The following is a 116,906-nucleotide window of genomic DNA, read 5'->3' as shown; positions in this document are numbered from 1 at the left end:
GTGAATGGAGCAAAAATCATGCAATACCTTCAGAATATAACATAAAAATGAATTATATTTATCAGCTATGACTAGCCAAAAGTATACATTTTATCAGCTATGAGTATCATTTTATCAGCCAAAAGTATCATTTTATCAGCTATGACTATCATTTTATCAGCCAAAAGTATCATTTTATTAGTAAGAAGTATCATTTTATCTGTCATTATATAAAGTATCATTTTGTCATTATATAATTCAGAAGTATCATTTTATCACCTATGACTATCATTTTATCAGCTATGACACGTCTGAAAAGTATCATTTTATCAGCTATGAGTATCATTTTATCAAAAGTATCATTTTATCAGCTATGAGTATCATTTTATCAGCTATGAGTATCATTTTATCAGCCAAAAGTATCATTTTATCTGCTGCAAGTATCATTTTGTCATTATATAATTCAGAAGTATCATTTTATAACATAAAAGTAATTTAATCAACAAAAAGTATAATTTTATGTCTATTAGCAACAAAAGTAATATACCTGTTAGTGTTGTATGTTGAGTCAAATGAAATTACATCTCCAAACATATGATAATTTCGTCTTGAAATAGCATCAGCCCAGAAGAGTCTAGTTAACTTTCCATGAGATCCTATCTCAATTTCATAATAGAAGGCATCAGATGATTTCTTTTGAGAACGCATATAATCAAAAATCATTTGAGCATCTGAACCATCAATATTGGACATAATATCACGATAACCATTTCTAATATCAATAATATCACATCCAACATTTTCAGGTCCACCCATTATCTCCTTCAAAAGTTTGAATGTGAGAGTGGGACCAATATTACACCTGCCACAATCCTCCATAAACCTCCGATGGATAGGATCCAGATTGCGATTGGCCATCATAAAATGCCTATGCTCATCCGCAACCATTAAGTGATTATGATACTCAACAAACTGATAAACCTCATATCCTCTGCTCTTGCCATCTGAAAAATATCTCAAATTGAGCTTAGCAAGACATTCACACCTAAATGACCGACACCTACGCTTCTTAAAAGACACTTCAGTTGATTGGGATGCATGACCAGGTATAAAATTCTTAGAGCCTTGTCTGCTGCAAGCCAAATACTGCCACTTAGTAATACCTTGAACTGATTTGTTACCCATTTTACGAATGCCAAAACCAACTGAACGAGCATAATGTTCATAGAAACCAACTGCTTCTACTAATGTATTGAATTTCATACCAATCATTGGCTTCAAAGCATCATCACAAACAGGAATGTACATACCTACAAATCAATAAAAGTATCATTTTATCATAATATCATTTTATCCGACAAAACTATCATGTTATGCAGTAAACCTAACATTTATAAGCCAAAAGTATCATTTTAACACATAATCGACAATACATAATATAATCAAATAAGAATTTCAGTACATCAGAAACATAAACCAATCGACAACTAATATTAATCTAAAATCAAATTCAATACATGAATATGAACACAATCAATAAGCTAAATAATAGATAATGATTGTTACCTTCGTTATTTGCTACAGATTCCATCGAAGCAAATTTTCACAGCAATTGAAGAGGTAATCAATGAAAATAAGAACGCAAAATTGAAAACATCTTCCCGATCACAATTATGGAAACAAAATCTGGAGACTACGGAATAATGAACAAATCGAAGAAAATCTGGAGATGTTGAAATAAAATAGGCGAGAAATATGGAAGATGAAGATGAGAGAATCGATCTGTTAATTGTGAAGATGAAGATGAAGGTGAGAGAATTGAGTTCAAACAGAATGAAACAGTGAATCGCGCGTTTGGAGTAAAATTCAGAAATTAAATGAAGAAATTACATTTTTACCCCTCTGCGCCTTTTTTATGAAGTAAATCTAAGTTTGAATCTCAACCACAAGATTATCAAATATGTGTGGTCCAGATTTGGTTATAGAGTTATTATGTGATTTAGGGGTTATGATATGATCACATCTATATATACATATATATATATATATATATATATATATTTAATGATAATATTAAATTATACTCCACTACATTTACTTAATATTATTAATTCTTTTTATAAACAAAAACCTGAGCAAATAAGAAAAGAAATGTTACGTATAAAGAGTGTGTCTTATAGAGAGCTAAGGAAAATATTTCTGGATATATATAAGGAAAGGGTAGAATAGTCCTGGAAATTTTGATAATTTTTAAGCGCATTAAATTTGATTGAAATGGGTCCAATTTTCTATTAAAAATCTGATTATGGCCGGCCATAACGTGGCCATTTAGCATCGCTCTAAACATAAACACCCTGCATTTAAGTAACTACTGTAAGAATGCTGTATATTACTAATTGGTTGACACTGCCCTTAACTCCAATGAATTTTAGAGAAGTGTTATTGGCCTATTTTCTGTGTGTGTTCATGATAATAATTTTTAATAATTTAGTCATTTGTGTAAAATTAATGCTATTTGATTGCACATTATGTTTGGCTGGTTGATATTAGAAATTAGAGTGTTATTTAAATAAGTTTATATATGTATATTTCAGTAAAAGATTAGTTAGAACTAAGAGTACAATAATGTGAATCAAATAACGCACTGATTAAGTATAAGGCATTGATTAGAGTGAAATAAATACTCCAGATTAACTCCAAGATTAAAATACAGATCAGTGAACTCCAGTGCATTGTATTTTCTATGAGTTTGGAGAATGTGACATTTATTGAATTCAGCAATCCTAAATCACAGTCTATAATCCGTTGCTTATCATGTTTCAACTTTAAAAGTCAAAAGGTGTAAAATTCTAACTCACCCCACTATGAAATTATGATGTGTCATGGGGATTTAATCTGTGCAAAATTTGATTTCGTGTGAAATTATTTAAACACTCAAAGTTATGTATTTTTCGCTACATTTAAAATGTGTAAAATAGATATTTAAATTTAGATATAAGTTCGTGTATTAATGTGCCATTATCCCTTAGAGCCCAAATTAGGGCTTTTCAGATTTCATACTTGTTAGGTTTATGGGAACAAGATCGTTATAGGCCCATTGATCTAGGCTAACTAGACTGGGCTTCTCATGAGAAGATTGGGCCTCTGTAACAAATAAGACCCAAATCCAATTTCAGTGCAGGAGCATATTTGGAAATTTGATTTTCCAATTTTACTGGTAATAATCAATGATCTATCCGTTTATTAATTTCTGGGGATTTCGTAAATGAATAATTACTCCCTTATATTCTCTGGTATACATAATATATGTGTATGTCTACATTGTACACCGCATGTGTGTGTATCTGTGTGAAATTCAACTCTAGATGTTACTAATATGACTATGATATGAATATCATGAATAAACTATAAAAGTCCAAATCTGTATGCTGCACCACAGTGCACTTTATCTGACTATAAAATATGCCAAAGAATCAACATAGTAATATTTTGTTGCCAACAAATGTAAACGCATGTGACACTAGTACAAATTCAGATGAACCAAGTCATATACTAGTATATCGTGATTTCGTTGCATTTTTTAAATGACTTTTTCTTCCTTATTTTAGTACTCCACTGAAAGATACGCTGCCTTAATTTTTACTACTATCCTGTACAAATGTACAATCAACTTGGATAAGCGTGAGTTGTAATAACAATAAATTTAATAAAAAAAACTTCTAGTACGGATGAAATTGAAATATATGGGTAGTGGCTCGCATGTTTCGTCCTGGTTATGGAATGATTTTATTCTATTATTAGATAATGAAATTAATTTATAGGTGGTTTAGTCCACTCTGATCAAATTTATCACATACGGAGTATATAATAACAATACAATATATACTAGCTATTTTTTTTTTTAAAATATTACTTTCATGATCAAATTTGCAACCAAAATCAAAAACAGCTGTGTATAAATTTCTGACAAATTCTGAAATTATTAGAATAATTTTTTAATCATTTTACAAAAATAATTATTTTAAATTATTACCCATTGCTCTTGCCCCATCATCAGTTATCTCTCTTGTTCTTAATTCTTAATTAATAGTGTAAGTTTTTGGAGGCAAAAATATTATTGTAGAATAGACTCAACACTTCACAGTTCACAGCATTGTCATCCTTATTCTAACAATTTGGCCCACCTCGTTTTGGTACTATCAAGTTTCCAAGGACAATGAAACATAAATAATTTTGACAACTAATATAATATTATATCCCTTGATATAATATTTGACATTCATAACATTCAAATTATCAATTGAAACATTAACATAAATGACATGCCAGTTGGCATATAATAAAGTCAAATTCTGTGTTTTTGTATATCATAAAATTTTCTAACTCTTAATTTTATAGTGTAATCACATTTTCTCAATTTATTAATTACTTTCTTTTTGTTTGTTTTCACATTTTCTCAATTTATTAATTATTGTATTCACATTATTCTTTTTCTATGTATTGACTCATTATTATTCTTTTCAACTTTACTATTCTACTTTTTTCTTTTTCACCCTCTATCAGTTTCGCATTAAAACTCATGTCGTTTATTAATGCAATTATTTTTTGATGGACTATGAAATTAAACTAAATAGAGTATGTCATGTTTAAACCATCTCTAACCATTTACACCAATCTCAAACTCATTTTTGAGTATACGTCACACCAAAAAGTAGTTTTACTTCAACCATTTACACCAAATTCAAAATTTACACCATTTTGAGTTTTTGTCTCATAAAATTTTTGCAGAAACATCATATCTGGTGTTGTTTAACAAAAAACACCAAAAATGGATTTGAGTTTGGTGTATAATTGGAGAAGATTTCTACATTAAAATTCATTTTTGGAGTACTGGCGATTGGAGATGGTTTTAGTTATATGAATGTGGGGATGGCGAAGCTCTTTCAACTGCAAATACTCTCTATGCCCATTGGAAGCCTTTTGTCCGTTTCTCTCTGCATTAATCCATGCTTTTGGCTTTTCCCATCCCATGTGAGATTTCCAGCCAACAAGATGTGACCCTTCCAACTCTTCTCTCTCTTGCCCAAAACCTTAATCCCTCTTTTCATGTTAAATAACTTTCTTCTCTAGCTTCATACTATTGCTTTTCTAAGTTCATCATATGTAGAATTGTTTAAAAGCTAGTCAGATTTTTTTCCATTTCCCTTTTTCGCTGTATCGTGTCGCTCAGGCAATTCACCATACACCTTGTCCACAATTGCCACATTTGAAGATGATGCAATTGCTGGGGGTACAAATGTAATTTCCTAATTTACTCCCCCTCTCCTTTTCCAGCCGTCGTCTTATTATAGCCATAGCAATAGGTATATTTTTCTAGATTTTTTTAGGGGGGAAAGTTTGGAAAGCTTTCTCAATTTCCGGTGGCAGAAAATCCCCATGACTCGAGCGTGAGATTTTCATACCAAAAATGGGATCTTTCAGCGGATTAGGGATCGGTTTGAGCTTTGTGTTTGGCTGCATTTTAATGGGCCTTGTAGCAGAGCTTTACTACCTCCTCTGGTGGAAGAAGAAGCTCTCCACCACCACCACCACCGCCGCCGCCACCACCAAAGAAATGCAAGAATTCAGCCTCCTCTTCTGCTGGCGAAAGCCCAAATCATTCAGCAACAGCAGCAGCCAAGAACTCACAAATCCAGCAAACAACCACCAAGAAATCCAAGATTTGGAAATTGGGGGAAACAAAGAGCTTGCCCTCAAATGCGAAGAAGGAATTGAAGCGGAATTGATGAGGGTGCACAATCTCTGTGGCCCACCGAGATTCCTCTTCACAATCAAAGAGGAGAGCAAAGAAGATTTGGAATTATCAGAAGATGGGAGATCAAGAAAGGGGTCGAGGACAAGAAGCTTGAGCGATCTCTTCGTCGACGGCGGCGGGATCATCAACCCGCTGTTCGAGTCGCTCCCGGAGGCGGAGCTCCGGCGCCTGCGGTCGTCGCCGCCGCCAAAGTTCAAATTTTTAAGGGACGCGGAGGATAAGCTGCTGCGGAGGCTGGCGCAGGAGGAGGCGGAGAGGAGAATCATCGACCAGAATCTTCAGCAAGATTCGATTTTGGAAGATGGGTCTTTTCTCAAATTTCTTAATGTGAGAGACAAGATTCACAATCAGGTATTGCCATTGCCTTCTTCTCCAACAAATTAGTGTAAAAAATTGGAATGTTCTGAGTTAGTTGAAATTCATTAGTAGTTTGCTACTGTGTGTTTGATGATACTACACTACACAGATTGTTTTTATTTTGTGGATGTTTTTTTCTTCTTCTTGAATTAGTGGCATTCTACTGATATAGAGCAGAAATTCTTCTGAAAAATGTGTTCTTGAAATCTTGATTGATTTTTAGGCTTTTTGTGTGTGTGTTTTGAGTGGTGGTTAACGTAGGTGAAATTATCATTATTGTGAGGAGATTTATGAATTTTGCTGTGTCTGGTTCTGGTAATTTGGTGAGGAAATTTGAAATTTTGAGAATGAGATAGAATTGAATGAGATAGAAATCTATTTGGTGTTTTCTAAAGATAAAATAGGTAGATTTATGAAGTGAAAAGGTAGGGAGACAAGTGGCATTGGCTATGTTGAAGTTAGGACCAAATAATCATTTATTTTCCTTTCTGTCGTTTGTTAGTAGTAGTATATTTTTTTTATAAAGGAGAAATGTTTGTGTGTTTAGTTTGCTTTTGTGATTCGCAAATATATCTCGTTATTAACAGAAAAAAGAAAAAGAAAAATATAACTACTCCTATTTTCTTCAACATTGTTGCCTATTGCTCTCACATTTCTACATTGTATAATCTTGAAACAGTTGAAATAAATATATATGTCTATTAAGGTGAAGTTTGGTTTACTCAATATATATTTCAATGGAGGTATTATAATTAGTATATTGCAGAATTTGTATAAAAATTTACGCAACAAACATTTCAATAAATGTATCATTATAGTAAAATTTTAGGTCACGAATATAGTTATAAAATAATGTAATATAGTGGTATTGTTATAAAGTTTACGCAATAAACATTTCAATAAATGTATTATTATAATAAAACTTTTGGACACGAATATAGTTATGAAATAGTAAAGCGGAAATGTTAAAAAAAATTCCGCAATAAACATTTCAACAAATGTATCGTTATAATTAAACTTTAGATCACGAGATATATTTACTGAATACTTAGTGTATTAATATATGCATGGTCACATATATATTGTGGAATTGTTATAAAATTTACGCAATAAACATTTCAGTAAATGTATTACTCCTATAATAAATGTAGTCAAGAGAGAATGCAATATTGCTAGACAAGGCAATGTGGTGGTTTGGCAATTGGCACCAAATTAAATACTAACCGAATTTGAAAACAAAATTTGGAATAAACAGAAATTGAAAAGAAAAGGAAATCCAATAGGAGTATAATTGAATTATAAGTGGTAGCATGAAGTATCCTACCATTTCAATTCATGTCCATTTTAATGAAGAGGTCAATTAATCGCATTAAAATTAGTCTTGGATTCTTTATTTAATTGCGCAGCCTATCATTATACTTTTGGCCTGACAACCATAAAGAAGGTAAGCCAAAATTTTACTATACACTGACCGAGAAAAATTATTACTATCATTAGCATTTACATAAATACTAAACTATTTTATCATTTAATAATCACTAATGTTATTGAAATTCATAGATACGGACATACGGTAATAGGCAGTGTGTAATTTGCTTCTCCCCCTTTTTAAAAAAAGTTATTGCTTGAACTTAATTGATTATTGCAAATGATTGATCTTAGCTATGGTAGGGGCCTAGGAGCTCCATTTTTAGAGATGTGGATCTTGCTTTTCCTTTATACTCTAATTATTAAAATTGGTTTATGTTGAACATGCACTTCTATCATTCCTTTAATTTTGGTTTTGTAATTTGGTGCACATGAGATGTCGAGTAGTACTATTTATGTTTGACTGTAAAGTGTGGGATGATGTTTTTCTTTTTTAATGAAGCTATTATATCGATATGAGAAGGTATCTAATATAGCCTAAAATGTTTGTGATCTCTTATTAATTATGATATAGTTGTATTAAAAATGTTAATTCATTAATTCCACTTTTGATCTCGAAAACTCAGTCACTAATGTGTTAGTACAAGTTCATCTATCAATGTCACTAATGTGTTCGATCACAAGTTGATTTTTTGGGTATTAGGAGTATTATTTAAATTTAGGTTATTTTTTTAAAACATGGACGTTGATAGTATGGAAGTTGATATTTCAATAATGTGCATACACTAATTAATTTGAATGATTAGATCACTCCATATTATGATATTAATTTGAAATGATATGTGCCGTACAACTTCGTGTACAAACATTTGAATGTATTTAATTAATGTACTAATTATTAGGTCATGCCCTCACATGTGAAGTAGAGGTGTATAATCATGCAATAGTTCAAAAAGTAGGGAAAATGTAGTACGGAGTATAAATTAAAAACCCAAATTAATTGTGCACGCGTGGGTAATATAGTTTTTATGATAAATAGCAATAGTCATTTATTCTATATATTTTTCTCATTGTTAAAACATACTATAAATACGATGTGAAAAAAAACAAGTAGGAGTATAGCCACAAGTTAAATCTAATTTAATTTTGAAAGAGTACATTGAATCTCATCATTTTCTAAGTTAAAGAGTATAATAACCTCAAAATAAAGCTAAAGAGTCAAAAGTTTTTTTTCACTAGTGCTGCTTTAGCCGAATTAATACAATGTAATTGCGCTAGCTAGTGATATGGATGGGCACTGTAAATTTCATAATTTAAAAATTAAGAGTAGTTTCAATTGTTGACAAATTAAAAAGCATACGGCATTTGTCAACTTGTTTATAATAAATATAAGATATTCCTACTACTATTTTAACCTATAAAACAGTATAGTAAACTTACAATACATATTCAAAATTCAAAGCCGCAGATATTCACAAATTGTGATATAGTATTAGTAGTGGTGGTGGTGTATGTCATAAACTCATAAGTGAACTGATACAAATATGTACATTACCTCATACACATACATATACACACTGTAACATATTTTTTAGACTAATGTCGCACATATATATACATGTGAAAATTATCAATTTAATTACAAATTTTCTTTTAACTTCTTGTCAATTCGAATCTGGAATATAAAATTGCAAATTTTTTAAACTTTTTTTGCAACAGCCTCATGAAAGACAAAACAACATTATTTTAATTAATACTCAAAATTGAACCGTAGCATTTTGCTTAAAACAAAAGTAGTTAAAAATGAACCAATTCTATTTTTTTTAAAAAAAATTCGTCTCATTCTCCATTAACAATTAATCATTTTTTCTTTATATATCTTTCTTACTTTACCAATTGTGTATTAAAACATGCGTCGTTCAAATGTTGTTTATGTTTTAGGGATGGAGGGAGTATTTGATTTTGTCATATTTATTTTGATGTTGATCATTGAGAAGCAATTGTAAAAAAATAAAAAGTTTGTACAATGATTTTGTATTCTGATTTTAAAATTGTAGAATTGATCAAAGTTAACAAAAAGTTATAATTTAAATCACAATTATTAGTTTATTACATAGTTGCTCTATATATGAATCACACGTAACTAGTTGTTCTATATATGTATATAGGTGATGCCGTTGCTTGAGTGCTTTTTTTTTGGATTTGTGGAGCCTCATTTCACTACTTTCATCAAAAGTCATAATATCCTCTTGAAACTTCACACCTAAGACAATTATAGTAGTACTAGTATACTAGTACAAAAATAAAAATTCATACCTAATGAATCATACGTGGACTCATACAAGTTGATAGCATCATAATTTATTTTGGTATTGCACGGATTCATAAAGTCATATTATGCCTACAATGATGACAATATGTTACATTACATACATACTAACATCTCCATATGGAGTACTATAATTTACATTAGTCTTGCACATTATACTTTAGTACTACTCCTACTATAATTAATTTGCATCAACACGATTTTATATTTTCACAAATTCAACGTCACATCGAAAAGTAAAACGTCGTTAACCTACAATTCCGACTATTCTTCATCTCCATCTATTTGAGGTTTGAATTTAATTAACCACTGACTCCGCTCCAAAATCTGTCACTTTCATGCAAATCGTTTGCAAACATTACAAGCTACTCTACAACACATATATTAGGAAATTTGTTATGTTCATTTCCCTCATCATTGTCTCCTTGAATTTTTCTCTAGATTCTACAATAATTATTGTGTTATGTTTATATATCTGCCACAAAAAATCTTGCGTCACACCAATATATCCCGTGCATTTGTTCATCTAAAGTTTTATTTGAACCGATTTTATTTTGTCCACATATTCAATTTGATTCAGTCATGTTTAAATACACATTTAATGTAGGCATGTAGCATAGATGGTCGATCAACCTCCTATTTCTTTTATCGTGCAAATTATGTAATTAAATATTCTTAATCTTCAACATATATTTTCTATTTATGGCGATACCACAATTATTGCTATTTGGTAATGTGTTGTTTTTAGTAAGTAAATCATAAATAAACAATAGACTTAAGTGTAAGTAAAATTATGAAGTTTTTGTCAAATCTATCTATATATAAAGGGACAGTTTTTTTGAAGCCCATGTGGCACACTTTTGAGCGGGAAAACTATCTATTGGGCAATCTAAAAGACAAATATTATTGGATAAAAATTGGTCCAATGAAATGCAGAAAAATTGGCTTCTACAATAAGTTTAAGACATTTATATAGACAACATTAATTGAATCTGCATTTTTGTGGGCTGATTTTCTGAATTTTGATTGCAGCATAGCGTGGTGCTTGGAATCCGGCGACAGCTCCGACGAGAGGGTGGCAGGCTGAGGGAGACGGGGCGGTGGCAGAAAGGCGGCGGCTGGCCGAGAGGATAGGAGGGATCCGTAACGAGAGAGACGGGAGGAAAGTTGAGAAGATGAGAAAGAAGAGGAAGGAGAGAGAGAAGTACGACGGCGGCAGCAGCACATTCATTCAAAGATCTGATCTTTCTCGCTGGAGAATAAGAAAAAAGGAGAGGAAAAGATAAGAGTGCCGGAGTCGGGAGATGAGGGAGCTGGCGGGTGAGGTGAGCCCGGCGGCGGCTGAGGTTCGGCTGTGTGTTGAAGGGGCACAAACTGGAGGTACTACTGCGGCGACATGGAGATTGTTGTTCAGTGGGCCGACGGACAAGAGGAGTTGCCCGGCGGCGGCGGCAAGTTGGTGTTTAGCGGGTTCCACCGATTAGAGGGAGAGATAGAGAAGGAAATGAGGGAATGAAGGAAGCAGTTGGCGCTGCTCACCGGCGAGGTGTGTGAGGCGGCGGCGGTTAATGGAGAGAGACGGTGAGAGAGAGTGAGAGTGGTGCATCATTAGTTTAGGGTTTCATAAAATGTGGCTGTTGTATGCTAATTGGGCTCTAATTTGGGCTTATAGTGTATGATATAATTTCAGCTGTAATAGTATAGTAGTAGTATAGATTTTATAATTAATGTTTTTATTTATTTAAATAGCATTTTAATTTGGATGTTGAACTCTATTATTATTATTATTATATTTTAAATGGTTCTAATTTAGACTTCTAAATTATTGTATTTTGTATAATATATATTTTATTAAGTTAAATTATTTTTTAATTGAATAATTTGAGTTTTAAATTTGGGTGTCATGACTATAAAATTATTATGTCTTAAAAGTTTGGTTTTATTTGACTACTAAGTATTACTATTATTTATTCGTTCAAATAATTTGGTTTTATTTGACTACACTCATATCAAATATTAAAGGGATATTGGCACTTAATATCACGAGACTTTCAAAAAGTTGGGTTTTTCCCACGAACATTAAAATTGGCAAATAATATCACGAACTTTACACCGTGTTTGTTTTTTCCCACGAATGAAAAAATTCCCACAAATAATATTATGATACAGATTTTTTTTCGTAATTTCTCGACAACAATTTTGAAAGCTTCAAGTTTTTCAATCTTTGAAGATAGTTTTCTTGAAGCACACCCTCCAAAATTATTCTTCAATCTATTAAAATAACATGAATTTTTTCATTCATAGGAAAAAACAAACTCGGGGTAAAGTTCATGATATTATTTGCCAATTTTAAAATTCGTGGAAAAAATCCAACTTTTTGAAAGTTTCGTGATATTAGATGTCAATATCCCAATATTAAAATAGTATATAATCATCTGCTAAAATATGAAATGTTTATATTCTTTTTACTTCTCAAAAATTTGGAATATGTTTATACCGAATTCAAATATGGCTAAACCAAATAATTATGAAACACCAATAAATAATGATATAAAATGAAACTAAATTAATATCATTATCAAACAAATAACAATATTTGTATGTCTTATTCTATTTCATCCACACATCTCCTCTTTTGTTATTTCTTTTATTTTATACTACAATCATATCAAATATTAAAATAATATATAATCATCTACTAAAATACAGTAAAATGTTTCATTGAGAGTGGGTCGAGAGAAGTATAATTGTACAAATAATTTTTTGTCGTTGTTTATAATATTACAAATACTTATGTTAATTACTCCCTCCGTCCCCTATTAAGAGTCACACTTTTCCATTTCGTTCCGTCCCCAATTAAGAGTTATACTTCATTTTTACCATAAATAGTAAGTAGGTTCCACATTCCACTAACTCAATTCACTCACATTTTATTATAAAACCAATATAAAAAAATGGGTCCCACATTCCACTAACTTTTTCAACAACTTTTCTTTACATTTCTTAAAAATCGGGGACGGATAGAGTAGTTCTTATCTATAAATATATTTTTATACTTATTTACTCTATACTATTTATTATAAATTAATATATCTTCATTATTTAAAAATCTTTTGTCCTGTGCATAGCACAGGTGTAAACACTAGTTCTGATTAGTTGTGCACTTTTCAAATTTGGAATGACAAATCACCAACTTAAAAAATTCATCAATTATCCCATGATAATATTTTTGATGCAAATTAAATGTTAAATTGATGCACACAGGAGTATTTTGGTGTTGTCAATAAAGAGTGACGTAACTATGTATTAATGTGACAACATGGGCAACTCAACGATGTCATTTTAAGCTTAAAAAATTAAAAATAGTTGCACAAAAATAGTAAATTAGAACAATTGATAAAAAAATTTATTACGTAGTATAATATTTGAATCTGAGTTCATAAATCCATCTACATATTTGGACACATCAGAATTTTGATCAAATTTTGTAATGTTATTATAAGCAAATAAGGTCATCCATAATGGGACGGACGATGCATTGTCCGTCACATAGTCTGTCACTGCAGCATCTCACCCTATGCCCAGTCGCATAGTCCGCCACTGCAGCATCTCACCCTAAGTCCAATTCTTAGTTCGCGCCCTATGCATTGTCCGCGGACTATGCACACATTTTTGCATAGTCCGGCCTATCGTCCGCCCCATTGCAGGGGGTAAGGACGATAGTCCGGACTATGCACACATTTTTAATTTTTTTTATTTTGTTTTTTTATTTTCTTCTCTATATATAACCAATTTTTTTACTTCATTTCACACCTTTCACTCTCTTCCCTATCTCAAATCCTCTCTAAAATCAATAATGAATTCCGACGATTTCCATATCTGCAAGCATAAAATATCAAAAATAAAAAATAAATACGGACAATAGGATATGCTTTTAATTTGTGGTGTTTTTATATTTTTATTCTTGCTAATTGATATATTTGCAAACATAAAAAATAAGATTAATGAATTTTTGTAGTATTTAAATATTCAAATAATAAATAAAATGCTTAGGGCGGGGCTTAGAGTGGCTATAGTCCGCCTCATTGCAGGTGAAAGGGACGGAAGATAAAATGTTGACGTGGGTGTGCATAGGGCGAGGCTTATGGCGTCGTACAGTGGGTGCCCTAAGTGACAATATTTGCAACTCTTTTTTAATATATAGTACTCCGTACTAGTATTATATTTGAATCCGAGTTCATAAAACCATCCACATATTTGGACACATGAGATAATCCCTCACAACACTCCCGTAAATATCACTATCTCGATATATAGTTTTTGTGTTTTATTGATGTATAAAATTAAGAACAAGAGGTAATATATATAATCACGAGAGAGAGAGTAGTGTGAATGGGCAAACTTTATCCCAAAAAACAAGAAGCGTGTCGCTATCGTCACGCGATGTTACCGAAAAGTCGCCCCCACTTTGATAGCACTACCCATGTTTAATTTAAACGCAATTTGCTGCCCCTCTTTCCAAAATAACCAACTCTTCTTCTTCCAATTTTCAAACACAATTTTTACGTTCACAATACTAAAACTTACAAGCATCAATATATCTGCTGTACATAAGCTGTCCTGGTCCCACACGGTAGTTTTTCTTCTTCTTTTACACAACTAATAAAATATTAGTGCTTGTTGAGTTGTTAATATAGTTTCAGAAATGAGAAAATGAAGACATTGAACAAGATCATCGTTGGCATCGAAAGGTAATGGTTGGGTGATGACATCCATCATTTGCATAAGCGATTGGCGAAGAATGAATGGGTTAGTCGACCTGACCCCACTTGGATTTGCCACTGCATTCGGTAATTAATGAGATTTCAATAGATTTTAGAACCGATGATATGGTTGCCTGAAGGTTTAACAAATGGGATACCAAATTTCAAATTAAGTGTTTTTTGTAAACCAAAAAATCGACTTTAATCATGTAGCAATATTAGTAGACAAGTGTGATAGCCCATTGGGATTTATATGAGTTTGGATCCATGAATTTAAAAACCCATATTGATTGGGTAAACGGCCATTTTGATTGGGCTGAATTAGATAATGGGCCTTAACCTAAATCCATATGTAAGCTGAAATTTGTGTAATATAAACGGTTCTATATGTGTCACAAATAAAATCAAATTATTTTATAATAAAAGTTAGAAAAATATATGCATCACAACTTCATTTATTCCGATGTGACCTCACCATCCTCTTTTCATACATATCTTAAACTTTCAATTATTATTATAATAACAATAACAATAACAATATTAATAATAATAGCTCCGATATCACCACATTTTTCGTATTTAATGTGATATGAAAACCTAAGAACATCATAATGCGATTATTTTAGGGTAAATATGAAATACTATTTGCTATTTCTTTATAAAATCTATCAATAAATTTGAAATTTTTGTTTTTCCATTACGCATTTACGCTAGCTATCAAAGTTGAAAATGGAGGGAGTTTTTCCTTACACTTTCATTACAATAATCATGCAATAGCATATTTTCATTACCCTTTTCTTACACGTATAATTATGTAAGAATTGTGTAGGTGATCACAGATTTAATTAACAAAGCCTATTATTTTTACCTATTAATACATATTTTAGTGATGAGCATTTCTCGGAAAGTGAGGTGTAGTATTTTATGCAAATCTGCATGGGCTGGACCTAAAGTGGGCCCTACCCAACTCATCACACCACCATACTTCTACTTGTAAAGTTTAATGCATTTAATACTTTTTGAGGTTTATATTTATACACACACAAACAATTTCATATTTTACGTTGAAGGTTAAGACTTTGGGAATTTGCAGCTGTATAAATCTACAACTTTCGAATATTTAAAAATTGCTTTAGGTAGTTATTTCTGCATAATGTAAAAGTACTAGTAAAGGTGCATTTTATGCAAAGTTGAGGTGGTCAACAAAAAAAAAAAATTGCTACTCCTTTTTATACAATTACCCTAAACTCAAAGTTAAAATTCAATTTCCATTTTATTGAAGTACTAGGTCAATTCTTAATAATTATCTTTACGAATAATGATACTATAAGATAATACCATAATTATGCATTTTATCCTTTTATTTGAATTATGATTTAGTAAAACAAGAGTAACGATATTTGTTTTACATAAAACAAACATGCGTATTGTTAAACATACAACTAGCTAGTTTCATTAACGCAGTTACACATGAAGAAAATTATAAGACACGAGAAAGAGACCGATAAATAATAAATGTTATTGCATATGATCACAATGTGATCGTTTAGCATCACTCAGTAATTAATACTCTATTAGATTTGTACCCAAATTAGTGACTTATAATGCGTTGATTACTGAAACACATGCCTAAGATTGTTAATGCTGATGTGGTGATTAGTGCTAAGAAATTTCGAGGCAAGTATTCAAACTTTGTCTATTTTTAATGTGCCCAAAAAGAATTTGTCATGGTTTCAATAGTCGATCCTAATTATTGAAGCATGACATAATTTAATACATTTGAGTGCAGTTAATGCGGACGACAAGTGCACACCATTGTCTAAGGGGGCATCTTCACTTCATATAATCATTAGATTATACTATACGTCTATACCACATGATTAACATTTAACTGATGCACCAAGTTTTACATATCTATAACTTTAAGATGATATTTGGAACAATGCAAAAATATCTTAATTTTTCATTGTGTTTTTTTGTAAAATCAACGCTCTCAAATTGTATGACTAACCGGATAGTTGAAGTATAATGCTTCACTGAAGTCAAAATGACACAAGTCTCAATAATTTCATTTCGACTAGTTTTGCACATGTAACCCCTCAATGCATTTCCTACATACATTATTTGAAAATTATAAAATACTATATAGAAAAATCACCATTAATTTGATGTTTCATTTTGGAATAAATATTTTTTATCTGTCAAATAGTCCAAAGACGTGTATTATACATTTACAAGATGAGTGAAACAACCAAAATAGCAATTAATTAATATAACGCGTGTCATAAAATGTAAAATTTCTAAACTAACTAATATAGCATAAGGCAATTAAAATTTATCGTATTTTGCCTTGTAAATATATACTATATGCTATTTTCTGAGAAATGACTTTTTGACCTAATATCTCAATGCCACAATACAATTATTATTCCTATAAATATTTTCCCACACATATGCTATTTTAACTAATACTCCATATCCTTGAATACCATAGAATCATAGATTATAATTGTGATATGTGTGTGAGATAAACCATAAAAAATCACAGTTATAAGTTATTTATCTCAAATTGTGGATTATAATTGTGATTTGTGCGTGAGATAAACCATCAAAACTCACTGTTATGAGTTGATGGCACACGTATTACTATTTGAATGGCTTTCAAGTTCAGTTGAATCAATTAAAATATAGATTAAACTTGTTTTTCTAAAAAAAAACTACTACTACTAGTATACTATCGATTAAATTTTTAACAATATGTTAGCTAGGTTTAACATAGTTAAGCAACGTCCAACTAGATGATGGCCTAACTGATGCTGCCATCACTTCCTTAATTACTAATTTTAGCAAGTATTTAGGGATACGCTCAGATTCATTAATTTCGCATATAATACTCCTTTCTTAAAATTCAAAATGTATCTTTCCAACTCTATTAAAGAAGCAAAATCTTCTGATATTTATCCCAATATTCTATCTTCAAAGAAGTAAATCAATACACAAATTTATGAAATAGGAGTAGTATTTATCTACTCCCCCATATATAAAAAAATATCTTATTTTATCATTTCAGATTATCTGTGATTTAAAGTCTTATTTACTTTTTTTTTTTTTTTAGTTTAAGGGAGTGAATTCCACTATTCAATTAAATCTTACACTGACAGGTTATTATAAAACGAATAAGTGAAAGCTACTTTTTTCATTTTTTAACTACTTATTTCATTTTTTTTTATATTTAAATAATTTATCGTAATTAGTCAAAATAAAATTATAAATGAAGCCGAATAAAGTAAGATGAAAATATGAAATGAATATTTGAAAGCAGAAAAAGTATGCGTAATATATTGAGCCGGCAATCGGAAAGGCAGTAAAAAGTAAAAAAAAGAAAAGAAAAGAAAAACTCACTTCCACCATTGTCGTCGAGCTTAAAACTTAAAAGTGAGGGGATCTTCACTTTCTCTCTCCAACAAATCTCTCTCTCTCTCATGGAGAATTTCTCTACCTATTTCAACCAAGCGCCAGCTCAAATTTAGCTCCCGCTCCGTTGACTCCAATTTCTTCTCAATTTCACCGATTCTTCTTGACGAATTTCCCCTAGATCTCCCGGCGATGGACGAGGACGACAAGGCCGCGCTGTCTCGGAAGCTGATCGATCTGGTTGGCGAAATCTCGGCCTTCTCCGACTACCGAGCCTCCGTGAAGAGGCAGTACACCAATCTAGCTCGGCGGCTGAAGCTGTTGACCCCAATGTTCGAAGAGATTCGCGATTGCAAGGAGGCGCTGTCCGAGGATTCGATCAGAGCGCTGGCGGAGCTCGCAGGCGCGCTGGAATCGGCCAAGGAGTTGCTCCGCTTTGGCAGCGAGGGGAGTAAGATTTATCTGGTCGGTATGGCGTGCTTTATGATTTTTTGCTCTTTTTGTGTTGGTTTTGGGCCATTAGTTGTTCCTTGTTTATCGGATCAGTGAGTGATTGTTTTTGTTTGTTTGATTGATCTGCTTGAATTTTTGTTTGGGCTACAATTGTTCATAGGTTTATCTGAAGTTGATTGTTTTTGAGTTTTTAGAAACAAACCAGCATTGTTAGTAAGAACAAATAAGGATTTATTGGTAGCATCTCTTAGGATCCGGTGAGGCAGATTTTGGATCTCATAGATGCTAGTTTCAATGGTATTTGAGGCTGTTGCACGACTTGTTTATGTAGAGGATTGTCTGGCATTAGTTGGAGAAAATGATGGAAGCAAATTGAAAAAGTTTCATTTTGTATTGGAGATCGGAGTCCATGCAAAATCTCTTTCCGTTGGTAGGGTCTTGTTTGCATTAACTGTGTATAGCGTAGTTACCGCCGCAATTTCTTTGGAATATGCTTTGGCCGGTTGAAATTTGGTTCGACGTGTTAAATGCGCCTAAAGTTTGCAGCTTCGCTGTCATGTCTACGTTTTGCAGCTAGTTTTCCAATCCTTTTCCACTATTTTTCTGTTTCATCTATTAATCATAACTCCATACACCACAATGACACCACCATGGTGAGGGAATTTATGCTATAGAGATCCCGACTAAAATAGTCTGAATCGAAAGCTTGAGAAACTCTACAGTCAGATGTAAAGTGCTAATGGTGTCTCTCCATTCCTTGGGAAGACAGCCACAATTTCTTGCTAATAATGGGTGCCGTCACATTTTTGGAATATTCTATTCCGTATTACAAATCTAATGTAGAAATCATATGGTCTTTACTTGTTTTGGTAATGCAATTCTCGGTGTTTTATACTGAGTCAGCTTGCATAATCTGCTATCATGCTCCTTATATACTAGAGTTAATGTGCTACGCTACAATTCTCAAGTAAAAAAGTTGATGAAATTTGTTGAACTATTTTGCAAGATAGTTTAGGGTGTTTACAGTCTTACTCAACCTTTGAGCTTGGATGGAGACGGAATGCGTCAGCATGTCAGATCGTGGTTATTGTTAAGATGTCTCATGTGGGAAGTCCACAAAGTTGATTCTTAGTCAAACTTAAGAGTCCAAATCTGTATTACTCAACAAAAATCCGCTGCACCGGAGAAAGAAACATAATTCGAAACAAGATTATTTTGACGTGTCCTTTTTCATTAATTGGCAACTTTAGCTGCAGTTATTATGATAGGTTGAAAAGGAAATTATTTCGTTTGTCCTGTAGTAAAGTCGCGATGTTCACACGATCCCTATATGATTTATGGATGGTATTCACATGATTCCCATAAAATTTTGTGGATCTACATAATAATAATAATAATGCCTCTTGGGGCGTGATAAGTTATACAAGATCTGTTTAATCATTTCCTCTTCTAGATCCATGGCTCTAGGCATGTTTTAAGAATGTCAAAGTTTCTCTATCTGTTCATGTATAATTTATTGCACATAAGTCTATATATTATTTCATACGTTACGTAGATTAAGTCAACTTTGGTATCTAGTAGGGGCATCTCTTCAGTCTGCCTGTTTTACCCTAAGTTAGGGTGATTATCTAAATATGCTTAAGAATGTCAGATTTCCGTGCCCCATTTTTCAAATACATTACTTGGAATTGTTGACATAAAAGCATGAAAACATTGAAGCTGCATACATTCCTTTCCCAGGAATGTAATCAAGCAATTAGTTCGTTCTACTTCCAAACCACTTCTTCATCTATTCATCCCATAAAGTGTGGTTCTAATTAATTGTACAGTATTTAACATCAACTTTTGTCTGCTCTTGGTTTTTCTTGGGGGAAGGGATTTGAAAATGCATGTGCTATTTTACCCATTTTATTTATGAATTCACTCTCCACTCCAACTGTCCAAAAGTGTCACTAATTGGAAACTGCAAATTTTTACAACAACTAAATAAAGTTTGCTACTTAGCAAGGAAAACACTGTTTTTTATAGTTAGTCGCTTGCATTACCAAGTTTTATCTACTTTTTGCTTATATGAGGACCTTAGGAGAATTCCGATGGATTAGGAGAAAAATAATCTCGATGCATGAGATGAGAGAAAATAAGGGGAAGATATTGGTGAATACTCGAAGGATTTGATATGCCCCTTGATCAAAGACAATTGTTCAATTGCTAGCCACGAAACGTACCTATTTACTTAATGCTAGTTTAGCTTGAGATACTTTGCAGCATGTTTTCCTCCAGAAGGCTGTGCCTTATGTTCTTCTTTATTTGATCTCCTTTCTCAAAACTTAAATGCGATTGACGTTTGGCACAGACAAGAACTTTGGTTCATCCAAATTTAATAAAATCTCAAGTGTATCTTTGCATGCAGGTCTTAGAGAGGGATCAAATCATGAATAGATTTCATGAAGTGACAGCTGAGTTGGAACGAGCTCTAAGTGGCATTTCTTTTGAGAAACTTGACATATCTGATGAGGTTAAGGAACAGGTATTTCTTTTGAGAAACTTGACATTTCTTTTAATTACTGCAACCCTGTATTCTGTTATTTTCAGTTCCATTGTCCAATTATGGGTTGATTTAAAACTTTCACTCTTGTTGTCTGATGGTATAACAATGTGACGTTGAGTCTTTGACTTACCGAACTATCTAAAATTACTAAGTATATATCTTTAAATATTCCCAGGTTGAGCTTGTTCTCGCTCAGTTCCTAAGAGCCAAGGGAAGGGTAGATGCACCAGATTCTGAGCTGTATGAGGATCTGATGTGTATTTACAACAAGAATAGTGACGCTGGAGAAGATATAGATGTATTAAGGAGATTGGTTGACAGACTACAGCTTAGTGGTATTGCTGACTTAACTCAAGAATCACTAGCTTTGCATGAGATGGTTGGAGCCACTGGTGGAGACCCAGAGGAGAGCATCGAGAAGATGTCAATGCTGTTAAAAAAAGTTAAGGAATTTGTGCAGTCAACAAATCCGAATATTGATTCCACCACAGCTGAGAATTCTACCCCAACAAGTAGTGGTGGAAAAGTACTGACAAATCAGAAGAGCCTTGTTATACCAAATGACTTTCGATGTCCTATTTCCTTAGAGTTGATGAAGGATCCTGTCATTGTCTCAACAGGACAGGTACCTTCCTGAACAAAGCTGTGCCCTGACTTCAACTAGTTTTTTGTCATAAATGCTCATCCGTTTAATCTCTGAATGATGCCTGGTAATATAATGCATTTCTCTGCTGCTAGTTACTTCCAATGCAGTAAGGGCTACAATGTTGACTGCCTTGCACCCACAGTATCATTTCCCTTGACTTTTGAATTGATAAATCTAAATAATGGAATTATGATTAGATGCTTTAACTTCTTTGATAATATTTCCTTTCAAGTAATAGCTAGATGACAACATCTGGAGTCAGCTCTATACGGGTCCTTTTTTTGTTTCAATCGAAGTCATGCCCATGTTCATGTTTGAGGCTCTCTCTACTTCAGACCGTCGTCCCTTCAAGTTTCTGGAAAAAAAGTTCTTGTACTCATAGCCACAATAGTATTCCATGTTGTATCATTTATACTTCATTGTCACACACAAAAAACAGTGTATCATTTTGTCCTTTCTCAAAACTTTTCTCTCTGGATAAACTCTGAGTTGCAAATTGCAAACTTCCTACCATCAAGGCTTTCTACTTCCCCCATCCTCTACTGATGGTATAAGTTCTCCTTTTCTCCCCTATCTGGAAGTAGTTTGTTTCTGTCATTCAGGTGGAAGCATCTTCCTCTCTTCTTTCAAGGATCTTTCTTTCTCTCTGGCACATTTGAAGATTTTGGTTTGAGGGTTTGTTTGTGTCATTCTGAAGCTTATTTTAGATCCGTCAGATTCGCGAAACTATAAGGAAGTTTTGTTTATGGTCAATTGCTCACTCTTGTAAGTTTGATAGTCGCTTACTAGGTCTATGACCCAGATTTAGACATGCACAGATTTTATTGGATTTTCTTTTAGTATTTTATTCCCTGTTTGTTTTTGCATGTGGATTTCTTTTCTGATTGAGAAGATTGCATACATGAAAATCTTTGCAGTTCTTTGCATTTCATTATGATAGACGCACAATCGTAAAAGATTCCCAAGATGCTCACACTCGCACACGCACACGTGCTTTCCCTCATACACCATCATGTGTGCTTTATGGTCAATGTATTTGTATAATCTTCTTAAGTTGTATGATCAAATGACAAGATTTTTACTTGTGTATTCCTTCTCCTGCAGACATATGAAAGGTCGTGTATCGAGAAATGGCTGGAAGCAGGGCATAGTACCTGTCCCAAGACACAGCAAGCTCTCACTAGCAATGCTCTAACGCCAAATTACGTTCTTCGAAGTCTCATAGCACAATGGTGCGAAGCAAACGGCATTGAAGTACCCAAGAGACCGGGCAGCTCTCGCCCCAAGGCTGGATCTGCATGTTCCCCTGCAGAGCGTTCCAAGATAGGAGCCCTTCTCTGTAAGCTTACATCCGGCAACCCTGAAGATCAACGGTCTGCAGCAGGTGAAATCCGCCTCCTTGCAAAGCGTAATGCTGACAACCGTGTGGCTATAGCTGAAGCTGGCGCCATCCCTCTGCTTGTCCAGCTTTTATCGACTCCTGATTCCCGCACACAGGAGCATGCTGTTACTGCGCTTCTCAACCTTTCCATATTCGAAGATAACAAGGGAAGCATAATATCCTCTGGTGCCGTGCCTGGTATAGTGCACGTGCTCAAGAAAGGGAGCATGGAAGCGCGGGAAAATGCTGCTGCCACGCTGTTTAGCCTCTCGGTGATTGACGAAAACAAGGTAACCATCGGTGCTTCAGGGGCAATTCCTCCATTGGTGGCGCTCCTCAGCGAAGGCACCCAAAGGGGGAAGAAAGATGCCGCAACAGCGCTCTTCAACTTGTGCATATACCAAGGCAACAAGGGTAAGGCCGTGAGGGCGCGCGTCATTCCCACATTGATGCGACTGCTCACCGAGCCTCAAGGCACCATGGTGGACGAAGCGCTCGCCATTCTGGCTATACTGTCCAGCCATCCCGAGGGAAAGTCAGCCATCGGAGCCGCCGAGGCAGTACCTGTTTTGGTGGACGTCATCGGCAACGGCTCACCCAGGAATAAAGAGAACTCGGCCGCCGTGCTGGTGCACCTGTGCTCGGGCGACCAGCAATACCTTGCTGAGGCCCAGGAACTCGGCGTGATGGGGCCGCTGCTTGAATTGGCGCAGCATGGGACGGAGAGGGGCAAGAGGAAAGCAACCCAGCTGCTCGAGCGGATGAACAGATTCGTGGAGACACAGAAGGCGGCGCGGGCAGCGCAGGCGGAGAATCAAACACAGAATCAGGCGTCCCAAGCGCCGTCGTCCGGTAACGCTGAGATGAGTTGATGATTCTTGATTTTGTGTTGATTGTTGTTGGTTTTGAGTTATAGCTTGGTTAGAGGGGCAAAGATGGAAGATCATCTGCCCATCCTAATTAAAGTAATTTATTGTTTTTAAGTAGAGAGAGAAGAAAGTGAAAGTGGCCAAGCTATGACATATTGTGAATGCCAATTGAACCATGCATAATACAAGTGATCATCCTCAGTTTTTATTTAACAACATTGTTGTCTTCATACCTTGAAAAAAGTGACTCCTTTGCCAAGACTCGGCCCCAACATAATGAGAAATTAAGGTTTCAATTTCATTTTATTATTTTCATAATGTTGCATTCTCTTTTGGTACTTAGCTCCTCGTTGCTCGTTTATACTTTGATCCATGCCATTGTATTTATTTCTTTCTAAGGTAGAATCCTAAGGACGGTTGATTCAGTATGATACACGTTGAATCGAAAAATTGGGATCAATTTCAACAAGTTTTGCTTTTGAATTGGAAACTTGTTCGAAATGGATCCTTTCACTTTTTCATATATTTACAAAGGTGTTCCAGTTGATTGGCATTAGGCGTGATTCAGTAGAATTCTCCATTTTATTATTATCCTACTCTATGCTTAGCAAGTAAACACATAACTTAGTCTTATAGTAGTAGTACGTATTTTTCTAGTTGAAGTTGTAAACCAACCAACGTTATAGCATTTTCTTCTTAGAAATTCGCTGCAAAAACATGACATAATTTTAGTTGATGGCCCAATAGTGTTATGTAAGCAAGTTATCAAGTTATGTTAAAATCAAAATTTTAATTAATTATAAAGTCAGAACAAATCAATATAACTTGGTTACAAAAATCAGAACAAATTCAATATTTCGATAATTTATATGCAAAATCATTATTTAAAAAGTTTAAAAATTCACTGTTACATTATCCTGTATACTAATAATCTATATATAGACGCTTTTTCAAGTTTTTTATTCTCAGACAGTACACTAAATATTAGGATTAAAAAACACTATTGGTAGGATCGTGTATATATATGTTGGTCAAACTATGACAATATAAAAACTAAATATGAGTAAAATACTGTTTGCTAAATTTATTTGATTATGGGACATTAATTTGTATGTCAAAAGTTCACATACCTAGTAGTCATTTTACAGAGCCCCAAAAATAGGGGGATTTAACACACTTCCAAAAAAAACAAAGAAAAAAAGTGTATATATCTGAAACTTGCATCGACTGTAAAAAGATATCTGGACATGCAAAGAAAGTTCAAATTTAAATGAAAGATGAAATCAACAATCAGATTTTGAAATATAGGATCCTATTCCTAGCTATCCCATCAAAAAGTATGTTTCTGAAACTAAAAGCCCCAGAAAATAAAAAGGCAACAATCGCATTATAATTGTCTGGTAGCATCTTATAATTCCATTGGTTCATCCATTCAAGAATCAGTAAAATGAAGTTATATCATATCTATAATATGCATAATCTATGTAACCAATTTTGGTAACACTAAAATAGATTACGAAACATGATATGGATATGAAAATAATGGTTAAATCCAAATGAACTTGATCGAGTTACATTCCTTTTCCATTCAAGAGTTCTTATGTGTTTCCATCCCGAAAAGTGGATAAGTTCTTTTTCTTAAATCTTGAATAAAACGCATACAATCGTTCCTTCAACTATTGGAGATTCATAGCAGCAATGAAAAAAGGGAATATAAAGGGGAAAAACAATAATAAAAAGAATTAGTTACACCAACCGCTATGATGTGCATGAAGGAAAACTGCATACATATATATAATTAATTCTGACTAATTTCCTAGTAATTAAATCTGCTTCAAAACACAAAAAAGAAAAATAATCATAAAAGCTGGGTCCTAATTTTCTTGATCTTACCACACATAAAATCCCTGATAACATTAGAAGGAAACATGGAGTCAATTTCATCAGACAAATCCAGCAAATAAACCCTCGCCTTTCTCTTGTGCAGCAGTGGCACTGCCTTGGGTTTTCTCGGCGGCGGAGGAGGGCATTTTGGTAATACCAAATCTCCACCATCCTCCGCTTTTGGCGTAGTGCACCCTCCATCTTCCTCTTCAATATCTCCTCTAGCTTCCACCTTGATCTTCAGAGCCGGAGTTGAAATTGTTAGGGTTTCGACTTGTCGTTTCGTCGTCACATGCAAATCTTTGTCCTTGCAACTCATCTTGTTTGCAACTCCCATTGATCAAGATTTTCACTATGAAATGATAATGTTGCTCTTGTTGAAATATCTAGGGTTTGGGACTGGGTGATATTGATGTATATATATATAGAAGGAGGGGTGAGAGTTTTTCAACAAATATAATCATCGATTTTCTCTATTGATTAATTTAGTTGACTTCTTTTTTTCATGTTTTGCCTTTTTCCCAATGTTTTTTTGTTTGTAATAGTGTGATAATTGAATTAGAAAAGGTTCTTTTTGGTGAGGAATCCAATGCAAAGCAACCGTTTCTTATTCACTAATCTAAATCACATTAAAAAGGAGCAAAAGAGTGTGATTTTTCGCATTGCCTTTCATGATTCTCTACTAATTTTTGTGCATCTTACACTTTGTTATGGGAAAAGATGCACTTTAAGCTATACCTGTTTTTGTTTTTTTCTGCATGTAAGTATCATAAGCCTGATTTTTCTTTCTTCAAATTTAATTTGACTATGGATTTCGCCTATGTATGTGTTTGCATTAATTTATATGTATAGTATCAATGTTGTATCTATTTTGGTAAGTTGCATTGTGCATTAACTCTGTAGGAAAATAGAAGAAAAGGTCAAGAGTCAAGACCTATCACATTTCATTGATACATTAATCTGTGACTAATGTCGGAAATGAATTGAAATGAATCAAAGACATTCATTGGATACTTCCTCACCCGATGAAACAGAATAATTAAAGGTGAAATAATATTTATAAATAAAAAACAAAGATATGCCTTATCTACTAAAAAAAGTAGGTTATATCCCATGTGATATTTGGGATAATAAACCAAACCTAATGGATTAGTTGCCACCCAATCCCTTGACACCCCATCACTTCATGGCCCCAATAATTATAATGCACTTCTCATCCAACTCTACCATCACATTTAATATTGTTCCACTCTTACATATCTCCATTCACATAGAATAAATGAATGATTGACCAAAAACACAATTTCTTCTAGTCCCATCGGAAATATTATTATTCCTCTATCTAAGTACCTTCAATATTCCAATTTCCCACTCATTCATTCTAGTCTCTAGAGTCTAGAAGCCAACCACCTAGAACTAAACTATAATTTTGTAAGTTCGTTTTTTAAAATTGTAAGCTATTAATTGAAGTTGTAACTAAACTAGAACTAATTAACCCTATGTTTTTGTCATGAGGGCCCACGTCAAAGAAGCATGCTATGTTGTTATTCAAGTGTACAATAATATTATTGGAGTGGCAACATGCATTATTTCTTAGCATGGTTCGTTTTCATATCATCTTAGGATTCCCACTTACAATTTGGATTCAATTTTTTTTTCATTTTCTTTATAATTTGCCGCCTATGTAGTGGAGGGGACATTATTGTTTTCTGAATTTCATAATGTGGAGCAGAAAAGAAAAGGGTCATGATGCCAATAATTATGAAATAGGAAGATGAAATGATGAAATATGTAGTCTAGCTAGGGAGACAATAATAATGTATTGAGCGTTACTGAATTAAATGTCAATTCTAAGTACTTTAATACCTATATATAGTCCGAGATTGTGACATATTTATTTTGAGATAACACAAGATTTAATCAGTTAAATTTTCCGAATGTTTCTTTATGGTGCCCGAGCTTAAAATGGACTATATGCAATAGGGTGTTAGAAAAAATCGAATCAATACATTTTTGCTTTGAAAATTGTGTTTTTCGATGACAAATAAGTGGTGGCGCAATACTAATTATAAATCATTCGTCAGAAAGGAAGAGAGAAACCGAGATCAACGCTGGTTTAATTTAATTCCCAAAATATAAATTTAATCGATAATTAAGTTGATCTGATGATAAAGTGGGGCATTAGGGTTACAAAGCAAAGTGCACACACTCTCATGCCACATAATTACATATCATTAACTACTTCCCATGCATGTCCCAATCGGCCATCATCTCACTCTCTCTCCATTTCATTATACACATTCTAGTAATACTATTATATTCTTACATTTTTTTCAATAAATTCTAATCGACATGCTAGTTTTATATGTCAAACAAATACGTACTATAGTCGACAATAAGAATATCAAATTAATAATATGTTGTGTCTAAAAAATATGAGAGATATTGTGGTGCAGCCATTTACTCTACGTACGTAAAAGCTCCTAATTAATTCGTAGTATTAAATCAGAAGATGTATGGTCCGAATCCTTTTCATCTTCTTATCGTGTCAATAAAAACAGCAATATAGTCATAAATGAGCTAAATTTGGAGATCATTCGGTGACAAATTAATTATTTAGAACATACACAAAATCGTATATAGGTATAATACCGTACATCAATATTATTTGTTAGCAGTGTCATTTATTTTCAGAAATGGTAGTAACTAGAACCACTAATATGTCGTAGACAATAGTAATTAATATGCATGCATGTATAATTGTTACAAATTTATAGTAACCGTGAATGGGATAATATATTTATAGAAAATAGTCACCTACTAAGATGCAATGGAAATATGGAATATAGTCAATTTGGATAGCTGCTGATCCATCCTTTTTGGCCCAACTGTATCTTAATTGGGCTAAATATTTCTTTTCATAAATGTATGAGGTTTTTATATATTTTTGTGCTTATTATGCTGATAACAATAAATTCCTAAGTAGTAGCCTGTGTTGGCCGGCCCAGTATAAAATTAAGATTTGGAATTGAAGCGATAATGTGGCCCAGTTGCTTCGCCGAGTGGCGTTCTAACGCCGGATTATCGCCGAGCGATCGCCGGCCACTGTGGCGACGCTCGGCGATAATCGGCGATAATTAAAATTTTTTTTTTTTTTTTTTTTGAACCCAACGGCTATTTTACATTCCACCCCTATAAATATTTCCTCCACTTCCTCCATTCATCACCCACAATCTTCATTCTCTCCATTTTCAATCTCTTCTCCCAATCTTCAATTTTCATCAAAATTATGAGCTTTTGGAAGAAAAGTTCCCGATCGGGTAAGGATAAGGGTAAGGGGAAAGAGTCGAGTTCACAAATTCCCAACACGGATGAAGCAAACGAGCAGTGGATGCAGTCGTTGTTGGCGATGGGTTCTCCTCCCGGCCAACTTCCATACGGGGGTCCGTCTCCTTTGCAGACTCCTCCGGCGCGGAGACTTTCTCCGTACTTCAACTCTGCCGGCAGAATGCCCTTTCCAGCCGACGATGTGTATCGGCCCCAGTTCGACACCCCCGGATCAACCCCAGGCGACCAAGAATCTCAGGCCGCGACACCGAGCGCGGAGGACTTCGAGGTGGAAGAAACGCCCACCGAGCCGCCTTCTAGGAGCGGGAGGGGGAAGGCGCCGGCGTCGTCGGCTGCGACTGATACGGGTTCCGATGAGAGGCCGAAGCGGGTAAGGACTACTTACACTCGCAAGAGTCCGAGCCGATAGCCGATCTGCCGGGCGGGTGATAACAATAAATTCCTAAGTAGTAGCCTGTGTTGGCCGGCCCAGTATAAAATTAAGATTTGGAATTGAAGCATCTTGGCCCAGTTCATTCCATGGAAATGGGCTAAGGTTATTATTAAATACTAGTACTAGTATTATAAGTTCACGCCACACACCACACAAACTGACTAGGCTATAATTTTGAATACCAATTATAATGACGTGAAAGATTAATCTAATTTTGAAATGAAAGAGATAACTTTGTGTTGGACATTTCTGTTGACTGCCAAATCTTCATTAATGTAGGATTAATCTATTTGTTGAATTTTTTTGTTATCAAAACATTAGGCATAGAAATAAAAACACCTGGATATATCTTAGTGTTAGAGATAAAATGATTACTTTTGAAAAATTAACTCTTATTATTTCTTCCACTTTAATATCTATTCATTTAAACTCATACATACTTTTTTAAAAATTCTTATGTAAAATAAAATAACTCGGGGCAGAGGAAGTATATGGTTACATGGTGTATAAATAAAAAACTAAAATAAGTGGCTGCTTTTAAGGATCTAATTGACATTAACTAATATTGTGAATTGTCAAAGACGCGTTCACTGCAAACCATTTGCATTGGATCAACGAGTTGACTAGTTGGACTTGTTTAGGTATTCAATAATGAAAAATATTTCATGAATATCAATTAATTAAAATATATTAATATACTCGTTCATTTCTTAATAAATGTCTTCTTTTTTTGTTCGTTCCAGAATAAATTATCCATATTTCATTTTTAAGTATAAAATCATATTCTAAAAATCATACCTCTATTATTATTGGAAGGCTGATATTTTTATGAAAGTAAGTAAAGAACATTCAGTTACCTCATTCTGAGTTTCTGACAATATACATCGAAATTTTTCCTCCAATAATGAACACCATAGTACTACATTATAGTGTAGAATAGTTGCTATGTATAATTGCATTCACCATTATCAAGTCAAGTGTGTCTACAATTTCTTAGTCATCCATCTACTTATTGACCAATACAAATGGACTTGTCCAAGTCTTGGTTGATTTTAGTTGGATATTACAGTGAGCACATTAATTTATAGTGCTATATCCATTCATCCTTGCCACATTTTTGTAGGAGTACTTTTCTTAAGTTTATGTTAATACTTCAATCTAACTTATATTAATACTATCCAAATTCTCATTCCGAGATATGCCAAACATGTTTGATTAAAATCTTTGGCGACAATACATGATTGAGTGATAGAGACTTATCCATCCTTAACTAAATGTTAATTGATTAATCTTTGACTTTGGATATGGAACAACTTTAGATCCTTACCAGTTGTCTAATTATTTTAAGTGCTTAGAGTACTGGTTGACTGTGACCTTAAATTAAAAAGAAAACAAACTCTTTTATCTCCAATCAAATTGGTCAAATTTCTTTACCGTTGGAATCCATATCTCAAACGCGTATTTATTTGGAGATAGCTTAATTAATAACATGGGTTAAAAATCTTAACATTTTTTTATGAAAATGGAAAAAGATATAGTTTTATAAATTTAATCCAAGATTGCACATTACATACTTAATACTTTGAGCATTTTATCAAGCACCCCACAAACATCTTTCTGAATATGTTGGACCAATAAAACATACTTTGCGTGCATATATACATTTTCTTATTGTGATTATTTGAATGTTTAATATATGATTTTGTTGTTGATTGATTGCCTCTGGTTTGATGCATAATCATCGTCATTCCTATTATGCCCCGTTGATTGCAAGACATTTGAAAACACACCTCAACAATTTATGAGGGTAAATTAGGTATTCCATTTAAAATGATGGCTTTCATATATTTGGCGTTGAACAAGCGCAATCAACCATTTGAAATCAAACACTCTTGTAACGGAAGAGAATAGTAAATTGTAACTAATTTGTCACAATTACCTAAATTATAGTACTCCTACAATTTTCAATTATTTGATACATTTAGTACAATTCCGATACAAAATTGATAGTCGTTTGATATGATTTTCATTTTCTCCCACCATTTATAGTGAAAAGTGCTAATTTTTACTAATTTTATTTTCCAAATTCAAATGCCTCTTTATTTCGTTTTGCTTACTTTGTGAAAGATTATTTTCAAATCCAACTATACTAGTGATGAAATGATTAGAAAACAAAGAAAGTCTATGTCGAAAAAAGTGGTGTTAATTCCACAAAATTGTGTGTAAACTTTGAATTTAGTAACCATAAAACATTGACGCCTAAAACTTTGCAGATTTGAACAATCAACAAAATCATTTTTCAACTAAAAAGATAAAAATAATCGAACTGCCCGCAAAATATCTGAGCGCTGCCCGTCGTCAAATACGGTCAGCTTTTGTGTCTCTCTCCTCTGATCTTTGGTTCCCGGGCAGCACCATTTACAAATAAATACTGAGACACGCTTTAATTTCCTCTCTTCAGTCCACCACCACCAACTTCCGCGGTGGTGCGCCGCCGTTTCCGTCGGAGAAATGGGTCAGGGGATGAGCTGCAATACCAGTGAGGAGCAGGGGCTGTTTGGTGCGGTGCAGTTAGGGGATTTGGAGTTTTTTGAAGCCATTTTGGAAAGGGATTCATCCATCATTCATCGCTCGACCACTTGTGATCGTAACTCTCCTCTTCATATCGCCGCCGCCAATGGCCAGATCGAGGTCGGAATCTTTAAAATGTCTTTTTGTTGTTGCTGAATGCTGAATTTTGTAAATTTTTTTTTTTTGTGTGTCTGTTTTGTGAAATTGGGAATTTTGTTTTGTTGGCTTCAGATTCTATCATTGCTTCTCCAACGATCCGTGAAGCCGGATGTGTTAAATCGGTACAAACAGGTGAGTGATTGATTTATCTCAGTTCATTTTGGTGAAAAGTTCTTCATCTTTAGTGTTGATTAGCTGTGTGATTGTTTGATCTTTGATTGAGTGTATAGACTCCATTGATGGTGGCTGCAATGCATGGAAAGATCTCCTGTGTAGAGAAGCTGATTGAGGCTGGTGCAAATGTATGCAATTTTCATAAATGTTTCATCATTTATTGAATCAATCAAAATAGGAATTTCTGCTCGTACCTAATTTTGATTACATCTTGTTAGATTTTGATGTTTGATACTCTTAATGGAAGGACCTGCTTGCACTATTCGGCTTACTATGGCCATTCTGATTGCCTCGAGGCCATTCTATCCGCTGCTCGAACCTCCCACGTCTCAGCTTCGTGGTAGGTTCTCGTTCAAGGGTCAGTTTTCCATCACTAGTGATTAATTAAAATGAAATTTGAATGGTCTGTGAACAATTTGTGCAGGGGCTACTCTCATTTTGTGAACATTAGAGATAGCAAAGGGGCCACACCGTTGCACTTGGCAGCGCGTCAAAGTCGCCCTCGATGTGTTCATATGTTGTTGGATAATGGAGCCCTTGTCTGTTCTCCAACTGGCCGATATAGGTAATGTTTTTCGTAGGCAGTGCTTTTACACACTTGCTTCGTGTTTGTTTTGTTGTTTCGTGCTTGATGATTTGTGCTCTGCAGCTTTCCTGGTAGTACTCCTCTTCATTTAGCTGCAAGAGGTGGCTCTCTTGATTGCATCAGAGAATTGCTAGCTTGGGGTGCTGATCGACTGCAGAGAGACGCCTCAGGGTATGTGATAAATATCGTGCTTCACTTGAATTCGCTATTTCGTGACAGTGGTTCTGCTGTTATTCAAGAATTCATTTTCTGTCCATTTATGTGCTTCTTGTTATATATGGTTGATTTAGTTGTTTCTACAAAAAAAGAAGATAGGCAAATGATGTTAATTAATACTAGAAGACTAACCTCCATCTCTTGTTTTGGATACAATTCAGGAGAATACCGTATGTGGTAGCTTCAAGGCACCGCCATGGAGAATGTGCGGCTCTTCTGAACCCTTCATCAGCAGAGCCTCTTGTCTGGCCGTCGCCTCTGAAGTTCATCAGCGAACTCAATCAGGAGGCGAAAGCTCTATTAGAACAAGCCTTGATGGAGGCCAACAGAGAAAGAGAAAAAACCATCTTGAAGGGGACGGTTTACTCTCTCCCGTCGCCATCAGCATCCGACTCTGGAATTGATGACGATATATCTGAGGTAATTTATCTATCATGACTTATATCAGGAATCTAATTCAATAGAAATATTAATCTTGACTATGTCACTCTGTAGGCAAGCGAAACAGATCTTTGCTGCATATGCTTCGATCAAGTTTGCACGATCGAGGTTCAAGCATGTGGCCATCAAATGTGTGCACAATGCACGCTCGCCTTGTGCTGCCACAATAAGCCCAAACCAACAACCTCTTGTCCTACCGTGCCAGTCTGCCCCTTCTGCAGGAGCAACATAGTCAAGCTCGTTGTGGCTAAGGTCAGGGTCGAGAATGAAACTGAGCGTGACATCTGCTCCTCAAAGCCACGCAAGTCTTGGAGGTCACGAAATTTGAGCGAGGGAAGCAGCAGCTTCAAGAGCCTCTCTGCAGTGGGGTCGTTTAGCAAGATGAGCCGGGGATCAGGCAGGTTCGCTGCCGGGGACGAGCTTCTTGATAAGCCATTGAGCCTTGAGACTTAGATTAGGCCGGGGATCAAGAACTTGGACTGGGTGAAACAAGCTTTGGATTGTCGAGAACTGCCATAAGGGCAGGTATACATAGCTCTCTCTGCATCTGCTTTGTAGATTTGAAGACAAAATAAGCAAATGCATGTTTGCATGTTTTTGAATTTGGAGGTTTAATTGTTTCTGCTTTGTCACATTAGTCATTGGATTTACTTCCAAATTCAGGTTTAGGAAGGTATTCTTTGGAAATCTTGATGATAATATTCAAGAATTGTCATTCATTTTTCTGCTGCTTTCCTTTGTAAAATTCATTTGTTTTAATAGAATGCGAGAATTTGGATCCAAAATGATGCAATCAGTTGCTGTATATTTTGATGTTTGTATGAATTTTGTGGGAAACCAGAGATGAGAACAAATGAAACTGAATTTTCTAATGTTGATGGTTGTGGTGATGAATTGTCCCCCATCTTTGGTAAATTGTTTTTGTACTTGACCACAGTTATATTCTTGTTATGCTTATTTTGTGAGATGAGACATTGAGATAAGGTTATTTTTAAGGGGACCCATCTAAAATTATGATCTGTCCTAACTGCTGACATTTATTTATTTATTTATTTTGGTGTATGTTTTTTCCTTGGTAGTGAATTATTTGTTGGAGACAGCCTCACGTGGTGCATGGTATGGCATGGCACGCGATTGGTTAGTTGTTTGACTTATTTTGATAATAATAATAATAATAATAATAATAATAATAATAATAATAATAATAATAATAATAATAATAATAATAATAATAATAATAATACGTGTAATTATTTCATATTAATAACATTGGTTATAATTTATGATGCCACAAGTTGGTTGGAGACTTGGAGTGCATCACTTCGTCAATTCATTTTTCTACAAAGAATAACGTGACAAAAAAATTGAAGGGGTCAAACAATTTATTATTTTGTTCACTTGGTTCGATTTTGAACAATAGTAGTATATTAATAAAGGTGTATGGGTTACACCACATAAAAAAAGCACTATTGTTTTGGAGTTTGGAGTGTGGAGAAAGTGATGAATGAATATTCCTTCAATTCAAATGTATCGTGACAGACTTGAATTAGGTAAAAGAGAAGTAGCAGACGCCCATTTACCTTAAAATAATAAATTGTAAACATCCTAATCAAGTGAATGAAACATCCATATACATTAAGCAAATTAATCTCATTCTTCTCACGCGGGAACATTAAGTAAATCTATTTAAAATTGAAAAGTTTCAAAGATTTACTAAATCGCAAGTCACTGTGGGACTAATCAAAATTCAAAGACTAACTATTTATAATAAAAAAAGATTTGGATCTGAATTTGGTCTGTTTTATAGGGTGGCTCAATAAAAAATTCATTTGTATCGAGAATATTGAAATCACTAAAGCCACTACTGTTTACAATGAAATTGTATTTGGAAAAAAGAAATTAAATTATTTTTTCGCCTCTCATTAAGTGAACCTTGTATCTTCATTCATTTTTCAAATTTAACAACTAAAGATAATTCTTTATTCATATTTAAAATATAAATTGTCATTTGAACCCTTGCTTATAATAAATGTATAGTATATTTCATTTTCAAATACAATATATTAAATTGTTTACCTTATCTTGTCTTTTTGCACACCGCTCACTTAGGAAGATATTTCATAAAATGATATTAATTGTATATAGGTGGTAGTGGTTTGATTTTGTCAATTATGCACCATACAAACAGTAGATGGATGATAGGGTGGTTTTAAATTATGAAATTCATGATCTCACATGTTAACTATTTATGTTCATATTTCTCTAGTCAGCCGCCAACTAAGATTTCTTCAACTTAATTTTAACTCTACACATCCATCCTCATTAAACATAAATATTCTTAACTATTCATAATCAATACTTATGTGCCCACCAATTAAACTACCTTGATGGCTTGAAGGGCTTGCAATGTTTTGAATTCAAATGTAAGAAGTTTCAAAGTTACAGTCTTGTAAGTCAGGTTTAATCTTTTTATAACGAAATTTAGAATAAATGAAGGAATGAAATGATAGGTCGGTATTTTATCATTCTGAGTCAGTAAAATATAATCATAATCGACCTGACAAATAAATTCACAATTTCGATTTTGAATAGGTAATTGGCGGTTTTAGTTCAAAAATCGACATTTTTCAACAATTATCGATAGAACTAGTTTGCCGATATGAATCAGAAAAAAAAATGAAGTTACATTATCTTTATTCTTTTAGAAAATGGCATCGCTATCACAGCTCGTTTCTTGTACGTCGAAAAGACAGCACCACGTCAACTAACCTCCGATATTTTTGGTGTGACATTTCTGGTAGTTGGGATAAATCATTGATAAATATTGAGGAATCACTATCAGTTGCTTAAATTAAATGGGTATTAGTAGAAAATTAGACAAGCAATGAGGAAATTAGTGAAAATAACAGTTTATATAGCATTACTAATAATTACACTTCACGCCAACTATATGAAAATAACATAAACATCACATATATTAGGATAATAAAGCCTATAATTTTTGCCGAAAAATATATATTCCAAAATACACTTGTCTAAAACTATAAGTGTCCTTGCTGTTACGATTTAAAACACAACACTCAAAACAAATCAAACAGTTACACAGATTGCAGCCTGTCAGTGTCACCATGTTGAGAATGGGGCTTATCTGTGCAAGAAATGATAGGAAAAAAACAAGATTAGTAAAGATTCGATAAATGTCAATTCTTGAATGATTCATGTAAGGGGGCTACAAAAGTGTGTGTTGTTTGGAAGCATTAAACACCTTTGATTCGATTCATAACTGACTCGTTGTCCAGATTGAATCGATCATCAGCCTCGAGTCCATCCGACAAGGTCCGAGCTCAGCGGTTAAAACCATCAGGAAAACCCCCTGTAAAATGATGCGATAATTGATGATTAAGGCGACAAGTTGATGGTGGAAGATGCGACGAAACACTTAAGATAATGTTTCTAGAGAGAATTAGTGGCATGACCGTACGATCACATGTGGACTGGCTTATTTTTTTAACAGTTAAAAGGGAAGCAGACTTTTTACCAGTTTTATGGAGTGCATGAGCTTGGTGTCTGGTGACGCACCACCAGAAGAGCCTCGTCAGAATCGGGCATCCTCTGTTCTCGGTTTAGATAACAAGTAGGGCGGGCTCTCCAGTTTCAGCTTTAGGCATTATGTAAAAGATGAAGAGAGCTTTTGATGGATGATGATGATCACAATCTGCAAGGAAGATATGCATCTGTTGCAAAGAACTCCTTCAGATTTCTTAAAATTCCTTTGTCGTAAGGGTTAATAAATTGTGCGTCGGGATGGGGCTGGCCTGTACAATATAATAACGCGACTAAGAACTGGCAATGGTGTGAACTAAGTAAGTTCAACTAAAGCATATATGCATTTAACAAGAGACGCCCGAGAAAAATTGCAGTAACTTACCTTCATGGGGTACGACTTTACTCCGGAATTCTGGATAATTTTTCCAATTTATCTGCAATAATTTGTACAGATCAACTATATATGTGCACGTTTTGTTCTTATCAATTTCCAGCATCAAGCATGTTACTTCTGTAACTGTTATAATGCAGACAACCTAAGTAATAATTATTCTCATGTGACAAGAAAGCAAGCAAGTAATGCCAACTGCAAACCACTTGAGCAATTCATAGATCATCTTGGCCTTTTGCCATAGGACCCTTCAGTTTTTGAACTGCTGTTTAAAATTGAAACCCATTTGAAAGTGGCCCTTCCGGGCATCATAGCATAATTTTTTAAAAATAAAATAAAAATGGAAAGCATGCACCATATATATCCAGAACCCGAAATATAGTTGATCTATCTAATCAAGATCTGCTCAAAAGTTGCATTTGTAACAACAGGCTGAACACAAGCACAATTCAATCAGCTGCCCCCTTCTAGTTGGGTGGGAAATAAAGTAAACTAGCCCTAACTATATTCCCATTTCAGTCTTTTTGAGTGAAAAGCCGCTTTCAATCCCAAGTGTATCCCAACATCAAATGTCAAGGTTCATGCATAGTTTGAATTATCAAGCTCTACCAGTTCGTAGAAGCTGAATCTCTTTGCTCTAGCATGTTAATAAAGCTTACCCATTCATCAGTTTTGATGTTAAAACATGCGCAATGGACATGCCACATTATGAAAACCACCTAAGAGACGAAGAAGTTCTCTGTTAGATGAAAACATGAGCTATCATACAAAGATTTTGACTGGATTTGACAAATAAAAATTACAACAGTATTAGGACAACCTAACAGGGGTTACCTGCCAAACCACTTGAATCACGCAAAATAATGCGGTACCAACTACCAAGTTTCTGGATGTAATAAGCTGGAAGAGTTAAATCATGTTTGACAGAAACTAGTTAGCCAACGATCCAACCAATGCAGCAAAGACAATATGATGCTAATGAATGCATCAACTGGCGAGAACTGGAGAAATATGACTTACCTTCTCTCCAACAAATTTTGAGGTCTCGGACTTAGCCATGACTGTAGCTCAGAGGATTAAAGAAAATACTTGAGATTAGTTTGAGAAGAAAATGCAGAGGGATGTTGATAAATAAGGAGTTTCTGATAACTGCCACAAATATACTTAATAAGTTCTTAGCTATGCTAAATCCTAGTAATTCTTAAGGTATATCTTCTGTCCTCACATCTACACAAAATACTCCGCATAAGAAAAAGTAAAAGTGAGGTGAATGGTTTGAACTCACAATATGAAGCACACACTACAAAAGAAGCCTCAGATATCGCAAAGCCAACAACAAGCACGATAAAAAGAGCATGATTTCTTTGACCTGCATGGCAGCCATAAATTTCCAAATCTATTAAACAAATAATAACAATATGATCAGTTGAACTATAAACACTTCAGAAACAGTGATATATTGAACAACAAAAAATTAATAGGCAAAGCATGATGCAATTACCTATGCAGTTTCCAAAAGCAGGACAATGATGATCAAGTCCCATAACATAATTCTTGCAGTACCTGCAATATCTTACCCTCCTGTATCTACTAAATTCCTGAATAAAGCATACAGTTTACAAAGCAGAGAACTGTATAATGAAAATCATGCAGAATCTGTGTTTATCTAGTGTAATCAAGCTCTTTTGAAAGAAGATTCCAGTAGCTTGGCTCATATGGAACCCTATGTCTAGGTTTCTCCACCGCTTCATGCAGCTTTGTTGTGATACAAGCTAGCCAACATATATGTCGAATTTAATCCAATTGTTCAAATTCAGGTCATTGTTTAGCAAACTCTATCCATAAATGGGTTGAGTCAAGGGAAACCAATGAGAATGATTTGATCATAGATGAACTAAAGAGAACAAGAAATATAATGACCTAAGAACACTCTTATGTTACCACACTGTATTCATGCCATGCACTATATTTTCTTTTAAAGCCATTCTCTTCAGTTGGATAACTGCTAAAGAACAACAGAAAGCATAAGACCTTCTAAGATAAGTATTACCCAATCTGAATTCTTAGTGGCAATACAATTCAGGTTAACATAAAAAACTACCTAAGAAAATCACAATTATAAACTTTCAAATGATATCCCGATTCACCCCTGAATGTTAGTTATTGTTAGAATGCAATCTGCAGAACAAAACTAAAAGCAAATGGAGCTGAGTCTGGACACACTGCATCCCAAATTTGGGAGTGTAGATGGTAAATGGCACAATAAGTATCTCTTTAGATAAGGATAAGAGAGAAGAAACATCATACTTCTTCAGCAGGGGACTCTTGATGTGCAACAGAAGTTGAAACTTTCAATTCCTATACAAAAACAATATTATATCTATAAGTTATGGTGGTAAATCGAAAAGCATAATAAAAACGAATAATCAAACTTGTGCCACCTCTCCATGGGATTCAATTTCATTGATAGAATTCCGGACAGATAGGTGAGCGCAAGAATGATGGGTCAAAATTCCAGGGTCTGATAACATAATACTGCAACCAATAGTATGATGTAAGAATACGACTGTTATGAATAAATGATCACAACATATAAGAAACATACAAAGACAAACATGCTGAGATACATAAAATTCAGATTTATTGCATCTCTACCAAGAAAATGTAAGAATCATTGACTGGCAAGTAAGCAACTTACCAGCATAGGCCGATTAACACCATAATCATTTCAATGTTCATTACAATGTCCAACAAAGATGAAATAACTGCATCAAGTAAAGAAATAGCATTACTGATATGTAAACACAAAAACATTACATGTAACTGCATTTGTTAGGAAACAAGGAAAATATAATTACAAGCACCTTCCAACTACAGCTACATATATGTCAAAATAAATATTCCAACCTCAAATTTGCATCACTAAAGAAACTATTTAATGAGTCTCGATAGATTCCTTGCACATTCATCAGTGAAGATCATGTAATTTTCCAACTAAGCAATCACTTAAACTTTTACACATTTTGACAAGAACTTGAGCTACAGCTGTTAAGTTGAAGAATCAAAATAGGACCTCGGCGAACCACAGTTATGTAAATAGCCCATACGAAAAGAATGCTGAAGAAAACAAAAGCTGGCGCCGAAGCCCTCACTCCAGCAACCCTCTTGCACAATCTCCCCAATCCCATCACGAGTACGAGCAACACCGCTGCAAAATTGGATGAAAAAGAAGAAAAAATTCAAAATTATTGCATCCAATCGAAACTCGATGCCCATGGTTAAGAAGAATTATACAGAAACAGGATAAGAATTATAACCTGAGAGAGGAAGAAGGGAGAGGAAGGATGAAGCGGGGAGGAAGAAAGGGAGCAAAGAGAAGGAGAAGTGAGTAAAGGAAACTGAGATCAAAGAAACCAAGCAACTAACTGTGGAAGATTTGTTCCATTTTGGATTGTGGCGTGGGATAATTTCTTCTTCTGGTTCTAGCATTTCGTCAAAATTAGGGTTCCGATTCAGAAATCTATTTCGTTGCTTTCAGTAGTAACAGTACTAATTTGTTTGGGCGAAACGAAATAAATTTTTCCCGCAAAAACAAAAGTTTACGACATGTAAAAGTTTGGAAACCATTTGTTTTATACTCCATCATCCTGTCGTAAAAATAGTACAGTTTAAAATGATAGGAGTTTTAATATGCAATTGATAAAATAAAAGGGAAAATTAAAAAATATTGGAAATACTAATATTGTGTTAGTAAATTGTGCGAATGTATCTTTTTTGGAGTGATTGTTAAACTGGGAATTGCATCTTTCAAATGTTGTTGTTGATCATTCTTGATTTATATTTTGACTTGATGAAGTTCTAATTCTAGCCTTATCTCTTTCCTCTTTCCTCCTTGAGAAGAAGCCTTTGTCAAGCAACCTCAACATTCTATATCACATTTGCTCTTCACATTTAAACCCCAATTAAATCAGCGCAAAATCAATAATCTTGTCACAACATAATCATCGTCAGTTCATAACTACACACGTGGCCTGAACTAATGAAAGAATTAGATTATATTTTACGCTATTAATCAAAATAGAGCATGTATGTACCCCTTTTCAATAATTTCAGTAGTATAGTATGTTCCCATTATTCCACTAAACATTTTTTCCTTTTGAAACTCTTGAGCAACACTCTCATGTATTCTTGTACAACCAAAGCTTAGTAAGAAGGCCTCCAAACTCTCTTATCAAACTTGCCAATCTAATAATTAAGAACATGAAGATGAAAGAAAATGAAGGTGTTGGATTCATGTTGAATAATTTGTTGCTATTGCTTCCCAACAATTGACAGTGTTCATGATTTGATGATTCTAATCTCTTTTTATATTTACTAATAAATGATAGAATCAAATTGCTATGCCCTTCTAAATACTTGTTCCGCATCTATCGATAGATTTAAGAAGATGATATTAGGTTGCTCTTAGTTTGCCATCGATATTAATTAGAGATATTGCCCCCATATCTATATAAAACTTTGATTTATCTAACGTAAATCTGATTTCCATCTTTTTTATTTAGCTAGATCTGATTTGGAACATATAATTGATGATTCGGTAAAAAAGAAAAGTAGTCGTAAAGTAAAAAAGTAGAATGGACAGTTGTGGGTAAAATGGGGAGGTTGATTGAATTAGTAGTATTAGTAGTATGATTTTTTGTTCTTAGAGCATCCGCAACGGTCGTCCTTGCCGCTGGCAAGGCGACCACTGCTTGCCGTTGCACGTTGTCCATCCGTGCCAGCGGCAGGGCGGTGCTCTTAAATAAGAGCATGTCCGTGCCGCTGAGTAGGCTGACGTGGCGGGCTGCGTTTAGTCGTTGGCATTTTTCGTTTTTTTTTTTTTTTTAAATTCGAAATTTAATATAAAAAATTGTTTTTAAATAAACAAAATATTTTCCCATTTCCCAATAAATTATGTAATTTTTTAATTTGTAGGATTTTAATTATGTATTTTTTTATTTTCTAGGATTTTAGTTATGTATTTTTATTTTCTAGGATTTAATTATGTAACTTTTATATTTTAATGTATTTTTATATTGTAGAAATATTTTTAGTAATTGAAGTATTTAAATTGAATAATAGAATGGTGGAACCCTTGAGCTTGTCCTTGTGGAAGACCATGGATGTGGGTGTTGTGCTCTTGTTTAAGGACATGGAGTAAAAGTGGGTACGGGTCCACCTCCGTGCTTTTAAATAAGAACACGGATGGGGATGCTCTAAGATAGTCAGGGAGGACTGGGAGTTGGGCTTTACCTCTAAAGAAACAAGGTTGAATTTGATGTTAATAATTTCATACTAGTAAGCAGTGGTGGATCTATGATATAAAAATGGAAATGGCAGAATATATATTATGGGTTTAGTTTAAGACAAACATTGCTATTTTTTTGATACTTCTGGGTGGTGGGAAGCAAATGGAGGTGGCGGATATGGAAATTTTATGACCGAATAAGTGAAAATTAGTCGCACCGAGGGAGCAGCCGACCCCTTCCCCCTGTATTTGCCACTGCTATTAAGTGATTCAATTCATTTAAACCTTAATAAACTATAAAACATGGGTTAAACACGAGTAATGGAGCATTACCAATTACTAATGTGTGACTATTAATTTGCCTCTGAGAACCGTAATGGAGCATTATTACTAATGTGTGACTATTAATTTGCCACAAGGTTCTCAGATAAACTAAAAGTTTCAAACATAGTTGAAAAGCTCTTCCAGTCTGTCAAATCAATAATTTACCCAAATCGAGAAGCAAAATAAAGAAGATAAAAAGGTTTCAATTTATACATAGTGGTCCGACCATTTTAGATCCAATATTGTTTTACATAAAACTACTTGAACGTAATCCACTTAAGCCCTCGCCCTTTTATTTAAAAAGCTATGGATTTATTCAATGGTTTTGCCATGTCACAAAATTGTGCAACACAAACCATACCCCAAACTCACAAGGCAAATTTTGTATAAGTAGTACTACTAGAAAATATTAACCACTTTTTTTAAAACGAGCATCTTTTATATACTAACAACCTTTTTTAGTCCGTAAATGTAGGAAAATTAAAAGAAAATTGGCAAGATAAATATATCATCGCATCACACCTTTTCTGTGAAAAGTACAAGAAACCGAAATTCTGCATTAAAAACTAGTAAAATATTGTACATCAAAATCTAGCCTCCAAAATTGTCCGAAAAAATTAATCTTCTTTACATCACAATGTACCATCAATCTGCAAACACTCAACCAATTTGGTCACCACATTCATAATCTGGATTCTGGAGCGTGTTAAATTTTCCTCTTCTTTTACAAATTTTCAACTCATGAATAATTGAATTTCAATTCAGAAAATAAAAAATTACCGTACACCACAATCCCCAAAATACCCCCACTCCTCCGCCCCCAGCCCCTCCCGCCGACAAATGATTCGCCGGCCCATAATTCTCCGGCGACATCGCGATATCCGGCGGCGGAGCATCGCCGCCGCCACTAGGCTTGAAGAGATCAATCGGATCCCTCCCGAAAAACTCCCGCGGCAACAGCACTCTCGAAACCCCAAAAATCGCGACGGGGTTCTGATCGAAAACCGTCTGCGTCACCGACGCCTGCACGATTCCGGTGTCGATTCCAACAGATCCGTTGACGCGGGAGATGTTGAGCGTGAAGCTCCCCGCGCCGTTCTGCTCCGTCGCGAGCGTCGGCTGGACCGGGTTCACGATCGATTCCAGCGAGCCGAGCGGGTAGTACGAGTGGAGCACGTGGAATCGGAGCACCGCCGCCTTCCGATCCGCCGCTAGGGATTGAAATTTCGCCGAGGGAGGGAGGTCGGCGAAGGCCTCGTCGGTGGGGACGAACATCGTGATCCCGGCGCCGCCCTCGTCCGCCTCGAATTCGGAAATCACGCCCGACGCGGCCAGCATCGCCGCCGCGACGTTGAAGTCGTGGCCGTTGATTAGCGTGCTGGTGATGTTGAGCCCTAGCGGGGGGCCCGTCTCCGAGGCGGCGAGATCGGGATCGGCGGGGATGAGGAGCGAATTGAGGGAGAGGATGGAGATGTTGTAGGGTAGGGTTTTGATTGGGGAAATTAGGGTTGCGTTGGAGGCAGGGGAGTGGAATGTGATCGAATTCGCGTCGATTGTGATGTTGACGGAGCCGGAATTGGCGGCGGCGCGGCCGGTGGTTTGGAGAAGAGTGGCGACGAGCTTGCCGGCGGGGGGGATGCGGCGGAGGTCGGAGAGGGAGAGGTATTCGAGGAGGACGTGGTAGCGGAGGACATCGGCGAGGTTGGGGGAGGAGGGGGCGCGGAGGAGGGCGTTGGGGACGGCGAGGAGGGTGAGGGAGGAGCGGGAAGCGAGATCGGCGGCGATGCCGGTGGAGGAGAGGAGGGAACTGAAGTCGGAGAAGGAGGGGTAGGAGGAGAGGAGGAGGGTGATGTTGAGGGAGGAAATGGGGGAGGGTAGGAGGAGGAAATAGAAGAGGATTGTAGGGGCAATATGGGGAATGAAGATTGAGAAAGCCATTTCTCAAGTGGAGTGGAGTGAAGTGAAGAAGGGAAGGGAAGGGAAGTGGATGAGTGTAATGGGAAATGGGGATAGAATCCTCTGCTGTCATTATAAACACAGCATGAGGTGGGACACTGCTGTCCCATACGACGCCGTATAAACGACTACACACTACACACTCATTGTATTTAATAAATTAAGCAACTCTTTAATTTACTCCCTTTCCATAATTAATTGTCTACTCGATTCGATTTAAGATAATGGAATTGGGCTCTATTTACTAAAAATAATCAAAGTTAAACGAATATAAAATGAGATAATTATTTGTGAACCACATTTTTTTCACCGTTAAAATTATGCTTTGGATTGAAGATGGTTTTCTTTATAAATAAATTGGATTAAGTTTAGCTAATTGAAATTTGGTGCTGAAATAAAAATCAAAATTTGCTCTCTGGAATCCTGAGACTAAATTAAATAGGAGTAGAACTATGTCGAATTTCAGATTTTCCTACTTTCATTACTAGTTTGTCACACACAATTCAAAGTTTGCTATTCGCCAATAAATTTTCAATTTGATAAATTGATACGTATCAATTTTAGAGCGAGTACATTTGCATGTTTTTTTAGCATCACAAATTTTCATTTTGCTAAATTATACTAGTACCATTCAAACTATTTACGACAATACGTTGTTACATGTGCATTGTTTAATTAATAGATAAAGTACAAGATTGCAGATGTAGTGGCACTGAATTGTACTTCTATGTTTATACTACTATTGACATAGCCCAAATAAAACAGTGTGAAATAAACTAAAAATAAAATTAGATATAGTTCCACTTATAATACGTCTCATTTTTGTAGGGATTAAATTTGGTTTTTATTTCAGCACCAAAAATTTCATTTAAATCCTACTATCACTTATAGTTTCAAATTAAAGCATGATTTTCTGTATAATTTCAAATAAATAAATAAATAAAATAATTACTAATTAATACTCCATTTTTAAAGATAAATAGTATACTCTAATTTTATTTTATGTATATCTCATATTTATAAGTACAAACTATCATTTTCTTAAAGCTTCGTGTTTGAAATTTGAATCTTGAGGCATGTTGAGATTAGACCGGCAAAGTAGCAGACTAGATCATACAACACTTAGGAGGGTATTGAAGTTTTGATGTTTGTGACTTTTAATAAGTAAGTACTAATGATATCGTTGTTATTCATTGATTTGAACATTTATTTAGCGTGATCATTAATGAGATTCACCATTGAAATGAATATTTGGGGATGACATTTTACCATGAACATTCGTGTACTATTTTTTATTTTTAGACATTTTTTAAGGATAATAGAAATACTTTTCTAAGAAATTAAACTACTGCGTATAAATTGTGTACCCTTTTGATAGGAGGCGGCGCCAGAGTCACTAAACCCTAAACCCTAACTTGCGACCAAATCCAGAGCTCTATATAAACGAAGCTCTCAATTTCCATTTCTGGATCTATAGAATTCAGATCCGTATATCGAAGCTTCAATTCATGGATAAGAACTTGTTAGAAACGGATATCTCATCTCTCCCCGAGTCCGATCAAGCACGAATTTCATCGATTATCGACCAGATGCAAACGCGCGACAGGTACAAAATTCTGTAATTTTAGCAGCAGCCTTGTTGTTAGAACATTTGAAATTGTATTTACATTGCTTGTTAATCTTTGGTTTTACTTGCGCGCTTCATCTGATTGTGTATTTCCCCCTTCCTTTTTTTGGAACAAAAACTTGCAAGTTTTCAAACAAAATGTTTTGGGTATGTGTGTTTGCTTTTGGCAGCTTCACGTTTTATAGGTTGCATTGGTTATGAATTTGTGCAACTTTATACATGAAGCGAAAATAAAGTATTCTCCTTAAAACCAGTGCATTTCTCGACTCCGGTGCAATTGGACGTTAAGGGAATGACATCTATTTTCCACCATCTCTTTGACATATAGGTTGAATTGGTTACTTTAATTTCGATATATTGTTGATTTAGAATGGCCTTATGTGTTTCCATTTCTTTTAGAATGGCTTTTGCGAATGATCTTCGGTAGGAAGGTCTGATTTTCTGACAAGAGTTAGAAAATGTTGCAACTCAAAGTTGGAATGTTTTTTTGCTCTGTTGCCCAACATACAATAGGGTAATGGGTAGATTTGAAGAGTCACTCTTATGTAGTACTAGTATGCTTCTGTTGTCTTTCTTGAGTTAAATCCAAAAATTATGCTGCTATATATGTCCTATCATCCAAGTATTGACATTTCCAAGCCTTAATTTGGTTTTCTGTTTGCTTATTGATGTGATTATAGTTTCAGAACATATTTCAATAGCTACTGGCAAATAAGTACTTATGTGTTTGAACAAGAGATATTTTGTTCCTTTTTTTGTAGTAAGTGATTAGGGAAATGTGTCAGCAACTGGATTATGGATTATGATCTTTCCGTTAAAATATCGTTCTCTACAAATTCTGTTAAGTAATTATGTTGCATTTCGTCAAGAGTAGCTTGCTCAAAAATGTACTTCTGCAACTCCTAATCACATGGAAATTCCTCAAGAAGTGATCTTCTTTTGCTGCTGAAGTTGATTATATTTGTTTTTTATGGTTCTACCACAAGTTATTCGAGCCTTGCTTTGCCTATCTTAACAGTGTAATTTTCCTTTTAAAGAATTCTCACTGCATTATTAGTGCTAGTAACAACTAACAACTGTATTGCTTGCACTGGTTATTTGGGCTTTTCAGCTGATGAATCCTTTGTTGGCCTCTCTGCAGCCTTGGTTTGTATAGCAAGCTTTCACAAAGATGCTTCGATGACTGCGTAACTTCCTTCTACCGTAAAACTTTAGGCAAGCAAGAAGAAATTTGTGTGAGGAGATGCACGGAGAAGTTCTTGAGGCTCTCAACAAGGGTGGCGACGAGGTTTGCTGAACTCAACCAAGATGGATCGCCACAATAGTCGAAAGTTTTGAGATAAGCAAGACGTAATATGTGCAAAAAATTCTTCCACCCTAAGACAATGAGGGTGGCAGCCTCCTCGACTAGAGATTTACTGAACTCATTGATGCTCATTCTTACTCTCCAATTCATTTTGGAACCAACACAATCCTTCAAGGTTACAGATATTATTGACTTGAGAAACGAAAGTAGTTCAATAGCGTAGAGGAGTCGTCATTTGTTTCTGTATGTAATTGCAAATGATTAAAGTTTATACTACTATTTTGTAGAATTATGGGGTAGTTTTTTTATAGTTTTCTCATTGCAATATAATTTTTTCACTTATTTAATTAAAATACTACTAATTTGGTTTCGCGTAAGCTCATGAGACCGAAGGAGTATATAGCTACAGCTACACAATAATTACGAAATAGTATTCCATCCGTGTTATGATAGATGTCATATTTTTATTTTTAGTTTGTCCCACAAAAGATGTTATATTTTCATTATTAAAAAAAGTTTTCTCTCATATTAATATAAAATTTATATTTTTTCTCACCGTTTAACGCATAAAACCTCCTAAAACTGCGTGCCCTCCCATAAATGTAACATCTTGTAACATCTTTTGTGAGACGGGAGTACTAATTAAATATTAATAAATAAAAAATGTAGTACTAGTATTTAATTGATACAGCGGTTTTTGTTTTATCTTAATCAACAAATACAAAACAAATGATAGTAATGAATTACTTCAATACATACCATTCATATCAAACGTTTGGTACATTTCGAAAAGAGAAATCCAAGATTTGAAAGTTACATTCTCTCTCGTATAACATTTTCTTCAGATTTATTGAAAAAACTAATTTATTATTGTTTGAACAAATAGTATTCTTTTTCATTCTATCAAAAATGATTCACTTTCCTTTTTAATTTGTCTCATCCAAGATGACTCATTATAAAAAATAATCCAAGATGGCCCATTATTAAAAATAAAAACTCATTATCTCTGCATTATTTCATCTCTTTTATTTTATTCTCTTCACCTAAGTACAAAATAAAACTGCATAAAATTTCGTCCCGTCTAAGGAATGAGTCATCTTTCTTGAGACGGAAGGAGTATTAGACTAGAGTCTAGACAAGTTTCATATTTTTGAAGGTGTGGTCTTATAGAAAAAAATTGCAACAAACAAGATACCCACATAATAGTAAAAACCTTGATGCTAAGAAATAAAAAAATGGAATGAATAACAATGAAGCATCCATAAATCTAAAATCTGTTTACATTTAAAGTTCCACATACGTAATCCACCTTTCAAGTTACAATCTTGAATCACGCCCAAATAAAGCCACTAGGCACTAAGAAATAGTATCATAAAATAGAGAATCCAAAATTTGATTGGATTACTTGAAGCAGTATGTATACCTACATTTTTCATAGCGTAGAAAAAAAGAGAAAGTGTTAGTACTTCAATTATGCATAAAATTAATTGATTAGGAGTTGGGATGCTTTGCTTACTAGGATCATTAGTAGTGAGGGCAGCAGTGGCACCGAAGTCACAAGCAACATCATCCCGGCCGTTGGATTGGTAATAAGCATTCATGGCATAAGCCGCGTGTGATCTAACGGTGTCCGGCTCAAAGCAGACCGCGCCACCTTCAATAGGCCCGCAGTCGAGGCTATCTAAGCCGCACACGAAGTCAATGTTCGCTTACAGTTGTGCATCCACTGCTTCGCACACACCATTTCTTCGTAGCTTCCGGTGTTGATGCGACGCATCTCATGATATGAATGTGTGTCGAGTCTTTAATAAGGATTATTGACAACGTGTTTTAACATCTCCAAAAGACATTGATTTATTCACAAATTTGACAATGTGAAAAATTAAAATAATTTAATATTCTAAAATTTGACCAAACTTTATGATTTAAATAACATAGGATGAATTAAAACTGCAGAATTCCGACATCATAAACGGGCTGAAAAGCCCGAAATTCTTTCCGACGTACCCGACTTCAAATCCTCATTAAAAAGAGAAAACACATAGGTTTCGAAGGTTCGATTAGGCATCAGCGGCGTTCCGACGCCGGAGTTCAAAAACTCAATCAATCTACGACGCCGCATTGTCCACTCCAACACCAATCTGATCCGGGTCGCCGGCAGAGGGCCAGCCCCTCTCCGCCACCACAATATCCACATCCCCATACCCGAGCTCGGCGGGTCGGACACGGAGGTCATCGCCGGGAGGAGGTGGGTGGCGGGGTGGTAGGGGAGGACGTTATGCGAGGGCGGCAGCGGGTTTTGCGACGGATGGGACGGTGATGGTGAGGGAGATGTTGGTGGCGGCGAAGGCGGTTATGATAGGACCAGGAAGAGTAGTAGTATCATCAGCATTAGTACTTAGTAGGGGAGAAAATTTGGTTTTTGAGGTGGGATTTAATTTTATTACTATTTGGTACTAATGTGGAGTATTTGATAAGTTTACATAGGAGTAGTAATTTGTATGAGGAGACGATGAGTGAAGCGGAGAAAGTGAAAACGTGACAACGTAGTAATTACATAGTGTGATTGTGTAGTTGCCCCCCTTTTAATTTTCTAGTTATGTGCTAACTTGGAATATAAAGCATGATAGTTTGATTTTATAACACTTATAATCTCCCACATTAGATAAAGGCACCAATACAAGATGGAGACAAACAATATTACAGTAGAAAACAAATACAACTAGATGGAGACAAACAATATTAGTATAGAAAAAACAAATAGTACCACAAGATGGAGACAAACAATATTAGTAGTATAGAAAACAAATAGAATGGTTCGAATCATATGTCAAATGTTACAAACTACCAACTGCGAGCGATATATTTTGTCAAAATTGAGATTTAATACATCAATCTCTACTGAGTCCAAATCCATACGCTTCGGCAGAAAAACATTTTGGGTCACCAACATCACTAAACTAGAAAATCTTCAGCTTAAACAAGGCTTCTGCAAATGAATATAAACCTCATCCAAAAAAAGTTATTTCATCTAAAGCCGGAAAAGAATAAAAAATAAAAGAACTATCCAAGATCCAGTTATTCATATTCCATTCCTCTCAATATCAGACCGAACAAAGGACTTGAGCTGCTGCAGTAGAGCGATGCAGTGGAGATGAGACAAAGACGATGGGGCTGTGTGGGAACGAGGAGGAGAATTTACTGTTCTTTCACAAGGCGATTCCCATTTTGCCTCCAAGTAAGGCAAGGCTCTCCATGGAGGAAGAGGCATTGAGTTCTGCTCAAGAGAGTACCTGGATGCTTCAACCATGATTTGAAGCAGCTGTTTGAGGTTTGGCACGGTGCCCACGTAAATGGCTGGAAGAGAACTCAGAACAGCATTATATGATTTTACTGCTCTTGCTATCTGGAAGTGACTTCGGAAGTCTATATCAATGATGTATCTTTCAGTTCCTCCACTGCTATCTTGAGCTATCACATCTACGAATTCATGTTCACCTGGATTTCCAGAGATTGAATGGAACGCTAATTAGCAACAATTTACACAATGAACATATTTTAATGTTAACTGAGTTGATCAAACGTCAGACAATAAATGCTTAGAGCATACAAAAGTAGATGAACATACCTCCAGGAACTTTTCCATCACCTTGCCATTTGGTTGCACATAATGCTGCATCATAACCAGAAGATTGTAGAAGTTTCACCAGAGAGTAAAGAATGCAGCTAGCGTTGCATGGATCTGGCTTCTCTACTTGCCAAGTTTCTGATATTGAGAGAATTGAGGATTTGATAACCATCATCAAATCCCTTTCGTACTGGTCAACTGATCGATTATAGAACTGCAAAAATGAATCTGTTAAATACAAACACAATACTTCAATAAAATGGCTAATTGCAGCTAAAAAGACTCGTTTTCCACTATTAACCTGTCAACTTCAAGTTGAACAGATGTGCAACTATAAAAAATCCTAGGGAGGGCCGGAGGGGACATCAATTCCCACCAGTTACATTGTGATCAAGTTGCTAATTGAACAATTCAATAAGACATAGCATAATACCAATTCAATTCAACTATGACATATTCAGAAACCTTGTACGCAAAATTCATAAGAGTAGAACAGGTGGAAAGTTCAAATCAAAAATCACTTTCTCAACCAACCAAATCTTTATAAAAGGGGGATTAAGGTCAAATGGTAGACCATCACAGTTAGGGAATCATGATTAGTGGTTATCTTCGTATGCTAATGATAGTAAATAAGTAGTTTTTCCTGGTTCCAACTTCCAACACACAATTCTGAATTCACAATGTATCAAAGCACTTTACATGGACATGTAAGTCATTGACCGATGAAACCATGTAACATAAAAATTAACCTCTTTGGATGCTTGTGCTTTCTCTCATATGGAACTCCAAATATCATAAACTACCTACAAACTGATGCTTACTGGTAAACTTGAATGTAAATAATATTCTAAGTTGCATATGAAACGATGCCTACAATTGACGTATTTGAATATACCGGTACGACGAAAATTGAGAGGGATAGAATTTCAAACAGCTGTTTGTTTTTATGAACGAATTTTTACATTCATTTGACATGTAAAACTATGTTAGGTCACAGCGATTACTCAACAAACTTGGAAAAACTATGTCTTCTCACCCTGTTTTCAAGAGCATGTAAAATCTAGCCTGAGTTGTGTTTAGAGACCTCTGTATATTGTAAAATAAATTCGAATTCCAATTGCAAGGAACTATCGAGGATTAATTTCGCATCAGCAAGCACTTTTGCAAGCAGAGGTACCAATTCCATCTCGCATTTAAAATAAAAGCAATCGTCCAATTCACCATACTCATCCAAGCCAAACCTCTTCCACAATCAATAACGCATAATCACCACACACAAACCACGCGCACCGTAACACACGAATAAATAATTCACAATAAGCAAACCATAAAACACACTACTCACCGAAATCCGGTCGGTGAGATAAGCCAAGTCGGATAAGCCGGAATCGCTGTCGCTGCTGCACCACGAGTCAGCTCCGGCGCTTCCGATCTCGAAAAAATCGCTAACCATAACGGCCAAGTCGAGCTCGCTTCCGTCACTCCGGGACGAGAACTCGCCACCGCTGCCGAAGCGTTGCAGCCAATTGTTAGCCAACAAATTCATTCCGATCGCCACCGGTGCTTGGCTACTCATTAAAATCCAGGCCTTGTGAAATACCTCTTTCGAAATTATAGCAAGTTTCGTATAATTTGATGAGGTTTGGCTCCCTTCAAATTTGATCTGGAAAATGAGTTTTGAGTGGAATATCAAAGGTTTATACCACGGAATTTGCGCGTTTTTTAATATAACTAATTGACTTCATTGCCCTTTTTGGTAGTAGTAACTCTTTTCAATTTTACAAATTACTACTACTCCATTCTCTCCTATTTTATTCAATTCATTCATAAAACCATGTAAAATGTGCAATATTTATTTTTGTGTATATAGTGTTATGCGGAAGATAAGCACTAGAAAGTGCGATAATATGTCACATAAAATAAAATCTTAGCAATATAATGAATCTAAGGAATTTATTGTTTTTGGAATTCATGTGATATTATGGAATGCAAACAAACTATATATGAATAAAAGTAATTGTATAATATGTCAACATTATGTTTATTTGAATGTATTAACAATGTCAACATTATGTTTATTTGCATGGGTGGTTAACAGTGTCAACATTGTTAACAATGTATTACTAACAATGTCAACATTATGTTCTTTTGAATATATTAACAAATCTTCACTTATAGAGGCATTTCGCAATCATGAACGAGATGGTGAAATTATTAGTAGCTGCATAATATTCTTGTTGTCCCATTAAAAATAAAATATTTTTTTTTTTGAATTGTCTCATTTAAAATAAAATATTTTTTAAAATGGAAATAACATCATGTCTACTTTTTCATCTCTTTTAATTTATTTTTTCTTTATTTGTTCACAAAATAACACTATATACAATCTTGTAATGAAAGGTAAATATTTCATTTTAAATGAAATGGAGAAAGTATATACGTAGATGATAAATATCTTAATGAAATTAAGGGAATAGTGAAAGTCATACAAGGGGTATGATAGTCAATTAGGTGGCCGGCGAAATAAATAGAAATTTAATGTATTTATGCAGAGTAAAGAATTAAAAAATGAGCGTATGAACGCGGCGGTGGATATCGATTCAAAAATGTGGGACGCGGATGGATTAGGTGGACCACGACCCAAACAATATGCTTTGAATATGGCTGCCCAGATACAATTCAAATCTGCGGCCTACCGCACACCTATTTATTACTCATTTCGTCGTTCTACTATATAACACACTTTCCTTTTTAGTTTGTCCAATAAAAAATATCATATTTTCCTTTATAAAAAAATTCTCTCTTACATTAATATAAATATATTATTTTCTCTCTTCATCTAACATACAAAACAACATATCATAAAATCCTCTGTCATTCTCCAAGTATGTCATCTATTATGGGACGGAAGGAGCACTTAACTATGATTGTCTATTAAGGTGTCGTTTGGTTATGATAATTAATTATCATACAATAATTTATTAAATATTAAGTTGTGAGATTAGTTTAATAAGAAGAGTAGGTATAACTAATTATCACATGATTATCCATCTAATATTAAATTGTAAAGATTCAGCCTCATGATCTAAACATAATACTACTACTTATTTAATCGTGCGATAAAATGTTGCAAACCGAACAACTTGTCAACTTCTATGAGTAATTACCAAGGAATAGAGTAAAAATTTATGTACCAAACACACATTTATCAACTATCAAAGCAGTGTAGGGCCATGTAGCGCGGGGAGACATATAAATAGATGGACTAAATTACTACTCCCTCCGTTACACAGTAATAGAAGCGTTTCGTTTTAAGCATTCATTTTAAAAAAATAATATTAATAAATAGTTAAAGTGGAGAAATAGTAAAGTAAGAAAGAGAATATTGTAGATAAGACTCTTAACTACATAATTCTTTCTCTTACTTTACTTTCTCTCCATTTTAACTACTCCCTCCGTCCCATAAAAGTTGAGACAACTTTTGGGCACGGAGGTTAAGAATTTATATTAAATAAATAGGAGAGATGAAAAAAGTAGATAAGATGAGAGAGAGTAAAGTAAATGATGGAATAAAAAAGAGTGATTAGATGTTTTGTCTTTTGTTAAAAAAGGAAATGACTCAACTTTGTTGGGACAGACTAAAAAGGAATACGACTCAATTTTTTTGGGACGGAGAGAGTATTTATTAGTATCATTTTTCCAAAACGAGAGCTCAAAACAAAACGCCTTTATTACTATGGAACGAAGGGAGTACTATATATCGACTTGTTGACTCAAATACTAAAATAAAATTAGAATAATAATTAAGCAATGAATGATGATTATTTTGTTGAGAGATTGTAGAGATCCCTTGCATGAGGTTGACTCATTCGTAATCGTTGACTCGAATAAGACGTTGCAAACGTGCAAATTGCGTGCATTTTTATTAGAGTCCGCCTCCGGTCTCATTCATATGATTATTTTTACATGTCTTATAATTGCGTGCATCATTAGTAAAAGGTGATTTTATTACTTTATAAAGCTTCATTAATAAAACCAAATCGAGAAACAATATCAACGACAACCATATACAATCATATAATTGCCCAATAAAGCTTGGGCTTTTCACATTCTTAAATAAATCCTTCAATGTGTGATTGACTGCACACGGCCCCAGTTGACTAATTAGGACGTCTATATATGCGGGCCACGAAATATCCATGTATAGGAGTCTCATTTATTGACAATATGAATTTTTAAAAATATTTAAAAAAATATGGATGAAAAAAATTAGTGCAACATGGGGTTTCATTTATAATAATAATAAATCAGGAATTCTAATTGCAGATGGACTAAAATAGGAAAACGACTCTTATCCACGAACGGAGTGAGTATATTAAAATTAAATATTGAAATAATATCACTTCCTCCGTCTATAAGAAATAGTCTCATTTGTGGACTACACAAATTTTAATGAGAAATTGGTTAACTAAAAAATAAAGAAAAAAAGTAGGTAAAGTGAGAAAGATGAGGAAAAATGGATAAATATGATAAAGAAACTTTTCATTTTTATAAATTCAACTACTTTTTGTGGACATTCTAAAATTGTAAAATATAATTATTTTTCGTGGACGGTGAGTACTATTTTCGGTCAAATTAATTGGTTGCAACCGTTGCCGTTCCTCCATCCTCTAATATGCGTCCAACTTTGACATGACACAAGTTTTTAAAAATGTAAAGGAAAGTGAGGTAAAAAAATTTGTGGTATTTGAGTCCTACTTTTAATTTTATAATATTATGTGAGAATATAATGAGTGAATGGAATGTGTAGTCCATTACCAAAACATTAAAAGTAAAATGAAATAATTAATAAAGAGTGGATCAAAATGAAAAATTTAGAACTAGTATTACTCCTTTTGGCACGGATTTTAATACACTATTGGTAAAGTAAGAGAGATTGAAAGAAAAAGTAATTAAAGTATTGCTAGCGTAAAATGAATCTCATTTTATTGGAGAGAAAAAACTTTTCAAAATAAGAAATTGCATATTCTTTTAAATTAGACTAAAAAAGAAAGAGGAGATACTTTTATCAGACGAAAAAAATACTATCTTTTGTTCCCAGGTTCTCCCTCCACTTGCAAAATAATTGGACATAAATTTTGGTGGAGTATACATAGATTATTTTTAACTTAAAAAAAAATATCATGTACTAGTATATAGATAAAATTACTATAAACCTATAATATTGACTAGATATAAATCCAACGTTTTACTAAAGTTGATGGTGATAGAGTGAAAAAAGAGTGAAGGGCATTTGTAGCACAATAGTGTAATACAAATTATATTAAATTATTAGGTACAAAATGGAATACAAATTGTATTAAATTATTATTAGGTGCATTAATTACACCGTATTTTATTAAAAAAATACACACTAAACATATTATAAATTGATGATATATAATTTTAGGTTATAAACAATATAGTGCAAGATAAATTGTATCCATATTGACGTATTACTCCATTTAATAGTAAAAATTAGTGCAATTAAGATGGGAGTATATTAAATAAATGAACAAAATCACACTAATCACACGAAATTTCTCATTTGCGAGCAACGGAAAACAGTTGGTTGGAGCGCTTGATCGGCCGCCGCGATGAAGAAGGAAGATATGGTCATGCTGATCAGCGCCGAGGGTTTCGAATTTGTCATCGACAACAAAGCGGCCATGCTTTCTCAGACAATCCGCAGTATGCTCAAAGGTCTAAATTCCTGAAACTGAAAAGTATCAATTATGTAATTCTTGCCTATTAATTCGTTTTTGGATGATTTTTCATGATGCTGGGGGTTAATACTTGTGATTGAGTTCGATTTCTGCGTTTTATGAGAAATATGTAGATATTGAGATGCGTGTTGTAAAGTTGGATTGGGTGTTTTTGTTTTTGAATCTATTTTTTGAGGAGTTCACTTATGCTTTGCGTCTTGCAAACGAGACAAGAGTCCTATGCATCTGATAATGATTGATAATAGAATCATGAATTCTTGAGATTTCTTCGTTTGGGGGTTTCAGATTTCTTGATTTTTTTTGCGTGTTTTAGGTGGTTATTACGAAATGGAGCACAGAAAGGTAAATTTTCCGGAGATAAACACAATTATCCTGGAAAAGACCTGCCAGTATTTTCATTGGTCTCATCAGTACGCTAGGTTTGCCCACTTCCTATATACTATCGATGTATTCAGTTTGAAAGATCCCGTCACTCGTTAATTTTCACTTACTATGTTAATACTGTGTTTAATCTTACTTGAAAATGTTTTTTTCCTTTTCAATTCATGTCTTCTGCTTTGGTTGCTTGGTAAGTGGGGTGCTTGGTAATTTGTACTGATGATCTTTGGCTACTATTACGTTGATGGTGTCAGTCCCCTAGTATGATCCTTAGAAATTCTCCTTTTCCTCTAATATGATCGTGTTAGGTACTTAGGTATAAGCAAATAGTCTATGTTTCTAATAAATGACTTGTTGGATGATTGCAAGTGATGCTTCATGTATGATAATATAGTTAGGCGGATAGTTTGTTTCTTACTGAGGCAAGCAAAGGGGGGTGGCCATGTTTTCGCTAATTTTGTATTGGTGGCCACAGTTGCGGTTGAGCAGTGGCTGTGACGTCAAGTCTAGATATAGTTTGTGCTTGGCAGATGCTAAGTAGAACTGTAGCTACTAAAGGATGTCAATTTGTTCTTATGATAAATTGTTGATTTTAGGTCATACGTACGAGCATACATAGATTATACTCTATACCAACGTATCTGGCACACATGATTGATGTAATTAGAACACTGTGATGATGTTCTCTAAGGATTGGGGCATTGGGTGAAGGTGTTGAAAAGCTAAGAAAGAAACAATATAGTTGCATCAGGCTTAAAATATCCAGTCTAAAATAGCAAATTCAGAGTACAAAATTATTTTTCATCTTCAATGATTTGTATTTGGGTTTTATTCTGAAACCAATAGCAGAATTCAGACATGTTTTGATTTTATTCAAGAGGAATCTCCATACATTTACAGCATGCTAAAACAAAAGTTTTTTAATTTTTTTATTTCCCAAATCCTTTCTAAGGCATTGTTTGTGGTGCTTTTGTTTGTACTTTGATAGTAAGTTAGTAACACTCTTGAATTGCTAGTACAACCTTCATAAAAAAGACTTCATATGATAAGCATCACTAATCGACCAAATTCAAACCCAATGTTTTCAGTTATAATTCGCTAATCGTTTTACTCGTTGTATATGCCCAGGTGTCTCATACTACTATTTTTGTGTTAGCATTATCGACTTTTGCTGTAAGGATGACCCAGGGGCCACATATCACTATTTTCTTTTAGGGTTTAAGGTCTAATAAAGAGAAGATTTGAGTAAGTCCAAACTGCATATTGTAACTATGGACTTTTTTGAGATATTGATTCAGAAATTTGAAGGAAAGATAAAGGAGGATTAAATATGTTAATGTCTTACTTGAATAAAAGGGTGCAATTAGTTTGTTTAAAACGGAATGTCATGTACATATGTTCATTTTTTGATACTAGTATCTTATTTATTTTTGAGTGAGGAGTACTCGTTTTACTTTATTTGAGTTACTTAATGGCATTTAGGGATTAAAGAGAATGGAAATTTTAAAATTTTCAACAAAATGAAGGTGTAAACTGGTTTGTTTGAGGATGGAGTGTGAGCAGCCACCCCAATTTACAGAATTATAGTTTCTCATTTCCTAATACATGGATTTCTTTATACTACTATGATTTATGATAATGACAAGTTGTCCTTTTGTTTATAGTGGCAAGGAAACTGAGTTCCACATTGAACCTGAGCTTACGCTGGATCTTATGATGGCCGCTAACTACCTCAACACCTGATCAGTCTCCAAATACCAGCATCTCTAGTACTATAATACTAACCCTTGTAAGTCCTATACTTACTCATCATACTACTTCATATTAAACTGAAATTTTCTTTTGATACATTCTGCAGTTTTTCATTCCCTTTCAAATTTGATCATTTCTATTAGCCAACTGTTCATCTGCTTATCTAATGTCAGGGAAGATTGACGAGGTGTTGCTGTTCATGTTCTGACATTTGACAGCCCTTATAGTATCCAGTTTACGCCTTTCTATTATGCTTAGCTACAGCCGGGACGTAGTAAGGTGTTGGTCACTCTGTTAGCGTAGCGATATTATATCTGCGAATATGGCACTTATACCATTCTGTTAAATGAAACTATGACGAGATATTTTAGTCAAAGTCACTGCATATATTCAAATCCTATGTAAATTCGTGTTTGTATGCCTTTTACCTTCTTGATTTAGAACTTGCTATATACTATTAGTGTTGCCATTTGTAGTTGAAATCTTATGAGTTCTAATCTCACTGTGAAGATGGGGAGATAGAATTTTTTTATAGGAGTAATTGGTAAAAAACCAAAAGTATATAATGCATGTAAAGTGTTGCAATTTTGGTTTTATCAAAAATAGGAGGCTGGCAATGTAAATACATTTACTACTTTATAGTATAAGTAATTAAAGGTTTAATTAGTGCATGAAGTGAGCGTGCCGGAGTGGTTATCGGGCATGACTAGAAATCATGTGGGCTCTGCCCGCGCAGGTTCGAATCCTGCCGCTCACGTTTTGCTATCTGTGTGAGTTTAATTTCATGAAATTCAAAAGTTGTGTTGTAAATAGAAAATGACGAAAGTTTGTTATCATACGCAATTGAATCGTGTGGTAAATAGAAGGATGATTTTTTTTATTTTTTTTTTATTATTGACTTGGTTTTGAGGAATGATGCATAGAAGGTAATGGTGGTTTACAATGTTACAACTCTCAAATAATTTGTTATGACACTTTTTGACATCAGCTTGTTTATTTTATTAGATTAATACATGGATTTCCACAAGAAAGGTCAAGCAAAGTAATATAATGACCAAATAAGTCTAATTACGTACTTGAATAGTTTTATGGTCTAACTATTAAATATATGCATATATTAGTACTTTTTAAATTGCAACTGTACTAACAAGAAGTAGTAATATAATGTGTAGTACATTAAAGAAAATAGCGATAAGTGAAGAAAATTATTGGATTTGATTGTTTTGGAAGTCAACATCTTCGTGGCACAATTTATGGAAAAACTTTTCCACTATTAAAACTGATTCATCTATGTTCCTTTTCAAAAAAGTTATATATACATCCTAAATTTGATTTAGATACCGAATCTTTCTTATGCGCAATCAAAGTCCCACGTTGATTCAGTTATGATATTAGATTTGTAAGTGTTAATTACATCTCATATATAAATGGTCCTACTTCCTTCGTCGACCAATACAATAGAAGTTTTGACCCGGCACATATTTTAAGGAAGGTAGTAGAAAGCTAGTTCAAAAGGTGGAAAGTGTATATTATTTTTATATATTAGTTTTATAATGGGAGTGAAATCAAGTTAGTGGAATGTGAGGTTGATTACAAAAGTAGTAAAAAGCAAATGAGAAGTTTATTAGTGGACGGACGAAAATGATAAAATGAGAAGTTTTATTGGTGGACAGAGGGAGTAAATATATATTTTTATATGTTTATGTACTATTTGAAGAGGACCTAGAAATTAAGATTTTTACCCATTTATTTCTTTCAACGCTAATTAGTAATTAATGTGCATAAAAATTTCGAGGAATGAGTGTAAAGTCATCAAAGTAGATATTTAGGTAGTACAAAAACTAACATAGTAGTACCACAACAAAGTTGGTGTGAAACATCCATTTTAAAACCTTCAAACTAGCTTCCCCTTTAATCAAACAGCAAACACCAATTCAATTTTCTTCTATTTCAATCACTCACTTTTCAAAGATCAAATAATAGAACATCATGGAAGGCCACATGACATTTTCCCTTGGAGATGGCTCGGAAAATTTGTATCTAAATATAGTAGATTTGGCAATTGTATTCATGATGTCTCTGCTGGTAGAGTGGATGTCACACACCACTTATTTGAGCAATTTTTCAGACAAACATAATGTCAGACTCGGTCTCATTCAGACCGGATTTTACATCGTTCGGATGGTGGCGGCCTACATCGTGATGCTGGCCGTGATGTCGTTCGATGCCAGGATCTTGTTGGTTGCGGTGGCCGGATACACTCTAGGGTTCCTGCTCTTTGGAAGTGGGGTTTTTGATCATGAGACTGAGTTAGGGTATCACAAAGCATCAGATCTTCCACCTTTGAGCTGCTAATATATTGCTTTGTCTTTTTTTTTTTTTTAATTTGGTTGTATATATAAATTTTTTACTGTTACAAGGACTTGGTGATCATGTGATCATTTTGAATATATATAGAATATATAATAATTTCTCACAATGCTAATGTTGTGGAAAGTGATTGGTTGGGTGGTTATTTTTAGTTGAAGTTGATGGCAATTTGGCATATATAAATTCTAATTCTTGTTTTTCAATTGAAGAATACAACTAATGTATGGTATGGTAGGTTAGGCAGGTAATGCTATAGACTACGAATTAGTACGAATTAAAGTCAAATGTGATTTGGAATTTTGAATAAGAATACTAAGGAATTTAATTTGGGGTGATAAATATATGATCAATTCATTATTGGATATGGATTCTTTATTTTAAGCGAGAAGTTATACGGTGGTTTCGGAAACTAAATTTGCAAGATTGGGAAATGGGCTATAATTAGGGTGAGACTCTTGTGCGAATTAAAGTCATATGTTCTAGAAATATAATGGTGATTACTGATTAGTTTGACAAATCTTTTAAGAATATTGCATTCCTTTTGATGGAATAGATACCATTGAAGTTTATGAATATTGCTCGATTGCATAGATACAGATTGAAGTTTATAAATAATGTTCGATTGTATAGATATTATCTGATATTTAGTAGTACATGAAATAAAAAAAAGTATTAGTAGTATCTGAGTAGTACTTTCTATGTCCATTATTAGACGTAATATTTCTTTTTCCGTCCGTTAGTTAACAAATACGGAGTATCTCATTACTTATTTTTGACAATTTGACTACGTGACATTCCACTAATCATTTCAAGTCGCATGTTATTACTATCTTTGTTCAAAAAAAATTTTTTTACTAGTTTTGCCATTTTGGCTTTCCACCAAAATTAGACTAATTCTAAAAGTAAAAAAGTTATTCCCTCCGTCCGCAATTAAGAGTCACACTTTGACCGGGTACGAGTTTTAAGAAATGTAGAAAAGTTGGTTGAAAAAGTTAGTGGAATGTGAGACCCATTTTTTTTATATTGGTTTTATAATAAAATGTTAGTGAATTGAGTTAGTAGAATATGAGACCTACTTCCTATTTATGGTAAAAATAAAGTGTGACTCTTAATTGAAAGACGGACCGAAATGGGAAAAGTGTGACTCTTAATCAGGGACGGAGGGAGTATAAACCAATACTAACCATACACATCATTCTAAATGTGGATCCCATAATCGACTAACACATTATAAAATTAGGACTAATCTTAGTACTAACTTTATTCCCATGTTCTATTATAAAATCAAACAAATTTGTAAAAAATAGAACATCTATTAGCGAACTAATGAAAAGTATGAATTTTCTAATTTTAGACCCTACCACATTATCTACATTACTAATAATGTGAAACCAAGTCTCCCTAACACCACTTTTACTAGTATTATTTTTCCTATTTTACTAATTGTGTCTTAAAATTTACGTCCAATCAAAAGTTTACACTTGTTCTGATAAAAGAGAGTACTCACTTCGTTTCACACTAGTAGTGTCATTTCATTTTCTGCACAGTTTTGAAAAAAGTAAAGTATAAAAAGAAAAACAATGTAGATAAGAGTCTTCTAGATTTTCTAGGGGTGAGCAAAAAACTGAAAACTGAATATCCGAACCGAACCAAACCAAAATTTTGAAATTCGGTTCGGTTTTTTGTTTTTTCGATTTATTAGAAATATGCCACTCACACCTTAAAAAGCCTCATAAGGGGAGGGTTATCCACACTTATATAGATTAGATTGGATCATCACCAAGTCGATGTGGGACAGAATTGAGAGATTTTAACACGCCCCCTCACGTGTGGGCCGGAAAGGACATCGGTCTTCCATCACGTGGGTAGGCAATGCTAGAGAACCATCATCGATGTGGGCCGAAAAGGACATCGGTCTTCCACTCGTGAGGTAGATAAGAGATAAAGAGATAAACCATCATCGACTTGGGCCCGCTCCGATACCATATTAGAAATGGGTCACTCACCCCTTAAAAGGCCTCATAAGGGGGAGGGTTATCCACACTTATATAGAGAAGCTAGGATCATCACCAAGCCGATGTGGGACAAGATATTAGAATTTTAACATTCGGTTCGGTTTTAAAAATATAAAAATTTCGATTTTTCGGTTCGGTTCGATTTGGATTTTGAACTAAATTCGGTTTTGGCAAAAAATCGAACCGAAAGCCGAATGCTCACTCCTTGGTTATTCTCTCCCATATGATACTATTATTTATTTTAACCATTTATTATCATTTAAAAAAAATAAATGTAGAAAATGAAATAGATTTTATTGGTGTGGAACGGAAGAAATTGAGATAAAGATATTTAGAATAGTACACAAAATAAGACAAATAATAGTAGTACATGGCAGTGTACTATCAAAGTATTTGAGTATTTGAATGATGACAAGAAGTTAATCTTATTTTGCCACCCTTCTCTCATTCTGAGCCTCAAACAAAATGGACCACGGCATGCCGATGATGCACCGGCGCCACATGATGATGCACATGACCTTCTTCTGGGGCAAAGACACCGAGATCCTCTTCGACTCCTGGCCCGGCTCCGGCCACCTCGCCATGTACCTCCTCGCCCTGGCCGTCATCTTCTTCCTGGCCGTCGCCGTCGAGTGGTTCTCCCACAGCGAGCGCCGCCCCGCCGCCGCCCTGCTGCAGACGCTCATGTACGCCCTCAGGATCGGCCTCGCCTACCTCGTCATGCTCGCCATCATGTCCTTCAACGGCGCCGTTTTTGTCGCCGCCGTCGCCGGCCACGCCGTTGGGTTTTTCTTCTTCGGCAGCAGGGCTTTTAGCAAGGGGGCGGCGCAGGATTCTGGCAACGGGAAGGCTTCAGATCTGCCGCCGATGAGTTGTTGAGTAATGCTTAGGCTAGGTTTTTATATTTTGATTTCAAGGTTTTTATATTTTGATTTCAAGGTTTTTATATTTTGATTTCAAGGTTTTTGTATGATTTGTTAATCATTCATGTTTGTTTCGAAAAAATTGCACTTCAGTTTCTTGGATGATTAATGTTTTTTAGGTTTTGACCTTTTGATTTCTGCACAAAATATCTAGTCTGTATGTTGGATTATTATTTCGTTGGGGTAAATAAATGGCGAAAATTAATGTTGTATATATTTAATTATGGAAACCATTCTGAAGTCTGAACTAAATAGTTCTTCCAGTTTTTGAGTTTTTCAGGGATTGTAAATTATTCTTATTTCTTAATTGCAAATCTTTGAATAACAACTGGAAGTGGGACTATTGTGAAAGAACAGCTTAATTTTGCATTTTTGTGACTTTTCTGTCTGGATTTTCAATAATTATAAATATGATCTGAATAACTCCATAATTAATTCTCACTATATTTTTCTGACTCAAAATTTTAGCCAATTAATCCAAATAAAACGTCTTCCTTTATTCATTTTTGCATCAATAATTTGTAATATCATTGCTATTTTATTTTAAATGATAATTAAATAACCTTTTTCCAGCGTTGTACGTCTGACATAGTTGGCAAAAAAAATTAGCTTATAGTACTATAAGCCATAAATTCGAGTTATATTTGTGAGTAGCAATTATTATGTACGTAGTTGACAAAATTTTAGTTTGTATAATAAAATGAATAATAAAGATCTATCTGTAGTCAGTAGTATTATTAATTTGAGTTATAATTTTTTTAAAAAAAAAGTAAAAATGAAGCTATTTTTTAAGTACTACTACTATAAGTTAAAAACTCCAGAAGACAGAAGACATTGATACCGATCTTTTTTGTCGTAATCCTATAAAAACAAGAAATCATCTGTATAATGAGTTAGATTGCATTTATAATACTAGTATGATGAGTTTATTTCATTTCTTGAAAGTCGATCAAATTTGATTGTGTGTGCGGATGGAAACAAAGATGAGCAGGTCATGTGATTATTTACAAGTCATTAAAATCAGCTCTTTTGAATTTTGTCCAATCACTGCATTTTTAGGATTATAATTTATATTAGCGTGATTTAAAATCTGATAAATTAATCTAAATGCAGGATTTCTATATGTTTGGAAGAATTAGATTTACTTAAATTTTTCGACCCACCACATATTATTCTTGAACCGACCCAAAATAAAGGAATTATATATAAACATAATAATATATTGACTCTTCCACATATATAATTCCAAGAGTTATAAAGAGCATTTATTGGCATTAAATACAAGTGGGCTATGTATCATTAGCACAACGACTACTTCATCACAATAAAAATGGGCATTTTATATGGACGAAATGAGTTGAAGTAATTATTATTATGAATAAAAGTAATTTTTAATTAAAATTAATCCAAAAGGATAAGTAATGATCGATTTGGATTCATCAAAGCTAAGATAATCACAGTATATTCTAAATTATAGAAAAATTATCATAAAAATATATTAATATAGTAATAAAAATTTATTACTATAATTGATACGGAAAATAAGAGGAGTACCCACTACCACCTAGTGAGCTGCTAACAAAAATTAAATTGGCGAATTGACTTTAAATTCTCACAAATTAATGAATAAAGTCAACACTTTTTATTCTACTTTTGTTAACAATAGTTAATGCACATTAATTTTCCCATCTCTATGCCAATAGCTATCCCTTCTATCCATACGTTTATTAATCTATTAACGCAAATGCCACCAATAAAATAACTGAGCAAATATTTTTCCTTAATACTACCTCTGTCCCCGATTAAGAGTCACACTTGCATTTATGCACTCATTTTGTAAAAATGATACTACCTCTGTCCCTGAAAATTTGATACATATTACCATTTTGGTCCGTCCCTAAAAATTTGATACACTTCACTTTTACAATTTTTGGTAGTGGATCCCATATTCCACTAACTCATTCATACTCACATTTTATTATAAAATTAATATTTACTTTAAAAGTAGGACTCACATCCCACCAACTTTTTCAACTCACTTTCCATTACATTTCTTAAAACCCGTGTCGGGTCAAAGTGTAGCAAATTTTGGGGGAGGTAGTAATAAATAGTTAAACTGGAAAAATAATAAAGTAAGAGTGAGAATAATGTAAAGAAGACTCTTCTATATCTTATTCTCTATCTTATTTTACTATTTATCGACTTTAACTATTTATTATTAATTTTACAAAATGAGTGCAGAAATGCAAATGTAACCCTTAATCGGGGACGGAGGGAGTATATCCCATGAATTATAATACAAACATATATAAATAATAAACTCATGAAAAAAAGTAAGAAATCAAGAAACACGTGACTTAGTCAAATTAAATTACCAGCCATGTTAAGCAGGCAGTACAACTCATCTCCATCTCTATTAAACCAACATTACATAACATTCCACTCAAAATCAATCCATCATACAGACAATCAAAACGCAGCGTTTTAGTATAACATAGATGGATCACAACATGCCCGGCATGGACCATGGTGATGGGGGTCATGCCATGACCTTCTTTTGGGGCAAAAATTCCGAGGTACTCTTCTCGGGGTGGCCTGGGCCCCACACGGGGATGTACGTGCTGGCCCTCTTCTTGGTATTCACGCTTGCTTTTATCGTTGAGCTACTTTCTAGTTATCTGGAAATAGCTCATGAGAAAGCAAGTTGTGGCCTCGTCTCGACCCTCGTGCACGGTCTGAGGGTCGGGTTGGCTTACCTTGTTATGCTGGCATTAATGTCGTTCAACGCTGGGGTTTTCATCGTCGCTGTAGCCGGGCATAGTTTAGGGTTCTTTGTGTTCGGGAGTAGGGTTTTCAAGAGATTTTTTGGCCACTCGGAGAGTCTCGGATACGGATGGTTATGACAATCGGATCGGTTGCTGGCATGGCCATCTCTATACAATGAAGGTTCTTTTTTTAAAGATGAATTATGTATTGTGTGTGAAATTAAGAATGTTTTCTGTAAATTCTTCTTATTGATTTGAATCCATATTGGATGATATGATAAAGTTGGATCGGATCCTGTATTTTAATAAAATTATTGTTCGGTTTACAAAATAAAGTAAAATCTTAAAAGGAAGCTTCTGATATTTCATAGTAAGAAATTCTTTAATGTTTATCTTCAACTTTTACTTTATCCTAGCATACATTGTAGGGAGAGGCGGAGCTACATTAGCGTGGGGGAGTAAGGTCTCCAAAATTGTACTGTAGACAAATATACTGGTGTATTAGTAATGTCATCATTATTTAATTAAAATATAAGTAGTAAAATACAACATGTCCTTATTGAGCAAAATCGAATATCAATTCCTCTCTATGTTGCGGGCTCAAATTGCTTGATCCCATACTGATACTTTTGAATTGGGCCTTTTAGTAGTACTATTGGCCTTTGTGCTCCACCTAAAGTATCACACCTATAATGGGCTTTTATTACAAATATTTTTAAGTAGTACTACTACTTTACTAATCTACAATAATTTTCTATACTTATTTTTTTATTATTCAAAACTATTTTATGTCGTTAGAAAGTTTTCTACCTAACACCTCTCTCTCCATATAAAATATTCTTGTTTTTTTGGATCATCTCTATTTATTTGTGATAAGTTTTTTTTTCTAATGAAGATGGATTTCATTTTTCAATAAGAATATTTTAACCATTTTTTTTCTTTCATTTCTTTTATTTTACCAATTTTACTCAACTACTATTAAGACTAGTCTAGTGGACTAGTAGCAGCATTAGTTATTGATTACATGATTTTAAACATATATAGTACTTTCCTATTTTTATTGGATTGAGTTTCTTATACTACTTTTTTTTAAATTTCAAATAGCAAATGTCATCTGAAAACAATCAATCTGATCACGTTCGCACTTGCCCCATTCAAGATCCTCAAATATGCACAGATTTTCTCATACAAACAAATCTTGTAAATTGGTAGTAAACATAAACTAAATACTAATTTTTCTATTCAAGAAATGACAACAATACCAACTGATATTTTTATATACACAAATTCAAAGCAAGGCTATATACATATACAGCTAACTTTGTAACATGAATAAGCGACACATACCCTACATATTTACAATCAATATGCAACTTGCAACTGTTTAATTCATATCCAATAGGAAGGCTGGCCCTCATTTTCATACTAAATTTACAGACAGAAAATGAGAGCCATATTATTATTCTGAACCTCATTTAATATGATTTTCCCAACCTGTTCATATGAATTTCTATTTATTTTTGTTCATGTTGCCCCTTAGCAGAGTGGTCAGTTTGGACGAACCCTACATTATTAATGGGCGTGGGACGAGGTTTGATAGCTAGTACGTCCATTCTTGTGGCAGTTGCACCTCGCTGATATCCGGAGATGATCCCAACTCAAGCCCATTTGACTCCGTAGGTTCATCTTCATCAATAAAATCAAATAAAATCAGATATAGCTAGTATCTTTTTATGACATCAAGTATGTGTTGAATTTGTCAAATATGTGCATGGTGGTATTATGATAAGATAAATATAGAATTAAGTTATATGAAGACGTGAAAGGAACGATGTAACTTGACAAGTCCCAACTGTTGACATTTATATTTATATAATACTGATGACGATGACAGTGAAAGCTTGTTCAACTAAATTATTTTTTTAAGCTTAAGAACAAATAATACTAAAAGAAAGTTTAAGAACTACTCCTAGCTAGTAAATATGAAATATCAGCAACACATACATGTAAAAGACATTTCTTCATAACTTGATAGAAATAGGTATCCTCACATTTTGGTCCCTTCAAGAAGTCCGATCCCCAAAGTTCAATTATGTCAATCACACAATATTTATTTCAACTGCTGTTGAAAAGTCAACTCAAGATTCATTGTTCTTGCATTTTAAATCGAAAAAAATTTAAGGTTGGAACCAGTCTTGAAAAAAGAGTAAGAAACAAGAATCCATTTATATGAAAGCGAGATAACAAGGTACCTGTGAGGGGCCCACCACCCAAGGGTGGGCCATTGGAATCTTGTTGAATTCTGCTGCTAAAGTGTTTTTCCAGCACTTGAAGCACCCGTGTTGGCATCAACACCATAGAGCAACCTAGTAATTATTTACAAAAATAATTATAATATGTATAGTTACTACTATTTACCACTAAAAACCAATATTCATGCAATCTTGATATCATTGTATCGTTGTTATTTGTTGAATAAAAGTAAAAGAGATAAGGATCTAGATATCCTATCTCTGTCCTATTCATGAAAAAATTAAATAAATATCAACATCGAGAAACTTCAAAATATAAATACTAGAAAACAAGCAAAATGGGAGGTGTGTGGCCCTAATTAATTGCTTTCGGCTTTACTCAATGAAGAGGGAGCCACCACGAGAAAGATTCCAAATCAAGCTTATTGGATGATGCATATTCCAATCACATTCCTTTACAAACATAAATATAATTCGAATAAAAGATGCGAAATCAACGGTTGACAACAAACAATCTTGGAATCTTCACTCCTCAATAGTTCAAGATTCCAAATCGGTTTTACAGTTATATAGTACACTTCACGCGAGATTCATTCAGATGTTACTAGCCCAAAATTACCTCTAGTTAAATTTCTCTTTTTTTGAATAATTTTAGATCTGTCTTCAAAATTGGAAGCCAATTTTGATCTTTTGCAAAATGAGTCATAATTAAAAAATTAGAAATGAACCTGATTTCTTATTTAATTCAGTCGGATCACGGGGGAGGAAAACTCCGGTTCCAGTACACCCGAGTCGCGGCCCGGATCCGCCAAGAAAAACCGCCTGCATACCCGACCCGGGATATCCATTTATCCCAACTCCGCCCCATTCTAAGCCGCCTCTGTATTGCTGCTCTGTTTTCTGCAATTGGTTCGGCTGAGCCGACTCGCTCCGCCTCACTCGTCTTCCCCGACGACGCTCCTTCCTCGCCGGCGCCTGATTCTTCAACTCACACACCTAAATTAGTAATCGGTGATTTTAGAAACAAAACAAAAATTAAATAATATGCGAGTTTACCTGAATAATAGGCTGAGTCAGTTCGTCCAACTCGGTTTCGGCGCCGCAGTTTTTGTAGCCATTCGTCTTGGTCTACAACAATTGCAATGTGAAATTAACGGCGGAGAGCATAAAAGCAGGAGGTCGGTAAGTAGAAGTACCTGATGGACGGATTCGGCGGGATGTTCTTCGTCGTCGTCGAGCATACGCTCCGCCATCTGGCGAGTCAATTCGGCGATGAAATCGGCGTCGTCGGGCTCGGAGGAGGAGGAGGAGGAGGAGTCCCAGGAAGAGAGGAATTGAGTGGAATTGGAGCTAGGGCTGGAGGCGGAGGCGGTTATGATGTGGTCTTTGTCGGTTGGGTTGGGGTTTTTGAATAAATCGGAGAAGAGAAGCGGTTTGCGGTGATTGGTGTTGCAATCGAAAGCCATGATTAAGGTTGCACGGCAGTTGGATTTGAGAGCATAAATTGTGGTTGAGAGCGAGGGATTATGGTTATGATGAGCAATGGAATTCTGTGTGAGAGAGAAATTGAAGGCCGTCACGTTGTATAATTTGGATTTGCGTTATATTATACACATAACTACAATCTCATTTGGATTTGGTGTACTCCATTAATTACATTACTACAATCTGTACCTTAAATTATGTGTATTTACTATATAATCAATATAAATGAATTGGGCTGGCCGCTGGTATGCGTGAGATTTGCGACTTATTTGAGACGCCTGTTTTGTAAAGTTTTGATTTCCCACTCGTCCATTTTTGCCAAACTATACATCTTCTTAAATCTAATACTACTATTTTCATGTAAACTTATACTTCGGGTAGTGATAAAATACAAACTTATATATTATACAAATTCAAAACTTCTCAACACAGTTTCAATACAATATCAACACAGTATAAAATTTTAAGATTTTAATGTCAACACAGTATCAACACAATATCAACACAACATCAATCATTGACTACCGTTGAAATTCTGTTGACATTTTCATGTTGATAACTTTTTGTGATCTGTTGACATTTTTCAATGGTCCAGATCATAGTTTTGAGTTTGTACAATATTTAGAGTTTTCATTTGATCACATCCCACTATACATCTTCTTAAATCTTAATACTACTATTTTTATTAAGTGGAAAAACGTGCTTCTCTCAGTCGCGGACATCATGAGCCGCTTGCTTGAGCCACATTAGGTCCGCCCCCCTAATTAACAACCTCGAACCAAAAACCAGTCGGTTCAGCCACGAGGATACTTGTAGTCTGAAGTTTAAATCACCTAATAGTGAAATTTATAAAATATAAATATAGGAGTATGATTTATTTTTACATTACTAATGCAACAGCAATACCATAAGTGGACGTTATTAGGACGTTTATCAATTATCATTGAGGATTAGTCTAGAATACAGATTGAATATAAATAATTTTTAAAATTTGAGCTAATTAACTTGTTTGATTCTTATTTCATCAGTATCGTGATAAGGATAAAACTATGGTCAACTATCGTTGATGATGCATTAATATCAATTACTACAAAATTATTCTCACTTTGAGCCATGCACACGTTTTCTCATATTACAACTGTATTTAACAAATTCGTAAATATCTAAAATAGTTTTTCAATTATAAACTTTGTTTTTTTATAACTACATGCGTTAATACCATCTAACTATTGACTGACTAACTCAAAATAGAGAAACGTCTCGAAGCTATAGAGTGACTAAATATACTCCATAATCTTTTCAATTAAAGTAGTACTAACATGCGATTTCTTTTGTCTTACTTTCTTTTTTCTTCATAGTTTCGGTTTCCTCGTCAATTGTTTAATAGTATTCTCTCCGTCCGAATAAATATGAAACATTTGAATTTCGTCACGTGAAGTTTTGGAAGTTAAAGAAGAGAAGGTAGAGTAAAAAAGATGAAAAAATAGAGGTGTTGTCTCCATATTGGAAACGTTTTATTTTTAATTAGACAACCAAAAAAAGAAAACGTTTTATTTTTAATGGGACAAAGAAAGTATAATCTTATGACTGAAATACTTAATTAAAAATATTCAATCGCTTTATATTATTATGAATATAAGTCATAATTTTAATTTTTTGTTAACTGTATTTTATTAGTTATTAATTTAAGAAAAAATAATAATAAAATATTATTACTATTTAATATAATATGATTCATAATTAAATAGTAAATTACATTAATATTAATTATTATTAATCATGATTATAAAAAAATCAATATTGAAAATAAATTATGTACTCTTTAATCTGAATTTCTTTAGAACAATGTGAAATTTCTTATAAATACTCATTTAAGCATAACTAACTACTTTTTCAAGTGCCTTCTAAATAAATAAAAAGATATCTCAAGTGGCATGTGTTAAGAAGGTATGTAGCCATATTTGATAAACTCGCGTTCTATGTTTTCTTTTATTTTCGGAAATTGAATTATCCAACAAAAAATCATTTAAAGTGTAGAATGTTACTGTAACAAAAAGTGTAATAATTAAAAAAAAACAATAGCAGTTAATTTCCTAATACTGTTGAATATAGATTATAAAGAAAATTCGCCCAAATCTAAAAAATAAGCAGTTGTTGCACAACAAATTTTTAGCAGAATTTGACTAAAAAGATGAGAAATTGGATGAAAATCAGCAACATACTACAAATTGTAATTGCGATATATAGATGTGTATTTACACAGTCGAATCATAAAGAAGTATAGAGAAAAATTAAGGAAAAAGTCGATGAAAATTAAAAATACATAGCTTACGAAATAAGCCTTTCTGGAGAACCTCAGGACAGTGACAAACAAGATCACCTAATTCGCCTTGAATGGCACTGGAACACTCCCGTCTCTACATTCTACACGCATTAGGAAGCCTGTTTCTTCTGAGTGACACATCTGTACAAGGTAAAAGCATATATGATGTACGATTCGTGGGAGAAAAGTTGAAAACAAACCTCAAGATCAATACTCTAATAGTAAGAAGCAACCAATTGCCTCTGAAACTCTATATAGCATACAGTAAATACCCAGTTCATACATAAATTTCTTTTTTGTAAACCACATTACCGTACACGGTCAGTCTATCTGGTCAATGCTGCAGTACAAAAGACACGATAAAAAAGAAGGAAATACAAGAATAAAGATGAGGCTGCCATTGCCATATTATGCAAGGTACAGAACAGATTTTAAAAGGATTTTAGACTGATATCTTATGATTTCTTTAGAAGCAACTAATCATCGATGGGGAGACTCCCATCTTGTCAACAGAACACAATTTCCCTTGGAAGCAAAAGAGACAATTGCAAACAAAATCACCACAAACCTGGGCAGTTAAGGAGAACTGAGACAAGTGTTATCATACTAGCTTCTACAAGAACCGCTTTCGATCAGATGGTTTCAGAATCTGAAAAGAGCACATCAAACTCTCATCGACACTCATCATGGCTCCAGCATTATCGAATTCACCACAATAGTTGGGAGCAGAAAATATTGTTACTAGCTGTCTATCAGCGAAAAATTCATATCCATCTTCAACAACCTGCTCAAAAAAGGCTCCAGTTAGATGGCAGAAATAACATTAAAGAGTAAGGTAAATAATCAACTAGAAATGGAAGAAGTAATGCCTGGTGAGCACGACAAACAAGGTCCATATCGCGTTGCATCAAAAATTCAGCCACCTTATCGGCACCAAATGTGTATGAGACTCCCCGGTCATTCATTCCCCAACCTTTCATTTCTCTACTGGGATCCGACCAAAGTAAATCACAAAGCAGACCAGAATCCGGGACATCAGATGGACGAGGTAAATTTCTTATTTGATCCAAGTCTGTCAGGTCAGGAGAAAGCCCACCATGCATACAGAGTATTTTATCATCTATAAGAGCTGCCACAGGAAGGCAGTTGAAACAATCAGTAAAAACTTTCCAGAGTCTAACATTGAATCGACGTTTACATTCATCATAGAATCCATATATCCTATTGATGGAAGCACATTCATGATTTCCTCTTAAGAGAAAGAAATTCTCAGGATATTTGATTTTGTAGGCAAGAAGAAGGCATATAGTTTCTAAACTCTGTTTGCCACGGTCCACATAATCCCCTAAAAACAGATAATTGGCCTCTGGCGGAAATCCCCCATATTCAAATAGCCTTAGAAGATCCCCATATTGCCCATGGATGTCACCTGTAATCCAAAAAAATACAAGATATTAAAACATATACACAGAATTACACACACAGACAATAACTTTTAATCAATTTTAATTATAAGGGGTAGAAAACAAGGCAACAAAATAACTTTATTTTTCACATAGAAAAACATTAGCTCCATCTTATGAGCTAAGTGATATTTCTCCAAAGTATGATGGAGGCAAACTTGAAAATAACAGGAGCACTGAAAAAAATTTCAAAGCAGCTATCTTCTACCGATTTGACTTATACCAAGAAACAATAAATGACACTGTGACAAGTCCCAAATTCTTAGCTTCTTATATCCAGTGACAACACAGCAAATTGACAATGAATAAAGAAACTAGCTTCTCACTAACTAATAGCATGATTCTAAGAACATAAACTTGAAGGTGCAAAAGTCAAATTTTATGCTTCCATCACCTTCGAATGTTATATGACTACAAACTCATAAAATCAGGTAGTGTAGCTAGAGCAGAAGTACAACATCCAACTCATAACCAGCGTCTAGTGATTCTATTTTATCAAATGCAAGATTGGTGAAATACGTATCGCATGTTGGCTCAAGGCCATATAGATGAAATTCGATACAAAACAAAATGAGCACACACTAAAAATTCAAAAAATAAGAAGAAAATGCACTCAATACATTCTGAAATATTAGGGCTCATATAAGTTTGAAAAATAAGATGGAAATGCACTTCTTACAAACCAAATTCCTCTTTATGTAAGTGATTGCAAGGAATCCAGCTAAGCAATCATACATACTGTTTTTACATCCAAAAATCAGACCGCACGAAACAGAGGAATGGAATCACATGCAATTCGACCGCGCATTAAACGTACAGTTTAACAAAATAAAAAACATAACTCATGGACCATATCCCCATTAAGAAAAAGGGCCAAACTTTGACCCTAGATTCATTCATTCATCAATTAATTCATAAAAGGTCCCAACCCAATCACGAACAATTCAATTCATAAAAGGTCCATACTCATACCGCATATCTTTATCGGAGCTTCTAGCTCGAGAAGAACAGGCTGAGAGAGGAAGATCTCCCGCGACGTCGTACAGAGAGAGCGGATCTCATTCTCCGAGAGCTGCACCTGACGCACAGTCCGCGCATTGCGGAACTCGAGCAACCGATTGATTATGTCATCCAACAAGGCGGGCTCTATTCCCTGCCCATTCGACGCCATAACAAACCCTAGAGAGGGATAAAAGGATCGGCCCCAATAACAAACCCTAGAATCCCAATAAGCAAAAGTGGGTCGACAGATTGGTCAGCTCTTCATGGCGAGAAGCGATTAAATGAGGGGGATCTCGATTCCCGATATAGGGAGGGGTGAAAGTGAAATGAGGATTTGGATGTTTGAGGAGAAGAAAAGGCTAAAAATGGGAGATGAGGGGGAGGCGACTATATCCTATGCCTATGCCTATGCGAGAAAATGGATTCATGTGATGATTAGACGCGCTCGTGTTGGACTCCTAGTATTTTTGCACGCATATTTTATAATTCTAATTTCCATATTTAATACGAATACTAGTAACATAAATGTCACTTTCCTTAATTAATAGATGTCTATTTTATGTAAAGATTTATTGAATTGGTGTTCAATTCATGTGGCATTTAAATCATTTTTTATTTTTATTTGTCAATTAGTTATTGGTGAGGCACACCAACTCACTATGCCAACTTAATATAAAAGGACTATAGAATTTTTACTCATTGGGGAGGCCTCTCTCTCTCTCTCTCTCAACCAAATTGAGTCAAGCGGATTTTCAATTCAAACATAGGGCCGTGCTTGGATTTAAATTAATTTCGTTTAATTTAGTTATTCAAAATGCTACTTCAATAAAATAATAGTATAAAATGCATTAAAAACATAAAGTATAATACCTTCTCAAATACCTTCTTCCTTGGAGAATGTTTTTTCATGATACTACTCCATCATTTGTTAATAGAATTGCATTTTTATTTTGACATGTTTCAATATAAGAGCATCTCCAATAGCGGCTAGCCCACCGGATAGCATGCCGACATGCGCCAAGTGAATGCTCATATTTAACTCCAAAAGGATTTAATTGAAGAGTTGTGGGCACGGAAGACTGCACGGTGATAGTTTTTTTTCTTTATTATGTAAATTTTTTTTTAATGAATGTACTTTTTTTTAAAATGAAATTAATATGTCTCGTAAATTTAATTCCGTAATTTATCGTAAATTTAATTCCGTAAATTTAGCTGTTTTTGAATTATTTTTATTGCGGCTAGCCTATTTACTTAAAATGATGATGTGACAGGTGGAATTTTAGTACTGATGACGTGGCAGGAAGAGAGAGTGGCTAGCCTATCTCCATTGGAGATAGCTCTAATATAGTCATTTGTATTTACTGTAAAAATTAACAGCTTTAATCTTTCTTATACTACTATTTTTTCTCATACTTCACTTCTTTTAGAAAAATATTCTCCCCACTTATCTACTTTAATTTGTATCTTATTTTTTTTTCACATTAACACGTTAAAAAGCGTAAGTATTTATTGATTTTCAGTATAGAAAAAAAAGCTACTATTAGCACCAGTATACTAGAAAAACATTTTAGCAGGTATATTCATTGTAACAACATACTATTACATATAATTAAACAATAACTGTTGGATAAAATTTAGATTTATTTGCTTCTCCTGAATTGATCGCGCAGTTAACTCGTATTGATGGAGAAGGACGTCAGTATCAGGGCGGTGAATTCCTTTAATGACCGTGATGAGACGGAGGAGATGGCTTGTGGTGGCTGCGATGATGTGAAGGAGAAGGCTTGTGGTGGCCATGATGAGGCGGAGGAGCAGGCTTGTCGTGACCGTGATGATGCACAGGAGAAGGCTTGTGGTGGCCATGATGCGGAGAAGGCTTGTGGTGGCCGTGATGGGGAGGAGGAGAAGGCTTGTCATGGCCATGGTGGGGAGAAGGCTTGTGGTGACCGTGATGATGCACAGGAGAAGGCTTGTGGTAGCCATCATGATGAGGTGGAGGAGAAGGCTTGTGATGGCCATGATGCAGGGAAGGCTTGTGGTGGCTGTGATGTGGCGCAGGAGCAGGCTTGTGGTGGCTGTGATGATGCGCAGGAGGAGGCTTGTGGTGGCCATCATGATGGGGTGGAGGAGCGTGCTTGTGAGGAAGTGGTTTAGGGTGGGGGTTAGAAGGTATACTCTTGTGCTTTGGATGGGAGGCTAGAGTTTCATTATTTATCCGGGCGGCGCCGCTGCTCACCGCCGCAAATAGGAGAAAAGAGAGGAGGAATAGGGACTTCATTTTGGCTCAGGTTGATGTTTTCCAAAAGCATAACATACCTATTTATACTAAGGAGAAGTTGGACTGCAAAACGAGAGTTCATTATGGATTTTACGTTGATGTTTGATTTGATTTATTTTACATGTAACATATAATTCCTTATGTGCTATTTATTAGTTATGTTGTAACATGTCACTTGATTAAACACAATGTAGTACTACTAACTTACATAAAAATAATTGCAGTTAATAAATACATGTGGTGGGTTACTCTATGGAATGAGCGTAGCCAATAAATGAACATATTTAAAGCTTCGGTTACGTTAATGCTAATATAGTGAATTTGGTTAAAATAGCAACCAAAAAAACTATGGAAATTGTATGGTGAAAACTATGAGGGTTTTCCTATGATCCTATCATGCGTCTAGTTTCAAATTTTATAAAGGGGTAACTGCTTTTAAAGTCACCAACTTTCCATGAATTCCGGTTTTTCCTATAAACTTTAAAAAGTTCGTGTAATGTCACGAACTTTATTGTCGGTTGTCATTTTCCCATGTCAGGTTTTCCGGTCTGATTCAAACTGTTCGTTTCCTAAAAAGACAATGTCCATTTTTTTTTCTTACTATCGTTATCTTCATCTTTGAAATAGCTTCGAGTGGGTACCTTGTACGCCTCAATCGGAACTCGGATGAAGAAGTTATGGCCATTTGATGAAGGCTGCGACCTTTGTGCGACCTTGTACCATCATAATGGCCATAACTTCTTCATCCGAGTTCCGATTGAGGCGTACAAGGTACCCACGCGAAGCTATTTCAAAGACGAAGATAATGATAGTAAGATAAAAGAATTTGGACATTGTCTTAATAGGAAACGAACAGTTTGAATCAGACCGGAAAACCTAACATGGGAAAATGGCAACCGACAATAAAGTTCGTGACATTACACGAACTTTTTAAAGTTCGTGGGAAAAACCAAAATTCATGGAAAGTTTGGTGACTTTAAAAGCAGTTACACCTTTTATAAACTACTATAACTCAAACTAAAAATCAATTTCAATCGCATATTTGTCATATGAATTCGATTCGAATATTTAGTTTCCCTTTTTTATATTAGTTCTGGCCCAAAAAGTAAAAATCTTGCAGGATTTTGAATACTGCAAGTTTGCGCGCTTTGTACAACGGAAAATACAAAGTCATTTATATATATGACTCAAATACATACAAATGAATATACAGTAAAATAAAAAAGGGAAATATCAATCATAAATGACAGAAATTTTCTGCTCATCTTGTTATCCACATTTATCAAAAGAATTGCTATCGATCAACAAATGGAGTTTTCTATTCATACAAAAACACAAACACTAGTGGGATGTTACTGTACAGTAACCGACCCATCTTGCTTCATCTTCACAAGACCATTCTCAATATTCCGCAACACAGGTTTGTAGCTGAAAATGCATAACAGCCGTGCATAATACGTTTAGAAAGAGAAGCGAAAGTGCAAACACATGCAAAAGGAGATAGACTTAGAAGTAGTAGAGGATAATACGTACAGGCGCAAGAGACCGTTGTACGCTTCTGTCGCTTGCTGGAGGCGTGTCGAGAGCTGCAATACGTCTGCAGATAGAGCCTCTGCTCTGCTTTGCTCTTTAGCTAGTTGTCCCTATAGCAAGTTAAAACACCGAGTTACCCCAAAAGCAGACATATTCCAAGGAAGTAAACGGTTAACAAGAGCACTGATATTTAGTTACAGATACTCAAGCTCCAACAATGAAAACTTTGCACCCTCTCTTCATGAAAACCGAGATCTTATCAACAAAAGAAATACCAAAAGAATTGCTTCACTGACAAACCTTCAGGGAAATATATTCAGCCCCGTATTGAGATTCAATCACATTATCACCTCTGCTGGAGCCAGAAAGTGATTGGAAAGCTTTATCATTCAGACCTGGTAAACTGGCTTGCTCCATCCGCAACTTGTCCACTGTTTTTCGAAGTTCCTCATTTTGTTGTATATGAGCTTTGACCTATAGAAATACCAAGGAAAGTGAGATTTTGGACAGTAAATTGAGAATGCCTTTCAAGAAGGAATGTGTATAACACATTGCAGTAAAAGTAGCCCCAGATCCTTTAATAAAGAGACAGGGATCTTCTTCACAGAATAGTAGGATAAACTAGAATGGAGTCAGTCATCCGGCTAACCAGTGAATGAAGTACAAGGATATAGGCATATAGCCATATAGGTAAAACATGAGCCGATAAAATAAGAGGCACCTGATTCTCCCAAGTTGCTACTCGTTCCAGTGATTCTTGATAATCAGATGAGAGACTGGAATTTTCTTCAAATAATCTTTCTATTTCCGAAGATTGGGAGTCAATCTGTAGACAAAAACTGATGTATAATAAGTTGTATTCTTGATGCTAAATGGGCCGACAAAAATCATTTACCTCCATTAGAAGTTTTTGCCTGCTAGATTCCAGTTTCTCAACAGCTACTGCCATATCATGCAGTTGCTTCTCAAGTCTCCCCTTGTCTTCCTGCAAACATGCTTAGCATATGTTCAGATAAGCAGAAACCGCAACTCCATCAAACTATAAATGGGTGGTAATCTTAAGAAACAAAACCAAAATCTATCAACCTATTTTAAACTAACTGCATTGATAATAAATTTCATCTTCTATGCAACAACATCACATCTAGTTTGTCATACAGTTTGTTGGAACCATGTTTTTTCCAGAACTAACCAGGGTCAATCAAAAAATTCATACCAGTGTGAATGTCCTTTGGTGCTCCTGTTCTGTTCCATTTTCTGCATTAAGACAGGCAAATTAAAAAGAAAATTGATGGCAAATAGAAAGAAGAAAGATGTCAAGAATAATAGTCAAATGGCAAAATTGCATTCCAAAAAAAAATCTGTTGACCTCTATGAAGAGTTTATATTATACAACAGTATGATGTCACTAACTGGCCAGAGTAATATATAAAAGTGACCATAGGGTCCAGATGGAGAAAGTGAAAAAGTTGTCAGATACTAAAACGCAGGAAGCCTCAAATAGTGAACAAATAGTTCTACATCCACCAACAGAATAACGGAGATTCCCAAAGCCTTCCACCTCAGGTAAACAGTTCATTCATCTAGGTTTCCTATTATGACTAACTAATTCCTAATGTGAGGAGCTAGGACCAACAAGAAAAGCATTGCGAACATAATAATTTCTGGTTGACCATATTTTGAGAAAGGACGAGTACGAATGAAGTGGCCCATGGTGATACCTGAAATCCTTTTAGAGGCAGAGGCAAGCTTTTCTTCCAACTCTTGCTTCTGAACAATGAGAGCAGATGCACGGGCTTGCTCCTCTACTAAGACTTGATGCTCTTGTTGTCTAAGTACTGCTTCTTGCTTAAATTTCCAAAAACAGATGGAATATGATATTCAGCTCAATATAATCTCATCAGACATGCAAAAGAAGTCGCATCAAAATCTGACCTCAAGCTTAGACCTCAAACTAGACAATTCTCTTTCCATCGCTTGCATCTGATCAATTGAATATCCAGTTGCATTGTTGCCACCTGATGGATTGTGCATTGTTTGCTGTTGCAACACATTTAATTCGGCTCTTAGTGAAGCAGCATCCTCTTCCGCCTAACGCAATAGGATCAAAAGCATAAGCATATGAAACGATAAGATGCAGGTGAGCTAAACTTTGTTAAATCATTCCCTAAGACTGCCCTGACTTACTCTATATTGTTCTTCTTCAGCTTCTTTTATGCGCCTTTTCAGGGTGCGAAGCTGAGTAGAAAGATCCTCCTATAATAGTATAAGGGTTTATTATAAGGGTGGCGGAGAGCATCAAGAATCTGGTGTAACCAAATAGACTAGTAGTGTAATTCAATACCCGTGCAACAACTGCAGCATCCTTTTCCATTGCAACATCCTTGAGAGCTTTTCTCAGTAAAGGCACTGTGTTCTGCTCCTGCAAATGGAGAGAAGAAGAAGCAGTTGTTCACTCAGACGTTCATTGGCCTTCAAATCAATACTTGGGATGTCATAAATAGAACATATCTACTATATTGTTATCACAAGTAATCTATCCCATGATCAATTTACACTAAAAGATATCGAGCAAGCCATAAATTTACATCAAACCAAGGCATCATACCAGATCATTTAGTCGTTTCTGCATCATATCATTCTCCACTTCTTTCTTCAGAAGCTGATCAATGCAAAAATAAAAATAAATTAATCATAAACACACATCTAATCATACAGTTTATCATCTATTAACGATGTAACGGTTGCGTATTAAGATACCAATGAGGTGAATTCCTTGTTCGCTTCCTCCAGCTCTGTATTCCTCTGTTGCATGTCTTTCAATTGAGATAATAAACCACTGATATCATTCTGCATTGTGTAATCGAAATCGACAGGAGATATTATCAGATCGCACCCAAAAACAACCTAAAAGTAAAAAATTCATCCGTTTTTCCTTCCAAAGCTAGCAAAAAAATTGGTACCTCCGTAAGTCGAGTCGCACTTTCCGATTTCTTGATACCAGTAGCGTCTAAATGCAACAAAACAATAAAGAGGGGGATTTAACAAAAAGAGTACCAAAAAGGTAGAAAAAAGAGACATTACCGGTAGGGATTTTGGCTAGATCCGGTCCGGATGAGGTCTTGCTAATTCTCTCTGCTGCACGCTTCTGTCGAATGTCTTCCAGCTGCAGAAATCACAAAAACAAGCATACGATGGTCGGATTAATCGAAAAATATTACAAAATCAGATCGCAAATATGAATAATCATATCGATACCGTTCTTCGACCGAGAGATGCATGACGAGCCTCCATCTCTCACTTATTTTTACATAAACAAGCGATTGCCGCAGAAAATTTGAGAGAGGAGGGCGAGATTGTGAGTTTTTTCAGCCGCCGGCCAACAAACCGACGATGGAGGAACAAGCTGTGAAGTTTAGGGCTTTTAACGGGCCGTTGTATGTCTCTGAAAGGAAAGGAGAGAAACTGTTCGTCGTCCACGTCGGCGTGCTTGCGTGGTGAAACATCCAGTAGCCTAAGCACCATTGCGGATCCTCTTATAGCTACCGCAATTTAAGGTCAATTACATGTTAATAACTTTTTACAGAAAATAAGTGTCCACAATCTTAATCATATCGATCATATGTCTATTAACTTTGTTTCTATAATTAATTTAATCACTATCACATGTCTCAGTCTAACTTTAAGTCGTCAAAATTTCGTTGATTTTAGAATTTTTGGTTTTTAAGTATAAATCACATGAAGTAAGCTCTATTTGTTGGTTAGCAGTCAGCTCATGTGAATTAATTAAAAAGAACGATGCATTTTCACCATTTGTAAGCACATTTGTTAAATATATTGAGATTTAGTTTTTTTCTCTGTCCACTTTTACAATAATATTTTTATTTTGATACCTCATAATTCGTTTTTACATAATGCTGATAATTTTAGATAACAGGGTATCCTTCATGCATGGATTATTGAAACCGAAGAATAATATTATGCAGACAGTGTATTACCTTTTGTGTGAAGTTAAAAAATCAATTTGTCAAAACAATTAGATAGCGCGGAGAAGTAATTTTATGTCACAAATTAAAGGACATAAACGTTAAAAACGTTCATTCTTCTCGCATGTCAACATGGTGATTATGTTATCTCATTTATACTTCCTCCGGCACAAGATAGTTAAGTTATAGTATTTCTTTTTTATTTGTCCTAAGGTAGTTGAGTCATTTACTTTTTTGGCAAAAACTTTATTCGCTCCCTTATATTTATTCTCTTCAGCTCTCTTACTTTAAACTCTCTTACTTTCCTCTATATATCTACTTTAACTATTAGTAAATCAGTTTATTAAATCTCGCGTCCAAGACAAATGCTCCAACTACCGAGTGGTCCAAAACAAATGCAGGCAGAGGGAGTACTTAATACATAGTAATTTTTTCCTATAAAATCTTTTGAGGAGGTGAGTGATCACTTATTTTTATATGGTATCAGGGCGGTCCAAATCGATATGAATCTCTACTGTTTACACGTGGGGAAGTCTGATGTCCATTATGGCGTGTGATGTGCATTCTGGCTCACATGTGCAATGGTGTATTGAACACTTTCTTTCTTGTCTCATGGTGAATTGGCGATGATAATGTTAGTTACCCATTCATTTAATAAGAGTAATAAATATTAGTAGCACTTTATCCAAAAAATTAAAGAGAAGCTAAAATATTTTCAGGGGGATCACCTATGACATCTCCTACTATCTGTGTGTGTAATAAAGGCCACTTATCATGTTTGTGTGTGTAATAAGAAATATTATAGGAGATGTTATAGGTAATCCTCCTTAAAAAAATAAAAAATTTAAATTCAACAAAATAAGATATATATACACCATATTAATTCATTGGCCTCAACAGTGCTTGTGCATAACAAACGCTCTATATACGACCCCATTCGTTTCAAAAGCAACACCAAAATTGTGCATAGAATAAACGCATCGCTAAAGATGTGGAGCAAAAAAGTCTGCTTTTGCTTCACAATCTGTAAAGCTAAAAAGAAGAATGAATCAAGCTCAAGCTCAGCTGGCAAAAGAGGACACCGGAAGCGTAGCGGCGGAGGATCGCCGCCTGGCGACGGAAACGGAGCAGGCGCTGCCGTGGCCGCTGGATCTGCAGCTGCGGCGGTTGCTGCCGCTCACCACGCGTCCGTGATGGAAGGCAGTACTCACGGTCACGGTGGCGCCGAAGGTTGCGGCGGCGACGGTTAGTGGCCGGTGTTTGGCGTTTGTTTGATGCTTGTTTTGATATGTTGGAGTTCCTTGCATTTTTTTTTTCCTTCTACTTATTCATTTTTACTTTTATTGGAAATTTCGAGTGATTGTACGCGTGAATTATTATTCGAAGTTGTTTGATTGATTTTGCATCTCTTTATTCCATGGTGAAACTCCTATTGATGGAGCTATTTCTAAGTGCAAGAATATGATTCCATTTTTTTTTGTTTTGTTCATTTTATATATGTATAAATAAGGTCATGATTCCAAAATCATATACTTGTAATGAAATATTAACAGTGTTGGCAATTGAAACTATAAATAGATTATAATTTTCTCGCATGGTGTATAGAGAAAACTGAAATTATTATATAAGCTACTCCTCTTAATACTAATTGATTTTAAAATGTAACCTCGTGAATTCTAACGTAGTATCATAACGGATCACTGACTGTGGGGCAAATTTAACTTGAAAAAATGACTGACAATGACTGATCCGATAATATATCTTTAACTTAAAAGAGCCGAATTTAATACATATATAAACTTACAATGATTTACCCAACAATGGAACCATGTGGATTTCCAACAACGAATAAAACAAAACTTATTTCTGAATATACATGATCATCCTCGCAACAGCAAATCATGTGTTCTCACACACAACCAGTTCAAATGGCCTATAATATCAACTAAATTTAAATTGAAAATTTTATTGAGCTTATTTTTAATTTTATTGGCTAATTAATTCCATTTCGTTCTGAGGTTTAAGCTAGTTCTAAAATTGTTTGACTGACTAATCAGTGTAGTTATTAACTGAACCGATTGATTATCTACTCCAAATATAATCCCATGAAAATCAAGACAGGTCACAAGTTAATTAAAGTTAGATTCAATGAAGTATGTTGATAATTAGTAAATACCAAATAACAACCCCTATTAATTTTTGGATGTCCATTTTAAAATGTTCAATTTTATTTTACTATTTTTAATAATCAGACTTTACGTTTCACAAATTCATTTAATTCATATTTTATTCTAGAATTAATATAAATGACTCGTATTTCAATAATTTTTCTACAGACATTCTTTTATGGAGTAGTACTTTTATTAATAGAGTACTATTAGATTAAAATGAGATATTGAATAGGGAATGAGAGCATTAGCAATGGTGGGCCGATGGGAGGGCCTTCCCCATCGGCCACCATCGGCCCCTCATTGTGGAGGAGGGGCCGTCCGGCGGCCCTCCGTTCTCTCTCCAAGTTGGCCGATGCATCGGCCTTGGCCGTTCCGAACGGGCCGTCGATCGGCCCTCCATTGTGGGGAGAGGGCCGTCGATTGGCCCTTAGCTTTTTTTTTCTGATTTTTTGATTTATTTTTTACTTCATTTCTTCCACTATAAATACACCTACCATTCTTCACTTTTCCACACCAACATCTTAAATCTTCTCTCTATTTCAATACATTTTCGTTTTCGTGAAGACAATTAGTTTTCCAACTGAGGAGAAAAGGAGTTATTTTGCCCAACGACAAGAGGCGGCGCGAAAGGATGTGGAGCGGGCTTTCGGTGTGCTCCAATCGCGTTTTGCATTGGTCAAAGGTCCGACGCGATTCTTCTACAAGGGTGATCTCACTGATATCATCTACGCCGCTATCGTATTGCATAACATGATAGTGGAGAGTGACGATGAAGATGTCGCCGACGTCCCCGTCGAAGACATTGCAGGCTCCAGCCACGGTGTCGCTAGAGAGTCCCATCGGCAGGGTGTACCGCACGGATTCGCCGACCGTCTTCGGGCATTTGTTGATATGCGCCAAAAAGAGGCCCACAATCGTCTACAACACGATATGATTGAAGAAATTTGGGGACAGAGGGGTAGGCGCTAGTGCTTTATTTTTATTTTTAGTTTTTATGCAAAATTTGCTTCTCGTTGTATTCTATTTTCTAATTTTGTAATACAACGAAGATTTGCGTATTAATATTTTTTTGCATTTAAAATTATTTAATTTAGATATAAAAGTGCTTCAAAATTAAAACAAAATAAATGATGATGTGGAAATGAAGTGGAAATGGGAAGGCCCTATGAAAGGGCCCTTCCATTGTGGGGAGATAGGCCCTCTCAAAAATTGATGATGTGAGGGCCCTTCCATTGCTAATGGCCTGAAGGGAGTATATATAAAATAAACAACTTTATGCATGATTTTTGTTACCAAATGCATCCAACTTCAAATTTAACAATCACCCCTGACCTTGGAAATTGGAATGCTCATGCAATACAGATTTTACAGATTAAAAATGAGCACAAATCCAATATTTAAGGATAAAAATTCAAAATGTATGCATAAATATGTGGAATTATGTGGCAAACTGATCATTCTCTTAAAAGTTTATTTTAGAATGTGAGTATTTAGTAGTCATTAGAGAAATGCGTCCTATGACATCTGAATTGATACGAAAATGCCTATTTTAATTGTACAAAGTTTGAACTTTAGACCTGAATCTGCATAATTTGTGCCTTAAATATAATGACACGATTTAATCTTTCTTAAATGTTGATGGGTATTATTATCAATATAAAAACAATTTTTTTCTTCTACTATAATTAGTTCGCATGCCTACGGTATATTAAACATGAGATGAGATCCCCTGCTATTCTGAAAATCACAGCACAATTTGTCGTGCTTAAAACGCAGATATTAAGGAACAAAACTACACATTTTATACCCATTCCATTCTCTCTCTTTTTTTTTATATTTATGTTTTCATTCTTATTTTTTCATTTTTTATATTATAAATAATAAAAAATTAAGCGCAAGCATAATTTAAAATCATCATTACATAAATAAAATTATCATTTCAAAAATATGTTATCCTTATTTTTTTATTACTTTCATTGTTAATTATTTTATTTATAGTATAATTGACGTTTATAATAAATCAAGGCATATGTTTTTCATTCAATTTTAAATATTTATGAATTGAGCATTTATAAAAAATATATATAGAAAAATTAGAGAAAATGAAATGAGTATCAAATTTGTCATTTTGTTATTTTAAGCACAGCAAATTGTGCTGTGATTTTCAGAACAGCTGGAGATCTCATCCCTGTTAAACACCCTCGGTTTGTTTACACTTAACAACCACATTAGCTTCGGATGTCTTTTAAACTTTAATATAGTTATAATTTTAAATATATTCAAAACTTCAATATTCAGCTCAACTTCTTCCAATTAAATTAAAAACAAAACATTAGCTTAAATAACTCTAGCCACGTCGCAATCATGATTGTTCAGATCATTAATTCTTAAAGTCGAACATTGACAGTAATCGTGTAATCATTTTCAATTTTTCGCCACAATATAGCCTAAAGTCGAATAAAAATGAAATACTCAAGGCCTATATTTGAAACAAACGGTTAAATAAACCATCATTACAGATGACTGATGTGTATGAATCCACGTTACAGAAGCTATTTACAGATTTGCACATACCCCTACTTTTGTCGTTTTCTTTTTGGTAGATCCCATTGATTGAGACATTAATCCTTAATTTGAATAGCATAGTAAATCAAAGGCTCGAAAATTTACTATCGCTAAACTAATATTTGTTCATGTATAATTATATTAATGGGTACTTAGCATAAAAATCACGCATTCTAGATTGTTTTCTAATTATAATATGCTTTGTCATTACAGACGCAGTCAAGAAAATGATAGATTCTTGTTTTTGAAATCGGCTGAATCGATATGCTAGTCTTGGTTCAATTGATAAAAACGATTACGGTTTGAAAATTAAAACAATTGGTAGGATAACATGATTTATTGAGAGAAATTATATAAAAATCATACTTACTTTAGATGACTTTGTAAATAAAATCTCTCTTTTTCTAAATATTCTCTTTGCAGCTGAGATCTTGATAGAGCATGAGTATTTTTGTTAAACAAATTTAACACATAGTTTGTTAATAGGGGTGTCGCCAATAAAATATTTTCGGATTTTGAAACTGGATGGAATCCGTTGAATCATTATACTTACTAATTTTAGTTCAGCTGGTGAAAAATTATTACGATTTGAAAACAGAATTGATCAAATTTATAGGAAATAACGTGACTAATTGCCTATCAATATAATCGACCAACATTGTTGTAATTAGAGTATGCCTTTCTTAAGTCATATAATTACTAGTACAAAAGTACATTTTGTTCTCTGCAACTAAAATGTTGATAGAACATAAGCACTTACGAGCATTGCAAAGTAAATTTAGTGTTTTCAAATGTTTGTTACTAGGGATACCGTCAAAAAGACGAGGGTTACAGATTTTGAAACCGATCAAATCGGTTGAATTTGTGTGCTAATTTTAGTTCAGGTGATGAAAAACGGTTATATTTTAGGAACTGAAATGGGAGGTTCGGATTTACAAGAAAATAACATGATTTATTGAGAGAAAAATGAAAAAACATATTAGTATATTCCACACCGTTATACTATTAGGTCTGTCGTTTTCCAGAACCAGAAAGTTCTTCCCTGCCTTTTAATTTTGCTGATTTTTATCGCGCTCGCGAGCTGACGTGTATCAAACAAAAGCTATAATAATTTAATCGCAAACACACATTCACATATCTGGAGCAGATATATAAAGAGAGCTCTCCGTGACAGTCTGTCGTTTGCCTACTCTCTCTCTCTAGCTCACACTCATCGCTCATCTCCATCGACACTTGCACACACTCATCGCTCAGAAGCTGCGGCGCATTCGCCATGGCGTCCGTCGTCGACTCCGCCTGGACTGTAATGAATTCGATTTACTCATCTGATGTGCCCTAGATTAGCGCCATTGTGCCTTGAATTGTTAATTGATTGCGTCGGATTCGTTGTTTTTGTCGTCGGATCTGTTTTCTGATTGCTAGTTGTGTTTTTTTTTTCCGTATCTGACTTTTTTCATTTTGAGATTCGGTGTCGTGCCTGATTGTTTTTTTACTGTTCTGTTGTGATTTGTCTTTTAATTCGCTGTCATGCTTATCTGGTTCTCGACGATCTTGAGCTGAGAAGAGTGATGTCTGTGAATGATGCATGTATGATGTACATGGATTTTTGTAGTGTTATAATACCAATGTGGATGATTCTTTAGATGATTTATTCATATACACTTTTAAATTATGTGCTGGATTGTTTTTTTTTTTCTCGTGACATTTAACCTGGATAAAAGGAAGTGTTTCGTAATGAAGTTTACACTGATTGGAATGTCAAATAACTAAAAATTTGTTGTTGATTGACTCGGTATTTTAGAACAAGTGAATCGGGTCTTTAGGGGGATGCTGAAACATCTATCTACTTTGGCACCTCCAAAAGTTTGCTGAAGTGTGAATAATATGGGGCTGGGTATTGGAGGTTTTGTTTGAGATGGAAAAATATGCCATATCCTTAATAGAACAGTTATAACTGTTTCCCAGTGTCTAATGAACCGGAGTAATGTTCCTGGGCTAAGTAAATGAGAATTAGTGAACATGTTATACTGAACTGGAGTCATATTCTGCATAGGAATCATGTTAGTTGGGTTTTACAAACAACAGAAAACAATTGAAATGACACCTAGTTTATATTCCATAAAGGAAATCATAAAAGCATTTAAGAGGAGAAAATCGCAATGGAGCTTTGCTTCAAGGTTTCCTGTGCTGATTGTTTGACTCCCCTTCTTCAAGTGGAGTACACTCTAATACTTTTGTGGCTACACACTAACTTGACGTGGTTGAAGGATTACCTTTTTATGTTAGTTTAGAACTTGGGAGGCCATTGGAGATGTACCTTATGGAGGAAATCTCTCAATGTGAAGAATGATTTTTGTCTTCTCCCTTTATATACCACTCCTGAAACTAAATAAACTCTGCATTATTGTATATTGTGTGCTTATCCTTGGGAGGAGAAAGAATCAAAGGTGGACTCTGAAAACTATGTATTCCAGTTTAGGACCTAGAAGTAAATCTCATTGTTGTAACATTTCATGGGTTGTGTTAAGGCATGGGTTGTACATATATACAATTGGTATTCGAAATAGCTCATACTACTAATCTGAGTTTCAACCAGACGTTGTTATGCATTGGAAAGTAGTCTAACTTTTGAATTCTCAGTGTTATGCATTGGAAAGTAGTCTAACTTGATGAATACTGACCTGGTTTTACTCTCTTTATGGGTAATTTAATCATTAAAAATTTTCTCACTCCTTATTTTGATCTGCTGTTATATTTTGTTGTTGCAGTATCTCATAACCAATTTTAGTGACTTTCAACTGGCATGTCTTGGAAGTTTCTTTCTTCATGAGAGTGTATTCTTTTTGTCTGGACTTCCATTCATATTCTTGGAAAGGGCAGGATGGCTGAACCAGTACAAAATTCAGGTATAATCTAGTGACTTCATAGTTGAAAGGTTTTTTGTGAACATTGATTGTCTCTTAGTCACGCGTCCTGTGATACAAAACTCGTTTAAAATTACTATATAATCTAGTGACAAGGAATGAACTGAGAAATTTATCAATCGCTCACCTTGTGTTTTCTGTGAGATTTTGCTACTCTGTGTCTGTTGTTTCGGTACCTCGAGAACTGGAATTTTGGAGTAAAGATCTTAACCAGAACATTGCAGTATCCTCTTTCACTCAAAATAACATGGTGGAAAATAGACAAATAAATTAATTTTCATTTGTCTTTGATTATTGAAACTTTATAGTATACTTGTTTTATGATGTAGTTGCTGCCATGTTCACTGTAAAAAAGTTTCAGAAAATTTTCTGGTGAGAGGACAAGCAGAATATTAATAACATTCCCAAAGAGTTAGTCATTTCTTATGATTGATCATAAACCTTTTGTTATTATTGGTCATTTTTCATTGTAATTCATAATAGTTTTCTTTGTCTAATTACTTCCATTCTAAACCAATATTCTGTCTCTAACTTAGAGCAAAAAATGAAATTGTAGAGCAAAGAGATAAATATTAATATTGTTGAAAAGGGGTATGGATGGAGGAGGAGAAAGGTGGTGCAAATTTGTAATTACACGTAACTGTCAAGCATCCAAAACTTGCTTCCTGTTTTGTCCCTCTTGCTTGTCTTACATTATCACATGGAAATTGGAATTTGATTATGATTATGAGATGCTTGCGGTGTCTGTGCAGACTAAAAACAACACAGTTGATGCTCAAGAGAAATGTATCACCAAGCTATTGCTCTATCATTTTTGTGTCAACCTACCTGTTATGATCTTGTCATATCCCGTCTTCAGATTTATGGGCATGCGAAGTACCCTTCCGTTGCCATCCTGGTATACTCAGGTTCTTTATACTCTAATGCTTGAATTGGGCGGACTGGAAGTCTTTACTTAATTATGATAATCTTGGTCTGAAGTAGTTTCAGACTCTAGCATGAACTGAACCTCGGTTAAACAATGATTTGTTGTTTCAGATTCTTTATACTCTAACACTTGAATTGGGCGGACTGGAAGTCTTTACTTAATTATAATAATCTTGCTCTGAAGTAGTTTCAGACTTTAGCATGAACTGAACCTTGGTTGAACATTGATTTGTTTCTCTTCCAGATGCAATTCTTTTTGGAAGATTCCGTGCTCACTGATTTCTTGATAACCAAATGATTAATGGTGCCACTGTATTGTCAATTCTTTCAGAAATTATACTGATATGAACTGGAAAAGACGAGTACAATCCAATATGAATTCAGATGAATCAACTCACACATAGAATAGTACACTGTGGAAGGTTTAAATGCAGGAAGATTTAGAACGGGATTCAGTTTAAATTGTAGTTGGGGCTGTGGTATGTCAATAACCTTCCTGTTTCCTATAGATAAAAATAAGGAAAGAAACTCCAAAGTGGGAAAAATGTAAGGTGAAAATATAATTTAAATTCTCTCTTTCAAAGAGAAAAGAAGAAACTCTGCTGCTGCCTGACTTCTCTCGTTATAGGTTGCCTTTACATGCTGTTAACTCAGATACATGTTTGTGCAGGAAAGTGGTCTCAACTCAGATTTTATTCTACTTCATCCTGGAGGATTTCGTATTCTACTGGGGACACCGGATTCTACATACAAAATGGCTTTACAAGCATGTCCACAGTGTCCATCATGAGTGAGTTAGCATATAAACGTTCTTTAACTAAATTCATTCCACTGGCAGTAAGAAGCAGTATCATATTTCTATGCCAAAAGCATTCATATGCTCAATGCTTGTGCAGATACGCAACACCATTTGGATTGACTTCTGAATATGCTCACCCTGCTGAGATTTTGTTTCTTGGATTTGCTACAATACTTGGTCCTGCAATCACGGGTCCCCACTTAATAACACTCTGGCTATGGATGGTTCTTAGAGTGCTTGAAACCGTGGAGGCACACTGTGGGTACCATTTCCCATGGAGCCTCTCAAACTACTTACCTTTATATGGCGGGTTCGTATGCTCGTATCTTTTCTCTTTTGAGTACCACGAGCCTTTATTATTTTTTCCGTGTGTTTAAATTGTTAGTTCATAATCCCTTTCTTGTTTCCAGTGCTGATTTCCATGACTATCATCACCGACTGCTGTACACAAAGAGTGGCAACTACTCATCAACTTTTGTCTACATGGACTGGTGAGTTTTCTAACTCTCTGTTTTCTTATGTACCGCTTCTCGAGTGTTCTCATCATGTTGTAAATTCGTCATAAGATAAGAAAATTCTCTCATTTTTAATTCATCATATCTTTACACAATCATTTTCTATAAAGAAGAATGTCAGATTTCTTATTCCTCAGTTCCACTCCAATGAAAGATGATAACAATATCATGACTATTGGTGTAATAATATTATCACTCATTGGAGCGAAAAGGTGGAATAAGAAAGAATGAAACTCTTCTTTGAAGAAAATGAGGGAAAAGAAAGGAGGAATTTAAAGCGAGAGAAATGTTCACATGATATATTGACAACCAAAGAGAATGCATTTTTAGAAAATTGAATTTTCTACCATCATTTTGTGGCTTTTATCTTTCATTCTTTCTATATAACAAACAAAGTATTTGTATCCAAAAATTGCTATGGGTATTGTATTCTCAACCGCTGCTTCTTACCTATAAATTTGCAGGATATTCGGTACCGACACGGGTTATAGAAAGCTGAAGGCACTGAAAAGTGAAGGAGAAGAGATGGCTACAAAAGACATGTAATACCGACGACTGATCTTCGTTGCTGCACCGTAACATGATAGATGGATGACAGTCTTGGAGCATCATCTTCAATTGTGGGATATGGTTCCAGAGCATCTTGGTTGAAGATTGAATTTAGTTTTTTCTCGTTTTTTATCAACAATTTATGCTGTGTGGAATTAGGTTGTGGTTCGTTATGGATTTTTTGTGTCCTGCATATAACCCACATGAATGCAATTCCACCTTATTCTGAATCATTTTTATTCAACATTTCGACTGAATATTCAATTCAATTCATGCAAATCGTGAATCTTACAAAAGGCTATGCCGTTAGAATCTCTAATGTCTAATTGCACGTCACTAGGTTTCTTTTACAAAATTTACATAAATTTTGGAGAAAAGCCATTTACAGACATCCCACCATCAACACAGATTATCTGGCCGGTGACATACGACGACGCAGGTAGGCAAAGGAAAGCTACCACCGATGACACCTCAGTTGGATCTCCAAGCCTCCGCATCGGGGTTCTGTCGTATACTTCTTCCAAGTATTCTTTGTTGCTCAGAACCTAGAGCACGAGAGTGGGATCATAAACACAGCAAAAAGACTGATACTGAAACACCAGAAGAAAAGGAAACACAAAACGAAACCTACTTGCTCCACCATGGATGTCCGAATGTACCATGGAGCAACTGCATTCACTCTAATGCTGTCACTTGCCCACTCACATGCTAAGTTCTTTGTGAGCTGGTTGATTGCACCTAGACACGAACAAGATATGTTGCTGGTTAGATTAGTACTTAGCGTTTAACTCCAGCATGAATTTCGAGACAAGTGACTATTACCTTTGGATGCTCCGTGGACAGACATGTTCTTCAATGATACGAAACCAGAGACTGAAGAGGTGAACACAACAGTTCCTGCATCCGAGGCTTTCAGTAGAGGATACGCAAGTTGGCATATGTGAAAAGCAGATCCGAAATTCGTTCCCATGACCAATGAGAATTCCTTGGATGTGAACTCAACCATAGGTTTCCGGATGTTTGTTCCAACGTTGTTTATCTACTGAGGCCATATACATAAAAGCAAAATAAGGGTTGTGCAGAAACTGATTCACCACTAAGCTACATGATCATTGATGCATGAGATATGTCATCATCTCATTCCATGCTCTAAAATGATACTACACTATTAACTTACAAGAATGTTGAGCTCCCCGTTGAACACAGATCTAACATGATCGAGTAACCTTTCCCTGTCAGGTTCAGAAGAAACATCGCACACTGAGCCTGTAACTCCAAGACCCTGATCTTTCCAGTCCCTCAGACTTCTCTCCAGCTCATCTTCGTTCCTTCCACACGTGTGCACTGTGGCGCCAAGAGAAGCCAATTCCTCCACAATTGCATGCCTAGAAGGTCAAAATGGAAAGAACAAGAAGAAAAAGTCCGCCATTAGATATTGCATCTTAAACATCAACGAAGGTGATACTGATATTGATAAGCAATGATGAACAGCGTGTTCCTCATTGCTTGATCCCATGCATTTGAATAAAGAACAAAGCAAAAATTATGCAGTCAAAGTCGAGCTACCATCTCAAAAATCAAAACTCACCAATGGAATCATGCTATGCAGTACAAGTATTTAAGTGAGCTGGGAGAGTAATAGTTTCCGCAAAACTACAATGTTTGAGTCGTGTTATACGATGTGTTTCAGCCTCGACTAGTCAACTCACAAATGACTAGAAGCAGCAAACTACAGTAGCTGTAACTGAACTTTGCAAGTTAACAGAATCCCCACCTTAAGAGTATTTAAGTGAGCCGGGAGAGTAAGAGCGTAAGCAAAACTGCAATGTTCGAATCGTGTTATGCTATGTTTTACAGCCTCGACTAGTTGTTGACTCACAAATGAATAGAAGAAGCAAACTACAGTAACTGCAACTGAACTTCGCAAGTTAGCAGAATCCCCAGCTTCTTACTCCCTTGTTTAATCTAATCTCTTCTATGGTCTATTCTCTACTTAATTCTTCCTTCAATCATTTCTCGTCGAAATCTAATTCAGATTACACTCATCTTTTCACATGGCGTTAATGCAATTTTTAGCAGGGACATATAACAAACGCATTTTTCAAAATTGAAAAATCCAAAGGCAGAGCCATGAATTTGAATATGAATCGAATTAGTTAAAACGAAACGACCGCACATCCAAAAATTGCATCTGTCAAAGAACACAATTCGCTAAATGTCTGAAGCAAAACAAAAGCGAAATTATTTGTAAATTGGAGCTAGCCATACCCGATTCCCCTGGTGCCTCCGGTGACGAGGGCGGTGGAGCCACGAAGAGACCAGCGTGAGGGTTTCGTGGCGGAGGCGGCCGTCGTGAAGCGCAACAGGCGTTGGTGTCCAAGTGAGGAGCCAGCTGAGGACGTGGATCTCGCATTGTAAAGTTTGACGGACGCGGCGGCGCCGGAGTAAATGGCCGGCGGCATGTTTCCTTAGTAATTATTCCGTGCTAAAAGTCTTCTGAATTTCGGTAGAGGCGATGTATCTAAATATGGAGTCCTACTTTTTTTTTTTTTAAATCTATTCCAAAAAAGTTAAAAGCACTTCTTTTTTATTATACTACTGCTTGTTTTAAAAATCATACTAATAAATAGTTAAAATTAATATATATTCACTCTAACTACTCCCTCCATCTCAACTAAAATTACATATTCCTTAGCCGGCATAAGATTTTGGGAGTTATTGGTTAAAATGTTTAATTTGAGATAGAAAAGATGGTGTAAGTATTAAAATAGAGAGATTAATATTTTAATAGAAGACAGAAAAAGTTGTTGGATGTATTAGTTGGAGAGAGAAAGTTTCCGAAAAATGAAATGTGTCATCTTAGTTGGGACAAACTAAAAAGAAAACATGTCATCTTAAATGGACGGAGAAAGTATTAACTACGACTTTTTAAATGAAAGCGAAAAGAAATTGACTCAACTTTCTTGTAATAGAAGAAGCAGTAAAGAAACAACATTTACACAAATAAGAATACAAACAAAAATTACACCAAAAAGATACTCTATGACTATACGAAGGAATATAAATAAATTAATCTAGCAATTAATTAAGAATAATAACGAAGAAAATGATAGTTAATAGCTATTGGCGGTGGGATACAAACACATGTCTCCACCAGGGGCGGACCTATAGTAGAGCCTGGGTTCCCGTGGAACCCCTATCGTTAGTAAGATTCATAAATATATCCACTTTGAAAGTGGACACTTTGGACTCCCTCTTGAAAGATTTGAGTTCGTATCCATTGGAGGTCAATTTTATGTACAACTAGTTTTACCACCCGTGCTATGCACGGGCCATAAAACTTGTAAAAAATTCTAAGATAAATGAAATAAAAAAAGTAGATGATAAATATTGTATAATTATGCTTGCAGGTCGAGAATAAATGTCTAACTAAAAAGCACATTGTAAATATCAAGACAAATTTTATTATATCTATTTCCAATGAACAAATAATTTTTTAGAATTTTAAATGAAGATATGAATGGAATAAATAATTTATAATACAAAACAAAGATGAAATAATGATGCTTATATACATAAATAGTAAAATAGGTTCATTTAAAAAACATAAATATTCATAAATAGGAACTTACACAAATATCAACAATTCAATAGTTCATAAGTTTTGAAAAACTTTTTTATAAACAATGTTAATAGTAGAATCACCACTGCTTTCATCTTCTTCATCTTTACACACCAAAATCTTCAAACCTTCACGACTTGTGACTCTTGATATAGCAACACACAGTTGTCCATGATTGAAAACAAGTTTTCTCAAAAATAATCCAACATGAGAGAGTGATTGACCCTGACTCTTGTTAATGGTCATTGCATACGACACAGCCAAAGGAAATTGTCTTCTTTGGAACTTGAAAGGCAATCTTGGATCAGATGGTATTAAGGACATTCGAGGAATCAACACTTTACGACCAATATTATGGCCACCCAATACTTGTCCCTCCAACACATAATCACCTAATCGTGTAATTATCAATCTTGTGCCATTACACAACCCGTTAGACAGGTCTATGTTCCTTAACAACATCACAGGAGTACCAACTTTCAGCAACAATTCATGGTTAGGTGTACATGAACACTTCAAATTATTCAAAAACTCAACAGAATGTATCTCAGCAAGACCATTTGATGTGGAATCAGAGTTTGAAATGCTATCAGAACTAAAGTAAACTCGACATTGAGCCTGATCCAAAGAAATCATGAATTGGTTAACCTCATCGACTACCTCTAAAGTAGGAGCAAGTATAGCACGACCATGCAAACAACTGATCAATTCTTCAGGATTCATGTAAGAAGGATAGATGTTTGAAACAATGGTTCTAAGAGGATCACCAGAATTTGGCAAAACAATGTCAATAGGAAGTTGAATAGCCACTTCACCATCATTTGGACCACCAATAACACCATCTCCAATAGAAGCAACCCAAGAAAAAAATTCCTTCAACTCAGAGGCTTCATCAACATTTTCAACATTCAAAAGCCTCATATTTTTGGTCAGCCTTAAAACTGTGCACCTCTTCCAAAGATAAGATGAGTTAATGGTAGCATTCACAACATCTTGACGACTGCCTTTAGGAACAGCTGACAAGATTTGTCTAAAGTCACCACCAAAAACGACTGTTTTTCCACCAAACGGTTTGTTACTATTTAACTCATTGCATACACGCATAATATCTCTTAAAGTTCTATCCACAGCTTCTATGCAATGTTTATGAATCATCGGAGCTTCATCCCATATAATAAGCTTAGCTCTCACAATCAACTCAGCAAGTGCACTCCCTGGTTTAATATTGCACATAGAATCTTCATTCACATTAATGGGAATTTTAAACCGAGAATGAGTTGTTCTACCACCATGCAATAATAAAGAAGCTATGCCACTGGACGCCACATTTAAAACAATATCTCCTTTCGAACGAATCCCTGCAGACAATGATCTCCAAATGAAAGTTTTCCCAGTACCTCCATAGCCATAAACAAAAAATATTCCTCCATCATTTGAATGAACAAATGACATTATAGTGTCATGCACAGAAAGTTGTTCATCAGTGAATTTTGAAATAAATTCCAAATATTCCCTTGCTAAACCTTCACGATCATAACACAACTCATCACTGATCAGTCTATTTTCACTTGATTCAAAATACTGATTATCGGGATACGGCAAACCATGGAAATCACGCAAAGTTTTGTCAACATTCAACAACAATTTTTCAATCTCTGCCAATGCAAAATTCTGAATTTCATCCTCACTCAAGATCATACCTATAGTAATTAAGAATACGTTGTTAGAATTAAACTTATATTATAAATTAAAAATAATAACAAATAACATAATAAACATGCAATGAAAATAATTATAAAAATAACTTACCAGGATAATTTGTTAATTTTCGGCGGTTATAAAGAACATCTTTAGACAAATATTTCCAACAACTTTGCCAAACAAAATCCGGGCGTGAAATAGATTCCGATGTTAACAAACTCACAAAGAGCAATCTCAAAGAGTGAGCTGAAGCCCAAAAAGAAGCCTCTGCAATTCCATCAACATATTCCTTATCATCATCCAACAACCCTAAAGCAAAGCAAGCATCTCTAAATGTCTCATACTGAACACCATTAACACATCTGATGTCTTCATAGAAAGAAGCTCCTTTAACAATATTCAACAAACATCTGAGATAATACATATCACCAGAACCGGGAGCAACATAAAACAACCTTCCAATCGAATATCTTTGTTTCCTAGGTTCCCAGTGATTTTTCTTCCATACAAACTTCGTCGGAAATTCACCATAAGTGAGATCTCTACCTTGAGAATATATCTTATTTGCTTCCATCCAAGCCAAGAACTTACTTTCATGAATTGTCTTACGATTCAAAACAGTATCCAAGTCATCAGCCTCATCAAAAATGACATGTTAGTTGATCTGGAAGATGAAAACTCAATCGTTCAACAGGAGGATCCTTATATTGAATTTCAAATCCAAATATTCTCCAAGCAGCTTCACAAGATGATATATACCTACAATCGTAGTACAAACTTACTTCATCAATACATCGTTCAGCACCATCCGCACCAGATTGGAAAAAAGAAGTCGTCACACGGTCATAACCCTTATTTATGTACTTAAACAAATATTTAATAGATTGCGACTGATTGCACCACTCAACGTTGACATGACCGCCATACTTCATAAGAAGAAAACGGTTGTGCGGAACAACATATCTATTATCTAAGGGCACACCATCCTTCATGACAACACGACCATTATCTCTACATCTGTAAACAGGATAGCCATCATCATCAATGTTTGTGGCCGCGAGATATTTCTTGGGAAAATATTTGGAACAACGTCCATTGAGCATGCAAGGAGATGATTTTCGAGCAACACCACACGGCCCATGCATCATGAATTCTTTAACATACTCATGATAGTGAGGATCAGTTACTTGGTCGGGAAGTTCAGCTGAAATGATCTCATCAATGCGTTGAGGCTTAGGCTGTTTGTCCTCATTGCTTAAAAACAGCAAAATATGGGCATGAGGCAATCCACGTTTCTGAAATTCAACCGTGTACACAACTACACAAAATAATTGAAATAAATTATTTTTCAGAAACAACTAACAAACAATTTATAAAACAATGTCTTTAATTAGATGTCCCATGTTCAAATATGAAAGCACAGCTCCAAATATTTTTTTACTCTTAAGATCTCTTATCAAACTATCCAACTTGACTTTAAAGATCCTACAAATAATATCTGGACGATCATCTGATTTCAAACCCTTAGATGCAAGATATCGACATATCTCTGGCCACTTAGGATTGCATGTAAAGGTAATAAACAAATTTGGATAACCAATCCACCTACAGATCGCCATAGCATCTTGATAATTCTGACCATATATCGAGTTCCACCAACAAAACTGGAAGGCAAGATAATTCGTTTCCCATGCCTTGAACCATCTGTCTCACTACGAAGAACAGCTTCCGCCAAACCACTATATAATTCAGCCCGCAACCTTTTCTGATGGGTTCGTACATAAGTAAGACGACCAGTTTCAATCATTGTATAGGCATCAACAACAAACTGTTGAAACAATCGCCTTCCAAATAAAAGAATAGAAAACTCAGAATTTCTTTCATGCAAGCGAAACGCAAAAAATTCTTTAGGACTAATTTTTTTTCTATGGGTCGAAGAAGAAGAAGAATTTCGGGAAAATCCAATATCTTCTCTATAACCATCCTCCCCATAAGGAAACAAAAGTGGATACTGAAGTGGAAGATAAGAAGGATGCAGTTCACTAATGCGTTGCAATTGCCCTGACTTCTGTACAACAACAATATCTCTGTCACCCAAAGCTTCATCAAAATCCCCAACGACAAGCATAGCAACCTCATAAACAGAAGGTAGGTTATGAGTTCTTCCATCCCTACCTCTCTTACCAAGCAACCTCAAACTTACATTGGGTTGATTTTCATGTCCAATCTTTTCTTTGACCATACGAAAAGACTTTACTAACGCATTTTCTTCATCCAACATATGTTGTAAATCACTAACAATCTCTAAATGAAGATTATTAACAGCATCCCTTTGCATGTAAAATAAAAATTAACTAAATTAATTTTTTTACAAAAAAGCATGCAAATTAATATATGGATCTTTAAAAATGAAAACTATTCACCTCACGGACGTTATTCTGTAATTGATCTCATTGTCCGTATCATACACATATAACTGGGTTCCCATGGAACCCCTATCGTTCGTAAGATTCATAAATATATCCACTAGCGGAAGTGGACACTTTGGACTGCCTCTCGAGAGATTTGAGTTCGTATCCATTGGAGGTCAATTTTATGTACAATTTATGCTTTCATTCACATACCACCTTTTATACGCTATTCACAAGTTTTAATTTTAACTTGCACACATTTCATTATTTTTTGTTTCGCACACACTTGGCAATAAAAAAAATTCCTTATTTATTACTCCCCGATAAAATGATAACAATATCATTTTTAGATTTTTCTCTTTCTTACTTTATTATTGTATTTATTTACTTACTTAGTAAAGGGCACTATATAAAATCTCGTGCACACACTTAATTTTTTTGTTTCACACACACTTTGCAATAAAAAAAATTCTCCTTATTTATTACTCCTCATTGAAATGGAAACAACACAATTTCTATATTTTTCTCTCTCTTATTTTATTACTACTTATTTGCTTAACTTATAAAATAACACTAAATAAAGTTTCGCGTCGGAACACAAAGGTTTTACATTTGGTGGGACAAAGGGAGGTATTTGTCACCATCATTTTATCATTCGCTATTTCTTATTTATCTATATATCTTGTAACTTCCTACGAACCATGATACAACTACTTGCGGTGAGGCAAATATCGAAAATTACTCTACAACTCTTAATAGTAATTGGACCCTCCAAAGTTGAAATCATACGTCTGCCACCGATCTCCAGTATGCAAGTCACACTGGTTAACTATAGTTCGGACATAGAATATACGAGTAACCAAAAATAGTTGGGGTTCTAAGGATCCTATGATTTAATGTAGGTCCCCCTCTGTTGAGTTGAAGTATCTATTTTCTGAACAAATAATACTAATTTCGTCTCATATTAAGGTCACATTTGTTATTTTGGTATGTCTCACAATAAGAGTCATATATTATTTTTACCATATATGATAAATAGGTCTCACATTCTACTAATTAGGCTTGTCAAAAGGATATCGGGTATTGGGTACCCGATATCCAAACCCGAAAAAGTCGGGTAATTGGATACCCGATATCCAATTTTTCGGGTTTCAGATCGGGATCGGATAGTGAGATTTTTGGATTGTCGGGTATCGGGTTACCTGATATTCGATCGGGTATACCCGAATTACCCGATTTTTTAAAATTTTTTAATTTAACAAATTATGTATATGTAAATACTTTGTTTATTATAAAACCAAGTCAGTCTACTACGATTAATACTTGGAGACATTATTGTGTATGTATGTGTTAATACTTGGCAACATAATAAAAATCTCAAAAATTTGGTTTAATTTCGAATTTTCGATGGACTTTCTTTAATTATTAGTGTTAATATTTATCCATAGAATTTATTAATTTTATTTAATGTAAGCTGGTACATGATATATTTTGGCAATGGTTTGATTTCAAATTCACATGAAAGGTAATTATCTTTATGGATTAATTTTGTTTAGTTACTTTTGTTTGAGGATGAATTGCTCATTTTGTGTTTAGTGTCATTTTTTTATACATGTTGTTTAGTGTCATTTTTTCTTTTAAATTCGAACTATTTTAAGTTTGTATTTCTAAAAGTTTGTAGTTAAATTTCTAAAATAAAAAATAAAAATAAAAAATCTAAAATTGGGACTGGATACTCGATTTTTCGGGACTGAATACCCGTGTCAGGTATTTGAATACCCGAAATCAGTTTCGGATCGGATATCGGGTATTAGTTTTTGGAAAATTCAGGGTCGGCTACACGAAATTTTGGATCGGGTATATGCGGATGTCCAATTTAACATGCCTACTACTAATTCACTTTAGTCTCATTCGATTATATTTAGTTACTGATTCTAGTTTGTATTATTCGAAAACTAAACACTACAATTTTATTCTATTTTATAGTTCTATGAGCATGTTTTTACATATTTATTTAAGACATTTAAACGTAATTTGTTTGTAATTATTTAAAACTAACACTAGTAAGTACTTCCTCCGTCCGCGAATAAGAGTTTCGTTTTTCCATTTTAGTCCGTCCGTGAATAGAAGTTCCGGCCGGTTCATAATTACCATAAGTGGTAAATAGGCCTCATATTCTACCAACTCATTTCAATCACATATTATTTAAAACTAATATATTCAAGTGAGACTCATATTCCACTAATTTTCTTCTATCCATTTTTCTTAACATTTATTAAAACACGTGCCGGAAAGGAACGATACTCCTGCGGACGGAGGGGTACTTTTTAAAGCAAAAAAATTTGTGATGACTTTGTGACCGAGTTTTCTTTAATTTGTTAATAAAGAGCATTAAATGATGCCACGTGGAATTGAGGCGTGAAAACGGATGCAAACCTATTTATATTCCACTCTCTATTCATAATTTCTGTTCCGCCCTTTTCCATCTCATGCCCTTCCTCTCGCCGCCTTTCTCTCTCCTCGCCGGCGACCTTCTCTCTCTCTCCAATTCACTCCTTAATCCGTTCAATCCACCCACGTAGATTTCGATTCGGAGCTTCTGCTTTCACGTTGCTCGATTCTAGGTTTTTCTCCTAAGAAATGGCGGGCACCGGCACCAGCACCAGCAATATCTACATCCACGTCATCGAGGACGTCATCAACAAGGTCCGGGATGAGTTCATCAACGACGGAGGCCCCGGAGATGACGTTCTCGCTGAGCTTCAAGGAGTAATTTATCATCCGCTCACTTAATTTGGATTTTGAGCTGTTTTAGGGTTTAGTGGTTGAATTTTGTTTTGTGTGGTTTTAGGAGTGTGTTGCGATTTCGTATTTCATTAAAGGATGATTGAGTAGTTCTAGTGTTTTGAAATTGCTGGATCTGCAGCTGGAATAGCATTGTTGATTGTTTTTTGGTGGACATTTCGCAGATATGGGAATTTAAAATGATTCACGCTGGCGCGATTTGGGGCCCGATAGATAGGTCCGCGAAACAAAAGGCAGCAGGAGGTCCGGTCACGCCGAACCCCGTCCATGATCTTAACGTACCCTATGAAGGCACTGAGGAGTATGAAACTCCCACTGCTGATATGCTCTTTCCTCCGGTGAGTGCTTGGTACTATTGTTAATGTCGAGGATTAAAATGATGGTATTATGCCTTGACTTTGTACTGTTAATGTTTTTGCTTGGGGCTTTCAGACCCCACTACAAACACCTATGCAGACGCCATTGCCTGGAACAGCTCAGACTCCCCTTCCTGGAACAGCTCCAACTCCTCTTCCTGGAAATGACAGCAGTCCGTACTTCAGCATTCCCACTGGTGGCACCCCGATAACCCCCAATGAATACTCCTCGAATAATGATAATGGTGGCGAGGGTCAGATGAGAGCTGGAGCTGGAAGGCCCAGCCCATATATGGTATGCTGAGCATGTTTCTGATTCATTTTTTTTAATATAGCTAGGAAATTCTGATTGATACCTTCAAATAAGTTTACAAGCAATTTCTGCACACTTTTTTTTCCTTTCGGCGATAGGTAGCTCCACTGAACTCTATATATTACTCTTGCAGCAGCCACCTTCATCTTGGTTGAGTCAAAGGCCTCCTCTTGATGTGAATGTTGGTGAGTGTAATAGGTGATGATTTATAACAATGATTCCTCTTAAGTAACTATGTAGATGTAGATGGCTGCAGTATATAATTTGTTTTTTTAATTGGTAGAAGGCAGTAATCCTCACTAGTTTCATACTCAACTTGTATTTCTTTGTAGCTTACGTGGAAGGTCGGGAAGAGGGTGACAAGGGAGCACCTAATCATCCACCAACTCAGGTTGTTGTCATTTGATGTTCATCTTTATTTCATGTTTTTAATTGGGTTCGATAGATGATGCCCATCAGTTATAAATTAGATATATGCCCGATAATGTGAAAAAATCACCCTTGTTAACATACGGAAATCTCATCTATGCAAATTGCTTTGTCCTATTTCGATGCTGGGAGTTCAATAACACACTCTTTTTGTAACGGTTAAGATGCAATCTTCTCTCTGATGTATTCTGCACTCTCATCTAATTGTTCAGTGTAGTATTAATTTTATAGCTAATACTGTATACTTGTTCAGAATGTAATTGACCTGACAGAAGAACACCTAAAGTGAATCACCTCTGCTTTGTAGTTTGTAGTGGGGCAGAGATTCGGGTAATTGAATATGAAATGTAATGGAGTGGTCTTTTTTCTGTTGGTCTCCCATTTTAAACTTAAATATGTGTTTCTTTCTCGTATCTTGCTAGATATCTGCCCACACTTTAGTTACAGTTACTAGATAGAGAAGTCGTTGCATTTGAAGTGCATGTATGAGGAATATAATAGGAGAAGTTGGAAACTTCTTGCCTTGTTGACAATCGAACTTGTGTCTTCCCAGTTTTTTAGGACAATATATAAATGCATTGGCAGGTGATGCTATCATCCCTTGATAGTCTTATTCTTATCCAACTATTAATATACTGAATCTTGCAGCAATGTTGATCTCCAAACTACCAGATTCAGTCTCTTTCTGGTTTTCTGTTTGAACGATATTGTTGCATATGCAAGAAACTGGGAGCAAGGCTCGCTAGGATGCTGTTTTAATCCATGCACACCATCACTATTAATCTGTTTATGTAAAAGCAATGTTGCAAATTGATTCATTTCACTCTGAAAGGATATAACTGAAGAACACAATGCAGGATTTTTTCTTGATGCCTTCTGGAAAACGAAAACGTGAGGATGTTCCTCCACAGTATCATTCCGGTGGATACATCCCCCAGCAGGATGGAGCTGGAGATGTTTCACCCGAGGTGTTGAAGGTGAAGTTTTGATTCTAAGCCACAGACTAGCAACAATTATATTGCCACTAAGTTGACACAGAGATTAAGTTGAACTAAGCCTCCAGGCACTTGGTTGATAGAATTCATAGTTCGTTGATGAACCCCTATATTGGTCTTATACTTTCAAATCATTATTTGAGAAGTAAAAAATTTTTAACACAGACCTTTCTGGATTACGTGGCTGTCTAGTTCATCTTATTTTTATACCTGTGGGTGCATGGTTCATCACATGCATGATGTATACCTTCTATACTCATGGGGAGTTTCTACAGTAGACCTTATGTCTAGATGGCTTTTTCCTTGTTTGGGGAGAAAATAGATTCGAGGTTTCCCGATATGGGAACCATTTTTGTACTTACAAGAAAGGTAATCACGCATCCATGAAATGCGTATTCAAGGGAAACGCTCGTAACCTTAATACACATATTTGAAATGTGTAACTGGGAAGACAAATTTCCGAAATGCGTAACTAACTTTACCTCATAGGAGTAATAGGAAAATTCTCCCCTTTCGGACAGAATGCACTTTCACATGTTAATATGGTTATCTTGTAGAAGAAGAACATGCAAGCATGGCTTGCAACAATTGATAGCCATTATTACCATGGAAGATTAGGGATATGACTTTGGTCTGTGATGATTCACCTGCCTTCACTCTGCTAACGGCTTCAGTGAACTGTTACGCATTTCAAACGTGTAAAACATTTGTTTTCTTCTATTTTTAATTGTGACTTCATACTTTTGGCAGGTGGGTCCAGGGAGCATTGCACAAATACCTGTTCAAGAAGGATCACTGTCTTGTAGGATTCCTCAGTCAGACGGACCCATACCAGATCCATATGATGATGCGCTTTCTACTCCCAATGTGAGTTTGCCTCTGTGAGAGTCTTATTGGTTGTAGTATTTGAACTTGCATGCAGTTAAATGAAGTGGATCTTTGTAGGAAATGATAGCCACCTGTGTGTAGTCATCCATTGTTTTGCTCCTATGCAATTTTCTGAGTGCGGCCCTGGGATGGGGGGTTTGGCTTCTGTTGTAACTTGTAAGGACTTCATTTAACTGATTTTTCTGGGCCTCTTTGGTTTCAGAACCAGTTGCTGGAGGCTGTGAGAATTTGTATTTATTAACAATTTTTTATTCTATGCCAATGTGTTAGATGTAAATAGAGGTTTCAATCTTTTCTCAAACTATTTTCGTCGCTAAAGTAGCACGCTTATTTATCCGATAGATAGAACATACTAATATGTCAAGGATATCTTTTGTAGTTGTGTGAGAGTTGATTCTCACGATGGCCTGATAGAGACCTGAAGTTTGCATGACTTATCTTTATGTTAAAAAATAGGATTACTCAACACAATGACGAACCTTTAGTTTTCAGATTGACTTTTTCATAATTACTCCTGTAAATTTATGGGTTAAATATGGCCGATGTTGTTGATTCCCTTTGTTGTATCACTTAGTATATCATTTACATATTTCATTAACTCTGATTATTAGACTCTCTCTCTCTCTCTCTCTCTCTAATACATCTCTCTCTAAATGAACCTAATTCCTTGTTTGTTTCTTAAAAGATGTACAATTATCAAGGAGTTATCAATGAAGACTACAACATAGTGAACACGCCTATGCCCAATGGTAAGTTGTCACCTAAATTGAGTGCCTCCATATGCCAGAACTGTTAATCACAGTTGTTAATGTGAAACCATCTGCATTTCTAGAGATGCAAGCAGCAACTCCTCTCGTTCCAAAGGAACCTGTAGATGATGATGACGATGAACCGTTAAATGAAGATGATGATGATGAGTTGGACGACCTGGAACAGGGGGAGGATCTAAACACGACTAATGATCTGGTTCTAGCTCAGTTTGACAAGGTACTGAACTGAACCTGTGAAATCTTATTGTGTACTCTGGTTATTTTCCAATGATAGTTATCTCATTCTGTTAGCGGTATCCTCTCGATATTCTCATTGATATACTTGTATAATATACAGGTGACAAGAACCAAGAGCAGGTGGAAGTGCACACTGAAGAATGGCATTATGCGCGTAAATAACAAAGACATTCTGTTCAACAAGGTTATGATTCCTTTGTATGTTCCTCTTCTTTGTTCATTACTCACGTGTGTATTTTATCTGTAATGGTTTGGGCATTGGGCTTTTCACCAGGCAACAGGAGAATTCGACTTTTGATTCGTTGGAGAGACACTTAAGCTGGCAGATCTCTCAGGCTCCGGTTTCAGTAGAGAACATGAATATTCACATTGTATTTGGTCTCTTTCTTGTATGAAATGGAAAAAAGTGAGAGGAAATGTTTCGATGGCCGCAATGTACAGAAGGGAGAGTTTATAACTTGAAGGATCGCTCTATAATTTCATTTTTGTGTACTCAGTCGGATATACTATGTTCCTGATATCTTCCATCTTTTTTACATTTCGATTATCTGTTCAATTTTGTGTATGTGATTTTCGAAATGTAGGTGCATGTTAAATATCTAACCTTTTTTTGCTATGTTTAAATTTTTGGACTAATTTTGTATCAATCCACAAATCTTGTACCCGGTAAATATCTAACATAAAGCAAACTACAAATCTTGTACCCATCTTTGGGATTTGTGTGTAAGAGAAAAGTTGTACTGCAAATCATACAAATGATGCAAAAACACTACACTTCTTGACATGAAAAACACTACACTTCTTGACATAAAAAACACTCGTTGCCCAGAATATATCGATCCAATTTATAGGAGAGTATATACAATTTGGCAAAGATCCAAAATTTGAATATACATTCTTGTCGTTGGAAAGTGGCGTTTCCAACTTCAGGAACAAGAGAAAATCTATACACTTTAGTTGTTTAGTATCAATTGGTGATCATCAAGCATCATTCTGTGATGTATTATTCATACGCTCTGCTCCTCGTCCTCGTCTACAAATCCGTGCATGTATCTATCGTAATTTGTCATCTCAGCCGGTTTGAAGGGTCTCTCCCCCAGCACACGCACCATGTCCTCTTGGTGAAGAGTTTCCTTTTCCAGCAACAACTCAGCAATTTCAGCCACGTGTTCCTTGTGTTCCTCAATCAACTGAACTGTCCGTTGGTACGCTGTTCTAACCAATTTACGCACTTCAGTGTCTATTAGATTGCCTGTTTTGCTGCTATAGGGTTTGCTCATCGCATATTCGTCATCCCTCTTGGGGAAAGAGAGAAGCCCAACTTTGTCGCTAAAACCATACACCGCTACTTGCGCATACGTCATCTTGGTGACCTTCTCCAAATCATCCTGAGCCCCAGTTGATATGTTTCCCAGCAACACCTAGAGTTGGACAGGGACGTAATGAATGTTTACAATGATGGGAGTAATGACTGTTTACAATGAAAAACAATATTATTCCACACAGTTACCTGTTCAGCAGCACGTCCACCAAGAGCCATGCAAGTCATATCAAGAAGCTGCCCTTTCGTCATTAGACGATTGTCGTTAGGAACATACTGAGTAAAGCCAAGTGCACCAGTACCACGAGGAATGATAGTGACCTTCAACAAAGGTTCCGCATATTCTAAAAACCAACCAGCCACTGCATGACCTGATTCATGATAGGCTACAATCCGGCGTTCAATTTTACTTACAACCTGTTCAAGCACAAACAAGTCAAAACTATCCATTATTTTTATCATGATAGAATTTTGCTATTCAAGACAAAATCAGCTATCTTCAACTTACCATATTTCTCTTCTCAAGACCACCGACTATTCTGTCTATAGCTGAATCAAAATGTTCCATTTTCACCATTGCTTGATCAGATCTAGCAGCAATTAGAGCAGCTTCATTACAAACATTTGCAATATCTGCACCTGCAAATCCAGGAGTGAGGGCTGCCAGTTTCTGAGAGAAGAAAGCAGGTTCATTGTCAAGTTTAATATTCTTCAGATAGATCTGGAATATTTGCTCCCGACCCTTGATATCTGGCTTATCTATGCTAATTTGCCGATCAAACCGACCAGGTCTCAACAATGCATCGTCTAAGATATCTGGTCTATTAGTGCCACCAAGAACGACCACATCAGCAGTTGTTCCAAATCCATCCATTTCCACAAGCAACTGGTTAAGAGTGTTTTCTCGCTCAGCATCACCACCGGAACTAAACATCCCTCCATGTCCCCTTGCCCGACCAATTGCATCAATCTCATCTATGAATATGATACTAGGTGCGCATTGCCTTGCTTCTTTGAACAAACTTCTAACCCTGGATGGCCCAACTCCCGTATACACCTCCATGAAATCAGAACCAGATATGGACAGAAAAGGCACCCCAGATTCACCAGCTGTAGCTTTTGCTAGGAGCGTTTTACCAGTCCCAGGAGGTCCAACCAACAGAGCACCCCTTGGGATTTTGGCACCCAGTTCCTTGTACTTCTTCGGGTACTTCAGGAAGTGAACAAACTCCATAATCTCTTGTTTTGCTTCATCACAACCAGCAACATCTTTGAAGTAAAGCTGCAGAAAAGAGGTCATAACCATAATGTTCAGCATTACAGACTAGCTCCTTACAAGGAAAATGTAATAGCAAATGAAAAACCAAGAAGGTAATGATGATTTTATTAAGAAAACTTAAGAGAAAACCTTTTTGTCTCCCCCATGTCTAAATTTAAAGTGAGTTTTCCCAGTGTCAAATAGTTTCTTAGAGTCAAACGTTCCCTGACCACCATTTTTGTTGCCACCACCTACTCCGGGTCCAGATTGCATTTTTCGACTTGCAAAGAGAAATGCTCCCAATAATAAGAGATTGGAAGCAAACTTCATCAGCTCTTGGCGCCAGACCACTTCAGAAACATATGTAACAGGTACATAATCATGTGGGTGTATGCCCAATGCTTCTTGGGCTTCCTCCAATTTTTCTTCAAATGTTTCAGCACTTCCAATGTTGAAGTAGTATTTATATTGACTTGGAATTATTGCTTTTGGCTGTGTGTCACTAACTGGAGTATAAAATTCAGATCCTTCAGCTGAATCAGCTCTGCTAGAATGATTTTGCGGCGAGCTTCTTACATAAACTTTGACAACAGATTTATTTGAAATAACAATATGGTCGACTAAACCTGGTTCCAGAAGATTAACTTTGAACTCTTGAAAACTAATCTGCAAGTTAATAATGAAATGAATGATAAGTTAATACATTAAGATAATGACGACATTGCACAGAAACGGACCAAAAGAATTGGTATGAGGAACCCCTAAAGTAAGCCACCTAATGTGGCATGAGTAACTGCAAACAGGACTGGTATGAGGAACATAATTACAAAGCAAGTAAAGATCGAAATATATTTTCAGTTAACAACCGAAAGGCGAGCCAGGACAGGGTACAAGAAACTTTAAAAAAAAAATCACAGACTGATAGTAAATACTAACTCATATGACCTTCAGCTGCTTAGTATTCACAGATGGATAGTCAAGACTTTTCGGCATGTTTGTTTATGTTTATGATTAAGGCAATAACTGAGATCTAAGGCAAAACATAGAGAACAGACTCATATTCCTATAGTACTTAACTTGAATTTTTTTCAGTTATATGTGAATGAAGAAATCTAGAACATCCTTATTCTGCCAAGAGCATTCAACAATGAAGAATTGCATATTTGAAGCTTAAATATCAGGTTTAATTAAGTCATTCTATTCTCTATGTCGTATTAACAAATAATATTGCACTAACTAGAAATTAAGCTAATTGGATACCTGTTTCTTTCCCCTCGGCTTTAATGGCATTGCTGGAGAGAACATCGCAATAGCAATCAATGAAGCCATTATACTTTGGACATCCATGGTAAATATCATTTTGCTTTTGCCACCATCCTCAGATTTCTTCCCTTCCTCTAAAAGATAGAATAAGTTTAATCAGAATACTAAACTGAGAAACTTGTCTATAATATTAAAGACAATATTCAAACTGTTAAAAGTGTGCAAGCAAAAACTTCCATCCCAACACCCGAAGCAATTTGCATTAATAACCATCCATAAGAACAGCAATAAATATCAAAATGAACTCAACTCCCAATATTTTCTTTGACACAAGAAAATGTGTTTTAACTGGAGAACTACTTGAAGAATATTTGATGTTAGGTTCCCTCAGTATGATTAATAACTAGTCCACCAAATTTCTTCCCATACAAAATACAAGCGACACAACACAAACATTAGGATTCCGATTTCTGCTCACTCTTTTTCGGAATCTCCTTCTTGTCTTTGGGATGAAAATTCTCGGAATCTGCACAAACAGGAATGAAGATTATAAGCTATCAACGTCACAAAAAGTAGAGTCAGTCAATTCGCAAGAAACTGTGTCCTTACTCTTCTTCTTTGGCGCTTTGCTACAGAAAAATCGGTTAATTCCGGGATTGCCAGAAAAGTATTTAAAATCTGATAGAGAAGCCCTAGGATTCGAGCCTTTGTTAGCTCGAGCCGCAGCCAAATAGCCTCTCAGAAACTCTAATTTTCCCTCAAAATGATTGAAATAGCTATTCAAACTCTCTTTATTGCAAGTAAGGGACCTCCTCTTACTAACTCCATTGATCACATTCTGCAAACGCACAAAAAGACCCAAGATCACACTAAAATTCTGGAAAAAAAAAAGAATCGAAACTACTTATAAAAAAAATAAGAACACGGAATCGAAATCTTTTTACACGGAGATAATCACATACTCGGTAACGAGAGGCGCGAGATAGCGAAGCTCCGATTCTCGAATTGATCATTTTGCAGTTCCAACGATTCGCGCCAAATTTCTTCTTCGTTTCTTCCTTCAATTTTTCGAAAAAGTTGAGCGAGAAACTGTTATTTTTGAATTTTGTAGTTGGAAATCAAATATCAGCCGGTCGGGTCAATGACCCGAATGTGAAGCGGTTGGGTCAAATTTTATTTGTATTTATTTATTTATATTTTAATATTGTGATTAAATGAGCAAAAAATAGAAACTTGAGATCATATGCAAAATTTGAATTGTATTTAATACAACAAATAAAGTAGCTACATGAGTTACTCCGAGGATCATAATCATATGCATATGAAATTGTGATTGCACTAATGTTTATAGTAAAAGGCACATTTTAAAATTTAAATAGCAGCATGTTATGTCGAATTATTAATAAGCATTGAAAAATATTTTGGAGTCTTAAATTTGCCACTCAACAAATTCGTAATTTCGAGGGGTGGGGATGATAAATATTGTTTTGTAACACAATTTCAATTTCAATAACCCTTCTTGATAATCTCAATTCTCAAAAGGGAGAAAATCCAGTGATGAAAGTATTGTTGAAAGAGATTGCGATGCAGATATGTTGATTACCACGACAACTTCAAAGGACATAGATTGATTGGGACTTAAGAACTAAGGACAAAAATACACATTGGAGGGTGTTATATCCCACATGCAAGAGTTGAAGTTTGGAAGCAAATCGCATTAAATCTCGAACGATGGCTACATCTCCTTGACGATGATTTGATCATCTAAATCATCCAAAAACAGTAAGTACCTACATAACTACACTAGTAACACAAACCTCAACATTAGTAGTAGTACCATCCTAATTCACACCATAAACAACACAGATGACAGACCCACCCTTTTTATTCCAACATCAGCATGCCTAAAACACTTGTTCTCCAATATAAATGTCCTAACATTTTCATAACATCATCTATCAACATCGTTATTGTGTAGTTTAATCTAGACTTTGCTTTCTAAATTAATAAATAAATAAACCCTACACGAGGAAAAACAAAATCATTTAAAAATAACGACAAAAGCACGTTAAACTCGAATCATAAACTCTGAATTAAAAATCATTAAAAAACATAAATTAGTAAGCTCCTAATAAAAAATTGGTCAGAACTCGCAAATTATAAACTCTAAATCAATGATCAGACGAAAATAGAAGCCCTAAATAAAAAATCATAAATCAAAACTCAAAAACCCTAAAAACATTCCTTCGCAAAAACTTGCATGGGACCACCCACTTTCATTCATTTTTTACTCTCTGCTCTTAGACAAGAGCACAACACCCACATCTATGCTTTTCCGCAAGGACATGCTCAAGGGTTCCATCATTCTATTATTCAATTTAAATAAAAACATTTCCACAATATTAAAATGCATTAAAAATACCCGAAATACTATTACAAATTACAAAAAAAAATTAAAAATTACATAATTAAAATCCAAAAATTAAAAGTTAAGTACATAATTAAAATCCTAAAAATTAAAAATTATATAATTAAAATCCTAAAAATTGAGATTGAGAGAGTTGTTTGGTATAGTGTCAATTTTTTTGTGTTTGAAATGGGAGTATTTATAAATGAAAGTATGAATTTTGGGGTAAAAATAATGAAAAAAAAAAGTGTGAAAAAAATAGATATAATTTATTAGGAAGTTGGAAAATATTTTTTTTATTAAATCTGATTTTTTTAGATTTTTTTGAATTTTAAAAATAATAATAAAATAAATGATAAACCAACGACCAATCAGAGCATGCCACGTCGGCTGCTCGTGCTCTTGCCGTTGGTATGGACGTGCTCTATGGAGCACGTCCGTGCCAACCACTGGCAGAGGCAATTAAGGGGGGATGGTGGTTCCCCAAATTTTTTCCTTTTTCACTACTATTATTATATATATAATTGTATTAGTAATGTATCTTATAAAATTTCCAAAAAATAGCTATGAATATTGAAGGAAGAATTATCTAAGGAAATAAAATAAAATATAAGCTTGCTTCCTAGAGATGGCTTCTCTTCTTTTGACAAATTAAGTGTACTCAAACTTGTAAGTTTTTATCCTTCCAATTTTTCAAGCATTGATTTGAGGTCTTTTGATTGTCAACTTGTTATACTCATGGAGGATATGAGAAGAGATAATGACTTTCAGAATTTGTAAGATCTTAGTTCTTTTTCAATGAAGCTTGTTGATACAAAGAGGGATGTGGCTTACCCCCAGTGGCGGAGCCAGAAATTTTACTGTGGGGGGCCCATACGAGCATTAAAATTTGTTGATTGTTTTCAGTGCTAATGACACGAAAACAACTCGGACATAAGCAATATAAAAAGCCAAGCGTGAAAAATGGATGATGAATTTTTTTAGAGTATAATACCAATTTTACTAATTAAATATGATTTTATATATTTATTAGATCAAAGAGTTATTATTCCAAATTTTTTATAATAAAGGAAATAATATTAAAATTGATTTTATTAATAGTAAAAATATTTATAGTCAAAAGAATTATTTTCTACTCTTAAATTTTGAAAACCATCTCTTACTATTACAATTTAAAATGATTTATACAAAATTACAGATGAAAAAAAATTAACAAAAGTTTTTAATGTAAGAAAATGAGTATAAATGAATATGAGAAAGTAAACAAAAATACTAATTTGAGAAGAAAGAAAAGCAAATGAACTGCAAGCATAAATCTTACTAAATGATGATTCAAAGTTGGAAGGAGCATATATTAATTAAATATGAAAACTGGTGCTGGAGAGGGTCGAACCCAGCACCGCGGAAGCAAGTGACCGAAAGTTAGACCAACTGCACTAGAATGTTTATATGTTATAACCAGCATACAAATATATATATAGTAATTCTAAAAATGGGTGAGGGGCCCAAGGGCCCCCCTGGCCCCACCGTGGCTCCGCCCCTGCTTACCCCTTTGTCTTTTTGCTTATTAAGTTGATTTTGATTCTTCCAG

General features: G+C 35.0%; 20 protein-coding genes, 1 long non-coding RNA gene and 1 other non-coding gene across 32 annotated transcripts in view; 10 read left to right on the top strand and 12 right to left on the bottom strand.

Annotated features, from left to right (window-relative positions):
• LOC125209245 (protein FAR1-RELATED SEQUENCE 5-like) overlaps positions 1 to 1,728 on the bottom strand; it is a 2,009-nt gene extending 281 nt beyond the window's left edge. The window contains exons 1-3 of the mRNA XM_048108849.1: positions 1,546 to 1,728; positions 1,245 to 1,289; positions 527 to 983 (exon numbers count right to left, since the gene is read on the bottom strand). Coding sequence (XP_047964806.1) covers positions 527 to 983; positions 1,245 to 1,289; positions 1,546 to 1,570 — 527 coding nt within the window. The 5' untranslated portion in view covers positions 1,571 to 1,728. The remainder of the gene's footprint in view (positions 1 to 526; positions 984 to 1,244; positions 1,290 to 1,545) is intronic.
• A 3,233-nt stretch (positions 1,729 to 4,961) lies between these two features.
• LOC125210890 lies at positions 4,962 to 6,300 on the top strand. The gene has a single exon (XM_048110516.1). It carries the CDS (start codon positions 5,447 to 5,449, stop codon positions 6,176 to 6,178), a length of 732 nt encoding a protein of 243 aa, XP_047966473.1. The 5' UTR covers positions 4,962 to 5,446; the 3' UTR covers positions 6,179 to 6,300.
• Positions 6,301 to 18,015: 11,715 nt separating this feature from the next.
• LOC125213749 (U-box domain-containing protein 13-like) lies at positions 18,016 to 24,231 on the top strand. The gene is made up of 4 exons (XM_048114461.1): positions 18,016 to 18,490; positions 20,889 to 21,005; positions 21,202 to 21,651; positions 22,777 to 24,231. The coding sequence occupies exons 1-4, from the start codon at positions 18,218 to 18,220 to the stop codon at positions 23,923 to 23,925; spliced, it is 1,989 nt and encodes a 662-aa protein (XP_047970418.1). The 5' UTR covers positions 18,016 to 18,217; the 3' UTR covers positions 23,926 to 24,231.
• Positions 24,232 to 25,636: 1,405 nt separating this feature from the next.
• LOC125216845 (cyclin-dependent protein kinase inhibitor SMR10-like) lies at positions 25,637 to 26,220 on the bottom strand. The gene has a single exon (XM_048118620.1). The coding sequence runs from the start codon at positions 26,141 to 26,143 to the stop codon at positions 25,781 to 25,783; it is 363 nt and encodes a 120-aa protein (XP_047974577.1). The 5' UTR covers positions 26,144 to 26,220; the 3' UTR covers positions 25,637 to 25,780.
• Positions 26,221 to 32,028: 5,808 nt separating this feature from the next.
• Positions 32,029 to 34,606, top strand: LOC125217105 (putative E3 ubiquitin-protein ligase XBAT31). Its single transcript, XM_048118931.1, has 8 exons — positions 32,029 to 32,278; positions 32,390 to 32,449; positions 32,548 to 32,619; positions 32,710 to 32,831; positions 32,916 to 33,056; positions 33,141 to 33,248; positions 33,455 to 33,713; positions 33,789 to 34,606. The coding sequence occupies exons 1-8, from the start codon at positions 32,099 to 32,101 to the stop codon at positions 34,185 to 34,187; spliced, it is 1,341 nt and encodes a 446-aa protein (XP_047974888.1). The 5' UTR covers positions 32,029 to 32,098; the 3' UTR covers positions 34,188 to 34,606.
• Positions 34,607 to 36,685: 2,079 nt separating this feature from the next.
• On the bottom strand, positions 36,686 to 41,251 carry LOC125210636 (palmitoyltransferase ZDHHC12-B-like). Of its 5 annotated transcripts, none has more exons than XM_048110181.1 (14): positions 40,989 to 41,251; positions 40,745 to 40,879; positions 40,370 to 40,436; positions 40,113 to 40,206; positions 39,979 to 40,029; positions 39,173 to 39,269; positions 38,957 to 39,040; positions 38,692 to 38,732; positions 38,506 to 38,571; positions 38,331 to 38,390; positions 37,663 to 37,714; positions 37,273 to 37,549; positions 37,000 to 37,107; positions 36,686 to 36,882 (listed from the first exon to the last, which is right to left on the bottom strand). In XM_048110181.1, the coding sequence occupies exons 1-12, from the start codon at positions 41,158 to 41,160 to the stop codon at positions 37,443 to 37,445; spliced, it is 1,026 nt and encodes a 341-aa protein (XP_047966138.1). In that variant the 5' UTR covers positions 41,161 to 41,251; the 3' UTR covers positions 36,686 to 36,882; positions 37,000 to 37,107; positions 37,273 to 37,442. The 5 variants fall into 5 exon arrangements, with proteins under 5 accessions (XP_047966138.1, XP_047966141.1, XP_047966139.1 ...); XM_048110184.1 differs by having other exon boundaries at positions 41,098 to 41,251; XM_048110182.1 differs by lacking the exon at positions 38,331 to 38,390.
• Positions 41,252 to 43,819: 2,568 nt separating this feature from the next.
• LOC125211678 (fasciclin-like arabinogalactan protein 4) lies at positions 43,820 to 45,270 on the bottom strand. Its single transcript, XM_048111571.1, has one exon. It carries the CDS (start codon positions 45,218 to 45,220, stop codon positions 44,039 to 44,041), a length of 1,182 nt encoding a protein of 393 aa, XP_047967528.1. The 5' UTR covers positions 45,221 to 45,270; the 3' UTR covers positions 43,820 to 44,038.
• Positions 45,271 to 46,621: 1,351 nt separating this feature from the next.
• Positions 46,622 to 48,470, top strand: LOC125212552 (mitochondrial import inner membrane translocase subunit Tim9-like). Its single transcript, XM_048112758.1, has 2 exons — positions 46,622 to 46,844; positions 48,007 to 48,470. Exons 1-2 carry the CDS (start codon positions 46,747 to 46,749, stop codon positions 48,188 to 48,190), a joined length of 282 nt encoding a protein of 93 aa, XP_047968715.1. The 5' UTR covers positions 46,622 to 46,746; the 3' UTR covers positions 48,191 to 48,470.
• A 942-nt stretch (positions 48,471 to 49,412) lies between these two features.
• On the bottom strand, positions 49,413 to 50,316 carry LOC125211270. Its single transcript, XR_007174487.1, has 2 exons — positions 49,688 to 50,316; positions 49,413 to 49,594 (listed from the first exon to the last, which is right to left on the bottom strand). It is a non-coding gene; the product is annotated as an uncharacterized LOC125211270 (long non-coding RNA).
• Positions 50,317 to 50,945: 629 nt separating this feature from the next.
• LOC125211444 lies at positions 50,946 to 53,454 on the bottom strand. Its single transcript, XM_048111241.1, has 3 exons — positions 53,145 to 53,454; positions 51,800 to 52,013; positions 50,946 to 51,669 (listed from the first exon to the last, which is right to left on the bottom strand). Exons 1-3 carry the CDS (start codon positions 53,373 to 53,375, stop codon positions 51,254 to 51,256), a joined length of 861 nt encoding a protein of 286 aa, XP_047967198.1. The 5' UTR covers positions 53,376 to 53,454; the 3' UTR covers positions 50,946 to 51,253.
• A 3,908-nt stretch (positions 53,455 to 57,362) lies between these two features.
• LOC125212788 (elongin-C-like) lies at positions 57,363 to 60,116 on the top strand. Of its 2 annotated transcripts, none has more exons than XM_048113049.1 (4): positions 57,363 to 57,541; positions 57,878 to 57,983; positions 59,607 to 59,731; positions 59,873 to 60,116. In XM_048113049.1, exons 1-3 carry the CDS (start codon positions 57,436 to 57,438, stop codon positions 59,683 to 59,685), a joined length of 291 nt encoding a protein of 96 aa, XP_047969006.1. In that variant the 5' UTR covers positions 57,363 to 57,435; the 3' UTR covers positions 59,686 to 59,731; positions 59,873 to 60,116. The 2 variants fall into 2 exon arrangements, with proteins under 2 accessions (XP_047969006.1, XP_047969005.1); XM_048113048.1 differs by having other exon boundaries at positions 57,365 to 57,541; positions 59,868 to 60,116.
• A 253-nt stretch (positions 60,117 to 60,369) lies between these two features.
• Positions 60,370 to 60,451, top strand: TRNAS-AGA. Its single transcript has one exon. It is a non-coding gene; the product is annotated as a tRNA-Ser (tRNA).
• A 4,029-nt stretch (positions 60,452 to 64,480) lies between these two features.
• Positions 64,481 to 65,104, top strand: LOC125211965 (copper transporter 1-like). Its single transcript, XM_048111940.1, has one exon. The coding sequence runs from the start codon at positions 64,545 to 64,547 to the stop codon at positions 64,956 to 64,958; it is 414 nt and encodes a 137-aa protein (XP_047967897.1). The 5' UTR covers positions 64,481 to 64,544; the 3' UTR covers positions 64,959 to 65,104.
• A 2,260-nt stretch (positions 65,105 to 67,364) lies between these two features.
• Positions 67,365 to 68,049, top strand: LOC125217081 (copper transporter 1-like). Its single transcript, XM_048118905.1, has one exon. It carries the CDS (start codon positions 67,501 to 67,503, stop codon positions 67,903 to 67,905), a length of 405 nt encoding a protein of 134 aa, XP_047974862.1. The 5' UTR covers positions 67,365 to 67,500; the 3' UTR covers positions 67,906 to 68,049.
• A 968-nt stretch (positions 68,050 to 69,017) lies between these two features.
• LOC125213209 lies at positions 69,018 to 71,694 on the bottom strand. Of its 4 annotated transcripts, none has more exons than XM_048113616.1 (5): positions 71,216 to 71,693; positions 71,076 to 71,147; positions 70,748 to 71,015; positions 70,020 to 70,133; positions 69,018 to 69,453 (listed from the first exon to the last, which is right to left on the bottom strand). In XM_048113616.1, the coding sequence occupies exons 1-5, from the start codon at positions 71,483 to 71,485 to the stop codon at positions 69,368 to 69,370; spliced, it is 810 nt and encodes a 269-aa protein (XP_047969573.1). In that variant the 5' UTR covers positions 71,486 to 71,693; the 3' UTR covers positions 69,018 to 69,367. The 4 variants fall into 4 exon arrangements, with proteins under 4 accessions (XP_047969573.1, XP_047969574.1, XP_047969575.1 ...); XM_048113617.1 differs by having other exon boundaries at positions 70,748 to 71,000; positions 71,216 to 71,692; XM_048113618.1 differs by having other exon boundaries at positions 70,748 to 70,994; positions 71,216 to 71,692.
• A 2,029-nt stretch (positions 71,695 to 73,723) lies between these two features.
• Positions 73,724 to 76,732, bottom strand: LOC125213207 (serine/threonine-protein phosphatase PP1 isozyme 2-like). Of its 2 annotated transcripts, XM_048113615.1 has the most exons (5): positions 76,263 to 76,731; positions 75,146 to 75,256; positions 74,697 to 74,956; positions 74,396 to 74,611; positions 73,724 to 73,968 (listed from the first exon to the last, which is right to left on the bottom strand). In XM_048113615.1, exons 1-4 carry the CDS (start codon positions 76,459 to 76,461, stop codon positions 74,441 to 74,443), a joined length of 741 nt encoding a protein of 246 aa, XP_047969572.1. In that variant the 5' UTR covers positions 76,462 to 76,731; the 3' UTR covers positions 73,724 to 73,968; positions 74,396 to 74,440. The 2 variants fall into 2 exon arrangements, with proteins under 2 accessions (XP_047969572.1, XP_047969571.1); XM_048113614.1 differs by having other exon boundaries at positions 74,697 to 75,256; positions 76,263 to 76,732.
• A 3,046-nt stretch (positions 76,733 to 79,778) lies between these two features.
• LOC125210795 (E3 ubiquitin-protein ligase bre1) lies at positions 79,779 to 83,523 on the bottom strand. The gene is made up of 15 exons (XM_048110389.1): positions 83,362 to 83,523; positions 83,188 to 83,269; positions 83,067 to 83,113; positions 82,864 to 82,953; positions 82,712 to 82,765; positions 82,448 to 82,525; positions 82,291 to 82,359; positions 82,039 to 82,194; positions 81,825 to 81,951; positions 81,320 to 81,360; positions 80,999 to 81,088; positions 80,825 to 80,929; positions 80,404 to 80,577; positions 80,104 to 80,213; positions 79,779 to 79,998 (listed from the first exon to the last, which is right to left on the bottom strand). Exons 1-15 carry the CDS (start codon positions 83,395 to 83,397, stop codon positions 79,923 to 79,925), a joined length of 1,335 nt encoding a protein of 444 aa, XP_047966346.1. The 5' UTR covers positions 83,398 to 83,523; the 3' UTR covers positions 79,779 to 79,922.
• Positions 83,524 to 89,970: 6,447 nt separating this feature from the next.
• On the top strand, positions 89,971 to 94,772 carry LOC125214484 (methylsterol monooxygenase 2-2). The gene is made up of 7 exons (XM_048115533.1): positions 89,971 to 90,128; positions 91,594 to 91,731; positions 92,502 to 92,647; positions 93,347 to 93,466; positions 93,573 to 93,785; positions 93,886 to 93,966; positions 94,455 to 94,772. Exons 1-7 carry the CDS (start codon positions 90,099 to 90,101, stop codon positions 94,534 to 94,536), a joined length of 810 nt encoding a protein of 269 aa, XP_047971490.1. The 5' UTR covers positions 89,971 to 90,098; the 3' UTR covers positions 94,537 to 94,772.
• Positions 94,773 to 94,785: 13 nt separating this feature from the next.
• On the bottom strand, positions 94,786 to 97,072 carry LOC125214483 (tropinone reductase homolog At5g06060-like). Its single transcript, XM_048115532.1, has 5 exons — positions 96,808 to 97,072; positions 95,717 to 95,924; positions 95,362 to 95,578; positions 95,171 to 95,277; positions 94,786 to 95,084 (listed from the first exon to the last, which is right to left on the bottom strand). The coding sequence occupies exons 1-5, from the start codon at positions 96,999 to 97,001 to the stop codon at positions 94,896 to 94,898; spliced, it is 915 nt and encodes a 304-aa protein (XP_047971489.1). The 5' UTR covers positions 97,002 to 97,072; the 3' UTR covers positions 94,786 to 94,895.
• A 1,122-nt stretch (positions 97,073 to 98,194) lies between these two features.
• LOC125209244 lies at positions 98,195 to 102,200 on the bottom strand. Its single transcript, XM_048108847.1, has 4 exons — positions 101,502 to 102,200; positions 100,645 to 101,157; positions 99,971 to 100,466; positions 98,195 to 99,861 (listed from the first exon to the last, which is right to left on the bottom strand). Exons 1-4 carry the CDS (start codon positions 102,198 to 102,200, stop codon positions 98,195 to 98,197), a joined length of 3,375 nt encoding a protein of 1,124 aa, XP_047964804.1.
• Positions 102,201 to 104,735: 2,535 nt separating this feature from the next.
• On the top strand, positions 104,736 to 109,622 carry LOC125215170 (transcription initiation factor IIA large subunit-like). 2 transcript variants are annotated; one of them, XM_048116506.1, is made up of 11 exons: positions 104,736 to 105,042; positions 105,243 to 105,416; positions 105,511 to 105,729; positions 105,884 to 105,932; positions 106,080 to 106,138; positions 107,034 to 107,153; positions 107,922 to 108,038; positions 108,745 to 108,808; positions 108,892 to 109,046; positions 109,167 to 109,250; positions 109,341 to 109,622. In XM_048116506.1, exons 1-11 carry the CDS (start codon positions 104,914 to 104,916, stop codon positions 109,362 to 109,364), a joined length of 1,194 nt encoding a protein of 397 aa, XP_047972463.1. In that variant the 5' UTR covers positions 104,736 to 104,913; the 3' UTR covers positions 109,365 to 109,622. The 2 variants fall into 2 exon arrangements, with proteins under 2 accessions (XP_047972463.1, XP_047972462.1); XM_048116505.1 differs by having other exon boundaries at positions 104,737 to 105,042; positions 105,881 to 105,932.
• Positions 109,623 to 109,874: 252 nt separating this feature from the next.
• Positions 109,875 to 113,965, bottom strand: LOC125216247 (ATP-dependent zinc metalloprotease FTSH 10, mitochondrial-like). Its single transcript, XM_048117905.1, has 8 exons — positions 113,871 to 113,965; positions 113,518 to 113,746; positions 113,387 to 113,434; positions 112,906 to 113,042; positions 111,796 to 112,311; positions 110,896 to 111,669; positions 110,577 to 110,804; positions 109,875 to 110,487 (listed from the first exon to the last, which is right to left on the bottom strand). Exons 1-8 carry the CDS (start codon positions 113,919 to 113,921, stop codon positions 110,074 to 110,076), a joined length of 2,397 nt encoding a protein of 798 aa, XP_047973862.1. The 5' UTR covers positions 113,922 to 113,965; the 3' UTR covers positions 109,875 to 110,073.
• Positions 113,966 to 116,906: the final 2,941 nt, after the last annotated feature.

This window comes from Salvia hispanica, chromosome 3 (genome assembly GCF_023119035.1).
Source record: "Salvia hispanica cultivar TCC Black 2014 chromosome 3, UniMelb_Shisp_WGS_1.0, whole genome shotgun sequence".
NCBI classification, from domain to species: Eukaryota; Viridiplantae; Streptophyta; class Magnoliopsida; order Lamiales; family Lamiaceae; genus Salvia; species Salvia hispanica.
This window is presented reverse-complemented; position numbering and strand designations above follow the sequence as displayed.

What these genes read in the sequence shown, in the direction of transcription:
- LOC125213749 (XM_048114461.1), top strand. Translation starts at nt 18,218, where the DNA reads ATGGACGAGGACGACAAGGCCGCGCTGTCTCGGAAGCTGATCGATCTG. An exon ending in AGGGGAGTAAGATTTATCTG is followed by an intron (nt 18,491 to 20,888) that starts GTCGGTATGGCG and finishes CTTTGCATGCAG; the next exon opens with GTCTTAGAGAGGGATCAAAT. An exon ending in CTGATGAGGTTAAGGAACAG is followed by an intron (nt 21,006 to 21,201) that starts GTATTTCTTTTG and finishes AAATATTCCCAG; the next exon opens with GTTGAGCTTGTTCTCGCTCA.
- LOC125210636 (XM_048110181.1), bottom strand. Translation starts at nt 41,160, where the DNA reads ATGCTAGAACCAGAAGAAGAAATTATCCCACGCCACAATCCAAAATGG. An exon ending in CATAACTGTGGTTCGCCGAG is followed by an intron (nt 40,437 to 40,744) that starts GTCCTATTTTGA and finishes TACTTGATGCAG; the next exon opens with TTATTTCATCTTTGTTGGAC. An exon ending in TAAAGTCGTACCCCATGAAG is followed by an intron (nt 37,550 to 37,662) that starts GTAAGTTACTGC and finishes TATATTGTACAG; the next exon opens with GCCAGCCCCATCCCGACGCA.
- LOC125216247 (XM_048117905.1), bottom strand. Translation starts at nt 113,921, where the DNA reads ATGATCAATTCGAGAATCGGAGCTTCGCTATCTCGCGCCTCTCGTTAC. An exon ending in CTCGCGCCTCTCGTTACCGA is followed by an intron (nt 113,747 to 113,870) that starts GTATGTGATTAT and finishes GTGCGTTTGCAG; the next exon opens with AATGTGATCAATGGAGTTAG. An exon ending in GTGGACGTGCTGCTGAACAG is followed by an intron (nt 110,488 to 110,576) that starts GTAACTGTGTGG and finishes GTCCAACTCTAG; the next exon opens with GTGTTGCTGGGAAACATATC.
- LOC125216845 (XM_048118620.1), bottom strand. Translation starts at nt 26,143, where the DNA reads ATGGGAGTTGCAAACAAGATGAGTTGCAAGGACAAAGATTTGCATGTG.
- LOC125213209 (XM_048113616.1), bottom strand. Translation starts at nt 71,485, where the DNA reads ATGGCTTTCGATTGCAACACCAATCACCGCAAACCGCTTCTCTTCTCC. An exon ending in TGACTCAGCCTATTATTCAG is followed by an intron (nt 71,016 to 71,075) that starts GTAAACTCGCAT and finishes TTACTAATTTAG; the next exon opens with GTGTGTGAGTTGAAGAATCA. An exon ending in GGGTGGTGGGCCCCTCACAG is followed by an intron (nt 69,454 to 70,019) that starts GTACCTTGTTAT and finishes TTATTGATGAAG; the next exon opens with ATGAACCTACGGAGTCAAAT.
- LOC125217081 (XM_048118905.1), top strand. Translation starts at nt 67,501, where the DNA reads ATGGATCACAACATGCCCGGCATGGACCATGGTGATGGGGGTCATGCC.
- LOC125209244 (XM_048108847.1), bottom strand. Translation starts at nt 102,200, where the DNA reads ATGCAAAGGGATGCTGTTAATAATCTTCATTTAGAGATTGTTAGTGAT. An exon ending in TTGGTGGAACTCGATATATG is followed by an intron (nt 101,158 to 101,501) that starts GTCAGAATTATC and finishes GTTGAATTTCAG; the next exon opens with AAACGTGGATTGCCTCATGC. An exon ending in AAAATTAACAAATTATCCTG is followed by an intron (nt 99,862 to 99,970) that starts GTAAGTTATTTT and finishes TAATTACTATAG; the next exon opens with GTATGATCTTGAGTGAGGAT.
- LOC125211444 (XM_048111241.1), bottom strand. Translation starts at nt 53,375, where the DNA reads ATGAGTAGCCAAGCACCGGTGGCGATCGGAATGAATTTGTTGGCTAAC. An exon ending in ATCTCACCGACCGGATTTCG is followed by an intron (nt 52,014 to 53,144) that starts GTGAGTAGTGTG and finishes TCATTTTTGCAG; the next exon opens with TTCTATAATCGATCAGTTGA. An exon ending in TGATGGAAAAGTTCCTGGAG is followed by an intron (nt 51,670 to 51,799) that starts GTATGTTCATCT and finishes CTGGAAATCCAG; the next exon opens with GTGAACATGAATTCGTAGAT.
- LOC125217105 (XM_048118931.1), top strand. Translation starts at nt 32,099, where the DNA reads ATGGGTCAGGGGATGAGCTGCAATACCAGTGAGGAGCAGGGGCTGTTT. An exon ending in CTGCAGAGAGACGCCTCAGG is followed by an intron (nt 33,249 to 33,454) that starts GTATGTGATAAA and finishes GATACAATTCAG; the next exon opens with GAGAATACCGTATGTGGTAG. An exon ending in TTGATGACGATATATCTGAG is followed by an intron (nt 33,714 to 33,788) that starts GTAATTTATCTA and finishes GTCACTCTGTAG; the next exon opens with GCAAGCGAAACAGATCTTTG.
- LOC125215170 (XM_048116505.1), top strand. Translation starts at nt 104,914, where the DNA reads ATGGCGGGCACCGGCACCAGCACCAGCAATATCTACATCCACGTCATC. An exon ending in TCCTCTTGATGTGAATGTTG is followed by an intron (nt 105,933 to 106,079) that starts GTGAGTGTAATA and finishes ATTTCTTTGTAG; the next exon opens with CTTACGTGGAAGGTCGGGAA. An exon ending in TTCTAGCTCAGTTTGACAAG is followed by an intron (nt 109,047 to 109,166) that starts GTACTGAACTGA and finishes TATAATATACAG; the next exon opens with GTGACAAGAACCAAGAGCAG.
- LOC125214484 (XM_048115533.1), top strand. Translation starts at nt 90,099, where the DNA reads ATGGCGTCCGTCGTCGACTCCGCCTGGACT. An exon ending in TGAACCAGTACAAAATTCAG is followed by an intron (nt 91,732 to 92,501) that starts GTATAATCTAGT and finishes GTGTCTGTGCAG; the next exon opens with ACTAAAAACAACACAGTTGA. An exon ending in ACCCTTCCGTTGCCATCCTG is followed by an intron (nt 92,648 to 93,346) that starts GTATACTCAGGT and finishes ATGTTTGTGCAG; the next exon opens with GAAAGTGGTCTCAACTCAGA.
- LOC125211965 (XM_048111940.1), top strand. Translation starts at nt 64,545, where the DNA reads ATGGACCACGGCATGCCGATGATGCACCGGCGCCACATGATGATGCAC.
- LOC125211678 (XM_048111571.1), bottom strand. Translation starts at nt 45,220, where the DNA reads ATGGCTTTCTCAATCTTCATTCCCCATATTGCCCCTACAATCCTCTTC.
- LOC125212788 (XM_048113049.1), top strand. Translation starts at nt 57,436, where the DNA reads ATGAAGAAGGAAGATATGGTCATGCTGATCAGCGCCGAGGGTTTCGAA. An exon ending in AATCCGCAGTATGCTCAAAG is followed by an intron (nt 57,542 to 57,877) that starts GTCTAAATTCCT and finishes TGCGTGTTTTAG; the next exon opens with GTGGTTATTACGAAATGGAG. An exon ending in TGGTCTCATCAGTACGCTAG is followed by an intron (nt 57,984 to 59,606) that starts GTTTGCCCACTT and finishes TTTTGTTTATAG; the next exon opens with TGGCAAGGAAACTGAGTTCC.
- LOC125213207 (XM_048113614.1), bottom strand. Translation starts at nt 76,461, where the DNA reads ATGGCGTCGAATGGGCAGGGAATAGAGCCCGCCTTGTTGGATGACATA. An exon ending in AGCTCCGATAAAGATATGCG is followed by an intron (nt 75,257 to 76,262) that starts GTATGAGTATGG and finishes TTTGGATTACAG; the next exon opens with GTGACATCCATGGGCAATAT. An exon ending in TTGTTTGTCGTGCTCACCAG is followed by an intron (nt 74,612 to 74,696) that starts GCATTACTTCTT and finishes TTTTTTGAGCAG; the next exon opens with GTTGTTGAAGATGGATATGA.
- LOC125210795 (XM_048110389.1), bottom strand. Translation starts at nt 83,397, where the DNA reads ATGGAGGCTCGTCATGCATCTCTCGGTCGAAGAACG. An exon ending in GTTTGAGGTCTAAGCTTGAG is followed by an intron (nt 81,952 to 82,038) that starts GTCAGATTTTGA and finishes TGGAAATTTAAG; the next exon opens with CAAGAAGCAGTACTTAGACA. An exon ending in GGCAAAAACTTCTAATGGAG is followed by an intron (nt 80,930 to 80,998) that starts GTAAATGATTTT and finishes TTTTGTCTACAG; the next exon opens with ATTGACTCCCAATCTTCGGA.
- LOC125210890 (XM_048110516.1), top strand. Translation starts at nt 5,447, where the DNA reads ATGGGATCTTTCAGCGGATTAGGGATCGGTTTGAGCTTTGTGTTTGGC.
- LOC125212552 (XM_048112758.1), top strand. Translation starts at nt 46,747, where the DNA reads ATGGATAAGAACTTGTTAGAAACGGATATCTCATCTCTCCCCGAGTCC. An exon ending in CAGATGCAAACGCGCGACAG is followed by an intron (nt 46,845 to 48,006) that starts GTACAAAATTCT and finishes GCCTCTCTGCAG; the next exon opens with CCTTGGTTTGTATAGCAAGC.
- LOC125214483 (XM_048115532.1), bottom strand. Translation starts at nt 97,001, where the DNA reads ATGCCGCCGGCCATTTACTCCGGCGCCGCCGCGTCCGTCAAACTTTAC. An exon ending in GGAGGCACCAGGGGAATCGG is followed by an intron (nt 95,925 to 96,807) that starts GTATGGCTAGCT and finishes TTGACCTTCTAG; the next exon opens with GCATGCAATTGTGGAGGAAT. An exon ending in GGACATCCATGGTGGAGCAA is followed by an intron (nt 95,085 to 95,170) that starts GTAGGTTTCGTT and finishes CTCGTGCTCTAG; the next exon opens with GTTCTGAGCAACAAAGAATA.